General features: G+C 30.4%; 14 protein-coding genes, 5 long non-coding RNA genes and 1 other non-coding gene across 28 annotated transcripts; 9 read left to right on the forward strand and 11 right to left on the reverse strand.

Annotated features, from left to right (window-relative positions):
* The first annotated feature begins 5,593 nt into the window (after window positions 1-5,593).
* LOC135120377 (uncharacterized) lies at window positions 5,594-7,301 on the forward strand. The gene is made up of 10 exons (XM_064044676.1): window positions 5,594-5,635; window positions 5,689-5,749; window positions 5,857-5,967; window positions 6,030-6,101; window positions 6,158-6,277; window positions 6,353-6,436; window positions 6,494-6,580; window positions 6,644-6,808; window positions 6,861-6,965; window positions 7,015-7,301. The coding sequence occupies exons 3-10, from the start codon at window positions 5,865-5,867 to the stop codon at window positions 7,299-7,301; spliced, it is 1,023 nt and encodes a 340-aa protein (XP_063900746.1). The 5' UTR covers window positions 5,594-5,635; window positions 5,689-5,749; window positions 5,857-5,864.
* Window positions 7,302-7,323: 22 nt separating this feature from the next.
* On the reverse strand, window positions 7,324-8,768 carry LOC135120378 (46 kDa FK506-binding nuclear protein-like). The gene is made up of 5 exons (XM_064044677.1): window positions 8,661-8,768; window positions 8,512-8,601; window positions 8,346-8,456; window positions 7,574-7,714; window positions 7,324-7,515 (listed from the first exon to the last, which is right to left on the reverse strand). Exons 1-5 carry the CDS (start codon window positions 8,766-8,768, stop codon window positions 7,324-7,326), a joined length of 642 nt encoding a protein of 213 aa, XP_063900747.1.
* Window positions 8,769-9,065: 297 nt separating this feature from the next.
* On the forward strand, window positions 9,066-13,267 carry LOC135120404 (uncharacterized). The gene is made up of 16 exons (XM_064044709.1): window positions 9,066-9,128; window positions 9,181-9,238; window positions 9,466-9,518; window positions 10,060-10,131; window positions 11,232-11,300; window positions 11,413-11,500; window positions 11,554-11,662; window positions 11,746-11,830; window positions 11,894-11,990; window positions 12,054-12,199; window positions 12,259-12,348; window positions 12,403-12,487; window positions 12,543-12,598; window positions 12,652-12,725; window positions 12,779-12,911; window positions 12,962-13,267. Exons 7-16 carry the CDS (start codon window positions 11,634-11,636, stop codon window positions 13,184-13,186), a joined length of 1,020 nt encoding a protein of 339 aa, XP_063900779.1. The 5' UTR covers window positions 9,066-9,128; window positions 9,181-9,238; window positions 9,466-9,518; window positions 10,060-10,131; window positions 11,232-11,300; window positions 11,413-11,500; window positions 11,554-11,633; the 3' UTR covers window positions 13,187-13,267.
* On the reverse strand, window positions 13,194-17,181 carry LOC135120403 (RNA-binding protein 28-like). Of its 5 annotated transcripts, XM_064044708.1 has the most exons (18): window positions 17,008-17,181; window positions 16,719-16,958; window positions 16,455-16,582; window positions 16,296-16,405; window positions 15,854-15,928; window positions 15,467-15,598; window positions 15,193-15,330; window positions 15,048-15,135; window positions 14,838-14,916; window positions 14,623-14,761; window positions 14,483-14,556; window positions 14,335-14,429; window positions 14,158-14,276; window positions 13,981-14,088; window positions 13,820-13,921; window positions 13,651-13,770; window positions 13,410-13,598; window positions 13,194-13,355 (listed from the first exon to the last, which is right to left on the reverse strand). In XM_064044708.1, the coding sequence occupies exons 1-18, from the start codon at window positions 17,175-17,177 to the stop codon at window positions 13,233-13,235; spliced, it is 2,229 nt and encodes a 742-aa protein (XP_063900778.1). In that variant the 5' UTR covers window positions 17,178-17,181; the 3' UTR covers window positions 13,194-13,232. The 5 variants fall into 5 exon arrangements, with proteins under 5 accessions (XP_063900778.1, XP_063900775.1, XP_063900774.1 ...); XM_064044705.1 differs by having other exon boundaries at window positions 15,048-15,330; window positions 16,296-16,399; XM_064044704.1 differs by having other exon boundaries at window positions 13,410-13,595; window positions 15,048-15,330.
* A 211-nt stretch (window positions 17,182-17,392) lies between these two features.
* LOC135120379 (WD repeat-containing protein 74-like) lies at window positions 17,393-19,237 on the forward strand. The gene is made up of 11 exons (XM_064044678.1): window positions 17,393-17,432; window positions 17,485-17,588; window positions 17,653-17,774; window positions 17,832-17,904; window positions 17,964-18,039; window positions 18,088-18,152; window positions 18,203-18,307; window positions 18,357-18,429; window positions 18,489-18,618; window positions 18,723-18,822; window positions 18,992-19,237. The coding sequence occupies exons 1-11, from the start codon at window positions 17,393-17,395 to the stop codon at window positions 19,157-19,159; spliced, it is 1,056 nt and encodes a 351-aa protein (XP_063900748.1). The 3' UTR covers window positions 19,160-19,237.
* Window positions 19,238-22,216: 2,979 nt separating this feature from the next.
* LOC135120389 (actin-related protein 3-like) lies at window positions 22,217-25,862 on the reverse strand. 2 transcript variants are annotated; one of them, XM_064044688.1, is made up of 12 exons: window positions 25,768-25,862; window positions 25,603-25,712; window positions 25,418-25,507; window positions 25,264-25,358; window positions 25,002-25,182; window positions 24,133-24,269; window positions 23,853-23,893; window positions 23,672-23,771; window positions 23,448-23,619; window positions 22,666-22,775; window positions 22,368-22,527; window positions 22,217-22,313 (listed from the first exon to the last, which is right to left on the reverse strand). In XM_064044688.1, exons 1-12 carry the CDS (start codon window positions 25,806-25,808, stop codon window positions 22,294-22,296), a joined length of 1,257 nt encoding a protein of 418 aa, XP_063900758.1. In that variant the 5' UTR covers window positions 25,809-25,862; the 3' UTR covers window positions 22,217-22,293. The 2 variants fall into 2 exon arrangements, with proteins under 2 accessions (XP_063900758.1, XP_063900757.1); XM_064044687.1 differs by having other exon boundaries at window positions 24,103-24,269.
* Window positions 25,863-36,940: 11,078 nt separating this feature from the next.
* On the reverse strand, window positions 36,941-40,208 carry LOC135120419 (NADP-dependent malic enzyme-like). Its single transcript, XM_064044727.1, has 21 exons — window positions 40,160-40,208; window positions 39,723-39,881; window positions 39,534-39,669; window positions 39,402-39,473; window positions 39,249-39,288; window positions 39,131-39,198; window positions 39,018-39,055; window positions 38,831-38,906; window positions 38,691-38,773; window positions 38,593-38,643; window positions 38,488-38,537; window positions 38,317-38,421; window positions 38,206-38,252; window positions 38,060-38,152; window positions 37,910-38,007; window positions 37,785-37,853; window positions 37,650-37,727; window positions 37,497-37,598; window positions 37,277-37,438; window positions 37,144-37,216; window positions 36,941-37,094 (listed from the first exon to the last, which is right to left on the reverse strand). The coding sequence occupies exons 1-21, from the start codon at window positions 40,175-40,177 to the stop codon at window positions 37,015-37,017; spliced, it is 1,698 nt and encodes a 565-aa protein (XP_063900797.1). The 5' UTR covers window positions 40,178-40,208; the 3' UTR covers window positions 36,941-37,014.
* Window positions 40,209-49,819: 9,611 nt separating this feature from the next.
* On the forward strand, window positions 49,820-51,462 carry LOC135120444 (ectonucleoside triphosphate diphosphohydrolase 1-like). Its single transcript, XM_064044756.1, has 12 exons — window positions 49,820-49,848; window positions 49,916-49,988; window positions 50,054-50,137; window positions 50,197-50,246; window positions 50,309-50,343; window positions 50,517-50,618; window positions 50,678-50,712; window positions 50,778-50,879; window positions 50,931-51,035; window positions 51,088-51,168; window positions 51,221-51,293; window positions 51,351-51,462. Exons 3-12 carry the CDS (start codon window positions 50,128-50,130, stop codon window positions 51,451-51,453), a joined length of 696 nt encoding a protein of 231 aa, XP_063900826.1. The 5' UTR covers window positions 49,820-49,848; window positions 49,916-49,988; window positions 50,054-50,127; the 3' UTR covers window positions 51,454-51,462.
* A 10,641-nt stretch (window positions 51,463-62,103) lies between these two features.
* Window positions 62,104-62,962, reverse strand: LOC135120415 (uncharacterized). The gene is made up of 3 exons (XR_010278604.1): window positions 62,890-62,962; window positions 62,323-62,424; window positions 62,104-62,171 (listed from the first exon to the last, which is right to left on the reverse strand). It is a non-coding gene; the product is annotated as an uncharacterized LOC135120415 (long non-coding RNA).
* A 177-nt stretch (window positions 62,963-63,139) lies between these two features.
* Window positions 63,140-65,354, reverse strand: LOC135120392 (uncharacterized). The gene is made up of 3 exons (XR_010278589.1): window positions 65,278-65,354; window positions 64,029-64,110; window positions 63,140-63,230 (listed from the first exon to the last, which is right to left on the reverse strand). It is a non-coding gene; the product is annotated as an uncharacterized LOC135120392 (long non-coding RNA).
* Window positions 65,355-66,379: 1,025 nt separating this feature from the next.
* LOC135120386 (uncharacterized) lies at window positions 66,380-67,093 on the reverse strand. Its single transcript, XR_010278587.1, has 3 exons — window positions 67,021-67,093; window positions 66,888-66,936; window positions 66,380-66,456 (listed from the first exon to the last, which is right to left on the reverse strand). It is a non-coding gene; the product is annotated as an uncharacterized LOC135120386 (long non-coding RNA).
* A 620-nt stretch (window positions 67,094-67,713) lies between these two features.
* On the forward strand, window positions 67,714-73,376 carry LOC135120380 (cleavage and polyadenylation specificity factor subunit 5-like). The gene is made up of 7 exons (XM_064044679.1): window positions 67,714-67,724; window positions 68,040-68,159; window positions 68,987-69,089; window positions 70,138-70,188; window positions 71,693-71,768; window positions 72,499-72,569; window positions 73,191-73,376. Exons 1-7 carry the CDS (start codon window positions 67,714-67,716, stop codon window positions 73,374-73,376), a joined length of 618 nt encoding a protein of 205 aa, XP_063900749.1.
* Window positions 73,377-76,056: 2,680 nt separating this feature from the next.
* Trnae-cuc (transfer RNA glutamic acid (anticodon CUC)) lies at window positions 76,057-76,128 on the reverse strand. The gene has a single exon. It is a non-coding gene; the product is annotated as a tRNA-Glu (tRNA).
* A 1,159-nt stretch (window positions 76,129-77,287) lies between these two features.
* Window positions 77,288-80,653, forward strand: LOC135120381 (eukaryotic translation initiation factor 3 subunit B-like). The gene is made up of 17 exons (XM_064044681.1): window positions 77,288-77,340; window positions 77,451-77,563; window positions 77,715-77,993; window positions 78,100-78,185; window positions 78,245-78,393; window positions 78,456-78,553; window positions 78,624-78,709; window positions 78,762-78,816; window positions 78,879-78,949; window positions 79,008-79,099; window positions 79,213-79,373; window positions 79,439-79,555; window positions 79,607-79,744; window positions 79,806-79,940; window positions 79,995-80,077; window positions 80,139-80,333; window positions 80,459-80,653. The coding sequence occupies exons 5-17, from the start codon at window positions 78,296-78,298 to the stop codon at window positions 80,651-80,653; spliced, it is 1,524 nt and encodes a 507-aa protein (XP_063900751.1). The 5' UTR covers window positions 77,288-77,340; window positions 77,451-77,563; window positions 77,715-77,993; window positions 78,100-78,185; window positions 78,245-78,295.
* A 3,205-nt stretch (window positions 80,654-83,858) lies between these two features.
* Window positions 83,859-84,767, forward strand: LOC135120360 (uncharacterized). Its single transcript, XR_010278584.1, has 4 exons — window positions 83,859-83,956; window positions 84,007-84,147; window positions 84,288-84,396; window positions 84,714-84,767. It is a non-coding gene; the product is annotated as an uncharacterized LOC135120360 (long non-coding RNA).
* A 2,809-nt stretch (window positions 84,768-87,576) lies between these two features.
* LOC135120442 (uncharacterized) lies at window positions 87,577-88,215 on the reverse strand. The gene is made up of 3 exons (XR_010278612.1): window positions 88,008-88,215; window positions 87,888-87,954; window positions 87,577-87,839 (listed from the first exon to the last, which is right to left on the reverse strand). It is a non-coding gene; the product is annotated as an uncharacterized LOC135120442 (long non-coding RNA).
* A 255-nt stretch (window positions 88,216-88,470) lies between these two features.
* LOC135120382 (kinesin-related protein 4-like) lies at window positions 88,471-95,394 on the reverse strand. Its single transcript, XM_064044682.1, has 20 exons — window positions 95,380-95,394; window positions 94,834-94,935; window positions 94,236-94,342; window positions 93,863-93,913; window positions 93,654-93,748; window positions 93,548-93,603; window positions 92,547-92,641; window positions 92,362-92,409; window positions 90,922-91,030; window positions 90,660-90,736; window positions 90,561-90,606; window positions 90,387-90,466; window positions 90,124-90,336; window positions 89,876-90,011; window positions 89,671-89,823; window positions 89,487-89,614; window positions 89,334-89,439; window positions 88,838-89,004; window positions 88,704-88,749; window positions 88,471-88,640 (listed from the first exon to the last, which is right to left on the reverse strand). The coding sequence occupies exons 5-20, from the start codon at window positions 93,662-93,664 to the stop codon at window positions 88,471-88,473; spliced, it is 1,641 nt and encodes a 546-aa protein (XP_063900752.1). The 5' UTR covers window positions 93,665-93,748; window positions 93,863-93,913; window positions 94,236-94,342; window positions 94,834-94,935; window positions 95,380-95,394.
* A 2,577-nt stretch (window positions 95,395-97,971) lies between these two features.
* LOC135120433 (uncharacterized) lies at window positions 97,972-100,177 on the reverse strand. Of its 2 annotated transcripts, XM_064044747.1 has the most exons (13): window positions 100,093-100,177; window positions 100,018-100,034; window positions 99,881-99,955; window positions 99,745-99,816; window positions 99,624-99,689; window positions 99,368-99,485; window positions 99,201-99,316; window positions 99,059-99,136; window positions 98,852-99,004; window positions 98,490-98,594; window positions 98,283-98,376; window positions 98,153-98,233; window positions 97,972-98,095 (listed from the first exon to the last, which is right to left on the reverse strand). In XM_064044747.1, exons 1-13 carry the CDS (start codon window positions 100,125-100,127, stop codon window positions 98,014-98,016), a joined length of 1,092 nt encoding a protein of 363 aa, XP_063900817.1. In that variant the 5' UTR covers window positions 100,128-100,177; the 3' UTR covers window positions 97,972-98,013. The 2 variants fall into 2 exon arrangements, with proteins under 2 accessions (XP_063900817.1, XP_063900818.1); XM_064044748.1 differs by lacking the exon at window positions 100,093-100,177 and having other exon boundaries at window positions 99,870-99,955; window positions 100,018-100,028.
* A 3,081-nt stretch (window positions 100,178-103,258) lies between these two features.
* Window positions 103,259-104,084, forward strand: LOC135120443 (dual specificity protein phosphatase 12-like). Of its 3 annotated transcripts, XM_064044755.1 has the most exons (5): window positions 103,278-103,346; window positions 103,410-103,464; window positions 103,621-103,738; window positions 103,786-103,852; window positions 103,901-104,084. In XM_064044755.1, the coding sequence occupies exons 1-5, from the start codon at window positions 103,327-103,329 to the stop codon at window positions 103,920-103,922; spliced, it is 282 nt and encodes a 93-aa protein (XP_063900825.1). In that variant the 5' UTR covers window positions 103,278-103,326; the 3' UTR covers window positions 103,923-104,084. The 3 variants fall into 3 exon arrangements, 1 of the variants encoding a protein (XP_063900825.1); XR_010278613.1 differs by having other exon boundaries at window positions 103,259-103,332; window positions 103,786-104,084; XR_010278614.1 differs by having other exon boundaries at window positions 103,259-103,332; window positions 103,621-103,721; window positions 103,786-104,084.
* A 7,509-nt stretch (window positions 104,085-111,593) lies between these two features.
* LOC135120418 (uncharacterized) lies at window positions 111,594-116,836 on the forward strand. The gene is made up of 17 exons (XM_064044726.1): window positions 111,594-111,698; window positions 111,771-111,851; window positions 111,906-112,010; window positions 112,214-112,255; window positions 112,319-112,447; window positions 112,560-112,661; window positions 112,869-112,966; window positions 113,029-113,099; window positions 113,187-113,337; window positions 113,409-113,531; window positions 114,224-114,347; window positions 115,862-115,906; window positions 115,955-116,015; window positions 116,081-116,139; window positions 116,197-116,499; window positions 116,556-116,593; window positions 116,646-116,836. The coding sequence occupies exons 2-17, from the start codon at window positions 111,773-111,775 to the stop codon at window positions 116,742-116,744; spliced, it is 1,629 nt and encodes a 542-aa protein (XP_063900796.1). The 5' UTR covers window positions 111,594-111,698; window positions 111,771-111,772; the 3' UTR covers window positions 116,745-116,836.
* The last annotated feature ends 301 nt before the right edge of the window (window positions 116,837-117,137 follow it).

Below are 117,137 nucleotides of genomic sequence, written 5' to 3' on the forward strand. Positions count from 1 at the left end.
TAAGAGCAGTAACAGTAGTAACAACACTTCTAAAAATAACATTAAAGCCACCACCGGCGACAATACTAGTAACAACATCCCCAAAAGTAGTTACAATCCTCTCAATGTTATACGTGAAAAGCATATATGGCTTGAAGTACTTTTCTTTTTATTAGGTAGTAACGTCTAAACCTCAGGGGATACTCGAAATCACTTTAAAGTTTTCCTTTTAATTCTGACGACTTTCGGGTAGCCACAAACTCTTCTTATTAAAGAAGTAATGAATTTTACTCCTGTCAACTACCTGAAGAGAAAGCACTTAATGTAGTTTTAAGAGGAATTTTTTCGGAATTGAACTGCGAAGAGTTTAAAGATCTATCGACATCAGGGGTTCAACCAGCAAAAAGTCGCTTGACTGAAAGGCTCTCACCCTCCATTTTTCTTTTGTTAGATTCCCCACCATGCCAAACAGTGGGCGTCCGCATTACGGAGGCAGGTGTAAGATATAAAGAGTCCTAACAGCTACTCTGGTATTCCTGGATTAAAGTGTTACCTCTATCCTTTATCTGTGAAGGCTCCCGTCGTCAAGTTTTTAAAGCACGCGACTATTTTTAAATCCTCTAGAGTTGATACTCCCCTTCTTATTAAAGGACTTATCGTTAAAATACGTTCTTTTAAGAGACGATATATGGAAGGACAGGCCTTTATTGATAATTAAAAAACAGTAATATGGTTAAATGAGAGCTGCGAGCCTTTTGAAGGAATACTATGGAAATATAAACTATTCCTTAAATCCCCACCAGCAGTACTTCGTGGGTATGGCAAGTGCTTATAAACCAGGAAATAAAAGGCCTGCCTCCAACCTGCATACACTGCAACTAATACCCAAACAACTTTTTAAAAATGCTTACAGGAACTCCTTAAGAAAGATTTCCCTTTACCTCGTGAATGCGAACATGGTCCTTTTTTAAAGCATACTAAGAGCTTTACCGAGGGCTGCTTAACTGCTAGTGGTTTAGTACGGTAACTTTTTAATATTTTATATAAAAATTATCTTAAAATGATAAGAAGCAAAACTAATTAATAGATATTAAAGTACAATTTTTTAGTAAAGAGATTTCATTTCACTTAAAAAAAAGAAAGTTGTATATAAGTTCATGTACATGATAAGTCTTTTTTTCCTTCTTGTGTCAACAAAAATGGTCCTACACTTGACCAAAAAAAAGAAAAAATTTGTTAGGAACAGTTAGTAACTTCCTTTACTATTATTTAACTGGTTTATTAGTTAAATTTTATTTAGTAAGTTGATGGAAGCATCGTGTGAATTCTCTATTTTTGGATATAGCTTCTATTTAATAAGGGTGGATGGAGTGGCGGAGCACAATTTTTTCGTAATGTTACTTGTGAGTTTGCGAAACAGCCTGGGCCTAGCAAACACTATCACAGCATTATATAATTTACTTAGATATTCTCTGGGCAAAGTATTTTCTATTATGACATTTAGAGGATGTAAGCAGTATATTTAAAGCGAATCAGAGCTGACTATTATACAGGTGTTATGACAAAGCGTACACAAATGCTTTGCGTGAGTAAATACCATAATAAAGCAATAAAACTTTTATTTTGTAAATATTTAAAAAGACAGGCGACACCGCAAAATTTTGTCAACATACGTTTAACAATATTGTGTGTAGCATTTTTATAAAGATGGTCGTTTTCAAAAATAAGTACCTTGATATGACTAAGAAGTAGCACTCATTTACATTAAACCATGCTGTTAATGATTTTTTTGCCAACCAGATTTTTTAAATAGCTGTTAGTGCGGCACTCATTTAGTAAAGCGAAAGGGGAGGGGAATGGAATTGGAGCCCTAGCTCTGAACTTTTACCATATAACATTTTTATGATGCTACTAAATTTAGCAATTGTAAACTAGCTATTAAGTTTATAAAATATATTACCTTAATAAAAAAAAAAAAAGAACCATAGTTAATATGGCTCTAGAAAGTTGTGTATTTTTATTGCGGTAGGTTCAGAACCAAGAGGCTTGGTATAAGACGTTCTCTAAAAACAAAAAAGATACAGTGATAAAAATACAATGAACTGAAGTGAGTATCTAAAAAAACAATTACTGAACCACTTTTGCAAGTAGAACAAGCTTTAATTTTTTAAATCCAAATAAAGCATTTCATTGTTACAATGATGCGCAAATACAAATATTTTACAATCAAAGAATAAAGAAAAATCACTTTTTACATTTCTTCTAATTAAAGCGTTAGTTAATCTATTTATTCATATTTTAAATTTCTTACGTTCAGCTAATTTCTTATTACATGGTATTCTAAGAAAAAGGTCGAAACAAAAGAAAGTATATACTTAATATTCTCATTATACATAAAACACCAGGAAAAAGTATTACAAATAAGTTATTAAACATTTTTTTTTAGTCAGTCAAAACTACGGAAAAAGTAGTTTTGCATAATTAAAAAATTTAAATTTAAAGTGTCTTTTTTTTAAATATTTACGGTTAAGGCAGGCGAAAAAGGTATTTAATCAAAAAGAGTGTACAGTGAGCCTACTAGAGCGCCTTAGCAAAAAGTTTTAAAAAAATTGCTTCTCTAGTTTGTATAATTTTTATTAGCTTCCAGAATATTTTCTCCCAATACTTTCGTTAACTGACACATATAATCCTTTACCAGTGATAGGATACACCTCTTTACTAATTTAGACACGTGATACTCATAAAGGAATTTATTTATAAACAAACAAGAATTGATTGCTTAGACCATATTAAAATTTGCATTAATATATCGTAACAAGGCCTCATATTATAGTTAATATATTTTGAGTTTATAAGCTTCTAAACTATGAAAGGGCAATTTAATAATGATTTTAAATTTTAATCATGTGCTGTTGGCTTTGTGGATAGTTTCATTGGTAGTTAGTGCCCAAACTTTTTCTTGCAAAAATAATCCCCAAGGCCTTAGTTACTCTGTAGCTTTAAAAACTTTAGTTATCTCAAAAAACAGCTCGGACCTACCAATATCAAAATACTATTTATTGGGCGTGGGGACTCGATATGAGGTTTTTAATGATATTTTAAAAAAACAAGGGATATAATACAGAATCCTGGGTAAACTCAAAATTAATGAATAGATTACTTCTTATGTACCTCAACTTGAGTTCGAGGGAGCTGCCCTATATAATTCCATAGTTATTACCAAAGCAGAAGCTTTAAGGTTTCCAAGAATTATACTTTTCTCTTAATACCCCTAATCCACCTTAATCCACAACTTCACAGTGAAGCGGAATGGACTATACTAAGAGACTACACTAAAAAGTATCAAGTTCGTCTTGTCAGTTTATATTCTACCCATACTTTTATACCAGGCAAGTTAACAACTACTAAAACCTTAAAACATAATTATTTGTAAAATAGTTGTGAGATAAGTAGAGTATTTTACACTCATTGATATAATAATATCTTTACTACTTATATTCGAGGGTGGGGGTAAGGTTATACTATCTATGATTTAAGCACCTATTATAATTATAAATTATTCTTATTTACGGTAAGCCTTAGCCTCAGGTATGCTTTCAGTTAATCCTTACAATAGAGCATGTTGTTTCCAGAGAGAAAGAGGGCGGGGAGAGGTGGACAATTAAGGGTGTAAGACACTTATTACTAAGAGCTAAGAGCTGCATTTCATTAATATTTATAGAGAATAATATAACTGCTGGTGTTTTTACGTTAAATTGCCCCTTTTGGTGTTCTTTGCGTGTTAGTTCTTTCTGATATTTCTTAAACGGCAACTGAGGCGCCCACTAAAATAATAAAGTGCTTCTGCTTAAAGGCTATTTTATTATCAAAGAAAATTTTTATTAAATCCTTTCTTTCAATATTTTATAGGAGTTGCCTTATTTTATTAATATAAAACTACTAATACGAATATTTAATAAAACAAAGTTAAATCTTGTAAGTTGTAGTTGTAGTGGTCAAAGTTTAGTTGAGGTATTTCATTTTTATAGTGTTTTTGAATAATTTCTCACTGTTTTCGTAAAGATAATAATTTCTAGGATAAAACTTTTAATACAGATATTATTAAAAAATTGTACATTCGTTTAGAGTCTGTATTTGTAGCAACCTCCCTCACTCATTTCCACTTATTTTTACCTCCATTTATATATTAGGTTCCTTTATTATTTGTTGTTATTTTATAAAAGGAAAAGTTTTTTATAAATTTTTAGCGAATAACGTCAATTATATATAATAATAATAATAACGGTGATGAATAAAACTGTTTTTAACTTGTCGGTAAGTAATTCAGAGGTTGAATATAGCTGGGTTATGATTTTGGCAGACTTGGAAGACTCACATTTTTTTTCATTTTTTAAGTGACAAAGCTTTGCAGGCTCTTAATCTACATTAGCGCCTCAGCCCCCCTTGGCATCGTTTTACCTTTTATACTTAAATTACTTTAAAGTTTTATAAAAATTATCAGACTCAAAGTCTTTTTGTTTATAACTATATATAAATTATTTAAAATAATATTGTCTTTGTTTCTAACCTCAACGCCCTTATAATAATATAATATTATTATCGACATCAAGCCCTACTTTATATTTACAAGTATTGTGCTTTATTTTATAACCTTTTTAAAGAACTGAAGACCTACAATGTACAAGACGGGTTTCTACATTTCGATGAAAATGCTATCAAATCTGGTGAGTTATCTTAAATATTCTTTTTCTTATATACTAAACTCCCGTACTTAATGAAATAAACTCTTATTCATATTAGGAATTTCAGGGATTGTATGTCACAAATGCTTCTGGTATTTGAACAAAAGCCAAATTGATTTCAATCCCGTCTATATAGTAAATTCTTCCTCCCTTTTGCCTGTTTTGCTATTAAAAAGTCAACTGAATGTGTCGGCTCGTCCGGGTAAAGAGATGCTTTAAAACTCTACAGAAATTCTATAGTAAAATACAAATCTTAGAAGAGTATCTTTTAGCTGCAGTGTACAAGCCATCTGGAGGCTATGAAGAACTGCACTTCTTGTACGACGCTAATTTCCATGAAATTGATCAAACCAGTGACTTTGGTGCACTTTTATTCTTAATATAGCTTTTTAAAACTTCTTATTTGTACTTTTTAGGGGAATTGAGGCATATCACAAAGTACAACTACACTAATTTAAATCTAGCGATGGCAAACGTTTGGTTTCAATGGTCTACTAAAGGTTCGCAGATTCTATACACTTCCCGTAAGTCTCTTTAAAAATGTACTCTTCTTGTAGGCCTTTATCTTGGGAAAAGAAGATTTTACTGTCAGATGCACATTGATGACTGGTTTTTGAAAACCGAGTTGTATAATAGCACAAAATCTCTGAGAGCCAACCCCGAATCTGTAGCTCTAGCGGCTTTGAGTTTTTATAATCTCAGCAGCAGACTACCTCCTGGTTCAGAAGTTCTAGTCGAATTGGCATACAACGGTGCGGGTTATAGGTTTACATTTTTATGTGAAAACAAGTACTGTAAAGTTAATCTTTTGCTAAATAAATAATAGCGCTTTGAATTACGGTTCAAGTATAGCAGTAGAGTCAGAAAAATATAAACATTACTTCAACTGGGTAACACACTGCTGGGATCACCAGGTCATCCCCATTAGTTGAATAGTCCTTTTTTTCTAGTCATAACTTCTTAATAGAACCTCGACTGGCTTGGGCCCAGTGAATGCGGTGGCCGGGAATACACTTGCCAGACTTCACGTTATCACGATCTTTTTATTCTTACTATTATTGGATTTATATTTTTTGCCTAAAACCGCTACTAGTGGCTATATTATTATAAAGGTAAACTAATTAATAAAATTCAGCGGATAGGATGGCGGCAGAGATAGAGTTTAATCTCAAGTTAATTAAAGGAGAGTTAATATATGCCAGTGAATATCCAGCATACAAGCTCAAAGGACAGAACGACACTACTGGTTTTTCTGCAAGCGTCATGAATAACAGGGACTCTAACCTTTATTAAATATTACTTCTACAGACAATGTTATGTTTCGAGGAGACCCCGATGGTCTTACCGAGCGCTTCTCTCCCCACAGCCTGGTGCCTCCTGGTTACGCAAAGCTTTTACAGTGAAGTTGTTTTGTTTAATAACCTCTTCTTTGATAGAGATATCAGGTTTATGGCCTCAGTCGGTTCCACCGCCTCCAGGAAGAAGGCCCAAAGCATTGCCTAAAAACACACCCATTTTACGCGTATTAGAGTCTCACGGTATCAACATTGTCACAGGTTTACAAATTTTATCATCGCATACGCCCACATCTTTGCAATTAAGTTTTAATTTTTGCTAACCGCCAAGGATAGGAGACAACTCTAGAAAGGAGTTGAGAAACCAAAACAACCCGCACCATGGAATTTACACCACCTTGGAAGAGTACGGAGTGCCGGGTGAGCTCCCAGCTGTTCAGTTCGGCAAGCCATACGTTGAAATTAAATATTCCACAGGCATTCTCATTATCCCCCGGTGGGCCCTTGCCATATTCTACAACACTCACGAGCCCAATCTGTACATGGAGGCCTATAACCAACTAAGTATTAGTGAATAATAAATTGCTACCATGATGCATGGTGCAATACTTATTAGACGCCCTACAGATGCTTGTAACTGGACGACTGGTGAGGAGTGTCGCTTAAGTGGTAACTACAGTTTTGAGGAAGCCATGGAGAGACAAGCACGCGTGACCACGACACCTTGGCTCCAATTCCGAGCAGATCCATTTATGTTTCACCAGCTAAACCTCTACTCCTTTCCCTACAACGGTTCTTATTACGAACTGTTCATTCTAAGTCTTGTATTATATGACTAATAAAGGAAAAAATTACTCTTTGGTGAGTCTCTGGGCTGAGAAGGCTTTAAAACACCTCTTCATGTATGTGGACAAGTTGCCTGTTCAGTCTCCTAAGATGGACACAACCGGTACTAAACTGCTATTATAGTGAGAGTTTACATTGAAGTTTCTCTCTAGGAAGACATTATGTAGATCGGATGAACAGAGACTACTGCGGGATCGAGGCCCGCGCAGGATATGACTCGCAAGGCCAACTGCAAAACATCCAGTACTGGCCGAGCAAGACGGACTGCCTTTCTATTCTGACCACGACCGACCCCGAACTACAGAAAATGTTCAAAACACTCGGCTACGACTTCGAAGAGTACGGACCTGAAACAACGCTGGAAGTTCCACTCACAGCAGGACATGGAAAGATGCTGACACTACGTAATCATACCTGTAACGACACGTTAATGCAATAAACTCATCCAATCAGGAGGATGTTTATTTAACGTACTTGAGATGAATTTCAAATACGAGAGTCGAATTAGGAGGAATCGACCCAGGGATGCCACGTGGGCCATAGGCTTGAGTTGGGGGCACTGTAAGGACCCGCGAGCCCCCAGCCTTCATGTCCGCAATGCCTTGGTCCCATCCTCTGATGACTTCCCCGCACCCGAGCCTAAACTTAAAAGGCTGTAGAAGGATGAGAACTTCTCTACCCTTAGCAAATGATGCAATATGACTGCTTTACCGGCCCTTTGAGGCAAGAGTCGAAAATCTTCCTGTTATTTAAAAAGCGGCCGGTGTAGTAGACACCCAGAGTTTTCCCGTGACGGGCAATCATTCCGTCTCCTATAGTGATATCTTCAATAACGGTGCCTCCAGAAAGTTTCTAGTTAAATTTAAGGTAACGGGGAAGAAAGGTTTTTTAAAAGGTGTAACAGAAAAACTTTGTTTCAAGTTAAACCACAGTTGAGCAAGTTAAGTTTAAAAAAGTAAAAACTTGGCAGTTTGTTCAAAATAGCTACTTATTATACGGTTATATTTAAGGAATTATAGTTAAAAATTTTAAGCCGACAATATTTAGCACTTATTCCATAAAAGTGACACAAAGAGAGCTATTTCAAAATATATTCAACTAAATAAAAGGACGCCAGTCACCAGCACTATTGCTGTAAAAATCTTACAGTTCTTTGTGACTTTAATAACGGGGCTGGACGCTTATGAATAGGTAAATCTTCTCTAGTCCTTTTATTTATTTCTTTTGTTTTTTTCTCATCTCTCCGATTGACAAGTTCAGTAGTCTTCCGAGCAACTATGTTATTTTTCTTAGCTTGTTTCAAGGGTGAATTTTTGGCCTCAGAGGCGACACTTGTACTACCTGCTAACTAATAAAAAGTATAATCTGTAAACTTGAACAATTAATATTTATTACTAAAAAAATAAGTTTTTGGTTTCACCTTCAATAACTTGGGTGTTTCTATAAAACAGCCTCCTTGAGAAACGTTTTGATTAAAACTCACAAGCTGTTGCTCGGTAAAACCAGTTAAATGAACCGGAAGAGGAGCTCCTTCACTTAAAAAAGAGACTTTTTCGCCAGTACCGAATTTAAAATTTACGGTATACTGGGAAAGCTATAAAAAGGCCTTAAAAGAAGTATAGGAAAGTCTTTTATTTAAAATGACTTACTTTAGAGTTTAAAGTACAAAGATAATACTTTTTATCATTAACAAGAACGGATAAAAATGCGGTTCCTTTAAAAGGAGAACTGAGTGCAATCTACAAATTTAAAAAATGATCCATAAAAACTTAATAACTAAAACTAGCAGGTAATTTACTGTTGTGATGCTAAAAGGAACCGAAACGGTCTTAGAGTACATTTTTTGAGGCTCTACAGTTAAAGCCCAAAATGAATTAGTGATTCCCTTATACATAACATTGGTCATATCAAGCTTGTAATATATGATGAAGAAATAAAACACGGAAAAATGCAGTACTCCTGAAAGTCTAAGTCTAAAATATACTACACAAACTAAACTTTACGACACGCGAGATACACGAAGCACAGCAACATGCTAAAACTGTCACAACATTTTCGTTATATTTTTTTGCTGGTCTGTACTATGTTTTTCAGGGATCATAGTATTATTGGAACTACAGTTTATCTTTGAGGTTTCATAATGTTAACCTTTATAAATATACCATCAGCCCGGTCGTGGAGGCGTTATTTTAAAACTTTAAATTTACACTCTGATTTACTTGAAGGTTTAAAAAGTATAAATATACTTGCACCCACAGAAATTCAGGTTCTCTTTTATTAAAAAAAAGGTTTTTTATCACTTTTCTATATATATGAAGAGGAAAGCATTTCCTTATATTAAAGAAAAAGATTCCGTTCTTGTGGTTAGCGAACCAGGTACTATAGACATATATATTATTAAACTTAGCAGACTATGTTCATTTTTATATTTTAATTATTTTACTCTACAAAAATTATAATTAGTAGAAAAGTTACCTTTTGTAATTGTTTGTTTTTATTTGAGCTACAGAATAAATCAAAATAAGTTATATACAGGTTCACTTATGATAAAATTACTCCTCTTTCTATAGTTGAGCGCTTTATACTTTAATTAATCTTCATAGGGAGTGGAAAAACTTTGTCATATTTAGTCCCAATTATAGACGAATATAAAAAGGTATAACGTAAGATTTGAAGTAGCATTTTCTTGAGGATCCTAATTTAAATTTATTTGTTAAAAAAACTTTTTTTTTTTGGTTATTGAAATTAAAACAATTTTTAAAAAAAGTTTAAGGAGGTTTAAAATATATTAATAGCATAGAAAAATTGTCCATACAAATTCAGTGTATGCAAGTATTTTATTATTCGCATAGATTATGACTTTATTAACTATTATTTTCTTATAAGTTTGTATGAAATTTATAATTTTCTGTAGTTTTTTACGAATTTATCAATAACATTTTGAAACTATTATAATTTTTCAATATAGTTTGTTTTATTTTTTATTATTAGCTTTATATAATATAAAAGTTGCTTTGCTTTCAGGATCTTAACAGTGGGGCGTTATATTTTTGTGCACCATCTTTAAAATTATAATAAAATTTTGTTTTTTATAAACATGTTTATATAGATTTCTAGGTTTCTAATTTTAAATAAGAATTTATTTTGTACGAATATCCATGAATTCTTTTAATATACTTATATCTTTATATTTGTAGAAATTTTCCACCGAATCTTCTCTGTTTGGCCTGGTTTTTGTTCCAACCACCGAACTTGCTGAGCAAGTAACGGTAAAGCTTTTTTTTAAAATTATATTATATATTAATTATAATTTTTAATTAATTCTTTTTCAATTTTTAAAATGCCATCACTTATGTTAGTTTTTTATCTGTTTTATACCAATTAAAAATTTATAAAGCGAAGAAAATTAAATCTACTCTAGCTTTTGTTTCGAATTACAACATGTAATCGCTTTGCATTGGTCCCATCCTAGGCACTTTTATTAAGAACAGCACATTTAACTTTTTGGGATTTTGTAAGCGTCTTTAGGTAATTTTGTGGGACGCTAAAGGAATAATTCGGGGAGGTGGATGTTGAATTTTTTTTTATTTACTACTCTTTACAAAAGTCATCTTGAATTTATTATCTTCGAATTATTTTTATTAATCTTTGTTTTATTACTATTATAATGAGAAAGCGCTTTAATATATTTTTATATAAGAATATACTGTTTAAATTATATTTACTTTCTATACTTATTCCATTAGAGTGCAGTAAATTATTAATTTTTTTTAATTAGATTTTTATATAAATCTTTACTATTAACGATTTTATACTAACAGGCCCTAAAATTGATTAAATAACCTTTTTTTACCTTATAAATCAAATATTTGAACTTAATTATTATATTCTTATACTTTATTTGTTATTTGTACAATTTTTTTTACTATGACTTAAATTAATTATCTGTTATATTTTTGTTATATTTTACTAAATATATTTCGGCTTATAACTATTTAGGTAACTTTTTTTATAAATTTATTATTTTTAGCAGCGGTGTATAGAATAGCTAATTTTAAATTACTCATTTATTAAGAGTTCGTGATAGTATTTCCTATAAAAAACGTTTTTAATATGTAATCTTAACTTTCTAATTGAATTACCTTCACATAAGTTTATCAAATTTTTTCGATTTGCACTATTAATTTTGTTTTGCTTTTGCTTGATTTTAACTCAAAACTTATAAATAAATTGAATATTGACTAAAGTTGATAAAGTCAAAAAGCTGGTAATTTTGATATTTTTAATAATAACAGTAACTTTGTTCCAAAAAAAAAGTTCTGATGAAGTTTTATCTCTAGATTATTATATTTATTTTTTCTGCGCTCAGAAAGTCATTAAATCTCTATCTCATTGCGTCAAAATCAAAAGTGTGTTTTTCAGGCCCACGTTACCAGCGGTGAGTTTTTAGACCGTTTTAAGTTATTTGGTAGTTTTTTACATGAACATATACTTAAATACATCAGTTTTCATAAGCGATATCGAATGGTTAAAACTTTATTTTATTGCAGGCAACTTTCCTTAAAAGACTTGAAAAAGATTCTCCCCAACTAGTTGTCACTACTCCTTTTCATTTCTTAAAGGCTATAGAAAAAGGAGGTTCACTATGTTTGCTGTGCGTTCATGCTCATTATTATTATGAGGATGATTAGCATTCAAGCCGTTTGCGAAGTTGCGGTACGTTGTTGTGGATGAAACGGACTCTCTTATAAGAGACGACTTTGGACGTGTTATGCAGAAGATATTCACCCTTATTAAAGGGTCTGACTTTGCACTTAATTAGTGTGCTTTATGCGTATTATTATGAAACCTTTCTTTCTTTCCACGTATATTGGTAAGAACAGCGCTTGTGTTAAAGCTGTGTTTGTTACTGCAACTTTTTATAAGCCTTTTTGCAATGAATTATATCACCGTTTTCCACGAATGAAGGTTTCTTTTTTATATATACTTTTCTTGCTAAAACACGCTAAACTCTTCTCTCGCAATTCGCAGGAGTCCGTTCATGTTATATCTGATTCATTGAACCTCGCCAACTACAGAGTGAAGTACACTTTTGTACGCTACTCGGCGAACAGCACAGAAAGAGTAGGTAGCGCATTGACTATTTTACCGCGGAGCAAAGTCTTCTACCTGTGCGCCTGCCGCTGTCTAGAGTACCTCCTGCGGTTTCTTCAGGGCGGTCGAGACCTCAAAACGATTATCTTCTGCAACACACTGCGGACAGCCGCGCTGCTCTCATCGCTTCTCAGCAAAAGCCGCATATCTCATTCCTATTGGAACGGTAGCCTCCTGTACACTGTACTTCTATGGCCCCCCGTTGCAAAATATATAGTGCGCTCAGTCTGTTTGTGTTGCAGCAAAGAAGGCAGGCTCTTCAGAATTTTAAGGAGGAGGGCGGCGTTATTGTAGCTACTGACTCTCTGGGAAGGGGACTGGACTTTGTAAACGTGAGTGGCTGGTCTACGAGGAGAGCAGCTTGATTTTTACTAAAACATTGACAGGCTCAAGTGGTCCTGTTCGACTTCCCAAGAAGCGTGGAGGAGTGGGTACATCGGGTCGGAAGGACGGGGAGGGCGCGGTCACAAGGTCGAATACTTCTATTACTATTGGTTAGAATTATCCGACTTCACTTGCTTTGCAGGAAGAGTTCTCTGTTTCTACTGCAAGAAAAGCGCCCTTCTTGCCTGTGAGATTAGCGTACTCCTACTGCCTTTCTTGTCTTCACAGAGGCCCTCTCATCTGCCTTTCAGAATGCGCTGAATCAGGGAAGTCTGGCCGCTCTGTCCTCCCGAGTCGAACTGCCTCGAGAGTTTTACTTCCGAGCAGGAATGCTTGCTTGCTTCTACACTTTTGCGGGTGTTTTATTCCGCTAACTAAAGGCGATCCGAAGTACTATAACAAAAGGCGCATTATTGAAGGCAAGGACGGCAGGAAGGTCGTTTTTCGGCCAATGCCATCTCCTTTTTACAGCCAAGAGTCAGCTTCATCCGCCAGCATCGAGAAAATTCAGGTACACCGCTTACAGCTTCCTTGAATAGCACTGCGCTCACGCACCAAAAGAACTCCGATGTGAAGGCCAAAAGAGTGCACGTAAAAATAATCGACATCCGACCTTCCGCCATAGAAAAAAGGAGGAACAAAAAAGGAATTAGGCTCTCTTGTCACTCTTCTTCAAGTACTGCGACATACAGGAAGGCAAGAAGTCCGCCATCGGAAGGCCGGATGTCTCGTTCATTGGGAAACAAAAGACTCGATCATTTAAAAAAGTTTCAAATATACGAGTGAATAATAAGCCAATCATTTTATTAATAAAATATCAAAAATGGGGCGATTATACTTCGTACCATTTTCGCCTCTTTTCTCGTATACTTTGAAGTTCTTTCTGCTCGCCAAATAATAGTTTTTTATATTTACCAACCAATCGCGAGAAATGGGCTTCCTGGTCAATCATTTTCTTAAAAATAACAAAAAAATGATTCTTTAAGTATCAAAAATACTATAACAATACTTTCATAACGGGCTTCTTCCTGGTAAGATCCTTGGCGGGTACACTGGGCAACAGAGCGCCCTTATCGGAACGTATAGACTTTTGCGCAGTTGTTTGCTTGCAATTTAACTCCTTTTTAACACAATCTCCGCGTGCCTTTGCTCTCCTCTTTGCCTGAAACCGCTCGCCCAAACTTTTTTTCTTTCTCTTCTAACATAAAAATATTAAAAAAAAAGACAAACCAAGACAATATAAATCAAACTTTCGGCTGAAGGGAATCGCTTTTGTTTTTTGTTTTATTCAGGTTTTCAAGTGCAAACTCCACAATCAGCCGTTTTTCGGGGCTGAAAAATTCGGGATTGTTATTTAAATGCCGGAGTGCCTATAAATAATCATAATCATAATAATAACAACTAGCAACAAGCACGTGCCTTCAGGGCAGAATCGTGTTGTTTAAACTCTATGAAACAGTAACCCAACGAGCGGGGCCTGTTGTCCTTCCCCAGACGTTCTCTGTTTCGAAAGAGAAGGACCTGATAAAAGTAAAAAAGTAATGACAACACCCCAAATAATGATGATAATAATAATAAACCTTTTTAACAGGACGGACACAACTTTCCGTCCTTCCGGCCTCATTAAATATTTTGCGCAGTTGAACTTCATCGACGTGAAGCGGAATGTTCCGGACTGATAATCGCGTCTAACAAATGACTTATTAACTGATCTCTTTATCAATACTAAGAATAATAGTAATAATGATATAGAAAACCTTTGAAACCATAAACGAAGGATTCTTTAACTTGAGGTTAATTTCCAGTTGAGATTTACGGCGCTTAGCGAGATCTGAGTGGCTGACACCCAGAGACGCCTTGCTTCCTGGCTCAATATCTAAAAAGTATAACAAACCAATAAAAATAATAATAAAACGACTTTATAAACAAGTGACATCCTTCCTTAGCCAAGTAGAGATTTCGCAAATCTTTAATTTTTTTAGGTTTCTTGTTTAAATTACTTTCTTGAGAAAATTTACTTGCCTTATTCCTAAAGAACTAGAAATAAGTACAAATAAAAAATAATAAAAGAAAAAAACGAGCCTATCAACAGCCAACGTGACCAGAAGTGATCGTCCCAAAAGTGTAATCCCGCCTTCGGTCGCCTTGCCAATCACCTGCGGTCAATTTTTTAAGCATAACCACGTGGTAGTGCATGCGTAAAAGTTTATCAGCCAATCCACCACAGCGCACATGGCAGCCTCGAGACACCGCTTGACGGATGTCTCATCTTGAAATTTCACAAAGGCCGAGCCTTTTGATTTCCCAGTGGCGGGATCAACAACGACTCGCGCATATAGGATTTTTCCGAACTTCTCAAAGCTAGAAAAAATATGATTTATAAAAGATGGAGTAGCAAAAACGCGCTAGAAAATTATATAGCGTATAGCCGGAATACCACTTGAACAAGTCTTCATTACTTGCAGAAAACGGCAAGTTGCGTATAAAAACAGTTCTGCCTTCGCTGACGTCATTAACTAGAGTACACAAAAATTATAACAATAAATTTAAAGAATAAAACTATAATCAAAAGAAAAGTAAACAAAATTGTTCAAATTTTAATGAAAATAGTTACTGATAAAAACTAATAAAGAAATATAAAGAAAACTTTGGGGATACGGGTTCTCTTCCAAATCTTCCAAATCTTCCAAATCACTTAAGTCTCCCTCTGAGGAACTTTCACTTTCAATAGTTCCCTTAGTTTCCTCAGAAGATTCAATTTTAAGTGCTGGATCAGCAGAATCTATGACAACATTTTCTTCGACTCCGTTGTCGCTGCAGTGATTCTCAGCAAGAGTGTTAATCTCCCGCAGAAATTTGTCCTTGGCCAGAGCCCAATCGGCTGCAACGGGTCGATCTTTAATAAAACTTCCGTTTACCTTTTTGATGGCCTTAAAAAAATAACTTAAAGAATTCATATATAAATCTATTATATAAAAGTAAAATAAAATAAAAAGTAGAAAACTAAGCAAAAATAACGTAATTAAAAAAAATTCAAGACAATATTTAAGAATTAAAACTCCTTACAAGTTGAGCTTCTTTTTCTTTTAAAAACTGTATAAATGCAAATCCCCGCGGCTTTCCATCTTTTTGAGGATACTCGACTTGTAAAACCATCCCGAACTTTGAAAAAAAATCTTTTAATTCTACTTCGGTGCACTATGCAAAACAAATATATATATAAATTAATAATAATTATTTAATAATTAAAAAAATTAGAAATAAAAATACGTCGCTCTATAAATTTATATATATTAATAACAGGAAATAATTTAAAAAGGAGTATAAAAACTTTTCCTTATTAGGAATATATAATTTAATATAAATAATAAAATTTCAAAAAAAGTATTAAATATAACCTTATATTATTATTTCAATAAGAACAAGGTAAATTTTTCTTTATAAAAATAAAACCTGAAAACTCAAATTCCTAATTATAATTCTTGCATTCTTATTAAACCGCTTTTTTTCCAAAATTTGAAGAGCTTTCTTCAATAAAAAAGTAATACAAAAAACAGATGAGCAGATATTTTAAAATTTTAAGATAAATTGAACACATAAAAATTTAAGTAGGAGTCATACAGTTGTATAAAGTTAATTATTATATTAAAAAAATTAAATTAAATAAAATATAAATTTTATTTAGTACAAAGAGATGTAATAAAGTAAACTTTAAAGGTAAAAAAGGATCGACCTTGAATAATGATTTAATAAATAATCCTAAAATATAAGAAGAGGAGCGCATAACTAATTATTAATATACTAAAAAATAAAGATTTCCAAAGAAAACATTAAATTAATTTTGAGGGTATAATTAATATAAAAAATCTTAATATTAATATGTATTAAATCTCACCAGATATCGTGACTTTAAAAATGCCACAACTTCTTGACCCTTTACTTTACAACTCGCTAATTTTTTTAAAACAGTTTGCGCCGACTTACGAGATTCAAAAAGAACTTCCGCTATCATAAATCAAAAAAAACTAAAATTTGGAAAAACAAAATGATATACCCCGAAGTTTGAAGTCATCAGATTTCTGATACACTACTTTTTTGATTTTACCAAACTTCATTAACTTATTTTTCAAAGTCCGTCGAGGAATAAAATTTCTCGAATGGATAATCAACGTCCTCGCATTACTACATTATATATAAAATAATCATTCACTGTTATAACTAGAGTTATCAGGCTATTCTCTTTGCTAAACTTTGTAATTCACTAAACTTTTCTTAATAGAAGGTTATAATAATATAGTTTTTGCTATTAGGAAATTACCCTTCACAAGTAGACTCAAGATTCACATTTTTATTACAAACAATTTTAGAAACATCGGTAAGATGGCCAGCTTTTAAAGGTTTGATGTTATGTTTTCGTCTAACCCTAACATCCTCTTTCGATTTTTTTTTAGCTTTCTTGTATTTTTTACTTAATGCGTAGGCAGCGTGTATCCTACAATCGTCTATTAAAAGGTGTTTGGCCGCCTCCAAGGCTTTTGAAGCATCTTCTCTAAGAGAGCTTTATCCAAAGTCATTAAATAATCCTTAGTTAATCAAACTAAACTTACAATTTAACATAACCAAAGCCTCTTGATAAGCCCGTTTCTTTGTCGGTAACGATAAAGCACTTTTTAACAGGTCCAAAATCACTCATCAATTTTTCCAAAAGATCTGCAGAGGTAGTTTTAGGCAAATCTTTTAAAAATAGTGTTTTGCCGTCACATATTCCAGTAGTCATTTTTAAATAAATAAAAATACATTTGTTTTTATGTATAAATGTTATTCAAAAACTATAAAAATAAAGTTTTTTCCTAGTTCATTTTTTTGTCAATACATTAGCAATAGTTAGAGGAGGGCTACTAAGACGCACGCTCTTATTTGCACATGTCAGCTTTTAAGCATTAATTCCTTTTTAAAGACTTTTATTAATTTAGTATTGAATTTAAAAACTATATGAAAGTCTTCACTGGAGATAGTATTGGTCTTTTAAAAGGTTTTTTTTCCTTTTTTTTTTGTTTATGTAACTTCCAGTTTTAATATAATAGGGATATGTTTGGAAAAGAAGAGGGTAGTGTCTACCTGGAGGAACTTGAATCGTCAGAAAGCCATTGAAAAATTATCTTGGGGAAACGTTAACGAACAAAAAGAAGTTACAACTTATATCTGTTCTTGGACTATCAGAATTTTTACATCTACGTCCAATTGCGCATTAGATTTTAGTTGCCACATCAGACAAAACGGTTGAAATAATTGACGTCGAAGATGGTAATGTAGTTTCAACTTTGAAAGATTATACACATAATGGAAACTTTATATCTATAGAGGGAATAGAAAGGTTTTTAAAATAACACAATATAGTCATTTATTTTATACATAAATTATGAAATCATAGTTACATTGTTACAGCCTCAAGTGATGGTGTTATCCGCTATGTAAACTATGCTCCTGACGAAAGCAAGGAAACTGTAAGGCATTTACAATTCATTATAGTTATATTATTTTAACTTATTTCTAAAAAATAAAGTGTAAAAAAAATTTTAATGCCTCGGTGTCTTGTGTGCATACCAGTCCGGCTAATAAATCTATTATTGCCATAGGAGGTTTAATTATCTTTATTTTTATTTTGATCACATCTAAATTTTAAAAAGGTAGGGAGTTTGATCTTCATCTATACGACCTAACTTCTGATAAGCCATTATTTAAAGCGAAAAACGTTTGTTTTTTTTATTGTTATTACTTATTTTATTATTAAAATATTTTCAGATCTCTAACGATTCGGTGGATTTAAGATGTCCTGTTTGGGTAAATCGGTTAATTTTTTTAAATGATTCTGGTTATCATGTGGCTGTAGGCACAGGATATCATGAAGTACATGCTCTCTTCTAAGAATTATAGATTTACTAATTTCCTCATGCAGATCCGAAGGTATGATACACGCGCTCAGAGGAAGCCTGTGCAACGCGTAAACTTTGGAGATCTCCCCATTACGGGTCTTCCCTATTTTTATACTGATTATATTTTTCCAATATCAACATTCTCTCATTTGCAGCTATTTCTAAGCTATCTGAAGATAAAATCATCGCTGGTAACAGCGGAGGCTACATGAGAACTGTTGAATTTCGGTCAAAATCAAAAGTGCTATTAACAACAAGATTTAGAGGTTCTTTGGGATCAATTCGGTCTCCTCTTATTATGAATTCCTATATCTTTTCTTTTTTTTTTGTTTAACTTATATATATTAAAAAAAAACTTTAGTCATATTTTTTAAATTTTGTTTTAAAAGTGCTATAGCAAAGCATCCCGAGCTCCCTTACGTAGTCTCCGCAGGATTAGATCGTCACTTGAGCTTATATAGTCAAGCGAACGGACGCCCTTTAGAAAGAGTTGCTTTTTTTTATATCTTAACAGTTATTAAATTTACTTATTTGGAAATGTGGTTTAAAAATAATAATTTGTTCTGGTTGGGAAGACGTCGATAGTTTGGGATATTTAAAAAAAATTTCAAATTAAATTTATTACTTTAGATCGATATTAAAAATTTTTTAAACAAAGATTTACTTGAAGCAAAGATTGAACGATATTCTGTTTAGTAGTGAAGGCCGGCTTTTAGTTGAAAGCAATGGTGGACCAGAAGAACTTTTACAGAAAACTTTTGAGGAAGAAGAGAGAGAGGAGCTATGGAATTCTATGGAAAAATTAGTTGACGCAGCACAAGCTTAGCTATTTTAGTGCAGGCGCTATAATATTACTACTTCACTAATTTCTTTTATATAGAAATTGTTTAAAGCAAGCTAACTGCTTTGTTGACTCTGTTTAACCGTGCCATTAAAAATACTTACAGTGTTTAATATTACTTTTAGTTTTTTTTTTTACTTAGCACTGCATAGTGTGAGTAACTTTTGTAGAAGGGCTTTGAACTTTTACACCTCCATACAGTTCCGGCCAGTTTTCATGAATTTTATTTGTAGTCGTTGTAAGGCATTCAACTTTTTGTCAAAGACATTTTCTAGAGAGAGCGATGCCGTGTCAATTGTTATATTAATGAAATTAACGGTGATTGTTTATTTAATTCCAAAATAGCTTTTTAAAAAGTAGGTATGAGGGCTTTTTTCAATATTAAGGCGGTTTGTGCCTTCCATAGATTTCTGAATACTACATTTTTTTGTTTTTTTGTTTTGAAAGTATGCCTGAATATTTAGCACAATACGGTCGTTCGCCTGCAGTGCACTAGCTTAAACTATAGATTTGACCAGAACGCCGCTGACTGTGCTTGACAAAATAAGTGATTTTAGTTACACTGACGGCTTAGAGAGTAACAATCTCTTATTAAAGGCCAGAAAAATTTAAAGCTAGATTTCTTGCCTTGACTTCCGAATTAGACTGATTAAGTTTACCTACCTTAAGGCCCTGTTTTTAACCGATCCGGCAATATCTCCAGTCAAAACTTACAGGCACATATTATTCGGGCGTTGTACATGACGCCAAATTTCATCCGCCACGTAATTACTACGTCTTCTCCTGCCGAAGCCTGGGACTCGCTACCAAATGAATATGAGCGAAATTCAACTCAGAACATTTTGTTGCTAAAAAAAATCTTAAATAACTTACAAACTTGTAAAGTTTGGCCGCCAGTATAGCAACCTGTCCGGGGAAAAGATTCCTGACGTGGGCCATGTTAACCGCTTTTTTTTTGAGAGGGCTTCATGAGGGATTCAGCAACGTTAGTGATATGATAGAGCCCCAAATTAACAATACTTTTCAAGCTGCCGTTGCATTCATACTAGACAAGGAGTTTAAATTAAAGATGTCTGTAGAAGATAAGGTTTTGAAGGCCAGTATTATGGCGTCCCCGAAGCCTAACTAGAAAGGAACAGGATACTATTAGTCTTTCAAGGAACAATTTCTCTGAGTCCGTCAAACCCTAAATATAAATTTTGTTTACGAAGGGGCCTCTTACAAAAATTGTTGAATGCGCTGCCCTCGTTGTATGAACTTCACTAATAACTGTATTTGTAAGTATAAATTTACTAACGCTTATTTCTTCTATTAGCTCTGATTATTGTAAAGAACTAGCTCTATCACCTAGAAGCAAACCTTCCGTGATTTACGTAAAACTATTGGTAGTGGATAGTAGTGCGAGGCTTCTTTTATTTAAAGACTTGTGTTTATTAACCCCTATAACGTCAACTTTAACGCCCACTACAACAGCCGACGGAAACGTCATAGGTGCGACCTATAAAGGTGTTGTTAATATAGTCGGACTCAAGGTTACAAGCCTATTTTTACAAAGACGTTAAGGCTAATCTTGTCGGTTGGTAAGCTTATAGAAAATGGGTTTACTGTCCCAGTTTAACAACGATAAAACTAGTTTAATTAGTGGGAACGATAGGATATGGTCCCTTTCTCTCTTGATACAGGTATATGAAAAATACAGTTTTTTTGATGGTATTGCAATGTCTGGCATCGTAGACTAGATCATATCTCTGAAAAAGTCGTTCTTTCTATGTCCAAAAATAAATTCAAAATATTTATAATCTTTTCGTAAAAGTTGAAAAACTAAACGAAGTTTCTACAAGATATAATCTTGTCGATGCAGGAATGCAACTTATTAAAAAAACTAAAAATTCAAAGAAATATACTATCTTCGGCTTTTTTGCATACAGCACTTGTTCAGTAAGCATGCTGTAGAATTACTTGATTACTAGGAAACAATGCACTAGCCAATAACGTAGTTTGATGTTACTTCTTACAATCCCGTATTAAAGAGTTTTTTTTTTTTTTCAAAAAAGTCTACATGCGTAAAACGAAATTTGTTAATTATAAAATCAAGGTGACTTAATAAAACAATTTTTTTATCTATAAATAAACTTTTCCTTTGCATCAAGGAGTTACTTGTTACCCGTAGATACGCATTCCATCAGTACCTAATATCTTAAAGGAGGCTCTGGTAGATAAAGATAATAAAAGTCGGGTTGAACAAGCAAATGGTACAAGATTACGGAAGATTCATATTTTTAATTGCAATAAACTATAATTATTGTAGTTCATTTTATTTATTATAAAGGCCTTTCTGTCTTGTATCTTCAGACGGACGTTTAAGTTCAAGATGTAGCTTACAAGCTTATATTAATATATATAAAAGTACATGTAAAACAGCGTTGGTAATATATTGAAGGCGTGATAGACAATTATCTACAAATTTCTTTACACATAAAAGAACTGGAGGCGGGGTCAGGAGCTGCCCTAATAGGCGTCAGTGTTTAGTAGTACCTTTTGATCTTTAAGTTATATTGCTATAAAATTTATATCAAACTTGAACCGATCCCTCTTTTTCTTTTGTTTTGAATATTTTTTAACAATTTTAGGAGTGATATTAGCTCAAAGTAAGATACAGTAAATGCGAGCAAGCAAATGTAGTAAAAAAATAAAGATTAAGGTTGTATTTTCCGTTTCAGGTAGCTTCCTATGTAGATTAATTCTACTAGCTCACACCAAATCTTTCTAAAAAAAACCGCTGTGAAGCGTGCGTTCCACAGGAATAGCTGAAGTGCAAAAAAGCTGTTTTTAAATAAAATTTGTACGTGTGGACGGCTTAACATTCAAGTATAAGCGTTTTTTTTCACTTGCTTAAACCAGGCATCATAGGAAAATAAAAATATAATGGTAAGAAGACATTCAGTAATCCTCTTAAGCCGTCTTTTGCTTAATATGATAAGTCAATATTAGAAGTACGTAATTACAATTTTGAGTATCAAAAAGCTTTTTTCTCGCTCGTAATTATAATAATATTATTATGTCTTTATTCCTTCCCTATCAGAACGGAGATAATAGTAAACCGTGTCCGAAATGTAAGATCACGCCATAGTGCCAAACACTATTGGAAGTAAACTATTAAATCTCTCGAAAAAGAGCTAGTGAAAAGAAGAACCTGGATTGTGGCGACAAATGGAAGGGCCATACTCGTCATAGTCTCTTTTAGTGTGGCAGACTTTATAAAACTCGGGAGTAGACGCAAGCATACTTCCGCCAAACCAAACAGCGTACCGCTGCATATTGTGGGAGACAACGTTTACTTCAATGGGCTTCGGCTGCAGAAGAAAATACCGTAAAAGTCATTACTATGTTTACTTTTTACTAAATATTAAAGATTATAAAAAAAATAATAACGGTTAGTAAATGAGAGATGGTATCAACAATGCAAGACTTCACATTATTCCCCAAATAACCTTAAGCTGGCCATGGCTGAGCTGTTCAGAAATAGCGATTCGTGTCTCCACGCATTTGCTGATATCGCGCTTCAAGCGAAGAGCAAAGTTTTTAAACATTGTAGTTCCTCCTGCAGAGTGCACAAAAAATAATTACAGATTTTATGCCTACTGAAGTACTTTGATGTATAATATATTTAGTTTTTCAACTGTCAAACGTTTTTTCGGCAATTAAAAACATCACTAGAACGTCTTAATTTACTATGACAAAATATATTTAGGAGCTGCATAAAAGAAAAAGAAAGTTTTTTTTTAAGTTATTCACTGTTAAACTTGAGTTCGCCGTTCTTATTATTCATGAATTCATTATATTTTACCATTTTTAAAGTTTTCAAAATAAATTATGAGTCATCGCACACGCATGTTAAGGGGGCCATACTATTAAGTTATACTAGATAAATATTTCTTGTATATCAGTAGACTTATTACCGATCAGCTTTTCAAATGAAAAACAAATTAGACTCTGTACAGAATCGCCTGCTCGGAGACTTTTAAAAAGGAAAACAAAGCCATATCAACAAAAATAAAAGTGGCACAACCAAAAAAAAACTATTTGAAAAACTTTAGCGGCTGTCTTAACTGTCTAACTAAATTTCCTTAATAAAAACACTATAAATAGTATTACTTAACTTCTTTACCCTCAAAAAAAATAATAAACTAATAAAAATAAAAAACCCAGTAATAATGAAAAATACATATTCATTATATTAATAAAAAAAACAACGAGCGATAAAGAAAAGGACCGGAAAGTACAATGTTAGAGTAAAGGCCACGCCTCGTGTCAATGGGGCAGCTTTGAATGACCGCATCAGTAACGCTCGAAATGGACGCAGTGAAGTCCGGATTGGCAAATTCCGGATGAAAAAATATTTCAGGGCCAAGAAACCGTTCATACCCAACCTCCACTGCATACGGCTTTAATAATAATAATAGTAATAATATTTATAATAGCTATAATAATAATAACTTTTTTAGTAACGGAATGTTGGCCGTCATATTGTTTGATGTATTTTGAACGCTCTTCATCAAATTTCTGAAACTCCTTTGCCAAATCAGAGCAAACATAACTGGGAGAGTAAATTATTGCAGTCAATAAATAAGGTAGAAAGTAATAATATAATATTTTTCTTTTATTTATAACTTGAAACCTATAACGCTCTTTAATAACTTTAGCAACTTCCATGGAATCCTGTAAAAATATAATATAAACTTATAAAGTAAAGTAAAAAGTAAAAGTTATAACGAAGCAAAAGGCTGAAGCCACTAAAGATAAAATATAGATTGCTGTAGAAAAAAATATATAAACTTTTCTAATAATTAATAAATAAATAAAAGTTAAAAAGTAATGTAGAATTTTAAATATAGTAAGAGTTCATATTGAGTAATAATAATATTAACCACGTGGACTATCATGCACGTGGCGAATACCTCTGGTGGGATCTGCGGTTCTCTTTCACGAAGAAGTTGCTGGACAAACAAAGTTATGTCCCTTCCAGCGATTGGGATGTGCTTGATGGAACTGCCGATCACATAGCCTTCCACAACGGGAATCACGTGGGTAACGCCTACCAAATATAAACAAGGCTCGATTTGGAAAAGTTTAATCATTTCTAAATATTTATAAATATTTTTATATTCATTTACTAAAAGTGTATTTAACAATGCTAGAAAAAAAACCTTAAAGAAAATTAGATTAATTTTTAATTATTATTGAATGTAAAGATCATTAACGAAATAAATCAAGAATAACCCATTAACTATATAGTAAGGGTTTCTCAAATTAATAATTACTGACGCTTACAAAACAGTGAATGAAGATTATGAAAAAAATTAAAAAACTCTTCGTTAGCCAAATCTTATTGTTAATAAACTAAAGTAACTTTAGATTAGTGCACGGACATTTTATAAAATTTTATTCAACTCTAAAAGTTCAGGATTCAAAAATAAACAATTTAGTAAAAAGTAAAATGGCAAAATTTTGCAACTTAAAAGTTTAAAAACCATTTTGTTAGAGTTAATAAACCAGTATTCTCTTAACTCACAAATTTAAAAATTAAAGCGAAAAAAAGTTAGCATAAAAAATTTTCTTTAACAAAATTAAGCACAAATTAAGTTAAAGTCCAGACGTGAAATAAAAAATAAAAATTTGCTACAAATAATAGTAAAACTTTTAACCAAAAAAAATTAATTTGCAAATTGTTTTTTTCCAGCTAACTAGTCAATGTTATTAACTACTTTTATAATTAACTTTAATTCCTAAATAAAAAGATTTAGTAAAAATAATTTTATTAAAAGACCGTCTCCCGAATCAATCACAGTTCCTGTAAGTTTCCTTTTCAATTTTTCGACCGACGGCCAGGAAGCTGCGAGGGCTAGAACGGCCTGAACCGCGATATAAAGTCCAGGAACGTTAAAAGATTCAAACATGATCTCAGCGGTGTATTCACGATTTTCAGGAGTGTTCAATGGAGGCTCTGTCTTTATTGTGTTGTAGAAGGAATTTTCATATGTAATAAACATAGAGAAAGTAAGCTTAGCTTACTTAATTATTATAATTACCAACAAGAAATAGTGATCTTCAGGCTCTGCTCGAAGATATTTAAAAATCGCCTGTTCCCAATATTTCTCCATTAGATCCCAGTCTTCGACTATTCCTGAGCAAAAAGTTAAAATTAATAGGGTTAAGTAGATATGCGGGGGCTAGAAAATTTACCGTGACGAATGGGATTGTAAATAGCATAAGTTTTTTGGTTATCAACAGCTTCCTCTCCGATGAAAAAATCAAGATCTTCCAAACCTTTACCTTATATACAACAGTAATACGTTAGAACAAAAAGGTTGACCTGACGCCCGTTATAAAAATAATAAAAAAGTTTATTAAATCAATTTGTTATTTACCTAAACGGCGTTGAGCACTTTCACCGATAGCAGCTTTTTCTTTGATACCTATAGCTGACGGAATTATAAAGGAGGGTTGCGAATTACCAGCATATCCCATTTTAGTAAACCTAAATTAATAAAAGTATTTTAATTTAGTTGAAGAATCAAAATTAATGCATGCACCCCGTTCCATTATCTATGACAACTGCTGGTAACCTTGACATGCTTTAAATAAATTATTATTAGAGCTGTGGGTAACAAATTTATACAGCCCAACAAGAAAGGAGGAACCACAGAGAGTAGTAGAGAATAGTAGTGATAAGGCTATTAATTAGCTTGCGACCGTGCCTAACTTTTGATTGGCTGCCCTTTCTATGCTAATGTTTTGATACCATTGTTAAAAGCAGCCCAAAAATAAATAGGCATATCAATCTATTTACAAAATTTTGTAAAAACTTAAAAAAAATCGGGGGAGCAGAAGCAAATTTATCAAGCGATAATAGGATCGCTAACTATATATAAGTAATCCAATATATAAATGAATGCGTACACATAATTTTGTAAGGAAGCATACGAAAATATTGTAATAGAAAGGGAAAAATAAACCAGTTTCTATCAAGTTGACCAGAGAAGAAAAACATGTCAAAAAAATTATTAAATTAAAAAATTATGACCCAGTTGTTAAACAAGTAAACCAGGGAAGAAAAACATATTTTAAAAGAAATATTGACCTAAAAATTTGCTTAAGCTATTAAAATTCGTTATAAAAAGTAATTTTTGGTTTAAAAATTATAAATTATTCCGGCAGCTTAACAAATTAATTAATATACAAATATGGTAATAGATTACATTGCGTGGAGGAAATAATTATAAAGCAAACTTTAAACTACTGTAATATATATATATATTAAAGTAATTATTAGCAAAAGTATAGGCATGGCAAGTTTACCTAAAATGACTAATAATATAGTGATACATACTGAACTTTTTTATTCTAAATTTTATAATAATACACCGTTAATGCAACTTCCAAAAAAAAGAAGCACCGGTCTATCTCTGTGAAGGAAGGTTTTCCTAATATTTGTAAAGGATAAATTACTAGCAAAATGATTTAGCATCAACTACATTTTAGAAAATTTTGTTCAAAAAAAAACCATTTTTGCGGTATGAAAAGAGCTTTGCATCTATAAATTAGTGACTGTATTTTTGTCTATATTGATTAAAATATAAGTTAAGGATATTTTTATCAGTAAATCCTTTAGAAAACTAGTCACACGCGCCAGGGGCGACAAAGTCCATGGCCCCCTCTGGCCGTTGCTATATTGGCACTAAAGTATGCCAATAAAATCTTTACATTTACATTTCAAGCTAATCCTACAGCAGTCGCGGTAGGTCCCTCGGGCCCTATGAGTTTTTAATTTTTTACTTTTATATTAAAAAAAAATACTGTAAATTTTTGAACAAGTTTTTTATTGAGATGTTAAAATACAAGTCACAATAAACTTTAACTTCTAATTTGAAAATTTACAAAGCAAAATAGTTTCCGGAGCTGTGAGACTCCCTGAGACTACTGTAGGGTTAAAAAAGCATTCATTTATAAATATGATATATTTGCAAAAGGAATTTTTTTCTATAAATGCTTTTTTATCATAATTCAGTTTCGAAATGTAAATTAACTTATAACGATGACTTTTTTTAAAGTCATTGTCCAGTTACGTTTTAATATACTTCTTGCACAAATTCTATTTTTAAAACTGCCCTCATTGTTCCATTTATCGTTACTATAAGTACTTTAGTACACAGGCCTCAGTTTATATAAGAACCCCAGAACTGGTTTGTGACGGTATTCCACCACACTAAGCTAAGTCCAGGTCCAAAAATTCCCCTGTTTCCCAGTTCTTCGGAATAGTCGTTATGCATCTTCAAGAAAATACACTGGTGGGCATTCCTGCTCCAACCTTTTCTTTAGGTATAATAGAGACAAAAGATTTAAGATCTTTAAAAGTTGTCCCTAGTATGTTAGCGTCTAAAAAAAATTTATTACTTTCCTGCCACCTGAAAGTTAACTTTATTCATAAAAAGCCTGGCCCCATGAAAACAATTTAAAATATATGTAATTATTTTTAGCTGTTTAATTCTAGACTACTGCCTCAAAGCTTCTTCGTTTTACACTTACAGTTATATGTTTTATAAATTAAAAAGTACAGTTAACCCTCTAAAAAGAATTTATATACAACTAATTCTCGAACCTAATAAATCAAATAGAGGCTAAATTCTTTCGTGTTAAATTCTATTATTATAATTTATAGATTTATGGAACGTTAAAATTTTTAAATTGTAATTTAACGTTCATTAATTACAACAACTGCTTGCCAGCGTTAAAAGAGTTAGCGAGGGCGTTCTTCTCGTAAATTTCTGAGACTCGAAAAAGGTGATCGACTTTCGGTATTATGAGCGCTTTGATCCTTGTGTCGCATTTATAGCAACTTTTCATACATGGCACCAGTCGGCAAGTGCATCAAGATAGCGCCCCGGTAATATTGACTCAGCAAGGCATGCGACTTAGACGAGGGGTTTATATCAGCGGTATATAGGTGACTCGCGTGTAAGGATTAATTGGCAAGGTCACATTGCGTGCATAGATTGCAGATAGTAGGGCAGAAAGGGCCTTCTACTGTCAGCGATTGTAGCAGCTCAGCGCTCATTCGCACGCTGAAGGCACTTCCTTTAAATATGACTTCAGCACTTTGTAGAGGCCACGAAGGACGGTTAAGGAGAGAAAACTAGTGTAGCTGACCTTCTTACTCAACTCGGCAAAGACCTCCGACGGCACAGTACAGCAGTCTCTTCCCTTTTGCCGACCGCTCACGGTAGGTTGAGTTGATATTTACAGGTTTCAGCCTCCAGTCTCTGAGCATTCGCTAGCATCACAACACTCGCCATTTCCATCATGTTGTAAAGGAACATAGGGCCATCGCTAAATTAACTAAAAAGCATGGTGTAATTCAACACTGATACTGAAATTTTTTTTAGTATTTCACTAGTAATGCCATCGCATCTCGTTTTTCATTAACTAGCTTGAACGGCTCGTTGGGCCATAGTTCAGGGGAAAGCTCAGCTGGTGGAGCGCACCGTTGGCAGTTAGGAGAGCATTTTGGGAGTAAGAAGATTAGTAAAAGGTGTGCCTTGTCTCCATTGCGCTCGGCCACAACATTGCCTATGCGAAGGGGCGGTAGTGGTGCATGTTTCCAATTTTTTACTTGTTTAAAAAAAAAAAATTTCCGAAAGAAGGGAAGGCTAGGCCCCTGCCTTCCATATAGAGCTCACGTTTTGCTTCTCAGATATAATTAAAAACCATCAGCTTTTTTCTAATGAACCAGTGCATTTGGTTTAGCGCTTGTTTTTCCTCAACTTTTTGTAAGAGCATTTTAGATCAACTGATCCCCAAGCCTGAAAAAGTAGTGCCTAAGTACCGATAATCGAGTTTAGAAGAAAAAATAAAATGTGTTTAATTTAATTTTCAAGTATCAGATACTTTTATATTATATTGTGACTTATTCTGGTGGGTATGATAAAAAAATAAATTAAAGTTCATTTTCTATATGTTGTAATTAGATGATCCTTATGCTTTTCACAATTCTAAAGCAAAAAAATTTATATGAGTTCTACATAAATTGGCAAAAGATAAGGAAACATAACATAATATATAATTTACTAAAAAATTTAAACGGTTAATAGTTGTTAGTAAACAAGCAAAAGCCTTCCAATTGCTGTCCTCAACTACAAAAAGAGTAAATATAGATTAAAAAAAAATTTGCAAGTAGTCGCAAAAGTTTATTTTAGACTTTACCATTAGATGAAAGTTCGGGGGTCGAGATTAATCGCTACTCTAAAACTCAACTTTTGCATATGCTTGTTATCTTAGCGCAGTAATTAATTTATATAAAAGGCAAAAGCTTTCATATACGTTAAAATACATTTTAAAGATTTTTTACCAATTTTATATAAATCTCATCTACCATTTTATTTAATACATATTAAAGAATTTAGTTAACCTTTACAGAGTTATTTTTAAATCAAATTATTGGTTAAATGAGTAGAAATTTTCTTTAGATTTTTGTAAACAAAACTGAGAGTTGCAGAATTCATATCATTCCAGTGGGGAGAAACTAGTATAAGGGATTAATTAATATACGTTAAGCGAATATATATCTGAAATAACAATATAATTTGTTCTTAAAGTAGTTTTACATAATAAGCGTATAAAATAAAGAAATTGCCCACAATATTCGAATTTTAAATTTGCACATGCGATTAATTACAAAAAAAAATATTAGTTTTGATTTTTTTTAAGCGGTTACAACAAAAATACGCTATACAAACAAATGAATTTCGATGGTATCAAAGATAACGGCGAACAGTTAAATGACCAATTAAAAAGGTCTAATTTAGAGGGAATACAAATTCTAGTAACTTTATCGCCTATAGTATTAACATGAAATTGAAAAAACCTTTATAAGTACTAAAAAGTTATTACATGTGCGCAAAATATTTGCCACGGGAAGTTGATAAAAAAGAGATAATTAAATAAAAAATTTTTAAAAAATTATATAACCCCTCTCAATCAGCTTTTTGCTTAAATTATTGTCTTCTAATATTTACAAAGAACTATTAAATAAGATTGTATACCAAACAATTATTTCATTTTGTTTCTTAACTTTTCTTTAAATATGTAGGAACTATACCCTGGGGATAATTTTGCATTTTTTTAAAAATTATTTGTAGTCAAAGAACTAGAAAATAAAAGGTGAGTTTAAGATGGTTAGCTTTAGATGTGCGTAATTCAAGTAAAGCCTATTATACTATGACCACCTTGTTCGAATTGGTTTAAGTTAATTGTAACTAAGCTTCGCTTTCTTAAAGGAATTTCAGCCCTACTTTTTTGTCTTCGTAGAATATTTTTTTAGTATCCGCTTACTTGAAAACAGGTTGATCTAAAAAAAAATTTGTAATAATATACATAGGTACCCCAAGTTATAAATAATTTGATTAGTGCAGGTATGAAGAAATTAAAATTTTAAAGACGCAAATAGTTTAATGTTATTTAAGAATCGGCATTTATAGTGATAAACAACCTTATTAAGTTCGATGTCTTGTTTCCTTTGAGGGTCTCTACATTTTTTTTTATTAACACACAACACACAAACAGGCACTCTAAAAGATTAAGGGGGGTTAAAATAATTATTAATTTCCTATGAAAATCTAAAAAAAACTGGTAATTCAACGTATACCGAAGTTTCCAATCTCGCAGAGTATTGAGTGGCTTTTTTTTCATGTTTTCTATATTCTAATCGTAGCTACATTTGAAGTATACGCATAAAATTTTTAGGTGTGCTCTTCTAGTTATTTCGTTAAATCCAGAAGGAGCCCCACATGTATCTGAATTAAACATACTCTCGTTTCCTGGAGTTACCTGGCAAAATACATCTCTAAAACACTACTCTTTTCTCCTCGCCAGTAACCAACCCTCTTTTACCTACAATACAAAAAATGTGAATAGTAAAAAAAATGACAGGTAAAAACCTATCAATGTTAAAAATTGTTGATTAGCACAAATAAAGTTTTATTCTTGCCCTTTATTTAGAGATTCTCCACTTTTTACCCCTTTAATTTAAATTTTAAAAGCTCCATTTTTAGTTTTTTAGTATTATTACTGATACTTGAATCGCAGACCCTACAGGATTACTAAAATTAAAAGCGCTCTTTTTTTTTTTCGTATTATAGGATGTAAAAACTCATTGGACTGCTTATATTATTTAAATTTTTCGTTAAAGTTAGTTCCTCAAGTTCGTTAACTTCTTTTTCACAGAGAATTTCTCCAACCAAACTTGAGAGTTCTAGGAGAGTATTATTTTCCTGCTAAAACTAGAAAAGCCTTAAGCTGACCTCGAATGTGGCCTTTTAAATATTGTTAATAAGTTTTAGCTTCTCCCTTGCATGAAGTATCATACCTAGTTCTAACACTTTATAAAAATATAACATGGTCTTAATTAGAACTTTTTTAAAAAACATTAAAGGAATCATTGTGCAGCCTGTGTTTAACTTGCAAACAAGTGTTGAGAATTTTTTCAAAGGACAATTTTACTTGGGCTTTCACTTTTGAAGATATCCATCTGCCTTAAATTATGAAAAGCTACAAAATATACGTTCTTTTCCTGTAATATTCGACGTGGTTCGATAAAGGCAATCCTCTTTTCTTGGTTTTATTATTTTTATTAATTTTTATCTTGTTCATTAATGTTAAAATATTATTCTGAGCCAGGATTTCTTATAATACATAGTTATTTAAAAAATTGCGAGTTTAATGTTCAATAAAAACGAAAAGCAATTTTTAGTGAACCTATCTACTTTTGTTCGTACTAGTTCTTAGTAATAGCAGTGTGGAAAAGCTGTTTTTTGAGTCAATAAACCAAAACCCTAACTCCAGAAAGTGACTGAAAATGTAACATTAAGTTTATAACACAAGCTATTTATTAAAAATTTTACAAGTATACCCAATTAAACCCTGTCTAATACTAACCCATTTCTGCACTTAAATTTATTTTAATTTTTTTTTTTTCATTTGTAATTTGTGATTATCACTTGTCTAGTATTTGTAATTCTTAATGATTTTTACTGTCATTTTGGTATTTTTTAAACTACCACTAATTTCAAACTTTATATATAGTGCAATAAAGAATAAATGTATTTATCATTCACTGAATTACCTATGCTCTCAGATGCTTACAATAGATATATATGCTTTGAAGAATTTATATCTACATTTCTAATTTATTTTGTAATATAAAGTGACATACCACCGTACACCATCCGTTTTCCGTACTCAAGGTTATAAAATTCACATGTTTAAATTATTGGCTCTAGGTTATTTCATGTTATAATAGTTAGTATTCTCATAATTTTTTTTTTACTGTTATTACATTAATTGTTACTGTAAAAATTAAAATTTTGTCATAATAAACTTTATTCCAATCATTTAATGATAGGATCGAATGTTATTATTAGATTCATATGTTACCAAAAAATACTTCTAAGAAGGTTGTGTTTAGTGTATCAGTTAAAATGATAATGTGTTATTATAAATTATAGTTGATTAGGAATGTGCTAAATTCTAAGTACTATTACTTGCTGCTTGTATAAAAAGTCTTTGATTGGCTTTACCAACGAGTCATGATGCCCCAATTGGCACATGAAAAAAAAAAGGTTGTTCCTTACGCTTTGTGGTTGACTATGAGTTCAAAAAACCCACACAATACGTAAGTACCTGTCTAGTTAGTAATTTGTATGGTATTATGTTTTTAAGGCTCCTTTACTTTAAGTTGCAAAGATGGCGGTAGAGAGTAATTCCTAAAGCTTTTGCTTTATTAATAACTTAGGTGTTATGGGCGTTAAAGCTTCAGTGCTGAGATATGAAGCGTGGGCGCTCCAGAAAATATCTAAAGTAAGGTAAGCTTGATAAGGAGCCTTTTTACTCTTTCTCTCTTTAGCGGGAGGTCTCTACTCACCCAGCAGTAATTGTAACTAGCCATGCGTCAAATGATTCTTCAGGAATTTCTAAAAATAGTTGAATGCGTTATATCGCAAAACGAGTTGAATCTGAACAATACTATACTGCGGTGTCATCGGGTTATTAAGTTGTAGGAACATTGATAAACATGGAGTTCATGTAGGTCGGTAGAGAGAAGAAGTGGAAAAAGAAGAAAATATTGGTAACTCAGCTTTGAATTTAAAAAAATTACTCGCCCTAAATATCTTTTTTGGACGTCGCCTTTATCTAATTAGTTTTTTAAGCTATTGAGGAGAAAAAACGGAAGGCAACAAGGTTTAGTAGTTGAGGCTTGATTAAATAAATAAGCCAATGCGTTTCATGCAAAATCTGGTGTCGTTAATGTCTATAAGTTTTTGCCCACTCATCGCATTAAAGGTTTTTGAAATGTTAAATTTGCTAATCTGCAGTTTTAAGGTACGCATGGGGGTGGAAGGTTCTAACAACCATATTAACTCCTTATAGGTTACTAATTACTCTATTTACATCTGGCGAGTAGGTTTAATTTGCAAGAGTAGGTCTATGGTAATTTGACCCTAAACTACAGGCTCGGTCTCCAAAACCATCTGTTGTAAGTTTGAGTACCATGTGCTAACGGATTAGGCCAGCAAACAACGAAACATAAAAAGTGGTAAATTTAGTTACCAGTGAAAGTAAAACAAATCTATTTTGAGCCCCAGATTTTTCCCCAGTAAAGGATGAATCACCGTATCATGATCTGAAGAACGCGTGACGTGCTGGATTATAAAACTGGCATGGCAATATTATGGTGGTATATCCCAGCATATAAAGTGCAACGTGTTATACAGGCTGTGGGTCCTAGCGGAGCTAAAACAAATTTTGTAGTCCAAATTAAAAATTTTTAGATAATTATTAGCTTTTCCACAATTTATAAGGTATGTATTTAAAGTTATGGCCCCGCGCCAGATAGATGATGTTTCTTCATAATATTTTTTTATAAATCTTTAGCGCATTATTTTTTATTTGGGATTATATATATAATAAACATTAATACTTATTGGATCGGTAGAATGACTAACAATGTTTATTTCCTTGGCTTTTTGGATTTAAAGCCAAGTATATTTACGCAGAAACGAAGAATATACTTTAAGTAAAGCAGCTACATAGCCCATGAGTCTCTTAATAATTGCAAATGACAACTGTTAAGTAATAGCAAATTTAAAATGAATACCCACACCCATATTATATTCTTATTAATTGGTCATAAGTAGTTATGTTTACACTGTTACTTTAATAAAGTAAATAGTAAATAAAACTTATTAAAAGTAGCTGGACTGCCTTACCTGGTTTAGTTTCTAATAGGCTATTCATACGAAGCTTCTCACTCAGGGAGTCACCAATACACATGTTAAGTCCAGTAGAACAAATAAACTTTAGTACATCAATTGGTTGGTTACTCCTTGCTCGGGTCTCTTTTTTTGTAGTTCCTCTTAAGGGGGTTTTAGGAATTCTGAAAGGTTATTGCGACTTTTTTTTTACTTAACTTAGGTTAGTTTATATTAAGTACTTTTGTTATATTTAAGTAAGCTCAACTATTGTATGTTCATATTTTTTTGCATAAAAAGGTTTTTGTTGAAAAAACTTCAAAATGAGGCCCGTGCTTTCTTCTCAAGTTATTAAATGTCCTCCGGACGTCACTGTTAAGTTTAAATCTAGAAAAGTCACCGTGGTAGGCCCTAGAGGTTTATGCGTTTCTCTGAATAAGCGTTTATCACTTTTATAATAAATAATCATTTTTGCGTTTGATCAATTAGGAACTTTGGTACGGGAATTTAAACACATTAAAGTTTCAATGGTTCGAATAAGCAAAAACTCAATTCGTGTAGATGCCTGGTTTGCCACAAGAAAGAAAATTGCCTGTGTGAAAACTCTTTGCACTCACATTGAAAACATGATTAAAGGCGTACGACTTGGTTTTCAATACTCTATGCGGCTGGTGTACGCCCACTTTCCCATTTCTGTAAACTATTCCGATCCCACTCGTTTGGAAATACAAAATTTTCTTGGAGAAAAAAATCAACGTGTTGTGAAGATGGATCCTGGAGTTACTATTCGAGGCGGTGACATTAAAGGAAAACTTATTATCGAGGTTTTTTTTTTGATAATAAAAAAAATTTTAAATTATTTTATTTTCTTAAATTTTAGGGGAATGACATTGAGAAGGTTTCCCATTCTGCAGCTTTGATTCGGCAATCCGTTTTAGTAAAAAATAAGGATATTCGCAAATTTTTGGACGGGATTTACGTGGAAAGTAAATCCACTATTTTAACGGAGGATTAATTTTTCACGCTTTATTGTACTTTTCCTTGAATTCAAGAATTAAAGTTTTTCTTAAAGATTTGTTCTTGCTTAATTATTAATTATTTAAATTTATAGTTTAATTTTTCTGGCCTGAAGTTTTAATTTATTATATAAATGCAATCACCAACCAAAAGTTACTTGCTTTTTTATATAGAAAATAAGTTTTGTTTAGTCTATTAGCGCTTTTCATATCTTTTCAAAGTTGCTACATGCAGCGTATTTGCTTATGAGTCTGAATAATTTTAGCTTTTAAATAATTTTTTTCAGTATTTTTGTCTGTTAAGAAAATTTTGCTTTCAGATTAGCCACAAATCTTGGAAAACATTTGAAAATTAACTATTTACTGAAAAGTTTATGAAAAAGTATTAAAAGATTAAGAGTTTAGATTATTTTAGCTTCCCCAATTTTGCAACCTTTAATTTTCGTAGGATAAGCTAAGCTTTATAGTTAAATTCTTGCTGCTCTTTTGTCTTAAAAAAAAGTCATTGAGAACTCCAACACACTGAGTTCTTAATATAATTAACTTTCTTAGCTGGAGGCATCAACTTGAAAAAGTTAACTATTTTTTTTGAAATTTTTTTACTATTTGTGTACATAATAATCGTGGGCCCGTTGAACCTTATAAAATTTATTTAGTTTAAAAAAAATATTAACTTTGCTACAGAATTTTTATATTCGTTTTACCTCCCGGAGCGTCTTGAGAATACGTGAAGTCCTTTATTGTTACGTTAGCTTTTTTTTTATCTCTTTTATATTTTGGTTTTGCTTCAAGAAGTTTTTGCTCTGATTTAGGAAAGCATAATAAATGTATAAATTTTTTTTTAGATACAATTGAACGTTACTTTGAAGGACTGGGAAAAGTTTAATATTTCCTTTACTTTTTTTTATTATAATTACCTTTACTTTTAGTTGCGTTAATAAAGTTGATCACAAGTTGTTAGTCTACGAGAAATAATCTCTAGTGCTTTTTTAAAAAAAGACAAAAGTTTATATTGTTCATAATTTTTACTTTAAGAGTAACTTCAGTAAATACGTTAAAAATCACTTCTTTACTGCATCATTTTATTTTTTTTAGTAAAAAAAAGATTTCCTTACTTTTGGGAGTGTTAATTTTAAAAAAATATTTGGTTTTTTTTGTATGAAGTTAGAAAATGCTAAATAACTAAAGAATGCTATTGCTTTTGGAAAACGCACACGCTATTGCTTTGGGCATTGCCTTTACAATTTGCCACCACAAATTATAAAGTAAAAAAAAAAAACAAGTATCCTTATATACTTTTATTGGCTATAAACGTTTCCTCTTGCCTTTTACTACTTCGCAGACAAATTATAAAAAGACTATCTGAATCTTTTTTTTTTATAACTATATTGTAGTGGAGTTATAAGATTAGCTTTAGCCCGCTTTTCTATGCACAAAGACTAAAAAAATCCTTTTATAAAGTTTATTAAACAGGTAAAGTCAGTTTTCTTTTTCTTTAGAAAGTTGACAGAGAAGTAATGGGCTAAACAAGGCGTACAATTGGCTGGTATTCTGGAACGTAATATTTTGAATCCACCAGATTCTTAAGAGACTCCAAAGAGGCTAATAAAAATATGAATATTCATGAAAGCAACAAAAAAAGTGCACTCACGTGGCCTCTTGTTTCTGGCGATGCCGGTGTCCCATGCGTGAATGCAGGTGTCGATGGTAATTTTCTTGCTGACCTTTTAACAGCGTAGAAATGAATAAAATTTAATATTAAAAATTGTTAAAAAAAAATTAACCTCACGAATGTGGTCGAGGCCAGGATAGACTTTTCCATCCTTCATATCCCCATCCGTGAGAGAGCTGGCCAATGAACATGCAACAACGTAGAACATGGAGTCCGGAATAATAGATGGACGGGCAATAGCACTCATGAGTCCGAGACTCGGAAAAACGTACATCTACAAGGAAAAAAAAAAAAACTAAGATAAGTTAAACGTAAGGCCGAGAAAGGCTTGCGTTATTGGCTTGTGAGGAGTGCAAGGTCTTCCCGTTGTACTCCACGGGGTCAAAGGGAGACCCCGTAGCCAAAAGGGCCCTCCCATCGCTCCATTTGAACGCCTTAAAAAAAGGATTGTAAAGTTTTATAGGAAAAAAATGGGGAAGAGCCACATCTTCAGTGGTGCACTCGGCGTTGTCCGTAGGGTTCGACATGGGACAGATAAAAGGCCTGTCGCAATACTTCATCATCTTTTAATTATATTACATAAAGAAATATTTATAGTAAAAATAATAATAACAAATCACTTCTCGAATAATCTCTTCGGTAAACGCACCAGCAGCTCCACTCAAGCCGAGAAGAATAGAGGGTTTCACCTAAAACATATGAACTCATAATAAACATTAATATTTAAGTAAATAAAAGAAAATACTTCTTTGATGGTTTCTAACAGAGGAAGGCCGTCTAGCTCTTGAGGTTTTGCGAATGGAAGCTGTTGCTCTCCCGCTCTATGCCGTCCAATGAGCCCCTCTTAGGGAAAAAAAGTTACCGGCAAAGTACAGTAAAAAAGTAAAAGTATAACTTGAATCCAATATGTATATATTTTCGGCTGCAGCTTCCTTACTCAAACCTTCTTTCATCATGCCAGTCATAAGGGCATCCATAACGCCAATCCCTATAAACAGTAACGATTGTAACGATAATAATAATGTGATAGTATTTAATGACCAGCACTTCCTCCTCCAAGACACACTATTTTCTGGTCTTTCAAAGCACTAAAATGCGAAAAGAACAAAAATATATAGCAGAAGAAAAACTTAAAAAAAAAAGCACGCCAACCTCCTTGGAAGACCCCGAACTCGCAAATACCCCATAATCCCTGCAAGAGCAACGGCGCCAGTGCCCTGAATATCATCATTGAACACTAAATGGTTTTCTTTATATCTAAAATATTAACACATTAAAATAATTTTTTTCTTGTCTTCGCTCAAATTTATGAAAATATAATACCTTTCGAGTAAAGCAAATGCATTTCGAGAACTGAAATCTTCAAATTGAACCTTAAAAGGTAATTTGTATATCGTAATAAGATTATAAAAAAGTTTTTTTTAGTACCAAGACTTTTGGCCAGCGCGCATATACAGCACTCATGAACTCGTCCATTAACTACACAATATTAATAGTAAACATTATAATCATAATAATAATAATACTTCTATAAAAAGCTCGTGAGGCACGCGAGGAGTTTTCCTACCAATATAGAGCGGGTCATCAAGGAGAGTCTTATTATTGGTGCCTAATAGTAATAATAATAAAATAATTATTATTATTATATAATAAAAGCGGATCTCACCAAAATCCAGTTGGATGGGAAGAACTTTTGCTGGATTGACACCTCCAACTGCCACATACAAAGCAAGTTTTCCTATCTGTAATAATGAAGTATAAAAATATAAATCTCTAGCATATCTTTTAAATTGTTAATCATTAAATTTCTATTAAAAAAACTTGTTAATAAAGAAAAAAAATAATATATATACAGGAATTCCCATCCCCTGACATCCCAAATCACCAAGACCTTATATAAAATATAAAAAGTTAATTCCTAAAATGAAAACAATACGAAGTTATCCTCAAAAAAAATAAAATAAACCCAAAATTCTAGATCCGTCAGTGACCACAATGACGTCAACTTCTTCAACAGGCCAGTTATATACCATACTGCCAAAAAATAAACATAAATTTGTAAATAAAAAGTTCAACCAATTTACCTGTGCATCTCACTTTTATCTTCGGGGGTAAAGTACATCCCTGGAAATAGTAAAAAAATTTAGCTTACTACTCAAATTTTAAAATAACTTTTTTTTAATAATAAACTTTAAAATAATTACTCATAAAAACAATCTTTCTTTTTTTATTTATACCTCGAGATCTCCTATAAATAGAAGAAAAATTTTGACACGCCTTCCCAACAGTGGGTGTATAAATGATGGGAGCTAAAGTTAGAAACGCAATAATAGTATGTATATATGTGCTTAAAATAATATTCAACAAACCCAGTTTATTTAAATTTTTAGAAACTACATAGTAATAAAGAGTTTCGTTTCGGTCCATTAAATTCGAAAGTGTCACGTAACGACCCACATCAGACTGGCAACTTTCAAGATGACGAAGAATTCTTTGCTCTTGTTTCTTAAGAGATATTAATAAAGTATAATATTTATACTAAATAAACATTGACAAACCTCAATAGGTATGTGCGCAGGAGGAACTAATCCGCGAATGCCTAACCGCTCTCTTTCCGAAGCAGTAAAAGATGTGCCTTTGTTAAACAAGGGATTGTGAATAAGTGCTGCTCCGTGCTCGTTTGTACTCCATACATGAGTATTAAAAGCTTCCTTACACTTGGATTACATAGTAAATATAAACTTAGTATACTCTTAAAGGCTTTATGAGAAACTTCAAAATATATATATTTAAAAAAATCCGATAAAATCGTTAAATTAATTAGGATACAAGCTTAATATCAATATAAAATATTTTGTTAACTTTACAACCAAAATCTAACGTAAATCTAACGTTAAATACGTATTACAACAAACTAGTATTCTTTTTCATTTCATATATATTAAGCAGGGCGATAAAAAGTCAGTGAACATATGACAAAGCATAGAATATTAACCGAGTAACATAAGAACATAGTATTTTTAGCCTTAAAAGGTTTACGTCCAAACATTTTGTGTAAAGAAACCATTATCGACAAAAACGAAACTTATATTCTCACAAAGTCACGAGGGCTTAAATTTTAACGTGCTCTACTTATTAAAGGTTTTAAAACTATACTCGATATAAAAGTTAGAATCCATTGGTCAAAATTATACTAAATTTACCACATTTAAGAGTATATTTTTTTATAATTACACCAGGTGTCTATCCTTGAATCCTATTTTAAAGTTGCAATTATTATAATTACTATTTATTACAATATTATATATTAAATTGTGCTAATTTTTAAGGTGTAATTAAAAGCATTATTATTGTGTTAAAGCTACTATAGGACAGCTAATCTAGCAAGTTGATCACCTCGTGTAACGTAAGTAAAGCATTTTCCTTCCACCCTCACGCTTAGTAATTTTTCTGATAGTTATTTACTTTTCTCCTCATTCCTTCAAGAAGGTAACTTCGTCCCCACTTTCCTTACTTAATTAATAATTTCATTTCATATTATTTAATTATATAATTAATCCAAATTTAATAAATAAACAATTTCTTTGAAGTGAACTCGAATCAAAGTATTGGATTGAAAAAAGCTGATAGATTTCTCCACACTAAGAAGTTGAACCTCGTAAAAGGGACAGACTCATATATAAAGGTATGGAATCCTCACAGAAACCAAAAAACATAATTACTTCGTCACGTTTCTATTTAACATAGTATATGGAATAACTTGCAAAAATGATGTCTGCAATTGCTTTTTTAGATACTTCAGTTCAGTGTATTTTTATCACTGTATCTTTTTTGTTTTTAGAGAACGTCATATACCAAGCGTCTTGGTTCTGAACCTGCCGCAATAAAAATACACAACTTCCCAGAGCCATATTAACTATGGTTCTTTTTTTTTTTTTTATTAAGGTAATATATTTTATAAACTTAATAGCTAGTTTACAATTGCTAAATTTAGTAGCATCATAAAAATGTTATATGGTAAAAGTTCAGAGCTAGGGCTCCAATTCCATTCCCCTCCCCTTTCGCTTTACTAAATGAGTGCCGCACTAACAGCTATTTAAAAAATCTGGTTGGCAAAAAAATCATTAACAGCATGGTTTAATGTAAATGAGTGCTACTTCTTAGTCATATCAAGGTACTTATTTTTGAAAACGACCATCTTTATAAAAATGCTACACACAATATTATTAAACGTATGTTGACAAAATTTTGCGGTGTCGCCTGTCTTTTTAAATATTTACAAAATAAAAGTTTTATTGCTTTATTATGGTATTTACTCACGCAAAGCATTTGTGTACGCTTTGTCATAACACCTGTATAATAGTCAGCTCTGATTCGCTTTAAATATACTGCTTACATCCTCTAAATGTCATAATAGAAAATACTTTGCCCAGAGAATATCTAAGTAAATTATATAATGCTGTGATAGTGTTTGCTAGGCCCAGGCTGTTTCGCAAACTCACAAGTAACATTACGAAAAAATTGTGCTCCGCCACTCCATCCACCCTTATTAAATAGAAGCTATATCCAAAAATAGAGAATTCACACGATGCTTCCATCAACTTACTAAATAAAATTTAACTAATAAACCAGTTAAATAATAGTAAAGGAAGTTACTAACTGTTCCTAACAAATTTTTTCTTTTTTTTGGTCAAGTGTAGGACCATTTTTGTTGACACAAGAAGGAAAAAAAGACTTATCATGTACATGAACTTATATACAACTTTCTTTTTTTTAAGTGAAATGAAATCTCTTTACTAAAAAATTGTACTTTAATATCTATTAATTAGTTTTGCTTCTTATCATTTTAAGATAATTTTTATATAAAATATTAAAAAGTTACCGTACTAAACCACTAGCAGTTAAGCAGCCCTCGGTAAAGCTCTTAGTATGCTTTAAAAAAGGACCATGTTCGCATTCACGAGGTAAAGGGAAAATCTTTCTTGAGGAGCTCCTGTAAGCATTTTTAAAAAAATTGTTTGGGTAGTAGTTGCAGTGTATGCAGGTTGGAGGCAGGCCTTTTATTTCCTGGTTTATAAGCACTTGCCATTCCCCACGAAGTACTGCTGGTGGGGATTTAAGGAATTGTTTATATTTCCATAGTATTCCTTCAAAAAGCTCGCAGCTCTCATTTAACCATATTACTGTTTTTTAATTATCAATAAAGGCCTGCCCTTCCATATATCCTCTCATAAAAGGACCTATTTTAACGATAAGTCTATTAATAAGAAGGGGAGTATCAATTCTAGAGGATTTAAAAATAGTCGCGTGCTTTAAAAACTTGACGACGGGAGCCTTCACAGATAAAGGATAGAGGTAACACTTTAATCCAGGAATACCAGAGTAGCTGTTAGGACTCTTTATATCTTACACCTGCCTCCGTAATGCGGACGCCCACCGTTTGGCATGGTGGGGAATCTAACAAAAGAAAAATGGAGGGTGAGAGCCTTTCAGTCAAGCGACTTTTTGCTGGTTGAACCCCTGATGTCGATAGATCTTTAAACTCTTCGCAGTTCAATTCCGAAAAAATTCCTCTTAAAACTACATTAAGTGCTTTCTCTTCAGGTAGTTGACAGGAGTAAAATTCATTACTTCTTTAATAAGAAGAGTTTGTGGCTACCCGAAAGTCGTCAGAATTAAAAGGAAAACTTTAAAGTGATTTCGAGTATCCCCTGAGGTTTAGACGTTACTACCTAATAAAAAGAAAAGTACTTCAAGCCATATATGCTTTTCACGTATAACATTGAGAGGATTGTAACTACTTTTGGGGATGTTGTTACTAGTATTGTCGCCGGTGGTGGCTTTAATGTTATTTTTAGAAGTGTTGTTACTACTGTTACTGCTCTTAGTAAAGGGGGTATAACTGCTTTCTTTCAAAACTATGGGGACTCACCACTATAATTATATTTATTACCATCGTTATTGTTACTAGAATCGTTATTATTACAACCACAATTTTTATTCTTATTATCAATGGTGGCAACTTCGACTTCATCTACGGCGAGAGCGCTGAGAAATTATTGGAATTAGGATTTTCCATAGTTCAAAGAACCGCCATTTCGCTTTTCAGAGCAATAAACCAGAGTTCTTTACTTTACCTTCAAGTTCGGAATCTTTTTGTCTGCAAAAACTAATTTTTGTTGTTAGATCTGCTATGGCAGTTAATAACTTGAACACCATCTCGGGTGAATAGTGTCTTGTCATGGTTAAAAGTTATATATATATAAAACATTATTGTAAGAATATAAAGAAAGTAAGAAGAAAAAAAAAGAGTTTCGTGTTATATAAGTATAAAGAAAAATATTTATAGCAAGCCCGTCTCAGAAAAATCCCCCCCTTCATTCCTCCTGTTGTTACCCCTTTATTTTATTTTCTATATATTACCAGACATACTATCGCCAGGCCCTATAAAAGAGGTTCTAATACGCTGGTTAATCAGATCTAAGCGGGCACCAATGCTCATCCGAAGGAGCTTACACTATCATGACCATCCCGAAGAACTATAAAAGCAGGGAAGATCGGGGGTAGGGCCAGAACTCCAGCCATTCGGAAAACCGCTAACCCCTACTGAAAGAAGCAGTTTTAGGCCCGAGGTCCGAGGCCACCTGGAGACACCGGCCAGTACCACTTTCGGCCAAGGCCTCCCCGACTATCAGCTCTTCACCCAAAAAACAGGAGTCTCTTTCTGTATAATACATACTTTACAAAAATAAACAAAAGATAAAAATGCAAAATTTCTAGGTTAACTAATCACTAGGACATCCCTCTATTATATTTTTAAAATTAAGTCGGTGAAGTAAACTCTAAACCTTTAAAGGTAGTAGATTGGTAAGAGCTTAATTTGTTGAAATTTTTACACTAGTGTTAACCCTCACAATGGGGGCATGTTTAATGCCTCCTCTTAAAAAACGTCTCGAAATCGCGGTTTATTTAATCCTTTTGAACTGTGAAATGAAAAGTTAGTCCGGGTGTTTGTATAACTGGCAGAAAAAATATTATCACATTCTACCTTTTTTTAAACCTTTTTCTTAAAAGGTTAAACAGAAATAAATCTGTCTCAACTTTTAAAAATAATTTTTTCACTTTTGGGTATTATGATTAGACTATGTGTTGCGGGGGTTCTATTTTAGTTGTATTTTCGTGACTTTATAAGTTCAGTAGGGTGAAACCTCTGGTGTTCCAAAATCTTCTTGGATCTCTCCTACATCCATCTTCTTTAAACACGGAAAAAGACTACTTTAAGCTTTTTGTCGGACGGGACCGATTTATACAACATCCAAGCAATTCCAAATCTAGAAGTAACTTTCTAAGATCTCATTCTAAAAAAGCGAAGAACGTGTCCTCTTTGAACATTTAAACGTTGTCTAAAACTTATACCGCGGCATAAGGATTAAAATTTATGGGCCAAGAGTAGTCTTAAGTCTTATTGACTCCTTCCGCTTTCTTAAAATAAAATAGTCTTTCAGAATTACTTTTTTCTTGTAACTTACTAAATTTCGCCTTAAGCAACTCTAACTCCTTTGTCAGAGGGGCGCTCGTAGCAAATTGACTGGTGATTAATTGTTGTTGTATATATATATGGAAGTAGTACCCTTAACGACCGTTAATAACAAAATAAATAAAAATTATTATTTAAAAAGTTCATATAGTTATATGCAAAACAAATAATTAGTCATTTGATAGATATATATGTTAGTTAGTTAAGAAGTTAAACAGGCGGAATGGTTAGCAAAAGCGATGCAAGTAAAAATAGCAAGTTGTGCAAAACAAGAAAAACAGTTATAAAAATGAATCTAAGTGCGCAGGCCACATTCATGTTTTCTGTAGTTGATTGAAAAAAAAAACTTTATACCTCTCTAGCAAACTGTGTGGTCTTTAGATTATATTATAACCGGTAAGCCAGGTTAGTTTGGTGTATAAGTTTAAGCTACACGTTACGCAGAAATATACAAATGTACTAATGTAAAAGCTAAAGTTTAAATAGGTCACCACAGGCAAGTAATAGAGCAACCGACCATTCCTTTATAATAAAATAGTGTAAAAAAGCTATAAGTAAACGAGATAATTCCTAAAGAGATCATATGTTTTCTTGTTAATTATAAAACACACCTTCAATGCCAAATATTAAACCCAAAAAAATTAGAAAATAAATATTTCTACATAAAAAATTGGGTAGAGAGAATAACCTATGCTTTTGACGTAAAAATTCATATAGCATGCGCTTCTGTAAAACTATTTTGAAAAGATGTAGACAAACTTGTTAAATAAGAAACCGCTGAAATATTTTAGGAGAATACAGTTTATTGGGTCATAATGCGAAAGTACAGTAATCATATGTAGATCCCCAGTAAAAAGGAGACCTTTTCTATAGTACATTAAAGAAAGTCACAAGTAAAAGAAAACTTCCAAAAGAAACGCTGTGCTGTCGGTTGAGCATAGAACAAATACGAGGCCATGCCAATGCTACCTATAAAATAGTAAACTTATAAGGCTACGTGAATTTTGCTGGCATTCCATACCTTTAAAATCACGAAAAATTCTTTACAAACACTCTTAACCCTTATAGCTAATTATGTTAACAGTTGAGCAATCTCGCAATCCTAAAACTTAAAATACTTTCTCGGTTTCCACAGAGGGGAGCTCCTAAATTCCGTTAAAAATCAAATCTAATTCTGTAAAAAACTTTAATAAAGTTTATTCGTACTTTTTTTCTCGAATCTCTGTTGATTTAGAGCGTTGTAGCCTTCGGGTTAACTCCTTACAGGTTACAGGTAACTATGTTTACCACTTGTCGCCTAAGTTCAATTTGCGAGAGTAGGTCAATGGAAATTGTGACTAAACGACAGTCTCGGGCCTCTGAAACAATCTTTAGTGAGCTTGAGTACCATGCTCTAAAGGAATTAGCCGCAGCCAACATACTATAAGGTAGTGGTAAATTTAGTTACCAGTAAAACGTAAAACAACTCTATTTTAAACTCTAGTTTGCCCCCTAAAGGGTTGAGCACTATTCTCATTTATTCTAGATTAATATTAAGTAATTTATTCTGAACTATCTTTATTACTGTTAAAACTATTTCTTTGATGTATAAAAATTTATGTAATCTATCCTTATTTTATTAGAAATATAAAATTATAATGAAACACGTTAAAGTGAATTTTAAGTAAGCTGAAATAAACTATTTTTTACTCACCATGTTATTTAAACAAAAACAAAGAAGCAATAGCATAGAAGCCATAAAATTTTTTATAAATAAATTTCAGAAATGACCTACTTTATCACGTACTCTAGTATGCGTTGTCATGTCACTTAATTGTTTAAAAGCGTAGTTAGTAATAATATACTTTACTATAAGCACTAAAGGTTATAGATGTTGTAAATAAAAAAAAAAATAAAGAAAAATTAAAGATATATTTAGCTTAACAGTTAAACAGGGAAAGTAGAATTGGAAACATGTCGGCGTGCTTATACGCTTAGTAAGACAGCATGTAAAAAAATTATTTCAGCATGCGACAATGCTGTATTATTTTTTTTTAAAATTATAAGAAAGAGAACTTTTTATAATACACAGAAAACTCTTTTTACGAATTGTGCAATTTGTTGGAGAGGCGTGTGCCTGTGTCCCTAATAGAAGAGCCTGTAGGCAGGATACATACTTTTTGAGTTTGGTTGCCTTCTTTCTTGGAATTTAACCTACACGTGAGCACTCTTTTAGTCCCCTTGTTGGCTTATGACTCCTATGCTTCACAAATAGTATAAAAGTGTGTGGAGAGACGTGGACAAATGTACCCAATAGAAGAGTTTGTAGAAAGAATAAAAATTTATGATTTGGTTACCTTCTTCTCTGGAATTTAAACTACATTTGGGCATTCTTTTTGGCCCCCTCGTTGACATAATCATGTTCCTCGTAAGCTTCGTAAACAGTATAAAAGCGCGTCTTGCACGCTAAGCTTTGGCTTACTATTCAGATTTATTCCGACTTCTTTAGTTTCTAAGTTATTGCCTTAAAGAATTATTATGCCCACGAAATCCGACAGAGAAAATAGTGGTAGTCATTGTATTTTAAAAAAAGTTAAGGTACTAGTTTCCCTTGTATTTATAGGTTTTTCTGGAGGAGAGGAAACTGTTAACAATAAGTCCCGCAAAAAATTGATTTATAGGCCCAAGTTCTTGATAACGTTGGCGATTTTGACATTTTTCTTTTCTATTGCCTTCCTCGTATTTTTAGGCCTCTATGTTAACGTTAGTTTTATAACTCAGTTTAAATTTGTAACTTTTTTAACTATGATATATAAGGCTACAAATATTTATTAAATAAATTATAAATAATATGAAGGTATGCATAAATATATTTTGAACAACGATTTTAACACTTTATTCTCGTACCTTTATAAAGATTTACTATGCTTATATTTATAACTAAGTATACCCATGACTGCATCATGCGATAGAGTCAGTTTTTGGGCTTCACTATACTTTTGCTAATTAAAAATTTTCTTTAAGTTAACTGTTAAAAACTACTTATTTTGGTATTGATTGTTACATAGTTTGTTACTTATATTACTATCTTGTATACAAAGGAAGTAAATAGCATTTAATTTCTCAGTCAAAAATTATTATTACTGGTACTTAGTATGCTAAATTATACGCTAGTGCAATATTAGGTGCAGGGTTTTTTATAGTAACGCATTAGTATTTGCACTATAACGTATTACTAAAAATTATTTTTAAACAGGCTAAGCTGGCTGCGAGTCCCTCGGTAGAGGTATTTAAATAATTGTTAAATCATTTTCCATTTTGTTTATGAAGAAGTGTAGTGCAATAGTTTATTTCAACTTCAATGCTACGCATATTATTTTATATGAAGTCAGTTTTTGGGCTTCACTATACTTTTGCTAATCAAAAATTTTCTTTAAGTTAACAGTTAAAAACTATTTATTTCGGTATTGAATCTGTTACGTAGTTTGTCGCTTACTTATATTACTATCTTATATACAAATATAGTAAACAGTATTTAATTTCTCAGTCAAAAATTATTATTACTGGTATTTAGTATACCAAATTATACGTTAATGCAATATCAGGTGCAGGGTTTTTTTAGTAACGCATTAGTAATTGCACTATAAAGTATTACTAAAAATTATTTTTAAACAGGCTAAGCTGGCTGCGAGTCCCTCGGTAGAGGTATTTAAATAATTGTTAAGTCATTTTCCATTTTGTTTATGAAGAAGTGTAGTGCAATAGTTTATTTCAACTTCAATGCTACGCATATTATTTTATATGAAGTCAGTTTTTGGGCTTCACTATACTTTTGCTAATCAAAAATTTTCTTTAAGTTAACAGTTAAAAACTATTTATTTCGGTATTGATTGTTACATAGTTTGTTACTTATATTACTATCTTGTATACAAAGGAAGTAAATAGCATTTAATTTCTCAGTCAAAAATTATTATTACTGGTACTTAGTATGCTAAATTATACGCTAGTGCAATATTAGGTGCAGGGTTTTTTATAGTAACGCATTAGTATTTGCACTATAACGTATTACTAAAAATTATTTTTAAACAGGCTAAGCTGGCTGCGAGTCCCTCGGTAGAGGTATTTAAATAATTGTTAAGTCATTTTCCATTTTGTTTATGAAGAAGTGTAGTGCAATAGTTTATTTCAACTTCAATGCTACGCATATTATTTTATATGAAGTCAGTTTTTGGGCTTCACTATACTTTTGCTAATCAAAAATTTTCTTTAAGTTAACAGTTAAAAACTATTTATTTCGGTATTGAATCTGTTACGTAGTTTGTCGCTTACTTATATTACTATCTTATATACAAATATAGTAAACAGTATTTAATTTCTCAGTCAAAAATTATTATTACTGGTATTTAGTATACCAAATTATACGTTAATGCAATATCAGGTGCAGGGTTTTTTTAGTAACGCATTAGTAATTGCACTATAAAGTATTAAAAAAAAATTAATTTAAAGCAGGTTATGCCGGCTCCTAGTCCGTCTGAAGAGGTATTTAAATAACTGTTAAGTCATTTTTCATTTTGTTTATGAAAAAGTGTAGTGCAATAGTTTATTTCAACTTTAATGCTACGCATATTATTTTATAAGAAACGTATTAACGTATTAATACTGCTTAAAACGTTTTAGATGAATTACTTTATATTCGTGGACGCAGGCAGTACGGGGACCCGAGCGTACTTGTACCAATTGGTTATCGTTCTTTTTATTAATTTCTATAATTTTTCATTAAAATCTCAACTTTTCGATTAGCCCCGAAATTATAAACTCTTTCAGGATCAGTTTTTTATCACCTCATCACCTTTTCCTATTGAAGAGGAACCGTTTACTTCGGGTTCATCCGGCACATGTTAACTTAATCCTTAGTTATTATATATATATAAATTATTCTATCGTTTTCCAGTTACTATTGAAGAGTATGCATTGAGTGTTACCAAAAAACTCCTTGACAAAATAAACGAAGACTGGTCATTAAGACGTAATGGACCGATGTCGACCTTCATTTTTTTTTTATGTCCAATATTTTTAAAATAGTAAATAATTTTTATAGCCCTTTGTATATTTTCGGTACGGGCGGGCTACGGTCGTTAACGATTGCGAACCAAAATAAGATTACTAAAGTATTGATACATTCAATAATTTTATTAATCTTGAAACTATTGTTATAACTTATGTTAGAAACTTAAGGAGGAGCTTACCAACTATAATGGCTTTAATATTGATGGTGTTCATATTAAAGTTATTAGTGGGCAAGAGGAAGGTTATTTAAATAGTATTGCATTAAGGTTTCTTTGGTTTTCTTACTTAGTTAATATATATATATAGCTCTTTATGCCTGGATTACTGCTAACTATTTAGATAAAAAACTTAATAAAGAGCTCACTGTGGGCGTTTCAGAAATGGGCGGATGTGAGTGTTAATTTATTTGAGTTAAAGGAATATGCTGAATTATCATTAACCATGTACAGCCTCACTTCAACTCGCTTACCAAGTTAAAGATGTAAAAGGAAGCCCAGAGGTACTTTATCAATATTTATGTTAACTTTTTTTAAAAAACTTTTTATATATAATTTTTAATAGAATATCGTCCACTTAAAGTTAGGTTCTGGTCATAAGTAAGTAACCTATTTTCTGTACATTATTTATTGGGAAACACATTATTCAGTATCCCTTTAAAGGAGGAAATAGTTTTACTGGTTATTATATGGTTTACATATTCAGCATTGATAAATACATCATTTAAAATTATTATTTTTGTTACCCGGCGTTTTACTTAAACGTTTTTAAGCTACCACGTGTTTACCGCCTCCTTCGACGATTATGGCTCTGATAGTGTATATAATAAATATGTTCAAGCATTAAGTAATCAACTTAAAGATGAAGAAGCGAGGTTTGTTCATTCCATTCCGTGCGAATAATACTATGATCTATTAATAACTATTAAAAAAGTTACTGTTTCCCACCTGGTTTTAACTTCACCGAAGGTTTATACATCCTTGCAAAATTTATTATATATCTGAAATAGAAAGTTGCTCGCTTTATTAAACAGAACAATCAACTAAAAGCGTTTCAAAAGACCCCCAGGGAAATTTTGAGAACTGTAGCCGCAGCTTAAAGAGTATTCTTGACTTAAACTGCATTCAGGCACAATGTAATTTTTGTTAATATAACAATTTTGCAACCCTTATTTTTTTTTTTGAAGGCTCCATCAATGGTAAAAGTCTTCCTCCCTTTGATGCCAATATGAAAATCTATGGATTAGCGTCTTTTTATTATATTACTAACGATTTTAAAGCTTATGATGAAGGTAATATTATTACTACTATATCTTTTTATCTACTAACAATTTTATGATATAGATAATAAGCTAAATAAGAGTAAATTCGTTGACGAAGCCACTAAATATTGCAGTACTCAATGGGAAGAAATACAAAAAATGAGTACTTTTTTAACAGCCGTGACATATAGCTCGCTTACCCCTATATATAATAGCAAAAATTCGATATCGTGAAAAAACGTGTTTGAAGGCGAGCTATATTAACCTGTTGCTTGAGAAGGGCTTTAAGTAATTTTTATTTACATTTTTCGTACTGCTGGTATTAACTAGTTATTATACTCTTAGCATTACACAAGGAGCAGAGTTTTATACAGTCCAGAATGTTAATGATCTCAAAGTGAGTTGGACTTTGGGAGCTTTACTTCACGCACTTAATGCTGAAGATTAACTAATGTTTAAAGCAATTACCAACTGATATAAACTTCCTATAACTTCGGCGTTGTTTATCATGCGCTTATGATATTGCGATAGGAAATAGTACGCTGAGGTTATTAGAGTAATAGTGACCAAAGCATTGAACGGTTATAAAAAGTTGCAGGTGGCCAGTCTACGTTGTTAACTGCGGTAAACTCCACCCACAAGGACTTCAGTTGTTTCCGCTATAACTTGCATTTATTTGTTCTCCGCATGATCAGCACATAAGGAATGCTTTTTTGGGAGCGTTTAATATTGTAGATAACGTCTGTCTGCTGGTGACTAAGATCAACGGTTTTTAATAGTATCGAGCTATATTATTTTAGATTATGATCATTTCTTACTTGGTCTTATCGATGTAATAATAATATTAGCGTCTATTTAGACCTTTTATTTGTTGCTTTTATAAAACTTCAGTTTTCATGCCATTCATTTTATTCTACCTAGTTCTCAATGACATGAGTTAAAGCCTTTTTATTTAAAATTAATTGAAAATTAATATAGTTATATTTTAGGTTATAAATTTTATAATAAATCAGTAGGGAATTTGGAGACTAAGACGATTTTGCCTGGTACATATTTAATATTTTAAGTTGTTCTTGTATAGATGAGCTTAATAACAGTGGTAGTGTTTAGCTGCAACTATCAACTAAACAATTAAAAAGTCACCAGAACTAATATAGCTGACCTTGTTATAAATAGTGTATATTTCAAACCTAGCCCCTTATTTTTTTAAACCACAGAAATTTGGTTTCCGTATATACGATAGATAATCCCCGCATTAATATTTACATAGTACTAGCTAACAACCTTCCTAAGCGCCTTTAGTAAACGATAAACTACCAAGGCGGATCGAATACAACAATGCTATACAAGTACAATCCGCACAAAGCCCGTTAATTAGCCAAACTGGCATGCTACTTCCTGTGATTGAACTTGCAGCTCGGGAAGACAGCATGAGTATTGCCAGAACATCACAATTATGTGTATCTTTCTCTCAACTCTTTCGTCCTTGATTTTGCTTCTAGTTTTATTCATAACTCAGCTGCATTCATCAACTTTTTTATGAACTATATAGCATTTCACGTTTCCCGCACGTAGTTTTAAGACGCTGTTCCTTTTTATTAGGTGAAAATTATGACTATCTACACGAGTGATATAGACGAATACGAAGGATTCTATAAAGTAACCTTATCGAAAACTTAAAATAAATGTATTACTTAGGGGAAAGATTCGGGTACACTTCAAATAACTAATATTTATAGCCAGCATTTGTGCATGTGCTTAGATCATCGGTGCCCCTAAGCACCAATTGCTGAATCTGTTTTCCGAGGCAGGGCCCCCAGTCTTAAAATTAGCATGTAACGACTTTAATTTTGTATAGCTTCTTGTGCTTGTTCAATAAATACGGTAGCCCCCGAGCTTAATAATGGTTTGTGTCCAGTAGTGGTTAAATGCTTTTGGCTTCTATGAAAAAAGTATCTACAATACGGGCTACCTTAGGCTCTGAGAGGGTGTCGTTGCGCGCAAGGTAGTGCTCCCCAACTAGTTGCCGCAGTAATGTGTTTTGTCATACTAGCAGTGCGCTGCTACAATTGACGGAACCCCTTCAATGCCAAAGCGAGTGAAGCGTAGATCGTAATAGAGGGTTTACATGTACACTGGTCGATACAGTTTTTTAAATAGGTACATCCTGATATTTACATGGCACAGTGTAACCAGCTTGTGTTCCTTCATTTACTTTGCTGCATTGCGTGAGTCTCGCGGCTGGCTGCGGCCGATGACGATGCTCAGGCCCCCTTTAGAACGTTTAAAGCTCTTAGAAGACTTTTTTGACTAATTATGTGTTTTTCTCCTTAACACATGAACCGTCTGTCTCATGATGGACATAGACTGATTTTAATACAAAGCACCCCGTTAAGTAGGTGTTGAAAGCAGATTTTATAAGCAAAAAAGAAAAAATCTGTCTAATCAAGAAACATTTTGCAAGAAGACTAGTACTCAGCAAGAAACTATAGTGAAAGTGTTTTATAGTATTTCACTTCTTTTTTTAGGAAAAAGAAGTTTATTCTAGAGCTGAGGAAATAGTGAAATCACGTTAAAATTTTCTTGCTATTAACTGTAGCAGATCCAAAAATTATAACAAAGGTAGAACTTATTGCCCTTTCAAGAAGACTGTAATGAGAAGAATCGAAGAAATGGCAGATGAAGTTGGTAAACAGATGCTTTAACGTATGACCGCATGCTCTACCATTTCTCTTGCTTTGGACGAGAGCAGCGAAGTATTTGTATGGGATGTGTCAGCGAACAATTCCATAGCACAGAACTTCTAGATATGGGGCAGCAAGTTTCCAGTAGAAAAGGTATTTTACGTGAAATTAAAGATTTGATAATCGCCTATTAAACTGGGACTAATATGATAGTGTTTGTTTTGTACAGGTGGAGCTCCGGCGATTATCGGGAGGGTAAAAGGTTTTTTTTTAAATTTTGTTGGAAGGATTTTTAAAAACCTAAAGTTTTTAAATACCACTGCTTTACTTACCAAGAAGCCCAAGAAGCTCTCTGTGCCAAGGCTATCAACTTTATTTCTGTTCTTATAATCCTGTGATACGATGTGCCATCCACATTGGATCCAGGGCTCATGATGGAAGGGTTCCTTTTATTTCTTCTTAATCGTTCAAAGGACACCATCACATTGCAGTGTTCCCTGGCTATCTCGGGGTTAAACCTTAGAAAGGTTTTGGAAATTATGAAATTTAGTTTTGGGATATTTAGTAGAGAGAAAAGAGTGATCCCCCGTCTCCCAGATAAGTGCTCACCTCTCAGAAATAAAGGTTGGTTGTGGGATCTAGCTTTTGTGACAGATATTATGGGTCATTTAAATAATTTAAATAAGCGTTTGTAAGGCAAACTAATTTTTTTTTTTCCCGACCTTGCTCGGTTTGGTTCAAACTTTCAAATTTAAACTGACACTTTTGAAAGGGCCTTTGCGTAAAGGTGGACTGCATTATCCCACTCGAAAGCAATAGTTGATGGTAGAAACAAAAATGCTGTCTTCACGAAGTTTAAAAAAAAAGTTTTACTTTTGAAAAAATCGTCTGGAGAGAGATCCATCGATAGTGCTTCCCAAGACAGTTTATTAAATTTTACTTGAATATGCGCTCCGCTACTCTTGTAGATTTGGCTCGGACTAATACTTGTGACCAAACAATTTTCAACTACCGATGTTTATTAAAAATAAATATCTCGCAATATTAACCGACGAACAATATAAAAAAAATCTCATTCTTCTTGGGCCCTCACAAGTAGATCCCAACATTGGGAAGCTGACACATAGATGAAGCAAAATCATAGGCCTCATTATTGTTCGAGTGCTAGTTTTTTCTTAATAATTTAAATAATTGCATTTTTTTTATAACATAAACGTACCCAATGACCAAGTGATCTGCGTATGATAATGTGGTTTTTGGTAGATTATAGTAGTAATCTAATTTAAGGAAAAGTTCAAAACAAACTAGGATAATGTTTTGTAAAAAAAATCTCTTGCCTAAAAAGTTTAAGAAGCAGAAACTTTTTTCCTGTTATTCGATTCAGATGAAGTGGTAGAGCAGGGATGCATATGCATTATGTTTCAGAAGAATGATAGTACAAGTGTAAAGTTTGAAGTTGTCTATTTGAATAAGTAATCAAGTAGATCAATTTGACACACTACTAGCTAAATATCACACAGTTGGTACTAAAATGGTGTGTTTAACCATAATGAAACTAGGGCGCGTGTTACTGGACAGTAATATTAGCTGGTCAAAGGAAATTGGCGGAAATTGTTAGTGCCATGCGAACAATTGACTTCAGAGAGATATCCTGATCTTTATGCTTATTGTACTCTTTAATTGACGAAATTTGGCCAAATTTGGTGCTTGTTTCCTATATAGCACCACATAGCATAGCACAGCATAACAGAATATGATGGTTTTTACTTTAGAAAGATACCATAATCAACTTCGCTGAGGAAAAAATCCCAGTTCATGTTTTAACGCAAATTACCATTTTAGACAATTTTTACGATTATTATATAGATAATTTCATTGCATAGGGGTTAGTATATAATGAAGGTTCACGAAAAATAAACCGGCAGACATTTTAATTTTTTTTTCAGTGTTTTTTTTTTTTTTTTAGCCACATCTGTACATATCTATATATATGTACATTTGTTGACAATTGATTTTATAGAGCTTAAAGGTTTAGCTACCGACCAACAGAGGTTTAAATACCAGTCAGTAAAGGTTTAAATACTCTAACAAACTTAAATAATGTATTATTCAAGTGTAATTTATATAAAAGACAATATAAAGACACTATTTGTTTAAACTAGTTGATTTAGTGCTGTTATATACAATATTTAAGCTCCCTGACTGGCATGTGTAAAGAGAAAGAAATATGCATTTGTTTCGCTTCTCCTTGCTGGCGCGTGTCCTGTGTGCTCCTTAACATTTTTATCTTCACTTTTATGCGGGATGCGCGTCGGTAACCTTTTTGGTTGCTGCCATCACGGCGAGATACGCGTCGGCGATTTTTTAAAGAAACATGTTAATGCCCGCCGTCCACGGGTTTTGCTATATATGGTTGCATTTTCTGTTAGCTAGTTTATGAACTTTCGCGGTTGCAATGTACATTCTTCCTGAAAGTAACGGTTGCTTTTTGCCGCCAGGTCTAGGTCGTAAAGCTGCCTAAAAAGATAGACCCTATATATTCATATTCGCGTCTACAGACGCCTTAGTTCTAACGGGTTTCCATGGTTTCGATCTAGCTTACTCGAAAGATTGTCATTCGTTGACGGAACACATGTCTATGAAAGCTCATTACCCTTTGGTCATGTCACCCTCTATGACGAATCGGTCGTTACTTGATCTGAGGCTGAAATGCACCCTTATTTAATCAGCTTCAATAAAAGATTAGCCAAAAACCTTGAAAAATAAATGAAAAATTTGCACGTCAAATATTTTTAGTCAAAATAAAGTGCACTTTCGAACAAAAAGGTGGACCACCGATGCGCTAAGAGAACATGCATATACAGCGTAAGATTAACTGCAAAACTACTGACTTTGAGGAGCCATTAACATACGCCTCATTATTGCTTTAGAAATATTTTTTTAAGACCCATTCTTGAGAAAAAAGAGCTTAGTTAAGCCAACAAAATTATTATATTTTTAGTATTGAATCTAAAAACAAATAATTCTAACTAAATTCATAACTTACAACCTCGCTCCGAATAAGACCTGCTCTAAAAGGGGATATTGTGTGTGAGAGAGTCAAAAGCATAATAAAAAATACCGGAAAAAGGGGTGGTACAGCAAATTTTTTGTTAAATTTAAAGGTGTCTTTGTTTTAAAAAAAAAAAAATCCTCGGTATCCAATCTTGGAGGTTTAAAACACTAGTAAATTGCTGTGATGCATTTTTTAGGTTAAAGGACTGTTAAATGATTAATTAGTTAAAACCATTTAATCTAAAAAATATATGATTATTGCACTAGCGGACCATACGATACGTATTCACTTAATAAAGGATTCATGGGATATTTCTCCTATTTCGCGCTTTTCTGCCTTGGATTGTTGTTTTTGTCTGCAGGGCTTTGTAATCGATTAAAGACCAAACAAAAACAAACAAACAACTCTAAGAAACTTAATTAGTGATCTAAAGGGTTATTAATAACACGGACAATTTACATTAAAACGGTTTTTAACTGTCTTACTTACCGCTTGCGCTTTCTTAAGTATTTATTAAAATTAACCACATTACCTCTGTTAAACCCTTTTCAAATTAACAAATAATAAGTTTTAAGAAAACGTTGTGGGAACTGGAAGATAATAGTAACAAAACTTTGTATACATAAAATAATTTTAAAAATACATTAACTGAAGGGCCTCAAAATATATATAAGGAAAGATCAAGGGAGCATGATGCAAAACGAGATAGATTTTATTTATTTAATTATTAATGGCGTTTTCTGTTGCTCGATCAGGTTAACAACTTCGAATACACTCGCTTCAGGTATTAGTAGTCCACTAGTGCAAGTAAAATTATTAACTCATCACCTTCACGGTTAAGTTAGGCCTCCCAACTTAAATTCTAACCTTCTCATGCTAAGAGTGCATCCGTGGATGGCGGTAGTACGCGCTCGTGAGTTCCCCGTTAGTAGGCGATTAGCGTGTCCAACTATCTGTTCGTAGAGGGCGACGGAACCATTTCTAAAGAGTGCGGTCAGCAGCTCAATTCCTGAGTTCGTGGTGAAGTTTATCATTGCGCACAAACAATCACGGCGCGATTGTTTGTCGCACTTGAAGCCAAGGAAGTTATTGCCGATAAATCTCCCAGGCCGGAGATGCATATGCCATAATCGGCCGAATGTACAAACCATAAAGCCTTCACTTATTGCGCCAAGATAGTTTACTTTTCCTGCATAATAAAGGATATAGCATCTGGATCACTACCTCGGCCTTCGTCTCCACGTAATTTATGTGTGGACCCCACGACATTTTAGTATCAATAATTACACCCAGGTATTTTACCTAAGAACACCACAGAATTTCCAGTGCCGTTACAAGTTAATGGGGTCGGCAGAGCATGGCGTTTTTGGTTATTAGAAGCGCCTTGCCCTTTGCTGCTTTAATGGAGAGGTACCACTGACGACACCAGCTAGTAAGCGCCTCGAGATAAGAGTTGTAAGTGCTGACATAGTAAAACGGGTGACTTGAAGAAAAAAAAAAATCATCGTATCATTGGCGTAAATGGCGACCTGCTTGTGAAGGCGAACCGGAAGAGGAATGTCGCTCGTATAGAGCAGGAATAGCAGCGGTGGCAGAAGAGAGCCTTGCGGGACTCCCCCTGTTAAATAGCAAGGCGACGACCTTGCAGCGCCTACTCGCACGCTGAAGACCCGGCCTGTTAGGTACGCCTTAAGAACTTCTTGAAGGCCGTGCGGTATCGCCAAAGCATGTGGCTTGCATAACAGACCACCTGCCATATTTAGTCAAAAGCTTTCTCAAGACAGCGCCGGTGGCTTTTTTGAAATTTTTGAAATTAAAGGCTCTGGTCGTCCACTCGGTTAAACAAAGAATTTGTTAGATAAGTGTCCCTTGTGAAACCCAAACTGAAACTCTGGTACAACTCTACGAGCATCCACGACCGCCTTCAAACATAACAGATTTTATTGAGCCTCACGAGTAAAATATTTGTTAGTATTGCGCTTGACTCAGGACACAAGGTTAATCATCACTATGATAATATGGTAGCAATTATTATTCTAAGGTAGTTATTTCCCAACACTACACCCCTAATATTATAGATCATTTAGCTGCACAAGTTAAAAGCGTGCGTGAAGGAATCGCTTTAGTTAATACGTCGGAAAGATTATATTCTGTGGAAGCATAATTAAGCTGACGGCCTAAGATTTAAGATTTTCTCGAATGCGAAAACAACGGATGTCAATGTGTTTTGTTTTTTTTTTTTCATGATGCTCTGGGTTATTCTTAATCGAACTGCAGGTTAATTATCCACAAAGATTGGAACAGCGTCATCTAAGCCTCCGACCTTTTTTATTGAGGACTTCAATCATACGGGCCTCCTTAGAGGTTTCTCAGGTGGCCATGGAGCTCTGCTTCCATTGAAGACAGAGCTATAGTGTTATGTAAAACTGCTTCCAAGTCACCGGTACATCATTAGGCAGAAAGGGGGTAGCGTGGTGCGGTGTATAGTCTGCTTACGATTACCATAAACATTATCGCTGTACCCTTTTAGGTTAAAACTCCCCAGCTTCTTATAGTAAATACTATAAGGCTTTACCTCAATTAAATATCTCACCCTGTTTTTTGGCTGACAGTCAACCAGACCTAGAATGTCTGCTGTCCTTACTGGCTAATTTTTCACCAGCGAACGATACGTCAGGTCTAATTACAGTAGCTAAGTAGACTAAAGAGTCGATTAGCTCTCTATACGGCACGTCCACTGGCACTTCACTTGACATGTCTTCTTTGATTAAGCTGTGGCTTCTAAGTGGCTTTGCCTCGTTCATGTTAAATCTTGTTATGGTGTCATTAATATATTTTTTTCTTAATTATTAATAATTCAATCTTCATTTTGAACAATATGCATACCTAAAATCCAAAATACTTTTCCAAGAATTTAAATGGCGTGTTTAAGAGCTCACTTAAGGCATTACACCGTCGCTAGAGGATTTGTTCTTATGGACAACTAAACAGTCATCAACATATTACACAAGCATAATAAGTCAACCGTGTTTTTTCATTATGTTTAAACAAGAATTGCCGTGACATTGACGAAAATCAAACTGAACTAAGTCAGCGTGCATGGTGACATTCCTTTTCAAACGGGAATTGGTTTAACCCGGGAATTGGTTTAAGCAATCTAACACAATTAATTGCTTGCAAACACCCGCTCCTTGCGGAACTTCCATATTAAATTTCTTCCTCTAATGTAGGGATTGTGAATGGACCGCTCTACGTAAACTGTACTACCTTCATCCCCATAGAGGCAGCCAAACAGAAAAAAGAGTCTTACTGTCTTTAACTTCGCAACAGTAAAGGTTTTTATAAAATCTTCGTTATATAGCCCTTAAGTAAACCTTCAGCTCATATTCGGACTTTAAAATTATTGCCACTGCCGTCAAAGTGACTTTTAACTTTAAAGACCCACTTGCAACCGACTCTTCCTTACCTTTTGGCAATACAGCGGAGATCTAGGTGCAATTTTTGTATTTAAGAATCCTGATTGATAGCATGCAACCACTCCAACTTGTAGTAGCTATCCATTGCTTAGTTAAGAGTCATTGGCGTTGCAATATTGCGCGCATTAGGTGGAAGGGCTTCAATTAATAGGGTGGTACCAATATATCCAGATATACAGAGTTTAGTTGTAGCACAATCTTCACCAGCTCTCGTGCGTGTCTATATTGCTGGAAGAAGGGTCAGACATGGTAACTGGTTATCACAGGGGCCAATTTTTTAATTTTGGAGCAGTTGCATCGACTCAACCTCTCTACCTGTGATGGCTGTGGTAGGGTGCCTGTCAGGTACATACAAGGGTTGTCCGACCCATGAACGGATTCATCTTTGCAAATGAACTCTTTCGTCAAGAAGAGCATCTCTGTACGACATTAAGTGAGTTTGGATTAAAATTCTAACAGTGTCTAGATGGGTCAAAACCCACAAAGTAACCTACTTTAGCTCTTTCATCCAGTTTGGACTTAACAGAATTATTCTAATAAAAGATTCCGCACTCAAAATGAGAAACATTTTTCATGTCTGAGTTTCCCTCCGTTAGTAGTGCATGTGCAGTTGACTGAGGCGATAAAGATGACGTAATATTAATACCATCATACCGGCAGGGTGTAGAGGTGCTTCTCCCTATAATAGCTTGGGTAAACTAGAATCGAACAGCATGGCTCTCACCACGTTAAATGACGTCTAATTATTGCTTTCAGTAACTCCATTTCTTTCTGAAGTATATGGAGGCGTGTAAGTTATTGTACCTCCTCTACTCATTAACTTAAGGAGAAATTTAGACGAAAATTCTTTATCGTTGCCAAATGTGAAAATTCCTGGGACCACACCCTACTGGTTTTACAACAGCGTCTATAAATTATTATGCGGAGAGCTTCACTCCTATATTTTATCAAGTACCAAGTTCTATAACCACTGTATACACATAAAACATGTAGCATACCTACAACCTCCCAACGCAGCTGGTTTTGGAGGCCCGAGGATGTCAACGTGTGGATTTTTAGATACACTAGTTGTCTTATGCTTGGTCTTTTTTAAAAAATTTTGTTTTCTTACACTTGCCCAGGTGACAATTTTTACCCAAAGAATTACGAGACTGACAGTGAAAAAATATTAACGTTGTTAACCGATTACAATAATTATTAAATTTGCCAAGCTAATAACAGCGAAAATTCCTTTTGAAATTATATAGCGCGCATGTGATATTTTTATATAACTTATAAATTTCTTTTTTTAACAAAGAATATTGCTAACAGAACAAAAAACTAAAATATACAATAGAAAATAAATTTGAAAATAAGTAAATATTATGAGGAAAGATGCACTTGAAATAAACCTTAAAAATTCTAAAATCTGATTAGTTTATTAAAAGGAAAAAAAATGCTGCTTATATTAAACGAAAGGACAACTCCTTAAAGAAATCTTCTAATTGTTATAAGCACCGAATGCACGTTACAATTGTTAAACTATAGTTTAGCTGTGGTCGGAAATATTCTTCAGTATATTTTAATTTTTTTAAACAAACGTAACGACTCTAATAATAATACATTTACAATGCATTAATAAGCAATGTTTCAAGGGTCCTGCCAGTTTATTTTTTCGATATTTAACATGAGTTTCTACTAAACAAGGCTTGCACGCGGAAAAGCAACGCCGTTGCGTTTATTAATAAAAGTTAATCGACGGTTTTCTTAACTTCATCGCTGCTACATTATCAATATATAAAAACTACAAGATATGAAAAGCAGCATCTTCAGGAAAACAACTTCTTAAAAAAATTGGTGTTCTTTAACAATATTATATTTTTATTTGTACTTGAAGGATAGTATTTATAGCGGTTTATAAAATAACCAAAATTTATTAATTGGAGTTCTATGCTTTCTTTCTATGATAAATCTGTTGCAAAAAAAAAAGTTAAATTCTATAGTGTGCTAATTTACAACAAATGTGAGAATTTTTTGCTGCATACAGGTTATATAGCTTTAATACTGAATTATATTTTAAAAGAATATAGAAATATATACAAAAAAAAAATAAAAATATTTACTTTTTTTCTCGGTCTTGTTTTGCTATGCGTTTTGCTTCCTTTCTTTTTCTTAACAAGATCTTCAGAATTTAGGATTATATGGATTTTCTCCTTTCGGGCCCTCTTTTATAAATTATAACAAACAGTTTTACTCAAGATTGACGTAAAGGTTAACTTATAATATTTATATAAGCCCGTTTATTGGGAATCTAAAATTATGCTAATTTAAGAAAAAGGACAGTAACTTCGACTTCAATTATTATAACAAAAAAGGTTTTTTAGGTTCACAGTACCATGATATGGTAGGGATCATAACGTAAAACAGAACTCGTTAATTATTACTTTTACATATTAAAGCTTATCATTACTTTCAAGCCTCAATTTAGAGTAAAAGTTTTTTCTTAGTCGCGTATATTATTAACAAAAAAGTTGCTTGTTATACTATTTTTAAATCTCTAATCATAAAAACACCAAACCGCATAACAAAATCCTTATATCAGTATTTTATTAAACCAATTTCTAAAAAGCGCCATATGTAAAAATAAAATTTGCGCCATTTTGTAGTTAAAAAGTATGAAAGTAGCAAACTTAAAATTAGCATTTTCCAGAAGCTCTTCCTCGTCGGAATTAATAGCTTCAAAATTTAGTGAACCGCCGATTACCGTTTCCCTGTCCACTGTGACCGTCTCTCTGTGATTTTTAAGAAAAGTAGTTATTATTAGTGTTTATAAAATAAGAAAGCAAAAGTAGACAAGTATAAAACTAATAATACGCATTATAAAAAGAATATAAGATTATTATAAATAATATAATGTGCCTTATTAGCCTGAAATACGAATTAATTTCACTTTCGATCTTTGCTTCGGTTGGCCCTACGTGGACCACTAGAAAAGTAGTGCAAGGGTGCATCCTCCCTTCCAGCATATATCCTTTATGTAAACATTTTATATAAAGAACACAAATGTATTATTATCGTATTACTATATGAATAATATTATAAATTTACATTGAAAATCAAGCACCATGATAATGAGTAATAATCACATAAAATAAACACGTAAGAATAATTTATATAAAGAAAAATTATGGATATATAACTTATAAGGGATAATTATTATATATAAATAACGAAAATAAGCACTCAATCTTGTCTATAAACAAATGAATGTAGTTATATATTATAAAAAAAATTAATATACCAAAACATATAAGTAGAACCAATAATTTATAAATGAATCCCGATTAAAACACCACTTTGCATCCATTAATTAACATTCCATAAAAAGCTTCTCTATAAATAAATAAAAAAATTCACTGTAGAGTGTATACACCAAGTGTACTTTTCATTATATTTTTGTTTTTCTTGGTGAAAACAAAAGTTGCTGCGTTCCCACATGATCAATGCGGTATGCTTAGTGGATCGCTATTGTATAAAACTTTTACACCAAAATCACTTACGACAACTTTATAGCAATAAGCATAACTTCGCCTCAATACTTTCTTTTTATAAACTTATGAATCGCAGAAGTCATTATATTGTAAATTAATCCACATAGGCATTAAGGACATATACAAAGAAAAAATAGTTTCCCAAAAATTTAAAATTAAAACCACAACTAAACCACTTTTTTTTTTCAATAAATTTCTATAAAATTATAAATTAATAAGAAACTATAAAAAAATGAACAAAAGGCGTTTAAGTTTATATAAAAAGCAACCCATAATACCTTTCAGGTCTAAAGTTAGTGGATTGTCGCTATTATTATTTACATAGACCCTCCCCACAGAGCCAGTGTCTCCACTGACGTCCTGTATAAATATATATGTAACTTGTATAACATAAATAACATAAAAAAAGTAAATAATAATATAACAAAAAAAATTTTACTTGTCACAAACTATAAAGTTTACTATAAAGAGTGTAGTAAAAAAATGTATTAAAAAAGAACTTTTTAAGGGAAACATACAAAAGTAAATAAAAATTATTATTCATAATTTCAAGTTAAAATAATATAAAAAGAAAAAAAAAATGAAAATAACTAATTGTTATAAATATTAGTTATTAAAAAAGATAACTAATAATACTTTCATGATACGAAGAAAAATATAGCAATAATAAAAGTATAAAAAATATATAATTATCAGTATACTATTTTAAAGACAAAGAGGTCAGTGATGCATATAATTACAATATAAAAGCGTTTAAAAAATATATTAATAAAAATAGGTAAAATAAAATTAAATAACAAATACCTTTTTTAGTATTCTAATAAAAATTACTTAATTTTTTTATGTTTATTTTTAATAGTTAATTTATATAAATCAGTGTAAAAAATATAAAGCAATTATAGAAATATTATATTTATGTGAATGGATTATTTCATCTTTTCATTGGAGATCAAAAATTAATATTTTCCCCAAAATTAATATAATTTATAAATAAAAACTCAAAAAAAATCTAAAATTTGGAATGCAGTGAGTATTCACAAAACTTTTTGCGCGTATTTTAAACATAAAGTTAACAAATTTAATTAAGCAGAGTAAATAAAAAACCCCCGCGTGCGTCTTACCATGGAAGTGCCACAAAATTTAGTGTATAAGCAACTCCGGGTTAAGACTGCCGGAGTGAGAAGCTTCTATTTACTTTGACTCTTTTATAATATTTTTTTTGGTGTGTTTATATTCTTTTAACTTATCTATAGTTTGCAATTAATATTTAATATTGATTTAACTAAAGGAGAGCAGTGCAAAAAATTATATACACGTAAAAATGAAAATTTATATAAAATTTTTTTTTAATTAATACTCATTAAAATATATAATAATAATCAAAATCTTTACTATTAATTTTTTTAAAAATAACTATTTTCTAAAATTTAATAACATCAATAATGAAAATATATAATAGCCAATACAAAAAATAAACAATTCAAATCTAAAGAATCACAAGAATTATGAATTTGTTGCATTTATTACCAAATCATCATTAGCTGTTTGCATTAAAAAAGACTCTGCCACGGTCCCTGCACATTTCAAAGGAATTTCAACGAGATTCGTCTATAGAAAATATAAAATAAAATTTTTAATTAATTATAATAAATGCCAAAAAAATTAACTTTAATTTTTTTATCAAATTTTTTTCCGTCGTGGAGTTTTTCAGGTGAAACTGCCGAGGTTTGTACTAAATTTAATTCTTTCTGTTGAAAACTTTTTATTTCACACTTTAGCAAAAAATTAATTAAATTAATTACATATTAGTAAAACTTAAAAAATTAAAAAAAACATTTTTTTCTTCCTTTTCTTTTACAACTTCGCTTTCCTTAGAAGAAGCAGTTAACACAGATATTGTATTTTCTAAATTATCTTGCTTATTATCATTTTCTTCTGCATATTCTTAAATAAAAAGTTTTTGAAAGATTTTATAATATAAAAATTTTATTATAAAGTAAAATAAAAATTCGACTCTAGAAAATTTATAAGAAAAGTAAATAATACTAAAATTTTATAATTTTATTTTTTAACTTTACAAATATAATAAAATATCTCATATAAAAGTTATTTATTATTAAGTTTTTCAATACAAAAAACAAAAATTCGGAAAAAAAATGTTTAAATAAATTATATTAATATTATACACTTAAAAAGGTTATAAATATTTTTAGTATTATCATCATTTATGTCTTTCAAGATATGTAATTAGTATGTAATTAGTAATAACATTATATATGTTAAAATTATTTTAGCAGTTCGTGATTCTCTCTCGCTATTATATGAGTATTGTTAAAGCACATTAAAAATAGATAAACTTAGTTTTCATGAAAATAAAATATAATTCAGTGAGCTCTTTTTATAAAAAAAAGTTTAAAAGATGTCTACATCTTAAGAAAAAGTAAATCTTTTTAATGACCATATAAGGTGTATCTAATATATATAATTCAATAAGATGAAAAAATAATCAAATTAGTTAAATGCAAATTCAGTAAGTTCTAATTACACTAAATAAAAATTTAATTTCAAAAAAAAAGATTAAAAGTATTAATTTACATTTTAATATAATATAAAAAATGAAAACCAATATGACGTGTCTGACGCGTAAAATATTCAACTTTGCTAGTTTTAGTTATTTTTCTAGTTTTCCTTTCTTTTAAGTGTAATCTAAAGTAATTAATAAAATTAGATTGCCTTTAAATTAGTATATATTATTACTTACTATTTCTTTGTAGTAAAGAAATAAGAATAAAAATTAAATATATATATTAAAAAAAATTATCCCAACAAACTTGGCTATACTAAACTTTGTGATAAAAAGAAAAAAAAAGTTTACTATTAAATATTTTGACCAGCTGTAAGCTAAAATATATTAAAAAAATTATGACTATAATAAAAACTTTTTGTTATTTTCAAAATTTTTAAACTTTACCTATAGAAAAATAAAAGAATTAGTAAAGCTTTTCAAAAAAAACAAGTAGTAATAAGTACAAAAAAGCGTATTTTCTTAAACAATCCACTTAAGTTAGTATACGAATTATTTTAAATAAAACTTAAAAATTTCCGGAAAAAGAGATTAAATAGAAAGTTATTATTGCCTATTCACCACTGTCTCCTCTTCTTCAGGTTTCCAAGTTTCATCCAAAGCTACAAGTACAGAATATGAATATATAAACCTTGTCGTAATGTAACAAACTTTTTCAACAAGTCATTAAATCTAATAAAAATTACCATCTTCTTCCAAAACACTATCATCTTCGGATGAAATCTCACAGTAGGAAGTTAAATACTTTTGTCTTCTCATATTTTTTACTGCTATAAAACCGAGTCACAGTGAATTTTAATAAAAAAGTGAGGCTTATGCTTAGTGTGTATTAGTTCAAAAACGGTTTAAACTATTTTTTAATTATTAGTTTAAAAAAGCCTTTGTATACCATAATGTGGAGATAAAAGTGAAAACAGGAAAAAAGTTGACTTTGTTAGAAATAACAAATAACTTGTTTTTTTGATGTTTTTTTGAAGAGGGGGCTGTCCTAGCCTGCTTATGTACAAACTCGGAAGGAACTTGCACTAAAAAAATTGCGGTTGCCAAAGTTATTTTTAAATTTCAAGATTTGAGTTGGTGGCGCAATTTTTAGATAAGCTTTATACTTTTAACAAATTGGGATATATATAAAATGAGAGAACTATCAAAGACAGTAAACTTGTAAAAAAAAATTTTTTTACCCTTTTTTCCTCGTTTTATATCACCTCCGTTAATATATATATATATTATATATAAATTTTATTAACACCAAAGTTAGTTTTTGACAGCTTTCAGCCTTATATTTAAATTTTAATAATTATAAACTTTTAATGAAGATATTCTTTGTAGGTATCACAATTCAGAAGATAACTATAAGTTTTTAGACAAAGATCCTCAGTATGAAAGGGATGTTAGCGTCGCAAATAGAATTCAAAGGCATACTTTAACTATTATTTTCTACTATATATTACTTTTATATTAATAGTTATATACAGTCATACTTGTAATATCTTATACTAGATATTAGTCATATTTATACTTCATAACTAATTTTTTTTTTGGAACAAATTTATAAATATCCTTTAATTATTGTAACTTACACTTACTTTACAATATTTTTAATGTTTCTATTTCTTGCAACTATTTTATATCAATTTCACTGTGATTTAACAAAAAAATTTCACATAATTTTTAGTTAGATTATCTGTAACTGATTTTTTTTTAGATTAAAAGAGGAGTATCAAGTTCAAGGGATGCGGAGATCCGTTGAAGCCGTGCTTGTAGTGCACGAATACAGTCATCCTCACATTCTTTTGTTACAATTGGGCGTCAGTTTTTATAAACTGTAAAAATCTGAACTTTTATAAAAAAAATTTAGTTTAACATATTTTTATTGTAAACTTGGAAACTTGTAATAAGTAAACATGCTCGTGAGTTTTACTTAATTTTTATAAGAAAAACCTAAGAAACTTTAAATCTAGTGAAAAAAATTTATTTTTACTGTTTTTTTTATATATAACAATATTATTATTAAATGCTGCTTAAACTTTGTTGGAAGAAATTGTTTTATTGGAACTCTTTAAATTCATTGTTGTATTTATTCTTGGGATTTCTTCGAAGAATCAAAAGTGCAGTATATATATATTTTTAACGGAAGTAAAAATTCTGAGAAATTATTTAAGGATTTTTTCAAAAGGGCGATGAAATATTTATATTGAATAAATAGTAAATAATAATTTTTTAAAATTTCTTAAATCTGTTTATATTAATTATCTAATTATTATTTTTATAGTTATTTTCTAGTTTAAAATCAATCTTTTTCATTATTATAAATTTATGTTTTTTAATATTTCAATTTATTTTTTTGGAGTCTGTTAGCACTTTTTATAAAACTTTTTAAGAAATCGCTTTAATATTTAGTTATTAATGTTAACAACCTATTTGTATATTTGATTCGTTTTTTACTCAAAATAATTAGAAATTTATATATAAATATATATTTTTTAATAGATTCATTATAATAACTTATGTTTTCGTTGAATCTTATTTATTTATTTTTGCTCATAATTTTATTTGTTTTAGTAAAAAGTGACGACATTAGAATTAGAATAGTTTTCATTACTTAATACTCTAGAAGGTTTTTTACATATAATTTTATATATTTTCATCGAGGCCTGGCGGCGAACTAAAACCGGGAGAAAGCGAAGAGGATGGCATAAGGAGGCTGATTACCGAATCGTTATGCGCAGAAAATTCTAAAAGAGTGGACTGGGAGGTGCCTCATTTGTTTCTGTGTTTATTTATTTATTAATTGGTCAATAAAAAAGATTTTTTTTCAATATAAATTTCTTTGACTTGAAAGTCGCTTTTTGATATATATTCTATATGGAAAAGTATGCCTTTTTTAAACATTTTTATAAAGTACATTAAAGGATTTAAAGATACATGAAGTAAAAATTAATAATACCTTAAAAAATAAAAAGTAACTAATAGGATAATATTAACAATAAATGAAAACTAACTTATTGTTAGCCCTTCTTTTTGGTTATATCTAAAAACTTTTGGTATATAGTAACTGCAGTTGCACTTCATTGTTTAAACTTGTTTATATAAATATATAAAATTGTTATAATGTACATTTTGGAAAACTTTTATTATTATTTTTTATACTCTGATTTTTTTTTTTCACTAAAAATCTGAGCAGTACTGCACTTTTGCTTAAGTTTTATAAAAAAATTAAATGGTAAATATAGTAAATATTTCCCTATTGTTGGGGCTCCCGATATTCTATTATGTTGCTAATGAAACTTTTTACCATTACTTCCTTTGCTTTTCATTGTAGTTTTGAAAAAACTTTTAGTAAAAAGGAAAGAAGTTTTTTAGGTTTTTTTTTGGTTAAGTCTTTTTTTTCCGAGTATTCATTAAATATTATGTACATCGCAATAAGGCAAGTTTATAAAGTTTTTTTTTTCGAGTTATTAGTGTTTTATATTATTGTATACTAAGTATACTTTTTTAAATAATTTTTTAACATATTCCTCTTTTTTTTTTACACTGACAGCATGCACCTTGTTTAATGTTTTTTTTTGTATCTTTTATTATCGTTGTGTTTTAATACTAATAATTATATTTACTTTTAAAAATAATTTTTAGAGGTACATATATATTAATATAATTTTTAATGAATTATAGTAAGTAAAAAATACATATTTGTTGATAAATTTTAAAATATAAATTTTTTTATAAAAAATTATCATTTATAAGTTTGTATATAAATAAATATATAAAATATATATATATACTAAAATAAACTACTGCAAAAGGTCGTGAGTACACTGTGCAGCTGGTGGAGGCCCAATTTTGACAACTGCTTGGTACTGCTTGTTTTATTTTTTCTTTTATTGGTTACTTTTAACTTTTCGTATACCATTATAATTTTTTTCATCTAAAATATATTACCTACCTAAATTTCTTTGAGACCTGTTTATAAACACTGTTATCGCGGATGAGTTTTGCACGTGGTGCACTTGCGTCAGAATTTTAGTTGCTCTACTAAAATGTAGTAGAACTTTAATTTTTTTTTCGGAATAATTGATAAAAAGTTTTTATATTAATGAAAAAGCTCCTAATAACTTTTTTTTTGGACTTTTTTTAACCATTTAAATCTTAAGACCTAAGTAGCATTGGCTAAAAGATTTTGGATCGGATAAGATTTTTATAGTCATACTAGTCACTGATTGGTTAAACCGAGAAAATTTTACGTTAATTGGTAGCCAATTTTCATTATTTTTATGTCACTCGAACACTAGTGTTTACCTGCCTTACTAGAGCCATCTTTGCGCTTATTGGTTGATCCTTACATAATTTTATATGAAATTTACGGTGTAAATTGTAAAAAGTATATATGCACCTCGCAGTTATAGTTTTTTTTTTTACTTTTTACTTATTATCTTTAGTCAAAAATTTATGATGTTTGACTTTCTATTTTATATTGTTTATGAGTGTACATATTTTTTCTTTTAATTACTTCTTTACCGCTTATATATATTTAGGAAAACGTAGTCCTCCTAAAAAATATATTTTTTATATGCTTTATAAAAATTATACTAAACTTGAGTGGCTTGTAAAGTATTTACAACATATGAATGGTCGTCTTTTCGTTATTAAAATAATGAAAATTTTTTTAAATATATTAAAATTTTTATAAAAGATAATAAAAATTATAGAAAAAAACATTTATTGTATAAATTTTTGATTACTAATTTATATTCTTCAAATTTTTTGTTAAAACTTTTATTGTATTATTAATACGAAGAACGAGCATTTACCTTTTTTACGATGGAAATTGATATTTATATAAATATTTGCTATCATATTTATGCCAATATTAAACCTAAAAGGAAAACTTTGATAAAATTCTTATAACTATTTTATAACTTTTTTATATTTTAAAATTTTTATTATTTTTTTAGTGTTATAGTAATGCGAATAAAACAAAAATTTAATTTTTGCTATTATCGTTGCGATAATTATACGAACAAAAAATTTAAATAAGTTTTCTATAACTATTTCATATTTTTCTCAATGTTTTTCTAATTTTTTAAAAATTATTAAGAAAAAATAAAATTTGAAATAACTATTTATTATTATGTTTATGAGTTTTTTGTTATTAATTTATAATGCACATTATAAATTTTTTATAACTATTTTATATATCTTAAAGTTTTTGTTATAATCTAAAAAAAATTTATATACAAAAACACAAAATTTTGACTTTTTTTAAATAATTTTTTTATTTAAAATTTTTGTTTCTTGGTTTACTTTTTAACTATATTTCTTATATAATATAATAAAGAAAACTTTATATAATAAACGCAGTACCCGTACATATGCTCACACATAACAAAACCTAAAGAACAAAAAAAAGTTCTACTAATACAAGTCCCTGAAGTGTGTAAGATTATTTTCTGTAAATAAAATTGATATCTATTTAATAAAAGTAAATATTCCGGTTATTTTTTATATTTATTAGTAATTTATATTTTTTGTTTGTATTGGCTTATAAAAGTATATAACCATAAATTTTTTTTATAAAATTGTAAAAGACTATTTATTTATTATATAATTTTATTATAAGTAAATTAAAGTAATTTATTATATATTTGTTTGTAAGAAGTAAAGTTATTTCAGTTATAGAGAATTATTTTTGAAAAAATTTATAAATATAATTTTTAAAATTTGACAATTTACACAAGATTTTGAATTCAAATTTATTTTTAAATTATTAATTATAAAAAGAAATTTAAAAAATTATTCTGAGTTTTTTTATAAAACTAATTTCGTTAGTTTTATTATAAGTTTTAAAAGTATTAATTTTTTTGTATATATAAAAATATCTTTTTATATTACATAAGGAATATTATAAAAAAAAATTTCTTTTATTTTTAATAATTAAAATACAGTTATATTAATTTTCAAATAGAATTATTTGTATTAAAAATTTCTAAGACAATTTTTTATATACTATTTAACAAAAAAAATATATAATTACTTTATACTTCTAAATCTGATAATTGTAAGTTTTTTTTTCCTTAACAAAAAAATAAAAAGTACTAAATTTTTTGTTATCATATAAAAAAAATTAAAACTATGTTATATTAATTATAAATAAATATTATTTTTAGACACTTTTGTCGTGCCGCGTAACTGTAAGCTGATTGCAGTCCCTTTATTTATGCTCTACGGGAATTCGCAGGTTTTATATTTATTAATTATTATTATTATTAGGAAAATGAAATTAACTTTAAAAGAACTTTACTTATAAGTATTACTAAAATTAAATTTTTTTAAAAAAGTTTGTTATTACAATAAGTACATGTTTTCATTAATAATCTTATTTAATGAAAAAAGAATTTTTTCAAAAGTTTTTTATTTTAATTTTAATTTCATTTTCATGAATGAAATCTTCAAATATAAAGTCATGTCTTGTAATTATCTTACATTTTTCTAAAAAAATTTATTAAAGTCCGTAAAAGAAATTCTTTTTCCGAAAAACATAAATTATAAATATAGGGGGCTACGTCAACTAATTATTATTGTTAAGCAAAAATATATTATAAAATTAATTGTAATAAATGAAAGCTAAATATTATAAAAGATTATTAATAATTATTATCTTTTTAAAATTGTACCATTTTTTTTAATAATAGAATATATTTTTTTATAGAAGTAATTTAATTTAACTTCTTAAATTTTAAAAAAATTTTCTGTTAATACTTAAGACAGAGACTTATAATTATGATATGAAAACTAATATATTATATAAAAGTAATGTTAGTATAATTTTTAAAAACTAATGTTTATAATGCTTCTTTAGACGTACGGGCCCATCATCTCGTCACTGCCTGTTATACTTTCCCAGTATAATTTTATATTTCATGCTTCTTTTGCTCCAGCCGAAATTACTTCTCAAAAAATTTGTCTAAATTCGGAAGAAAAAAGTATTTTTTTAAATATTTCTTACATAAATGCTATCGATGCGATCGCAATGTTTAGAGGTTAAGGGGAGATAACTCTATCTACCAATAAGGAAATAAGTTAAATTTTAACTTTACATTTGCAAACCGAACCTTTCAGATAAACTCTCGTGATTATTACTACCAATGAATGTCAGGAGATAATCATTGGGCATGCAACGTGCACGAGGGTCGTTAAAGTTACCACATAGAGCAGGAGTAGATTTAGGAGGTTTGACTGAGGCCAGTAAATATGCTTGTGATGCCCACATTAAAGACAGCTCTGATAGCGCTCAGGGAAGGGTAACTGTACCTTCAGGGGTATGTACAAAATGTACAAAATGGGGGACAAACGTAGAACACGTGCAACGACACGTGATATAGATACGTATATAGTCACATGGAATAAAACTTGTGTGGAAACACGTGTTAAGAGCTCGTGATTTGTTAGAGTAACTCCTAACAAACCTTTTCGCCTTCTATACTGCTGCTTTTATACGGCGCTATAAATTTACGAAATGGGAGAGGTCGAGCTGACATATATAAAAATCTAGAAAAGCATTAATTTTTTTGTATAACTATATTCAATTTATATGAGTAAAGTTTTTAAAATATTTATTAATAAATTCTTTTACTTTTTTCTCTGCTTTATAATTTTTTATTTACTTTTCATATTTTTCATTAAAAGGGTAATTTCTAATTTTCTTTAATTAGCATTTCTAAATTTTATTTTGTTAACTGGGATATATTAAAGAAATTTACAAAATTAGATCTATGCTAGTTTTAATATTTCAATTTAAACTTTTTTAAGTTTTTAATAAGTAGATTTCTATTTGTAGTTATAATAATTACTTATAATTTAATCACTTATTAACTTTAAATTTAAAAAAGCTCATTTATTATATTTTTTACTTGCTTTCGATCTTTTTTTACTAACTATTTTTTATTAACTATTCAATTAAATATTCTGCTTTTACTTATGAAATTTGTAGTAAAAAAATTTCTCTTTGCAACAAAATATATTTTAAACTCGGGCCCATCAAAAATTCTTTATATGTTAATATAAGGAATCAAGGAATTTTTATTTTTTTATTCACTTTCGCAGTCAAAATTTTATTTTATGATTTTTTTGATAAAAGTTACCTTAAAAATGATTGTCATGTTTTGATTAATACAAATTTTATTTTATAATTTATAATTTTTATATCTTGTAGTTTTTTTGTTTATTTTTATAATCTAAAAGTATTTAATTAGTTAAGTTAATATTACCAGCGCTTTAAAAAAACTGAAAGTCTTCAAGTTTATATTTTCTATAAAATTTAAATAATAAAAATTAAAAAATTAAAAAAACTTTAACATAACTTTAATTTTAATTGTTATTATTTAATTTAGTTTAACGCATTCCAAAAAAAAATTGCTGTTTATAATTTTGCTTATATATATAAATTGATTCGAACTGGAGCGCTTGATTAAAATTACAAAATTTTTCGCTGCTTAAAACTTTGAATTAAATCTTTTTAATTTTGATTTTGTTAAATTTGTAAAAAGGTTAACTAAAGAAAAATTTATATAATAAAAACAATTCACTATAGTAGAATACTTAAATCTTTATTATAAAAAGGCTTTTTTATAAACAATTAAAAATTTATAGGCAAAAAATTTTATTTGAGATATTTTTAAATACTTTTAGTTTAACTTCTGATAATGTTTTATAACTTTTTTTTCTAATATAAAAATATACTAAATAACATTTTTTCATTTATACAAAGCAGTTGTTGAAATATTTAAGGAAAATTTGGAAGATAACCGAATGATTAACGCTACGGAGAATTTTAAATAAGTAGCGAAGGATGTTTTAATAAAGTAGTATTTCCCAAAAGTTTGTTCACATTTATAAAATTTTTAAATGACATGGTTAAGTTGTTGATCAAATTAAAAAAACTGAATTTTTTGTTTTAACTTCTAGCAAGCTAAAAGATAAAATAACCTAATTTTTTCTCATTTCTTAATTTTTACAGAATATTTTTATTGTAACTTGAAAAGTTTAGCAAATATTATAAAGCTAAATTCATTGCCAAGTTAACTTTAGTAGCATAAAATTAAAAAAACTATATATTACCCAAAATTACTTGACGGTAAGTATTTTAAGCATTCAATAAAGCATTAAGGTATACTAAGAAAAAAGCAATAAAAATCTGGAGAGTGAGAACATTGAAGAGTAGCTTTTTAACAAGTTACTATGTTTTTGTAAAGGTGTTAAATTTTTTTTTTTAAAATAATTAATTTAATTAGTGACAGAGAGCACAGTAGGCTAATATTTTAGGGAGAATTTATTAAAAGCGTTTCAATTTTATTACAAAATTTTGTTAACAGAGTAATATTAAGCTATGGTAAGTCTACTTTATAGTGTTGTATTTTAAAATAAAGCATAATAAAGGGCAAGTGCATTAACAAAAAAAGCTAAAAGTTTAACTATGGGATCACAACTCGGTTTAAGTAAAAATCAAAATGGCAATGACCACGTTACTGAATAAAGATTAAAAAAAAAGTGTTTAAAAGCTATCATCATAACACTTTTTGTTAACGCAGCATGGTTTAGTACAGTCTATACTAAAAGTCACTTCCTACATTAAAGCAGGATTAAAGGGCGCAGGAATTACCAAAAAGCTTTAATTTTATCTAATGCAATCGCAACGTTTAAAAAAGCTCATAAGTACAAAAGAAGTACTCCTCGTCGGGGAATCGAACCCCGACCCCTGCCGTGAGAGGGCAGTATCCTAGCCGTTAGACTAACGAGGAAGCCACATCGTGGGCGCTCTCTCTTTTGTATTTAACTTAAGCACTGACTTTCTTCTTTCGTCTATACCTACCCAGATAGCACCATTGCATTTGTTTTTATAGACCTCTATACCGCTACCCGTCTCTAATTTATTTGAAAGAAGTAAAGCTATGGTTTTAACTCCCCTAGTTAGTTACTCATCACAGGGCTGAAAAATTTTGAACATGAATTTTTCTCTTAAGCGCTTTTCCTCATGTAGTTAAAATTTTAAGTTCATTATATTTACCAGAAAATTGTAATATGAAGTAACACATGTGTAATAAAGTAGCTCTATAAATTCATTTCCCTCTTAAATCATAACTTAGCCAAGGAAAAACTTTTTTTTTTACCTTAGGCCGAAAGTACGTATAAATCAATTACCTAAAAACGTTTAAAATACGTAAGAACAATAGTTTAATTACTGACTATATTAAGTTATTAACGTCGCCTTAAATTTAAAGTGAAAACTAAATCTATTTTTAAATTTAGCAGTTTCGTAAAAAAGGGCCTTGCTTATATTTTAAGATCACGGTAACCCTCCTTGCCATAAAGATATAAAGAGAAAAGAGAAAAAAAAAAATTTGTGGTAAAGTCAAAGTATTTTTATGTTAAGTTTAAAAAAAAAGGGCATAAAGGAAGTTATTAGTTTAATCAGCGTAAAGCTATAAAATAGGTCAGATATTTTTATTTATTCAAGTCAGAAACTTTTTGAAAATTATTATTATAATAAAGATAGAAGGTATTTTCACTGTAAGCCGCCAAGTTGTGTATTATAAAAATTTAGTCCTTTCTGAATTTGAAATTGTATTTGAGCTTCATCTGTTAACGATTGATAATTTCGAAATTCTTTTTTCAGTAAATAAATATAAAAGTCCTTATTTGTGTACTTTAAACTTTTTTTAGCTCTCAAAAGACTTCGATAAAGATTTAAAACTTGTAACTGCCGATCAGTTCTCGTCATAGTCAATTTCGTTTGTGCAAAAAATTATTAAATATTCTAGTAAGTACCACGAATGAGCACGTGACTCAGTTTTCCGAACTTCTGTGTCAGTCGTTTTAGCCGGAAAACATTTGTGGGCTATTTTATTTTCCCGCAGTATAAAAAATAATTTTTCTGATGGTGTTTAAAAAACAAACTACCAAGGAAATTGTAGAGCAGTTATTAAATGAAAAACTTACTGAGGAGGACTATGGTATTATTGGTTTACTTATTATATGTTTTTATTATAAAAACTGTAAATTGTGGTTTAGCATAAATTATTATATAAAATAGTAACTTTTATTTCACTAAAAATCTTTACAGCTTTAATAAAAGATATTGCTGAACAAGAAATCCCCAGATTTCCGACTGACGAGGATTTGCTTTCTTCCGTTATCGCCGTTGATGGCATCCCCGTTATAGATAGCTCTAGGAAGGTTTTTTGTAAAAATAATCATTTTGAAAGATCTTTATACAAGATTTTTTATTAATTGATTATAACTTTCAACATTTATTATTGTAGTAAAATTTTTAAAAGTAGGTTTTGTATTTTTTATAACTTTTATCTTTTTTTATGTTATGATATAGGAAAAACTTATTGGTATCTTAGCCAAAAAATTTTCTTGCCCCGAAGGTAGTAAGGTATCAAATGCTGCTAAGTTCCAAGTTACGAAAGACAGCATTGAAATTCCATTGGATGAAGAAGGAAATTCTAAAGGCGATTTACTTTCTACCTTTCTTTATTATTATACTTTATTACTTTTTTTTTGTTAGGTTTCTGCTTTGTAGATTTTGGTTCACCCGCTGACGCTGAAAAAGCTCTGCGTTTGCTTAATGGCCGTCATTTAGATAGCAAACATATTTTTCGTAAGTTTTTACATTATTATGGTTACTTTATTTCTTTAATTTTTAATAAATTAAAAATGTGTTGAACGTTATGAAATCTTTTAAGTTTTAAATTATTATTTATCAGGGACATTTAAGTTATCAAGTTTGGATAATTATTCTAAAATTAACGACGAATTTGTTCCTCCACCTGAACCCGAGTTCCAAGAAACGGTAATTTTTTTACTGCGATTTATTTATATTTATATATATTTCTATGCGATAATCAATAGGGGGATTACCAGTCATGGTTGTTGGACAAACACTGCAATGATCAGTTCGTTATGTTTCACGATCGCATGACATCCGTCATGTGGAACACCAAGACGGGCGCTCAACCCTGCATAGAGCGTGATCATTGGGCGGAGCAATACGTGGCTTGGTTGCTTTCATTTTAAAAAGTACAATTTACTTGTTTTTATGCAGCAATTTCTCTATTAATAGGTCCCCCAAAGGGAGTTTCCTGGCCACTGTGCACCAGCAAGGCGTTGCTTTATGGGGCGGCGAGTACTGGAAAAAAATTCAGCGGTTTGAACATTCTGGTTTAGAAAATGGATCTTAATTTTTTTATAAAATTTTTTAATATTACAAACTTTACTCTGTCATTACAAGGCGTTCAACTTCTAGACTTTTCGCCTTGTGAAAAGTACATCGTCACCTGCAATAATGAGATCGTCGATGACCGAGACAATCCCCGTGTACACTTTCTAATAGCGTTCTACCTGTTCTGCTCAATATCTACACCTGCAGGCAATTATCATTTGGGATATTCGAACAGGCGCCAAACTTCGGTGTTTTCAAAAAGGTTTTTGCTTTTAGTTTTATTGACTTTACGGTTTTCCTTTAAGTTTTTACTTTTATATTTAGCTGGTAAGGAGTTCAGCTGGCCCGTCTTCAAGTGGAGTCACGATGATAAATATGTTGCTCGGCCTGGAGACGTACTTTTGTTACTATATTTTTTATTTAAGAACTGAATGGATTAACTTATATATTAAGGATTATATTGCTATTTACGAAACTCCTTCCATGAAAACTTTGGTAAAAGGAGAAAAGAAAACTATATTGGTTGAGGGACTCAGAGATGCTTCGTTATTATTATTATTATTATTATTATTATTATTATTATTATTATTATTATTATTATTATTATTATTATTATTATTATTATTATTATTATTATTATTATTATTACTTCTTATAGTTTCAGTTGGTCACCCACCGTTCGCCATTTAGCTTTTTGGGTGCCTGAAAAAGATCCCCATCCTGCTAGAGTTGCTTTACTGGAAATCCCCTCGAAGCAAATAGTCCGCTCGAAGAATTTGTTTAATATTGAGCATGCAACTATGCACTGGCATGAAAATGGTTTATTCTTTACATTTTTAACTTGAGTTATAATTAAAATAATACTTAATATTATTATCTTAAAGGCTATTATCTTTGCGTTAAAGTGGACTCTAAATCGAAGAAGGGAAAAGAATTTTCTAGTTTCGAAATTTTTCGAGTTAAAGAAAAGTCGATACCAGTTGACACCCTCGAGACCAATGGTTCGTCAGTGCTGCATAACATTCACGTGGTTACTAAACTTTTTTTTCAAGAGCCCGTGTATGCCTTTTCATGGGAGCCAAATGGGCATCGGTTTGTTGTTATTCACGGCCACCAAAAGAATTCCTTGAACGTCACTGTGTACACTATGAAAGGCCGGCAGAGCGGCATTGATCAAGTGACTCGTCTCTGTTAGTAACTCTTGTATATTTATAGGAATATACTTTTTTTTAATAGTTATTATATATGAAGTTCTTATAGAGCTGAGACCTTTTCGTACGGTGGTGTGGTCTCCTAAAGGCAGTCGGTTTGTCCTTGCCAATCTGTACGGGGCCAATCGGTCTTTGGAGTTTTGGGACGCTGACTCTGCCACCCGTCTTAATCAGGGTTTCTCTTGTTTTCTCTTTTAATTAAAATAATTGATTATTTTAATCTTCACAGGCGAACACTATTTGGCTAGCAGAGTTGAGTGGGACCCCACTGGTCGCTATGTAGCCACTTATGTTAGCGCTTGGTCGGAACCTGTAAAACCACTTCTTTATTATATATTATCTTTTATAGTTTAGCTTGAAAAAAAAACCATAGACAGAGCACGGATACTATCTCTGGACGAGCCAAGGACGGCTGTTGCATAGGGTGCCCGTCCCGAAACTATGCCAGTTTGCTTGGCGGCCTCGTCCAAAAGACGATCTCAGCCCAGAAGAGCTAAAGCTGGTGGAAAAGAAGGCTCGGGAGTGGGCCAGCCGCTTTGATAAGGAAGATAGAGAGATTGAGGGGAAGGTACCGTTATAATCACGAAAAACAGATTTTTTTAAAAAATTAAGAATTTTTAAGATTTTTACTTGATTTTGCGAACAATAAAGTAATAAAGAAATGCAATAATTAACACGATACTGCTCTTTCAGGTCACCGAAAACGAAAGAAAATGGCGAAGAGCCCAACTTGCTCAGTGGAGGACTGCTTTGGCTAAAGTCGAGGCGGCAAAGACTGCACTGCGCGAAAGTTGGGGACGCGTGGAACCTCCTCCCCAGGTTACTCAGGATTGGATCGAAATTGAGGACGAAGATGAAGAGCTTCTGGAAAGAAAAGTTTTTGCTTAATATATTAAAATGCTTTAAAGTTAATATAACTTTTTTTGTTTACTTGATTTTTATATATATAGTTGTTTTTTTATTTGTTTTAATTTTTATTTGTACTTCCTTATATCCATGATTGCCTTTGGTGAATATTGTCTTCTTACATAAAATAAAGTTTGTACTATTTTTATTAGCTATTTTAATTTTACTAGTTTTAGTTTAATATGCTTAAAGCGGGAAAGTATAAAGTGCACTGAATTGCATTATTTTTATAACACGTGGGTCACGTGCGAACTATAAATAACTCTATTTGGTGTCTTCTTTTGGACGTATACTTTTGGGTGCGTGAGCCTACGTGATTGCGAACTTTAAGGCTGCTATAGAAAGTCAATGTTACTACTTTTTAGTGACTTTGTGCACCAAATCTCAAGCATGAGGGTTATTAATATAACAAATTGGAAATTTATGCTTTACGTTACGTTTAAATTGTAAGGGAAACGCTTGTGCGCTTTGCTTTGGAACGTTTGTAAGCCAATTATAGCAGCCTAGGTTAGAATAAATTTATATAAGTAGTGTTTACAAGAGCTTTCGTATTATATACCTGGTGGAACCCCTCGAAAGTCAATAAATAAAATTTCGTTAAATTTAAGATCCTTTAGTAAGTCTGAGGTGTCAATGTACAAAGTAATTGCAGTTTGTCAGAGATATTATATAAATAACTCTATTGTAACTAAAGATAAGTGGTACTATGGTGTTTGACGTGGTAGTTATTTATTTATTGTTATAAAAACGGTACCGAATAATTTCACATATATTTGTAACTATCAGATAATCCTAAGGACGTTATTATATGTATCAACATAGCAAAGTAGTCAATAAAACACAATGCGGAACAAAATAATACTAAACTAATGCATAAAATACTCAAGTTTTAAAAATGGCCGGTATAACAAAACTAAATCTGAAACTGAACAGTAAATTATACTCCGGAAGTTGTCACTTAAATTTAAATAAAAGATAAGAATGTCTTGGTCAAACTTTTAAAAATTATTTTTTTTCAGTAAGCCTGTAGGTGAGTAGAGACTTATAATTAACAGAAAAAATACCTAGCGCTAATACTGCGTATTTATTTGACTCTGTTTACGAAGAAACAAGTGAGGTTAAATAAACCCTTAACTACTTAAACTATCATCACTTCATATATTAGCAATATTTAATATTATAAACTCTATATACACACCGTTGCAAAACGTAATACAACTTATAAATAACGGCCTGCGTTGATGCTCGGTAAAAAAAGGGCACAGACTTCCTGCTCTTGTTAGCGACCTCTTTCATTTCTTAACGGTATTACCTTATGCTCACACACACCGAAAGCTTTCGGTCAGGTTGCCAGCGTAAAGGTTTACGCCTAAAATACATTATTCTTTTGGGATTTTCTAATAGTTTAAATCTTATTCCTATCACATATATAAACAAGACTCGAAGTGCACTCGTAGCTCAATTGCGAACAAACTTTGAAATTCGTGAATAACCATTTGTAGCTGTTGACAATACGTAGAAAACGGTAGCCAGAAGCCCTAGATAAACATCTTGGCGTAAAGCATCTTTTAACACAAGTTAAAGCGAGCCCTTCATAACGCGTACAGCTTGCTTTTATGTCACTTGAACGCAGGACGCTAAGGCCGACAAGCCAAAAACCCGAACAGCAGACGCTTATGTCATTATTAACCGAATACACCACACATACAAGCTAGATTTCGAGAAACGAGTGGTATAAGGAAGGTTAAAACGCTGGACTCTAGGCTTTGTAATTACAACTATATACCACCATACAGTTTAAAGTCGAAATAAATTTTCTACATCTAATTGGGGCCACTGTTAGCCCTTGAGTCCATTATTAGAATGCCATGGAGATATACAGAGAGCTAGCACACCCCGTAGGAGATTTAATTTCTGCTCTTTATTTCCTGCGTGAAACGTGTTGTGGTATAGTAATTACAGTATTATATACATATAATTTGTCTAATAAATTTATTTATAAATCATTGCTTTTATAAAATCAGCTCAACTGAGGGTGACCCAAATCTGATACATGGGAACCAAAGTAAGTATTTAACTGTCATTGATCGAATGAAAAGGTCTGATTGGTGAAAATTTAATTTACGACCTCGAGTTACGCATTAATGCTCTTGACCACTAAACCTGGTCGGGAAACTCTAAGATCAGTATGATAATTTACGAGTTTACCCTGCTAATGAGCACCTTTTCGAAATAATAAGCTTTTCTTCACCACGTTAATAGTCAATTTTTGTCAATGTCGCCTATTAGCAAGCGAAAGTAGATAGCTTTCAGCGAAATTCCAACTGGAACGCTGACAATGCATTGTGAGAGTTAACAAACGCAAACAATTATAAGCGGCGCAGTATAGCGGCTTTAGCTAGTTTGGCGACTGCTGTCCAATGCTTTAAGTGTCTGTTCTTGTATAGCGTAGAATTTATGGTAGTTTTTTCTGCAGTATCTCTACAGTGGCCGCCTTACATCACAACTGAAAAGTGTAAGACAATAAGAATGGAATAGTAGTATATTGACAAATCTTTTAAATCTCGACTGTGGTGAGCTATCTCGAACTTTTTTTTATATAACAGTAAAAGAAGTATACGCTTAATACGCGTCGCGGTCCAAACGTTGGATTAAGTATTTAAATTAGTCCACGTGCTCTTACCAGGTTTTTCTCACAATCATTGTCTGCTTTGCCTTCAACTTTTCTTTAGTCTTAATGGTTTTAAAGAGGAGAAAGTCGACGGGGAGCCTCTTAAACCCGAAAAGGTTAAGAAACTCTTCTTGCAAAGTTAAGAATTTCGAGATCTCTGGTAAAAATAACAAGATTAAAAGAAATAATAAAAATGCTTCAAATGATTCTTTACAACAAAATTCTAAACAGTTTAAAAATTCAAAAATTGGCAAAAAAGTTAACGCTAACCGTAAAAATACATCTCTAAATATTTATGAAGGAACTGCTAAAACTTCTATGGATGAAAATAAAAAAAAAACAGGTATCTTTTTACACCTTTATTATTTAATGTTTGACGCACATTTAGTTATTATTTATTAGCCTATTTTAGCTAAATTATACGAGGTTTATGAAAGTTATACTCAATGGTTGTGCATTAGGCGCTAGTTTTAATAGTTACACTCTTTGAGTTTTGATTTTTCATTGTAGAAAAGACGGCAGAAAATAACAGCCTTCATCAATTACGAGTAAAAAGTACAATTGAAAGGAAGGCTATTATAGAAAAGAAGATTCAACGTTTACAAAATAAAAATGTATAAATTTATTTACCTTTTAAATATTAGTTCTAATCCATTCTGTTTAGAAGCGCAAACTTCCAAAGAAAAAGAACTCTGGTATTTTATATTTAGGGCATATCCCTTTTGGTTTTTTTGAAAAAGAAATGAGAATCTTTTTTTCTCAATTTGGAGAAGTAAAACGTTTACGCCTTTCGCGTTCTAGAAAAGTTATTAATTTTCTTTTTATACTTAAGTCTCAATTTTATTATAATATTGTTATAAACGTAATAAATTTGAAATATAATTATTTTTGTTATCAAATTTATTTTTAGTTTGTACGAATTATATTTTATTTGCCTCTTTAAAGACTGGAAACTCTCGTGGTTACGCTTTTATTGAATTTAAAAATAAAGAAGTTGCTGAAATTGCTGCCGAAGCAATGGATAACTATTTGATTTATAATAGGCTTTTAAAAGGTTTTCTTTATTTCTAAATTTATAAAGTATAAATTATATTATTTTTAATATTATAAAAATATATATTTATAAGTTATTTTTTTTTACTTAGAAGCTCGTCATCCTCTATAGCTTTTTACATTTTTTGATTTTGTTTTATTGAATTGCTTTTATTTATTACTTATAAAAGCATTTACTGATATAAGAGATCCGTGCGTTTATACGTCAAGTACTTAATTTTTTTTATAATTTGAATTAAATGTAATTTTATTAAAAAATTATAGTATTTTTATTATTTTATATAGTATTTTAATAATTAAATTTTAATTTTACTATAGCGAAATGTATACCAGTTGAAGAAATTCATCCAAAGACTTTTAAAGGAATTTCCCATCCTTTTAAAAAAACTAACTTTTTGGGTTTAGAAAAGAAAAAAAGATTAAAAGTTTACTTTTTTTCATATTAATTTTTTTTTAATTTTTACTTGCTTTTTTTGTTACTTGATTTCTTTGCCTAAATTTAAAATTGCTACACAATTTTCCTTTATTTATTTTTATTTCTATTATAAACATTTATAATTTACTGTAACAAAGTTGATCTTTATTTCCTTTCGTATATTTTGACATTGTGGATTTCGAGTATTACATAAAATTTAATTTTAATAAAATTTTAAATATTAATTTTGTTTATTATTAGTTTTTTGTTTATTTTTTACTTAAACATTTTGTCTCGTTATAATGTTTTTCGCTTTACTATTACAATCTGCTTTTATTTTAAGGGCATAATTTACTACAACATAAATTTTATCTTTATGTCAACCTTTAATAATATTAACTTTTCGGATGTTAAAAAAAATTAAAAATTTTTTTATAAATTTTTTTTCTTGTTAAATTATTTTTAGTTGCTTTTTTTGTTAAGTTAAAATTTTTCCTTTTTTTTGATTGAATTTTATTATAAGATTTTAATTTATCGCCACACAAAAAAAATTTACTATTTCATTTTTTAATCGTTGACTATTTGGATTTGAAAAGAGAAAAGTTTAAACGTACATTTCGTAAAATTCAAACATTTTTTGTTATGAAGTTTTTTCTTTTTGGTTTATTTTTTTACTTGCAATTTTGTTTACACTTTAAATATTCCGTTTTGAATTTTTAAATCCTTAAAACTTTTTCTTTAAATGTAATTTGAACATGAAGTTTAAACTGCTTATAACAATTTTTTTATAGACAAAATTTATAATATTTTCATTAAATTTTTTATAATTTTATTATATTTAAAAAACAATAGATTCACTACAGTTATCATATGAGTTTTAACACTTATTAAGAATTTAATTATTTCTCACGTAATTTAAAAATTAACGGTTTTAATTAAATTGAACTTAATTTTAATTTATTTCAGTTTTTTATTTATAAACTTTTAGTTTTTTAGAAATTTATAATCTAATAAGTATTAGTTATCTTTAAGTAAATTAATTTTATTTTTTTATTTGAAATAAAATATTTAAATTTAAATATATTAATTTTGTATTGAAAAATAAAATGTAACAATAAATAAATTATTACAATTTCATAAAAAGTTGTTTTGTTTTTAGATCTTACTGTTTTAAATCCTAAGTTTTTTTTTTTGCAGAAACGCACGGCTGAACAGATCGCGGGAAGAAAAGCGAAATTAATTAATAAACAAGTTAAACTCCGCAAAAAACTGAAAGCTTTGAATATTAATTATAATTTTTCTGGCTATGTATTACATTTTTAGTTTACTTTAAATTGTTTAGCCTTTTTTCTTGCATGCGATGTTATTTTAATATTTAATAGAAAGCTTCGTTAGAAGGCGATTGCAGTGAAGTCGAAGAACGCAGGCAAACACAAAATGATGAAAAAATTATTTAGAAGTTAATTAAGTTTTAGATAATAACGTTGTGCTGTTTTGTTAGTCAAAAATTAATAAACTATTTTTTAGAGATTTTTTAATTTTTTGGGTAGGTTCAAAAGTTAAATTGTTATTATATTAAAAGTTGTCACCATTAACACTAATTTGGTTGGTGTAGCGTAACGAAAAGTTTGTAAGAATTTCTTTTTGTCTACGAGAAAACCGAGCTGTAACTGAGAGCTTAAAACTTTCTGCTAAATTGCAGGCATATTGAAAAATTTGTTATCATCACTGGCCAATTGTACTTAAAATTTATAGAATTTCAGTCGTTTATTATAATTGTTAGGGAGTTATTTCAGCACTTTTCATTGTGAGCAGTTCTACTTAATATATAAAAACTACGGTTTTGCTGCATAACTGTTTCAAGTAAGCAGAATAACTTTTTTTGATTATCGGGTGATTCAGTTAGAGTTATAAATATTGTTCCTGCTTAGGACAAAGTTAAATCAGTTTTTACTGCATAAACATCCCTTCAGAATTAAAAATATGATTGTTGGTTAATACGTAAAGTCTAAACTCGTAAGCAAAACCGATAAGTGGTAACAGGAAATTGCTCATTTCGCACTATATTAAAAAAATATTAAGTCCAACTTTTTTAAGGCAATAAACAGACAACGGAATTTTATTACTAAAAGTCGTATATCCGCCTGTTCCGTTTAACTCAGGAAAAGCCGTGTTTTGATCGAAAACCATAATAAAGATGGGCCTCAAGTAATACTTCCAGCCAAATATTAAATTATTAACTCCCATGGGCAGTAAATAAATTGTCTAAGTTATCCAAAGTATAAACCGTCAACTATATTATACTTATTGCTATAGCTAACTACTCTTCTGTTTTTGTTAAATCCCAGAAAATTATAAACAGTTTCGACCGTAGATTTAAATGTAATCTCGTTCCATTAAAAACTCCTTGCAAAAATCTCATTTTTATAAACATTCTCTACAAAAAAAACTTTAGCAAAACTTTTATAGTGATGTGAATTCGTAGGGCATCAATTTTCTTTAAATTTTTAAATATGAATTAATAGAGTAAATGTGTATCTACTTGGGCTAAATTCTGCAATTATTTAAAGAAAAATTTCAAAACCGCTCATAAATTTTTATTAAAAAAAAAAAGAGAAACCTTATTATATAAACTGTTCTTTTTTTTTCAAGTAATAATTCAAATATTACTTTTTAAGAGAATTTTCACTTTTATTTGGCCTGCATTATTCAAAGTTAATATTTAAAACATTAATAAAATTCTAAACGCTCGCCTTGTGCTCCCGCTCGAAAATAAAGATGAATTTGATTTTAATTGTACAGGCGCATTCTCAATTTTTTTAGATAAATTTTCTTTATTTGCTTCTCTGTAGAATCTCTTATTATTATAAAATTCGAATTTCTCTTCCGCTGTCGTAGAATTAAATTCACTTCTGCCTAACGAAACTTTATTAATTTGCCTATTAACTCCCGTCTCTCTTCTTAATTTTGCTTTCATAGTAATATTAAGTTTCTCAAGCCTTTTCACTTTTCCGATAAGTTCCATATATCTAAAAAATATTTAATTATAAATTTTATATTTTTGAAAAAATAAACACTTTTCTTCATATTCTTCTTCTTTTATTAGCGCGGCATCCTTTGCTTTTGCACTATTATTTTCAAGTTCTTTTGTAAACTGTTAATAAATTTAGTAAATTTTCATAAAGCTCAACGCAAACCTTCAACTTTTCTCGCCAGTCTCTCTTCTTTGCTCTTCAGATCTTCAAATCGTTCTTTTAAATTCTCTATAAAAGTTTCGCTTTCCTTATTGGCGCAATTCAAATCAGTAATCGCTGATTCAAGTTTTCTGTTCACTTTTATGCTTTCGCTGTACTTTTCTTGCTCTTGCAGAAGTTCTTCTTTAAGCCTGTTGATATGTGTTATATATATTATGATTTTAGCACATAACTAATCTCAATTCGTTATTAATTTAATTAATTTTTAAACTTTCCTTTGTGTCAGTTTTTGCAGTTCGTCTTTCTGCAATTCAAGATTATCTCTAAGAATTTTAGCTTGAGAGAGTCTACTAGTAGATTCAGTTATCTCTATAAAAAAAGAATCTCTTTGGTTAACAACTTTCTCCATTTCCGCCTATTAAATTAAGAAACTAACGAAGGTTTAATAATTTCTTTATATAAAATTTCATTCCTTTAAAGTCTCAAGCTTTTCATAACTTTGCTTTAATTCTTTCTTCATCTCCATTACTTCCGTAGAATATCCAATAACTTCGGCCTCTTTCGCAGAGAGGCTCTCTTTAAGCGCATTTTCGGCTGTTTGCAGATCATTCAATCTTTTACAAAAGGTCGCGCATTCTTATAACAAATAAATTAAAAAAAAACAAATTTATAAAAAAGATTTATTAAATAGAAATTTACTGGAGGCATTGCAGAGGGCTTCAACTTCTTTTAGTCTTTCTAGTTCCTAAAAAAAAAATTATAAATTAGGAGCACAAAATTTATGCACCAACCAGGAAGCAATAATACAACAAGCAGCAAATCGAGGAACGCACCGAATACAAGGAAAAGCGCTCCGCCTTAGCAGTGTCGTATTGGCTCTGAAGTTCTTTAAGTTTTTCCTCTGCAAGCAAAAGTTGTTGGGCATTTTCGTCAACCGTTTCTTGTAGTATAGTATACTCCTGTTGAAGATTTTCGTGCTTTATGGAAATGCTCTCGTTGGCTATTAGTTAATGCATAAATATTGAAATGTTAAAGAAAAATAATAACAAAATAATTTAGTGAAACACAAAAAAATCACTGGCACCCAAAAAAAATTTATTATGAAACTTGAAATTTTTTAAATTTTTCTGTTATCTATTGCCATTTCTGTTTTAATTCTACTTTAATTTGAACAAAAAAATTTTATATACGACTTTATTAAAATTAAATTTATATAAATGGATGTATTTATAATATTTAAGCTAAAAATATGCATAAAAAAATATAAATGTCATTAAAAAGATATCAGCATAATACAATCGAATATAGATTTCACTTAAAAATGAGTACCAGCATGATATTTTTCAAGTTCTTGCAACGTGTCACTGAGAAGAGACTTGAGGTGATCGTACTCAACTTTGGAATCAGAGCAACGTTGCTCTAAATTACAAATAATCTTCCAAAAAATTAAATAAAATAATAAATAAATAAAGTTAAGTTAACTTCATTTTTTTTAATAAGTTCTTCATCAAGTTTTTTATATATATTTATAGTTTCTAAAAGTTTATTGGCTTCTTCAGTTTTCTTATCAGCCAATTGATTTGCTAAACTTAATTTTAAATTCAGATCATCTAAAAGTTTGAGAAAATACTCTTTTTTAATCAATAAATAAAAGAAAAAAAGATACACAAATCCTTCTCAGCCGCTTCAAAGGCGCTTTGCTTACTACAAACTTCGAATTTTAACTGATCCAATTTTTTATTACTTTCGTCTTCGCGTGCAAGAGCACCTGCTAACTGCTCGTGGAGATTTTTATTTTCGTGCTTTAAAGCGTTTTTTCCTGTATATTATATGTTATTATTATTACGTATAATTATTAATATTATAAAAACCTTCCACTTCAGTTTGTAGCCGTATAAATTCATTAGATTTAGTCTCCAAGAGAGAATCTAACGAACTAATACGAAATTCAGCTTCGAGGAGCTGATGGTTAAGTGCTCCACATTCGCGGTCTTTCGTTTCGAGCATCTTTTTATCACCCCGCGACAAGTAAAAAAAAAAAAAGAAAAAAATATTCATAAAATAGCCAACAAAAACAAAAAGTTCCGCTATAACTAAATAGGAATAAAAGCGATGTCACCTCTTTTAGCTTTTCAAGCTGCTCGCTGAGACTCTCAACTGCACCCAGCAAAGTTTCTTGCTCGTTTATTTTTTCAAGTAAAAATTTTATCTCATTTTTTTCTTCCTGTAAAGACGAGCACCTTTCTAGTGTTGCCTCTGCTTCGCGCAGTCGTTCTTCATTATTACTATTTTTTTCATTCACTATTTTAAAAAAATCTTCTATATTTTCCCGCTGAAAAGAAATAGTCAATATCATTATTATTCCATAAAGGAGCTTGTTGCCTGCTCCTGAAGTTTTCTCACTTCCAGATTTTTTTCTTTAATAATTGTTTCTGCTACTGTAAGTTCTTCATTTAGTTTTTCTATAAATTATTTTTTTATATTAGTATTATTGTAATTATAAATGTTAGCAAAATAGTGTTTTATTGAAAATATATACATATATACTATTAATACCAGTTGTTAACTCATAAGACCTTTGAAACTCAAGGAACTTCTTCTCCTTTTATAAAAGAGAATATTATGAAGAATAATAAGAAAAGATTATATTAAAACCATTTCAAGAGAAGTCCAAGCCCGGACATCATACTGGCTTTGTAGAGTCGCAAGAGAAATTTCAAGAGCTTCCCGCTCTAATGATATTATAAACGGATTAAATAACGGCCCAAAAAATATACAACTTTAATATTTTATAATTATAGTAATCGTATCATTGAAGATGTTTCATTTATCTAAAAATTATTACAATTAGTTTTTATAATAGTAATGGTCAATAGTAAAAGTATAACAAAATAAAAATCCATAATCAGTTGTCAACCGTCATTTCCCTGAGAAAGCAAATCTTCTAAATAAGTACACTTCCCCTGCAACTTTAATAAATGCTCTTTTAAAACTGAGCAATAGTTATCCATTGACAAGAATAATGTCTACAATTATATTATACATAAAGATATCAAAAATTTTATGTTAAACAATAATATAAACAATATACGAAGAAACAAACATCTAAATGATATAATAAAGTTCAAAAAAATATAGTAAATAAATAAAATATAAATAATACATTTGCATACATATAGGTAATTGACACAAAAATAAATAGAAACTGTAAATTTATAAAATATTAGTGCGGTATAAAAAAAATTGTGATATTTTATAATTTTTAAAATAAAATAAAGTATTTTTTATTAATTTTTATGTCAAGGAAAGACAAGTATTTATTATTAATAAATAAATGAATACATTAGAATTAGTAAATATAGTCTGTAAAATAATTTGTTAAAAATAACTTAACGTGTAGTAATGAAAACTGAATATCTCCAACTATCAGTTAATGATAACAAAAAGTAATAACAGAACAAAATATTATATAGAAAAAATTAAAAATTTAATTTATTTATCTGTACAAAAACCCGAATATAAAACTTTTATATAAATCTCTAATTTCTGTTAATGTACGTATGAAAGTTATATCATTAATGTGTAACGTTCAAATTTACTCACAAAATAAATAAGTTCCTTTTTTTTACCGTATAAACAGCCTATGATTTAATAAATTACCCCGAAAAATAAAGAGAAAAAATCTTAATGATAACAATGTAACGGCAAACTATATGATAATTAGTTAAAAAATGTGAATAACATTATAATATATCTTTGTTGAAAAAAAATGGTTTATGAAAATAAATTTAATTATTGTTTTTACTACTAATATATATATATATATTACTTAAAATTAGCGTTCATAATATTTTCATCATAATAAATTTATATTTAGTGCTTAATTGGTCAGTTTTACATTACTGTGCCCATTAGTAATGCTACTATGAACTGTTTTTTAGTAAAAGTAACCCTGATAACTACTAAAAAACTCTTTTTGCATGTGCTCGAGCCAAGTATTGTATAAATTTTAAGGCATATTAACAATCCATTTTGTTAATAAGCCCAAATAAATCCTAAAATCGACCAAAAATATGATAGGTCTTCAAATTTTGTAAATATTTACCAACATGAAAAGTTTAATACTCTGCAACATATACAATTAGTAGTATATCTAAAAAGCTAAATAATTATTTAACAATTAATACATCTTATTAAATCTAAAAAAAACACAACACCCATTACTTTTTAATGGTTGCATGTATATACAAGGAGTAGGAGAAAAAAAGTTTATTATCACAATTTTATATTAAAAACATTAAAACAGTAAACAGAGAAAACTTATAACTTTGTGCAATCATAATTACAGAAGCCTTACCGAATCACAGATGCCGTTTTGAGAAAAACTTGTTTTAAGTTCAACAATCTTAAATAATAATAATAGCTTTACTAAATAATAGTTATATAAATGAATTAAAAAATATCAAAATAAAACAATGTAAAAGTAAATTATAAATATACTACAAAAATAATAATATATTATATAAAAATATATTTAGTAACCGCCGCTTGTAGTTGTGAAAAAATAACTGCAGAGTTAAAAATAGTTTCATCCTTTAGTAGTTCTGTCTGTTTAGTTTCTAAAGCCCCTTTTCTTGCTTGTTTTAAAAAAAGTAAACTAAAGCATTACTATAAAGTATATAAAAGTTAAACATAATATATTCTTAATATAATAAATAATAAAATTTACTAAAGTGTTTAGATAGTAAAGAGATCACTTATTTTATAGGTTAAATTCTATTGAAATAAATGACTAAAAAATTGTTGCATATTTAAAAAATAATTCTTAGTATATTTGATAATAAAATTCATTAATATAATAAATAAAGAATTAAATTTATAAATAACTAGGTAATATTTTATAATAAAATAAGTTATATACAACTGCTTTGAGGTAAAAAAAATTGATAAATTTTTTATAAAAATTTTATTTTCAAAACTGGTACAAATATACAAACACTTTCAGTAAAAAAGTAAACAACAAAAGATATATGGAATAAAGTGCCACGTTCGTTAAATATCTTTATAAGTATATCCACGGAAATTTATATAAAAGTAGTCCCGCTTAAAAGTATTTAACATTTTAAAAAAAATTCCATGTAAATTTTATATTGTAATAATAAATTTATAAAAAATAAAAATGTTGAACTATAATTATGATTTAGTATCCATTTTATATAAAATGTTTATATTGGAACAATTATATATTCGTTATATTATAATCGAACTTTAAAAGTAATTATATAAAAATTACTGAATATTGTTAGCCAATAACAAGCTTCAACTTTAAAATATATGAAAAAAAAATTTAATGATTCAATAACTTTGAAGTATTTTTTATTATATATTTGTAAAAATGTAAACAAAAGTTTATGAAGCCAACAACAGTGTTTCACAAAAGATGTAATAAAAATCATATCATAAAAAAGGCGTATTAACAATTTTAAAGAAAAAACCATAAAACTAAATAAATATGGTATTCTTATTTTATATAGAAAAACTACTTTTATCAATTTCAGATAATTGAATTTTCTCTTTAAGAGCGCAAATAATCATTTCCCTGTAATAATGATGTTGATGATAATGATAATAATATCTTAATAACAATACTTCTCTTCCATTAGAATTTTTAAGTCCGCCGCATGTTTTTCATTATCTTCAAACGATTTTAACAACGATAACTTCTCATTTTTAAGAGACTCAAACTAATGCAAATTAATTCTTATATTTACTATTAAATTTTTATATAATCTACTTATTTTCCTTTTAGTATATATATGTATTAAATATATATTTTTAAAAAAAAAGTATGAAACTACTTCTCCCTGAATAGTCTCAAATTCCGAAGTTTTTCTCGCGAGATCTTCCGTCTTTATAAAAATTTCAAAGCATTATTAATAACTTTTAAATACTTGAAGGTATAATAAAATTATTAAAAATTTATTTATTTCCTTCAATTTATTTTCTATTACTTATAATATATAATAAATAATAATAAATATTAGTGTGCACTTATATTTATATTATTATAATGAATAACTTTTTTACTAGTTACTAATAAACTTATAGATTAATAATATTATTCCTGTCCGCTATAAAAAAAATGCTTCCACTAGCTAGTTTACGCAAGCATGTTTTATTATTCGTTTATTTTAAACAACGAAGTAATAAATAAATAAATAATATTATTACTAAAATGCTTATTTTATTTTCCAGTAACGTTTGATTATTTATTAAATTCTCTTTCGCCTCGCGTAGCTTAATTAGATCAGCTTCTAAAGTTTGCGCAAATTCCAATTCTGATAAATATTATCATATAAAAGCCTTCAACATTAATAACAATAAAAATAATAAAAATTATTAAAAAAAGTAAAAAATGTATTTTATAATAATATCAAAACACAGATATATAATAAATTATAACTAATAATTTTTAAGTTTAAGCACAAGTACCATTAAAATTACTATAAAAAACAATATAACTATGAGAATATTTTAAAACAATATTTAAATTCTAAAATTACAAATTAAAAGGTTAGTATAGAAAGCTAGTAAGTTTATAATATTAGTTAAGTAGATCATAATATATTAAACAAAAATAAATTTTAATAAAAGTGAAATTTGTTTTAATAAAAAATTATAAGTAATTTAAAAAAATGGAAAAATTATAAGCAATTATAAAATTGATAAGGCAATATATTATTAAAGTAATATTATATAAAAAATAAATTGATTTGTATAAATTTATAATAATTTGATTAAGTATTTTTTATAAAAAAAAATTTCTTACCACAAACTTTAAATTCCAAACTTTCTTTTTGTTTTAAAAGTATTTCATGCTCCTCTCCAAAACTTTTTAGCGTATTAAGAGCATTAGCCAACTCAACGGAAGCTCAAAAATAAAAAAGGAAAATAAAATTATAAAATACATCGAAAAAAATAAAAATTATAAAAAGATATCTGAAGTAATTAAAGTAAAATCAGAATACATGTCATAATTATGTTATTATAATATAATAACTATTGGAAATTTTGTTAATGAATTTAAAAAAAATTGCTATAAAATTGAAAAATTATTAACTAATATATTTTAGCAAATAGAATTATTTTGTACAATTCAAATGTAAATGTAAATTTAACTATAATAATATTAAATTAAATCTTCATATCAAACTATTGTTTTTTTGTAAATATAAAATAAAGCTACTTAATAAAATATATATACTAATTAAAAACTGATAAATCGTTAATAAACAATAATTTTAAAGAAATAAGATTTTTAAAAATGTTAACAAATTAGTTAAAAAAGTTTTATACAAAAAAACATAAATTTCACCTTTATACTTAACTTCTTTTGCTTCAACGTTTTTTTCTTTAATAAGTTGTTCTAAGTGTAAAATTTTTCCTTCTTTATAGTCAATCTTATTTAAAAAATATAAGAAACCCGTACTTTTTTGAAATTTTTTTTAATTTTAAGCTTAGTAAATAATAACTCTTTATCAAATCAATCCAAGACCTGCTCCTGAATTATTAAAAATATTCTTTTACATTTTTCCAAGTCACTTAAAAGAGAAAAAATTTTATTCTTTGGTAGGTCCTCTAAACTAAAAAAAAGACGCTGTAATTTAGTACTTTAAATATTGAGTACTAAAAAATCAAAATATATAGGTAAAAAATTAAAAAAAAAAAAACCTTTTCATTTTTATATTTATATTCCAAAAAGTAGCTTCTCATTCGCCTTAAAATGAGTATTTCGAGTGTTTCGCCCAGAAAGCAATATAAAAAATATCTATTTATTTACCAATTTCTTAAAGCAACTTTTTATTTCTTTTAGTAAAAGTTGGACCCTATATAATAATTTTTAAAAGTGTATAGTAGTGTTTGCAGTTAAAACTTTTAAGTACCTTCTAACGCCTTTAATAAGATTATATCAACAAACACAGTGCAAACAGAAATTTATTGGAGGGCCAACTCTGAGGGCACTACTACAATTTTATAAAGTTACCACGTGCTTGCTATAAACGTTAAGCTCACCAGTTTAACAATGGAAATCCAGTTACTTTAGTTTAGTAATATTTAGAATAGGGTGTGACTACATAGTTTGCTTGTTTAACTGTAAGTAATTATGGAATATGAGTTTAGGTAAAAGTTTTTTTTTTTATTATGTAAATTTACTTACAACAGAAAAATATTTCTTGTTTAGTATCACTCTTGTCATTTTGGGTTGTAATACAATCAAAATCTTAGTAGTTACTACTATTCCAGTTAGAAAAATGGTTTGTATTCAGCCTATTTAGAGCTATTAAAGATTTTTTAAAAATTTTATCGAAAGGACGGCGTAACTGAAGTGTTATAAGCCTTTATTTTTATTTAATGGCGTTAGCTAAGGTCTGAATCAATGTTTTACGACACGAATTACATAATTGACGGACTGGTTTAAATTTAGAATTAGAAAAAACGAGTTACATAGTATTTCCCATATCATAGGGATGTGCGATATTAAAAAACTTGAACAAAAAGTGGGTTGTGCCAGAAAGTTAGCAAATATGGATGCGAAAATAAGTTACCAACCATTAGACCATTTTGTTAAGAAAATACTAACGGTAATAAGCTTAAAGTTATATAAAACAATTGTGTAATATGAAGGTTGTACCATTCCGGCAAGAATGGAAATTTGCTTACACTGTTTTAAAAGTCTGCGAAACTTTCGGTGTACTTTAGCTCTTAGATTCAAAAGTGTATAGATGAAATAATATTTAATCAGTTATAGTTCGCAAAGGCTTTTGTGAAGCGGCTAATGCGCGAATATAAGTAAAACATGCAAGCTATGAAAAATACGAAATTCCCTTGAAGGTGAATTGGAAGTGAAATGGAATTAGGCAGCCTTATTTTAATTTTAAACTATTAGGGTATGTATATTACATAGAATTTTGATTCGGAAAGCTTTTAAGCAGCTTGAAAAAAAATAAGAATTAGAGATTTTATGTAAAAAATAAGCGTTGTGAAAGCAAAGAAATTACAAGCAAGATTTATAGTATATTCCTATTCTACTCATGTGCATCGCTGTATTCCTGTTTCTCCTTGTTATAGTTTTTTAAGTATCGGAGTGTATCTTTACAAAGAACCAATATAGAGTACATGGGGCTCCGTTAAAACGTTTTCTATATAAGATGGTACTAGAGGGGTATAGTAACCGAACAAAATTAATTTTGTTGTTATCTAATTATTTTTTTCTAGTAAATAAATATGACTCTCTAAATTTGATAATAAAGAAACTCTAAAAACTATAATTTTATAAGACTTTTCTCAAAAGTATTCTACTTAATCTAGGAGAAACCTTCCCCTCATGAACGAGCAAAGGTGAACAAACTATGTTGTAAAGGAGGGCCTTCGAATTAATAACCCGAATATATAGAAGAATGTTATAAACTATTTTTAATAAAGTTTACTTTTTTTTCTACAAACACACAAAAAAGATATTCTGATAAGGCAGATTATAAACTCGTAAATTTCCTCTCGTAAAAAGGTCAATATTGTGTTAAAAAAAAGCCTTCTAAGTAAAATCTTAACTCAGTAAATTTTTTAATAAAAGAATACCTTTATACTACCAACTACACATAAGATAGATTAACAGCTAAATTAATGGTATTAAAAGTAAATGCAGAATAAACAAAGTTTAAGATTAAAAAAATCCTTTTTAACTGAGAATTTATAGAATATAAAAAAGAATTATCGACGATGGGTGTAACTATTAATAAAAATAAATAGTTTTAGCCGCTGTAAATCTTAAAAAAGTTAACGACTAAAAAATTTTACTCAAGAAGACAAGAAAAAGTAAAACTCCTTTTCAATTAAGTTTACCATGAAAATAATAAGAATTTGTAATTTTATTTAAAACTGGTATGATTAATAAAAAATTAAATCTTCAACCGCGTATATAAATTAAACCAAAGAAAAGTTATTTTCCAAATCATTGGTCCCATTTTGATGAGCGGGTAACTAAGCGCCGCCTATTAGTAGAACTCCGACTGCGGCTCCTTTTTTTCCTTAAACTGTAAAAATTTATGTAAAAAATTAATAATGATGATCCAATAAAAAAGTTAGTCAACCTAGAATCGCCCAAAGCAGAAACGGTGGCTAAACTTTGATTTCGAGGAGACCGAGACCGAGCCTCGTGTATTTTTTTATAACTTTGGATCGTAGTTAAAAAAAATTTCAAAAATAGCAAAAAATTCTTACTTGCTTCTACGTGAAGATCTCGATCGTGATCTTTGCCGCAGACTGGGTCTTCTTTTCGAATAAGATCTGCTTCGATGTCTTCGGCTGTACAGGCCTTATAGGAAAAGTTATTGGCAATAGGAAAAAAAGGAGAATGAAATAATTTATGTAATAAAATAAATTATAAATATTAAATTGTTAACAAGTGGACTTAAAAAAAAAGAGCACCATCTTCGGGAGGGGACGGCGTGCGATACTGCATATACCCACGCCCGCGTATGAGCCGTCCAGATTTTGAAATACGACAACTCTCATAATTATTTTTCTTCTTATCTAAAGTAAAACAAAGCTACTTAAGAAAAAGCAAAATTTATAATTGAACTTATTATAAATAAAATTATCAAAAATTTTTGCTATTAAAAAAACTACCTTGAAAAAAATTTGCAATAATTTAAGAAACAACGTAAGAATAAAAATGAGTAAAACTTTCCTTGTATGAAGATTTATAATATTATGTATTAAACTATAAATTAATTAAAAAATATATACAAAATCACAATAAAAATTATAAAAAAAAAGATTCCAGCAACCTTTTCTAGCAGTGCTTGGATCTTCATTTTCTTTAACTTCCTCTAAGTTAATATTTTGCAACTTTTCATTTTTATTATCATCTTTCTTGTGATCGACTGCCTTTTTTTTTTTCTTTAAATTTCGTTTTACAACCTTTTCATCTTCAGAGGAGCCTAACGAAAAAGTAGTGTTATTAATAAAAAAAAAAAGAAAGGAATTAAATTTACTTTCAGAAGCGGACTTTATCTTAGATTTTGAAGATTGCTTTAAATTTTCTTTGGATGGTAATTTTTTTACAAGTTCGCCTAACAAAAAATAAAATTTAAAGATAAAATTATCATTCTAAGCTAGAATTAATTAAAAAAGTACCGCATTTCATAATAGTAATCCTTGAAAAGGGTGCATCAGTAGAATCGGTGTCGACATCTTCAATAAGTTTCACTACATCCTGCCCCCGAATTACTTTACCAAAAACCACGTGTTTTCTTAAAAATATTTTATTTAAAAAACCACGGAGAAAAGATCTTCTTGCTTACCCATTAAGATGATTAGCAGGCTGAGTAGTTATAAAAAATTGGCTTCCGTTGGTATTTGGGCCTCTATTTGCCATGGAAAGTAAAAAGGGCTCGTCGTGTTTAAGTAAAAAATTTTCATCTGTAAGGGGATTGACAAGTATTTTCTTATAATACATGTTTTTAAAAAAACGTGACAAACCAAAAAAAGAAAAAAAACTGTAATAATAATGATAATAACAATTTTTGTAACGCAGGAAGTAACAATAAAAAGTTCAACCATCAAATGCACCGCCGAAAATAGACATGGAAGGCCCAGTCCCGTTTCCACTCAGAATATCACCACCTTAAGTAAAATAATAGTTGTCTATAGAAACCAAGCGGCTTAATAAGATTAAAACCTTGTAACATAAAATTTTTTATAATTCTATGAATTTTCACGCCTTTATAGCTAAGACGGCCATCTTTTTCGCCTAAAAATAAACAAAATAAGATAAAAGAATTTCTTATAACAACAAAAACTAACAGCAGACAAACCGGTGCACAAGCAACGGAAGTTTTCGGCTGTCTTAGGAACAACCTGTGAGAATAATTCCATAATAATCCTTCCAACTTTTTAAAAAATTTTTTAAAGGTCATAATTTTTATTTGGGAAACAAAAAAGTTATGTATACCAGGCTTCCCATCGATCCTATATAATATTTAACATAAAGAAACTTACTAAGCAGTTATATTAATATTACAAGTACCCCATGTCAAAGAAGCAGCGGTAATTATGAGCCATAAGGAGAAATACTTAATCAAACTACTGTTTTTATTGAAAGCCTCGAGCTGAGTAAATGCAAATGTTTTATTGTAACTACCGTCGGTTGCTAAGGGGTATTGTATAGCGAGAACGTGTCGCATGGGAGGACGCAGACAATCTTTACTCTTTCTCTTTTAACTATCTAGGTCGATACTTATAGCGCACACATAAAAAGGTATTTATATTGGGCCTTAATGTTAAAAAATATTTAATTGTATTTTTATTAGGAACTTGCTTGCTAGTGTTAACACTAAGAATAAATATTTTAAGTGTTTTTTTTTATTACGCTCCTCTATTTTTTTATATTTTTTATAATCGTTAACCCAAGTAGCGGTTCTGTGCGACATGGCAATCCGTAATTGAGCACTCTTGGCCTACAGACCTTTAGAAGCATCTCGCAAGACTCACAAACCTCGGTTCTTCACCAGACCGCCCAGAACTTCGAAGTATGGAGATTATGGCCGGTGCCGCAGCCCACCAAGCGACAGGCCTTTCTTGTCGTGATAAGCTGAACGTACACTTTTATTTTCTATGTCTTACATAATATTTCGTTTAAATAAAATGACAGTTGAGGTTTAATGATTCCCGTAGTAAAATCAAATGCTAATAAAATAAAGTGGGTTTTTTTTTGGTGATGTTATTTTTCGCATCAAAAGCACAACGCACAATTGCGACGTCGTGTAACAAGATAGGCTAGAAGACAAAGTCGTTGCCTATGTGCTGGAATAGTATTGTCAAAAAGTGAGGTTTCTAGGGGCTGTCAGTGTTTTTTGAGGCTACCTGCGAGATTTCACGCTCGCTAAAAATACAGGTATTTAGGTAAGCCCTAAGTACATCGTGAAGTCCACGTGAGGGCGGCTAATCACACCTGGAAGAAACTATCCGTACCAAAGAAGGCTTGCCTTTTTGGTCGGATAAAGCTGTCAGATCGCCTGAATTTTTTTTGTTAGAATTTATTACTTTAGTGGTAGTTCCGGCTAACTTGCCAATCATTGACTTAAAACTTATGGACCGGTAAAGGTTTGACCAAGAAGTTGGTCGAGATCCGGTTCTTCATATTAAAAGGAGGCAGGGTAATATTGTAATTGACAGTCGTTGCTTCAGAAATCTCATTGAAATGCTACAATAACTAAAAACTTCTCGCTTAACAAAGCTTTGACGATTGTCTACGTCTCATATATGATGGTAGGCTTGAGCGCGTTCGGTGGTGATATTCAAAACTTCTTCCTCATATCTAGGGTAGTTAGATTTAGGGCCAGTATTTTTGCTGCGACTCCTAAGCCTTCCGGTTGAAGCGTTGGGTATTTCCTTTTTTAACTTTAGAAAGGGAGGTGGGGCGTTACATAACTTCACCTAGAGCCGATGCTTCGGATTGCAAGCGTTATTACTGCCTCTTTATTTGAGATGTGTCACCTTGAAAAATCTGGTTAAGTTTAATAATTTTTAAAAAATCGTGTAAAGTCCTCGATGCCTTCCTTTCGGTCGCCTAGTTTGAGCATTATTAACAGTGTATAGAGCGCCTCAATTCCCATAGAAAGTAAATATTCTTGGGAGCAGCGAGTTAGCACAGCATTGTCTTAGCAGTGCCCGTTAAACACCGCATTCGACAGCCCTAGGCAAGATTTTTACTTAGATTTCACTTTAAGTAAGGCGGAACAGTCTTATGATATAAACAGCCGGGAAGAAGGGCTGAAGTTGGACTAAGCTAAGTACAGTAGACACAAATCCCGCAGACCACCCTTTTAACGTGCAGCGTATATGTGCTTTGTAAAAACGGCATCCTTCCCTCCCGAGTTTGCGTTGGCTTTGTAAGCATTACAATGAAAACACATAAAAAGCGTATTAAAGTCAGATATTTGAGCTAAAGATTAACTGTAAGCTGGTGGTGTATTATGAATTTTGTCAAATTGTGTATAGGCCACAACTTCTTTTAGGGGGCGCCATTAGTAAGTTAAGTGCGTTTAAAATATGGGTGGCACAAGTAGTTTTACTTAAGTTTTTTTGTGCTTTTTCACAGAAATCTGAAAAATAACTTGTTGTCTTCTGACTATCTTTTGTTTTACCACAGATGCTCACGTTAACGCACGCAAGTACAAAGGATTCGAGTAAAGTCACTATTAAAGATAGTTTATATAAAAATAAAACTATTAATTTTAATGCTCAAGTTTTATACTTCGCTGTCCTCTCACTTTAATCTTTCATGTTTTAAATTAATTTTTCGTAAAACTAGCAAATAATTTTCGGTAACATCTATTATGAAGCGTTAAGTCAAGATACTACTACTAACTAAATGTTGTTACATTCGAATAGTAAAGATGCTTCGTTTAAGGAGTGACGGCCAAATATAAAATTTGAATATATAAATCTGTTTAACTTTTTCAGACTAAAAATTGAATGTTTTAAGTAACACCAACCAATAACTCTAGCTTAGTGGGCAATGACTGTTATTGTAAAAATAACTACCTAATCGCTAGTTTGCGTCTTGAGCGGGGGAGGTACAATAGCTAAAGTTAATTTAAATCGTGGCTAATTCGCTCTTTAAAAATTAAAACCGCAGTCCATACTATGCCTGAAACTAAGCAGCCTAGTTTTACAGCCGGTTTCCTCCGGAAAAAGCGTCCTCGTTTCGCATCATGTTGGGTGCCTTTTAAAAAATTTCAGCTTGATCCCCATCTATTGTTTCTCACAGCAACACTATCGCTACCTACAGACGTCTTAAAGAACGCTAATCGATCATTAACAGATGCTTCTTTCCGCGCCAGACGTCTTAAATTTATTTACATTAATAGCATATGCTGAAGGCAATATATATAAATAAAATTGCTTTAATACAAGCTTAAACCTAATTTGTAGGTCATCATACCTACAAGAGCTTTATAATAAGATGTTTCTTGATTCTATCGAGCATCATAAATTACCATCTATAAGTAATAATTAAAATGACTGCGTTAAAATAATTGTTCTTCACCTCATTTATCCTAATGGCGTTGACCAGTTATACTTACGCTCGTGCACGTGGGAAATGGAACGGTAGCTTTCAAGATTTTAGTTATGAATAATCTTAATGAGGTGATTTTAAGTTTTTATAGAGCATTGCTGTTATTCACGTCTTCCTTTTTTTATAGTCGTATCCTTCCTTAATAAGAAATAATTTGAAAAATCAGTACAGTTGTGGTAGATGTGGGTACTACTTATCTCGTATTACACTATTAAAGTCTGCTTGACCGTAATGGGATTCTAACTTTTTCTACAAAATTTTAGTTTAGGTTTGTGGGATAAGGATGACTTAGTTTTTCATAGTCATGCCAACAATCAGGTACTGACTAGGCGCAGCTTTTTTTATTTGTTTATTGTATAGTTTTAATTACATATTTTACTTCTCTTGACTATTTTTTCACATAACAAGAACTTTCTAATGCTTTTGTTAATTTTTTATAGCACTGCATGACCATCTTTGTTATTCTTTTATTAGTTTTGCACTTCCTTCTTTACTAAGCCCATGGAGTGGATGCATATTCCGCTAGGTCTTATTTCAGGAAAACTTTTTTGCCCCAAATGCCACTATCGTTTAGGGTCCTTTCATATGGCTGGTAATTTCTTTCTATTAGTTTTAAGATGTTGTTTAAATAATTTTTAGGCATTCAATGTTCGTGTGGAAGTTGGGTCAGCCCAGGTTATCAACTTCATCAAAAAAAAGTCCGTTGGTAAGTGGATATGGGTGACCGTTATATTAATCTTAAAAGTTTTAGTAGGACTCTAGCAAAATTGCAATAGACAGCTTGACAAGTCATCGTTCCTCTTCTTATTGGATTTTTAAGACTTTGATTTGCTTTACTAAGATTACATTGGAAGTTAGTTTAAGTTTTTACAAAAGCTTGTCCCCTGCTATTGGAAAGTATTTAATATAAGCACCTATGCTTTTTTAATTTCTTGTTAGTCCCTTTTTGTAAGCGAGTCACCATTTCAGCCTTAAATGGTTGGTTACTACTATAATTTTTACTAAGAAAAATAATTTTTTTTTTTCGGATAATAAAATAAATATTTTTAGAAACGCTTCTTTTCGACTGTTACACTTTTGCTTTTTGAATGTCTAATTCGATTTTTTCCTAAATATTCAAATATTATCAAGTTAAGGTTTGGATAGGTTAGCACATATTTTTTTATTGCTTGTTATGGTATATTACAAATTTTAAAATCATTTTTCAAGACTTTTTTTGATTATAATAATGGGTTGCTGGGCGTTTCCTTGTGGGAGTTACCTTCATCCTTTAGTCTATATGCAGGACCACTTTTCAACCTTTTAGCGATTTTGACTTAGTAATTCACTTTACATTGAAGAGCTTATTTGTAAAAGGCGCAAGAAGGCCAGGCCTTTAGCAATTAGTAAAATTGTTGAACTAGAATCTCGAGACTTTCGAAGCACACTTTCAAGAAATAAACTGCTTCCTTTAATTTCTTTGACAACACTTTGACAAAGGACAATTGCGTTTTAACCTGAAAATAAAGATTTTAAGTCCCCATAATTAAAGGTAGAGAGGTCCTCCTCGCAATCTTTAAAAAAGTCACTTTTTTTGCTATATTCCTGCACTGGCAAGGTAGACCTTCATTATCGGCTAGAACACAGAAATGTACTTAAAAGGACAAACTTCTCTTATTTTTCCTGTGTGGTCCATTTTTCCTGTGTGGTCCATTGCCTTCTTCGGAAGCCTCCACCATAAAAGTTTAGATTGAATCTATGAATGACTAGCTTGGCATTAATAAAAAGTGTGGATTCTATAGAGTTAATTAGTTTCATTACTTCTTACTGAGATGGAAATAGGAAAAACTCCGCATAAGTTGTTACGCTAAGGATTATAAGCCCGTAAGCTCGCTTTCCTACTTAGGAATTAAAGGAACTGTGTTACTTTTTTTAAGCCTGCCCAATTTTTTTAATGATAAATACCTTATTTCAGCCACTTTCTTGCTTAACTAAATTTAAATTGGTGGAAAACACAACTCGCGCTTGACCATAAAAAAAAAAAGTCCACTGTTTCGGTTTCTTGAGACATTTAAAAAGCTTTTGAGGGGTATGGCGCAAAAGTTTTATACACAAAATAGTGCATTTTTTTCCCGCTTATTTGATATGAATTATAGTTATTTTTTAGCAGTAAGTACTTTATGTCTCGTAGAGAAGCAGTGTAGGACTTTTTAACTACCCGCTGCCGAGGTCCTTCAGCACTCCTTAGTTACTTTATACTCTCCTTATTCGTATTTGATACACCCTTCCCTTTCTGCTCAAACTTTGTTGGCGTTGCATGGCAGGTACACAAATACAGTAGCTCAAAATCTTTACCTCCTTAGTTATATTTTCCAAGCCGTTTATAATTTTTGAATATAGGTTAGAAAGTGGGTGAGTGATTAAAAATATTTTTTAAAGAGACAACATCATGCTCAAATTTAAGAAAAGAAAGAGAAGAGTACTTAAAGATTTTCTTCAGAACTCCCATACCTAGAATACTAACTTAGGTGTAATACTCGGAGCCATACATTAATTACCTGACTAAGAAAATTAAAACTACGCACGCTTTATATCCGCTAACATGCAAACATATTGCCCTTAACTTTCATAACATAATTATCTGCAGAGTTACTTTCGGCCGGTAATGATTACACATCGGTAGCTTGTGCCTATTCCTCGATCTTCAATATAGATAAATTGCAACTAAACAAAACAATTTTTAAAGGTAGTTTATAGAAGCTCTTCAGAGTTTTTAAACTTTAAAACCTTTTTAAAATAACTAAGTAAGACATATGTAAAGCACAGATTCACAAACGTGACCGAGACAAAAGCGCATGTAAAAGAAGTAAACGTGACTAACTTAAATATGGCAATTTGCGCAAAGAAATATGAACTGGGATCATCCTTTAAAAATCTCGGAGGCCCTTTTAATTTTAAAAACAGTTATCAAGGAGTTTGTCTTTAAATTACTTTTCTTCACAAGTACCTTTGTTAACAAGTCAGTTAGCATGTCGTTGCTGCAACGAATTCTAGACTATGTGCCCTTTAGCTAAAACATCTTTTAAGTATCGATATAACACTTACAGCACATACCGACGCAATATAGATTGCGTGTTTATTATAAATATTTATAGTTAAACAATTTTGCGAAAAGCCCAGTTCTTGCGTTAGAGCTTGAAGCTATCTAACGTGATATAATTTATTCGCCTTCTCTCAAGGAGAGGGATAGTTCTTTAATTTTTATAATTTGGAACAGTCATTTATTAATGTAATAACGCTGGCCCCGCTTTTAATATCATGTTCGGAGACAAACCCGTGTCATTGTATAATTCTATTTTTAAGTTAGATTGCTTCTCAGTTTAAAGTTATAAGTTTTCTCGGTATCTGTTAGCGCTGTCTTATATTTTAAACCGTAGGATTTAAATGCCAAGACAGACTGTTTACATTATTTCATGTGGTGGAACATTAGATTAGTATTACAAAGCCTCAAGTATTTCGTTAAACAAGCACTAATAAGTTTTATTTTCAGTCTTTATCAAACTATCTTTGCTCATAAGATATTCCGGAGCTCTTACTTGTTTTTCTTAAAGCAAATTCTGTAAGAGTTCTTTTGACCAAAAAGTTATATAACTTTTGTTTGAATAGTTCAATGCCTATTAACTTGATAACTACTTCCTTCTAACTAAAACCTTATGAGGCGATCATTGTTCGTACTTTATCCGCATTCCTAATTAATATATTCAGATAATCTACGACTAAATAAATTTTGTTCACTCATTTTAAATGAAGTTCTAAATCTGTCTAAACTATCCAGTAAAACCAGTTAACTGTTCTCTAGTCCCCTAAGCTATTTATTTAACTTCGACTAAAACGCCCTCTAGACTTTTAACTTTGTTCTAGCCTTCTAGACTAAAACTATTACCTTTATAATTTCGTTGGTCCTCTAGGCCAACGTAACACTGCAACTTGAAAAATGCGGTAAAAATCAAAAAAGGAAGAAAGAGCGGAGAAAAAAATTCTACGAACCACACTTGAAATGAAAAAATATATTAATAATCTACTTGATAGATCGTATATAGTACCTCCAATTATTTAATTTTTAGATTTGTGCTGTAAGGTGATTAAACTTTAAACAATTTACATATAACGCAATTATACACAGAAGGCTCTTCGTTATTGATAAACCACGGTTAGGGTTAGGGTTAGGGTTAGGTTAGGGTTAGGCAGGATTCTATTAAAAATAAAAGCTCTGCTTGCTTAGTTCCGTACAATGCCTTGCTTAACTAAAGCATTACTCCTCAAATCACATTTATAACTTAAGTATTTTTTAATGTATATTTACTAAAAACCTTAGGGTCCTTCTTAGCATTATGTATGCAAGCCAAACTAAACTTGAGTTAATCAGTGGCGATGAGTAAATCCAATAATAATCTTGCAGTTCTTTTCGCGATATATTTGGATTCGTACGTTCGTAGTGGCCCACTTCGTGTAATTGTAAATATCCTTTAAAGCAAATTCTTAATTTCATTCAGTCACCATATTTTACATGAAATGAGCGGGTTATTTTTTATAAATGTTTCTTCCTTCAAGACTTAGGTCGTAAATATTTCAAGTATTATTATAGTTTAAGTAATTTAGCTCCTTTCTTTTGAGGTTGGCCCCTTCAGGATCCCTAACTTTTTTACTTGATCACTTAAAGAGGTAGCTGCTCACTCTGTAAGCGTAAATCTTAACTCATCTCCAACCTAATGTAGTTAATAACTCACCGTCTTTAAATTCAAGGGCATAACGGTTTTTTTTTTAATGCCAGTTATTATAACGGTAGAAATTTCGCTTTTCATTCTCAAAGAGTTTGACTGGAACACGTTAAATTATGAAAGAGCTTTCTGTAAGTGGGGAAGGTGGTCTTTTCCTCGACCATTCACTCTGTTGCGTATGTCAGTGCCGCAATTGATATCGCTCTTCTTCTTCAAAACCAATGCTTCATTCACATGTCGATTACTTCCCTTAGTAGAGTCTTCATTATGTTCGCCTAATGGCAAAAATTTGCGGCTTTTAATTACTTTACCTGAAAGTTGTAAAAAAGCTCATAACAACGATCTCGTAAGTCAGCTGCTAAGTTAATTAATATGCCTTTTTTTCTGTCATGAAAAGTGATCAGTGTGCCAAACATGTTTAGTTTGGTCAATTCAGATTTAGTGTCCCAAAAATTATCCCAAGTCTGAGCTATCTAATAAATTTTTAAACGGCATAATTCATCGTTCCTGCCTAAAAGCCTTTGATTAATTAGCACCTAACAGCATTGCAGATGTCATTAATTTAAGAATGCCTTTGTACCTCACCGCAATCGGGGTTTGAGACAAGGTCTGGCGTCATGTAAGCGGGAGTAGTGTCTCTAACTTTAAAAGTGTAGACCCAATTATCCGTGGAAAATTCAAATTTATTGTCACTTTCAAATTTTATAAATTCCTACCATTCTTCAATGTTTTTTCTGTAAAAAGGTATTTATTTACCAGATAAACATTACTATTTTGCCGAGTTAATATTAACAAATTTAGACTTTTTTATGAATTATCGTTAAAGTCCGAATATGGCCACCAATAGACTCAGGCTAGGGGCCGTATATATATCTAATTAATTTGCATTTATTAGTCAGAAATAATCATTAGTTATAACTTTGTTTTTTAATATTGACCCCAGCATATCCGTCCCATTTTAACATATTGCCTTTAAACTTGTAGACGAAATTATAAAATTTTAAATACTTTTAATCTTATTGATACCGATTTGGAAGAGCCTTCTCATATTTTTTTGTTGTACGTCGTAAAGACATTTTATAGTATTATAAAAGACTCGTTTTGCGGTTGTAATCTTTGATGACCACTTTTTTCTTCGTTGAAAATTACAATTTCTTTTATCGGTCTCCGGGATATATAGTGCACGTACTTCCTGATAGAGCCCTCTCCCTGTAACTAAAGCATTTGCGGTTACTCCATGTTTATTCTCTTTAATATTTTAAAAGATTTTTTTGAAATCGATTACATGACAACTTGCTCAAGATTAAAAAATAAAGTTAAATTTCTTTAGTTCTCTTAAAAGCTGCCTTTAAGTTTGTAAGAGTATTAAGTTAATATTTTTTGTTAATTTTGGTCTTACCTCATTCAACTATAAATAAAAAATGTGCCGTAAAAAAAAATTAAGTTTATAAAATAAGAAAATTTTTTTGCTCTTAATAAATGTAGGTATCTCGCAATGAACTATATAACTAAAACTTACTAAGAATAAAGAGTCGGCAAAAAAAAATTTCAGGTTTATATGACGGTGTAAAAACAATATTAAATAATTTGCCAAAATATAAATCTAATTAACAAAGAGTAGTTTCAAGGAGCGAGATAGTGGTTTAGCAAAAAAATAACTACACTCATCTTATACTACATATAAATAAGAAACAATGATAAAACCACACTAAACTAAATTTATATATTAACTAGTAGGTAATCAAGTAGTAAAAATTTAATTTTTTTTAAAAGTTTTTTTCTTTTATCAAACTTGATTCAAGGTTTTTTTCAAAGTTTGTAGATTCTTTTTTGGCTAAGGCAAAACCTAGCCATAACAGACTGGCGCACCATTAAAAAAACTTAATATGCTTATTACGACCAATAGTTACTGGAACAGCATATTTGTCCGCCGAGACCCTCAAAAATAAGTAGCGGAAGTGATAAGGAAACACTAATTTATCTTATTATGCGGGACATACAATAAATAAATAAAAATTAAATTGATTAGAGGAGATTGTATAAATTAGCTTGTCCCTCTATAATTCCTTGTTAAAAGTATTGTGTTTGTTTAATAAAAAACTTTGAGCTCTTATTTCCCGCATTTTATACAAAATGGCTATAGGAGTGCTAAACTCCCTTCAATATGCCATGGTAGACGGTTAAAAATTTCAACATAAAATTCTGAAGGATTTGTAAAATTGCATGATACCTACTTTTAGGGGTGCTATAGGTAGAGAAGACGGAAAAGGATTTGCACAGAGCGTACTTTTAGATTAAATTATGGTCCTGAAAACTTGTACAACCTCTAAAGTACCTGAAAATCATAAGGTAGAGGAAATAAATATTAATTAGTAAAAACTATTTTTAAGACTTTTTAAATTTATCAAAAATTTTCAACAAATATAAAGTTTCACTTTTTTTTAAAAGATCTCAGGGTCATGATATATGTTGTGGTTTTGTAACAAACAAACCAAAATTAAAATTGGCAATACGTTTTTTTTTGCGACTTATTTTCATGCATTCGGGGGAAAACTTAATCATCGATAAGCCTTAAAAAAAATTCTTAGCGGTTTGTACTAATATTGTATATAATAAAGCTAAACTATTATACGAACTTTACATGCTTTAAAAATTCTCTACTGTGCTTTACGTAAATAGTGTTTTTGGCTTTTTAGTTTAATAATTAATACTGCTGGTTACTTTTACACTAATAAAACTATTGTTTAAAATATTCAGATAACATATGTTTATCATATTTTACTATTGATAACTAATTATAGGGGCTCTTAGAGTACTAATAAAAATTTATATTGTCTAGAAATTTTTAGCATTGGTAGTGTCCTCCTATTTAAGAGTTATTGATAACTTAGACATACTAAGTCAGAGTTCTCAATGCAAAGCATGCACACTTTATTACATAGTATATTTCTATGTAAACCTGTATCGTGTTATAGATTTTGGAGTTAATGAGGACTCTGGGTTAATTATTTAATGCTATATAACCTACACTTATTTATTATTAGAAAAAAAATTATAACTATATTATCTAACACGGTTAAAAATGAACCTTTTTAGAATATTACTGAATACATCAATAAGGTATCATTACGGTACACTCATTTAACATACGTCAAAGCAAGAACATTGGAAAATAAATATTAATCTTCTCCTACCTACTGTTACTTCTAATTACGCTCTCAAGTTTACCTGCTCCGCGGTTTAACTAAAAAATTTGAATCGACCTTACTAAAACCGTAAGTCAACTTAGTAAAATTTGAGTAAAAGAGATAGCCTAACGCGACAACCCTTCAGCGAAAATTATGGTTTACAATATATGAAAAATTATAGCTTTGAAATTTTTTAAATAATCTTGTATCAAATACCTTTTGAGCTAAAATCTAACTAGTATTTAATTTTATTATGGGCTGCGTCAGGATGCATCCTTTGACCCTAGTGAAAGCATATAAGGAGATTTTAAAAAAAATAACTAATACTATCCCTCTCTCCTGCTACAAATATTTTTTATTCTATTCTAAATTACCTGCTGGTAAAATTGCCTTCATTACTGATAAGGCTATTTTGTTTAAAGCCTTTGCATCTTTTCCGCGATGAAAGTTTCATGATGACCAAATTCGAGGTTTCTTTCAAATGCAGAATACGCCAACCAGGCTTATATAAAGTTTCGTCGCTCTTCTCTTTTGCGTTTGTATGAATAGTTACTGTATTTTGCTATTTTGAGAGTTCCTTGTGGTGTTGAACGCCCTTACTTATCTGGTACTATATAATAACTGTGTTTATTATATTTACTTTTTTTTTTTACTCATTTAATATTTATTGTTGTTATAGTTATGCTTCACTCTCAAACCGATACAGGCCCCATTCACTCCGTTCATTATGTTCACAAGCCACAGTCAGGGGCAACTCAAGGTTTTATAATTTTAATATTTTTCAAATTCTTATTTTAAGGTTATTAAAATTTAGCGCACACACCTTCTGGCCGTTTAACTCATAATGTGGGAACTCCTTCGCTTTATAATAATTTCGAAATCTCCAACCAACACTTAGTTGATTCTTACCCTTCTCACGGTAATTTAAAAACTGTTCTAAAGGGAAAGGTAGTTTTAATTTTATACACCTAGACTTTCCATGTAAAGTTTTTAAATTTAGCATAGTGTTGCTCAAGTTTAACAAACATACTATATTAAATAGTTTTCAGTTTGTGTAAAAAAAAGAAAATAAAATTTATACCATTTTTTAGCTTTAGAGTTATTAATATTTACTAATTTGAGGTTCTTGCCACTCACCTCACCCTTATTCTGTCTCTACTTCCGGTTTATATAATTTATATTATAAATTTTGTTTTTACACTTTCTTATGTTTATTACTAATTAAAGGCTCTATGGTAAGCACTTGCCCTTGTCCATCTTCCATTGTCCCTCAAGATGGGGTGCATCCTGGCAAGCTTTATCCAAATCCCCCGCATGCGCATGCGCATGCACAAAGTCCGCATCTGCAGTACTCTGGTGCGCTTAAAAAGATTTACTACTTGTTTATAAAAATAATTTTTGTAAATTATTTTTTTATTGGCAATTAAATTTTAAATAATTTAATTACTTATGATTTGTTCTCTACAAGCTCCATTGCTTTATAGAGGATCTTTTTCGTACAGCGCAAATCAAGAAGCCGTTGGCTCGGCTGCATTTTCTTCTCGTTCACACTCCGGCCCTTCTCTTCAAGGTAAATTATATTTTTTGGTAGCTTATTATTTTGGACAGCGGCCCGAATATTAATTTTAAATTTAATTTTTATAATAAATATTCCTTTAGCTTATTGCTACGGATGAGACTGATCATGATTTTTTTAAATTAAATGTAGCTTATTTTTATAGACAGCGGCCGATATTGTTGTTTTAAAATCTATATATTTATTATTATTACTTTTTAGCTTATTATGGACAGCCTGCTAACTTTATAAAAGGACATCCGAATTTTCCCGCGCATCTACATAATTCTTTTTCGACTCCTTCCGCTCACGAAAAATTCGTTTATAGAATTTTTTAAATTTTTTTTTTGGTTTTTCACATATTTACTATATATATTGGTAGTGCCCTGCAGGGCCGCCCTCGCAATTTGGGAAACCGGACGAAGTTTGCCATCAGAAATCTCCTCTCTATAAGTACTTTAAAAATTTTTATTTTTTTTGTGTTTTTGTTTTTATAAATTCTTGAATATATAAATTTTGTTCCTCGTGAATTATTGGTAGACGCGTGGATCCTTGTGATTCTGAAAGAGTTGATGAAAATCGAAAAACTTTTGTCTATCAATTTCAGCGGGACACTAAAAATCCAACTTTGCCGCCTTCAGAGGCAAAAATCCCGCAATTAAAATTTAAAATTTTTATTTTGATACTTTTGGTGCACGTGCAGCTTCCCTTATTAAATTTTGGGATTTTTTTTTTTAATCTAAAAATTACTTACCAAAATAGTCTTCCGTTTATGAACTGAAAAGACAAGAACAACTATTGAAACTTCGTGCTTATGATCTGCAGATGAGAATTCGGGCGCTACACGACGAACTTGCTTATATGAAGCAAATGAGACATACTCATGTAGAAAATCTAAATTTTTTATATAATTCATTTTAAAAAATTTATAGTTTAAATTAATTTTGTTTTTAATTTTTGTAATTTTAATAGTAATTTCTTGTCATATTTCCTTTCTTCAATTTGTTTAAGTTTTTGGATTACTTAAAAAGCAATTTTTTTACTGGTGTAAAAATTATTACTATTTTTTTTAAAAATTACTTTTTTAAATTTCGAGCTTTTTATTGTAAAGCTCAATTGATTTATTAATACTTTTAATGTAATCATTTTAAGGTAATGCAAAAAAAAATATTTTTTTAATAATTAGAATGTAAAGTTGCTTTATTATTAATCCTTGAAAGATAATTTTTTTTGTTTACAGTTTTTTTATTGGAAAATAATTTTCCTCAATATAACTTGATTTTTAATGAAACTTTTGTAACCTATAATTCTCTAATGTGTTTAGCTTACTTTTCCTAATCCTTTCGAACTGTAATATTTTTTGATTAATTATATGTAAATTTTATAAAAATTATTTGCTTTTTTATATATATAAATAAATTAATTTTTTTTTTATAATTGAAGATTTAATACTTATTCTAAATGTACTACAAAAATATTTCTTATAAAACCCATATAACTATACATATATTTATTAGAAAATCACAATTTTTTTGAAATTCTAAATTATTTGTATTATTTTTGCTCTGCCACTGCAGCCTCCTCGCATTGTCATAAAAGCGCCTCCCTTTCCTTCGTGGCTTTGGTCTCTAGTAACTTTTTACTTGAACGGATCGCTTGTCCACGCCGCTGGTTATAAGCTCAACGGCCCTCCTTCTCCCTGTATTCTTATTTTTTTTTCTTATTTGTAATTATAGAAATTTATTTTAAAAAAAAGAAAATTTAATTATTATAATTAACAAAGTTTATTATAGTGAAAGGCTTATTATTATTTATTTATAAAATATGAAGTTTATCTTCTATATAAAAAAGTTTTAAATTTTAATTTCGGTTTTTCTTTTTCCTCTGTTTTCGCTTCTTTTTATTAAACTAAAAAAATTAATAATTTAAGTTTTTTATGTGAAAAATGAAAATTTATTTTAAAAAAGTTGATTTAATTCTATGTTTTGTTTTCTTTACTTGTCTTCTGATATATTTTATTGATCTAATAAAAATAATTTAATTTACCTTTAAAAAACATTTATATTTTATTTATTTTAAAAAAGTTTATTTTTTTTTGTAGAATTGTATATTAATTTTTGTTTCATTTTTTATTGATAAAAAATTGCCAAATTGATTTTTAAAATTTAATGTTTTTATAAGTCGAAAACTTATTATAAATTTTTAATTATATTAGACTTTTTATTTCTATATAAAAGTATTAATTTAAATTTGATTTTTTCTTTTTCCTGCATCTCGATTTTTTTATTTGATATAAAAAAAATTATTAAAAATATATTAAAAATAATAATTGTTTTTATAAATTAAAAAATTATTTAATTTCTTTATACAATTTTTTTTATTTAAAAGTATTAAATATAATTTTTTTTTACTCTGCATTCTTAACGTTTAGGGTAAGATTTTAAGAATTTATTTAATTGAATTTAAATAAAAGATTTTTATTAATAAACAATTTCACTTTTTTTTTAAGTAAAAATTTCAAGTATAAATTTGGTTAATGATAATAATCATTTTTGTAGTATTTAAAGATCAAAAAAAAATCTTGATAAGAAAAAAGAATTTTAATTTTGATTAATTAAAGCACACGAGAGTGAATATATTATAACTATTTAGAGAAATTAAGTAGATGCTATTAATAATTAATCTTTTATTCCTAATGGCTGTAAACATTGTAAGTAAAATATATTTTAATTATTAAATTATAAAGTTTTGTACAACCGAATTTTAGCATAAAAAATATAAATTAACAAACTAGATCGAAAAAGAATTGAATACAAAGTAGTAATTTTTGTCATATTTTATATGAAATTACAGCAAACTTTTTTTAAAATATAAACATTAGAAGAAACGTATTTGAAATTATGTTAAAGTTTTGACTTTTTAAAAAATTTACTAGGAGTCTTTAGTAGTTTTTTAAATTTATGTTAAAGTTTAAAAGTTACTTAACTTTATATAATAAAAGAATAGAGGGTCCTACTAAAATGCGTATTAAAAGAAAATTTAAAGTGACGCTTTTTTAAAAATAATTCAAATTAGACTGATTTAAAAAATCAGATTTGTATAAGCGAGTCATATAAAGTATATTATAAATAGTGAAATATTAATAGAAATAATATTTATTAATGGTAACTTATTTTTGGATCTTCACAATTTTAAAAAAATATTTTAATCTTCAGGGCATTTATTGAATCTCCGCTTTAACAGTTCTTCCCATGACTCTCGTATTCCATATATATCTTTTTAATATATAGCACTAATAATAATGGTAGTGGTAAAAGATTTTGCTAGACGGGAAAAGCAGCCAAGCTTTTCTGACACGCCTTCGTCGCAGTAAGAAACCTTTGTGCTTCATAACTGATTCAAGTTTATATAGTTAATAATATCGTTCCTTAAAGAAAAGGATTATACTTCTTCCGCTCACGCTATCGACTGGCTGACTCACAATATGACTTGAGTACTATTTGTGTGGGACTGTGCAAATATTTTTATTAGTGATTATGCTTTACTATAGGAGAATCGGATTCACAAGAAAAAGAAACTCCGCCACCGTGTGGTCAGCCCACCAACCAGCACGCATACTCTTCCATTCCGTCCCCTCCAGCGCAGTGGACGACCGAAGAAGCTGCAGGAGGGACTAATAACCGAGCTGAAGAGACGTCTGCGCAGGGCAGTGTCCGGGTGGACGAGAGCACACAGCAAGCAGAAAGCGCGCCAACGGACACTCCCCTTTCATGTGCTGAGCAACGGCAGAACGGAGAAGAGCAGCCTAGCCGGTGCATTGGCCAGTGCCTCCCGCCGCCTGCGCACAGGGAGGGTACACGTTTTCACATGTTTGCTTATGAAAAACCACTTATTATTTGCAAACTGTAGACACTCGACACGTCTCCACGACCCCAATAGAAAAAAAAGTGCTTTGACTTTTTGCTCTTTTTTATTATGAAAATACCAAAGTTCTTATAGGATTGTGTGGAAGTGGCAGACATAAACGAAGTCAGTGATCCCGAATCTGACGATGAAACTTTGGTAATCAACGACCACGAGGAAAGTGAAAGCGAATAGTGACGTGTCTTTTTATGGATGTGCCCTTCCTCATTTTTTCGTTGCGACACCTTCAAGAAATTACGGAATGTTGGGAACAATCAAATGACGATTGTCGGATATTTATAAATAATAATAAAGTTTAAGTACTTTCAAACCGTAAATAATAAAGTTACTACCAACTCTATCAAGCTTTTATTGCAGTGAAACTAGCAATTGCATTTCTTTTTCTTGCGCTTAAAAGAATAATTTTAGTCTTAGTTCTTTAGCAATTTTTTTTTATAATATTCTTTTGTGCACTGAGACATTAGGAGTGTTCGTGGTTTGTTAGCAATAATTTATACTACTTAAAAAAGGAAAGAACCTAAATTATCTACTTTTGTTAAAAAAAGGTGCTATTTTTTTGGCATTTTA

Source organism: Zophobas morio, unplaced genomic scaffold (assembly GCF_036711695.1).
Source record: "Zophobas morio isolate AGI-343-1 ecotype UQ-CSIRO unplaced genomic scaffold, CSIRO_AGI_Zmor_V1 ptg000379l, whole genome shotgun sequence".
Taxonomy (NCBI): domain Eukaryota; kingdom Metazoa; phylum Arthropoda; class Insecta; order Coleoptera; family Tenebrionidae; genus Zophobas; species Zophobas morio.

Coding starts and splice junctions, on each gene's coding strand:
- LOC135120377 (XM_064044676.1), top strand. CDS start 5,865: ATGGCGGCAGAGATAGAGTTTAATCTCAAGTTAATTAAAGGAGAGTTA. Junction 5,968..6,029: donor AGGACAGAACGACACTACTG/GTTTTTCTGCAA, acceptor TTACTTCTACAG/ACAATGTTATGTTTCGAGGA. Junction 6,278..6,352: donor CGGTATCAACATTGTCACAG/GTTTACAAATTT, acceptor CGCCAAGGATAG/GAGACAACTCTAGAAAGGAG.
- LOC135120378 (XM_064044677.1), bottom strand. CDS start 8,768: ATGACCAATGTTATGTATAAGGGAATCACTAATTCATTTTGGGCTTTA. Junction 8,602..8,660: donor TTCCTTTTAGCATCACAACA/GTAAATTACCTG, acceptor TTAAATTTGTAG/ATTGCACTCAGTTCTCCTTT. Junction 7,715..8,345: donor GTTTTACCGAGCAACAGCTT/GTGAGTTTTAAT, acceptor AAATTTAACTAG/AAACTTTCTGGAGGCACCGT.
- LOC135120404 (XM_064044709.1), top strand. CDS start 11,634: ATGCAGAAGATATTCACCCTTATTAAAGG. Junction 12,200..12,258: donor ACGGTAGCCTCCTGTACACT/GTACTTCTATGG, acceptor TTTGTGTTGCAG/CAAAGAAGGCAGGCTCTTCA. Junction 12,488..12,542: donor GGGGAGGGCGCGGTCACAAG/GTCGAATACTTC, acceptor CTTGCTTTGCAG/GAAGAGTTCTCTGTTTCTAC.
- LOC135120403 (XM_064044703.1), bottom strand. CDS start 17,177: ATGACTACTGGAATATGTGACGGCAAAACACTATTTTTAAAAGATTTG. Junction 15,331..15,466: donor AAGAAAAAGAAGCTCAACTT/GTAAGGAGTTTT, acceptor TATTTTTTTAAG/GCCATCAAAAAGGTAAACGG. Junction 14,430..14,482: donor GTCACGTTGGCTGTTGATAG/GCTCGTTTTTTT, acceptor CTAGTTCTTTAG/GAATAAGGCAAGTAAATTTT.
- LOC135120379 (XM_064044678.1), top strand. CDS start 17,393: ATGAAAGTCTTCACTGGAGATAGTATTGGTCTTTTAAAAG. Junction 18,153..18,202: donor CATTATTTAAAGCGAAAAAC/GTTTGTTTTTTT, acceptor AAATATTTTCAG/ATCTCTAACGATTCGGTGGA. Junction 18,619..18,722: donor GGTTCTTTGGGATCAATTCG/GTCTCCTCTTAT, acceptor TTGTTTTAAAAG/TGCTATAGCAAAGCATCCCG.
- LOC135120389 (XM_064044687.1), bottom strand. CDS start 25,808: ATGTCAAGGTTACCAGCAGTTGTCATAGATAATGGAACGGG. Junction 25,183..25,263: donor AAGATCACTATTTCTTGTTG/GTAATTATAATA, acceptor AACACAATAAAG/ACAGAGCCTCCATTGAACAC. Junction 24,270..25,001: donor TGTGATTGATTCGGGAGACG/GTCTTTTAATAA, acceptor TATATTTGGTAG/GCGTTACCCACGTGATTCCC.
- LOC135120419 (XM_064044727.1), bottom strand. Junction 39,670..39,722: donor CTGCGCACATACCTATTGAG/GTTTGTCAATGT, acceptor ATATCTCTTAAG/AAACAAGAGCAAAGAATTCT. Junction 38,253..38,316: donor GTTCGGGGTCTTCCAAGGAG/GTTGGCGTGCTT, acceptor TTCGCATTTTAG/TGCTTTGAAAGACCAGAAAA.
- LOC135120444 (XM_064044756.1), top strand. Junction 50,344..50,516: donor AAGTTAGGTTCTGGTCATAA/GTAAGTAACCTA, acceptor AACGTTTTTAAG/CTACCACGTGTTTACCGCCT. Junction 50,713..50,777: donor TGGTTTTAACTTCACCGAAG/GTTTATACATCC, acceptor TTTATTAAACAG/AACAATCAACTAAAAGCGTT.
- LOC135120380 (XM_064044679.1), top strand. Junction 68,160..68,986: donor GGCGTCAGTTTTTATAAACT/GTAAAAATCTGA, acceptor ATTTTCATCGAG/GCCTGGCGGCGAACTAAAAC. Junction 72,570..73,190: donor TGCTCTACGGGAATTCGCAG/GTTTTATATTTA, acceptor ATGCTTCTTTAG/ACGTACGGGCCCATCATCTC.
- LOC135120381 (XM_064044681.1), top strand. CDS start 78,296: ATGTTTCACGATCGCATGACATCCGTCATGTGGAACACCAAGACGGGC. Junction 79,941..79,994: donor TGCCACCCGTCTTAATCAGG/GTTTCTCTTGTT, acceptor TAATCTTCACAG/GCGAACACTATTTGGCTAGC. Junction 80,334..80,458: donor ATAGAGAGATTGAGGGGAAG/GTACCGTTATAA, acceptor CTGCTCTTTCAG/GTCACCGAAAACGAAAGAAA.
- LOC135120382 (XM_064044682.1), bottom strand. Junction 91,031..92,361: donor AAAACGGCATCTGTGATTCG/GTAAGGCTTCTG, acceptor ATATAATTGTAG/ACATTATTCTTGTCAATGGA. Junction 90,607..90,659: donor CTTGGACTTCTCTTGAAATG/GTTTTAATATAA, acceptor CTTTTATAAAAG/GAGAAGAAGTTCCTTGAGTT.
- LOC135120433 (XM_064044747.1), bottom strand. CDS start 100,127: ATGGCTCATAATTACCGCTGCTTCTTTGACATGGG. Junction 99,690..99,744: donor AAAAAATTTTATGTTACAAG/GTTTTAATCTTA, acceptor ATTTTACTTAAG/GTGGTGATATTCTGAGTGGA. Junction 98,096..98,152: donor TCTGCTTTGGGCGATTCTAG/GTTGACTAACTT, acceptor AAATTTTTACAG/TTTAAGGAAAAAAAGGAGCC.
- LOC135120443 (XM_064044755.1), top strand. CDS start 103,327: ATGTGGGTACTACTTATCTC. Junction 103,465..103,620: donor ATAGTCATGCCAACAATCAG/GTACTGACTAGG, acceptor TTCTTTTATTAG/TTTTGCACTTCCTTCTTTAC. Junction 103,853..103,900: donor CATCAAAAAAAAGTCCGTTG/GTAAGTGGATAT, acceptor AAGTTTTAGTAG/GACTCTAGCAAAATTGCAAT.
- LOC135120418 (XM_064044726.1), top strand. CDS start 111,773: ATGCTTCACTCTCAAACCGATACAGGCCCCATTCACTCCGTTCATTAT. Junction 113,100..113,186: donor CAGAAATCTCCTCTCTATAA/GTACTTTAAAAA, acceptor AATTATTGGTAG/ACGCGTGGATCCTTGTGATT. Junction 113,532..114,223: donor AGCAAATGAGACATACTCAT/GTAGAAAATCTA, acceptor CTGCCACTGCAG/CCTCCTCGCATTGTCATAAA.